General features: G+C 42.7%; 2 protein-coding genes across 4 annotated transcripts in view; both read right to left on the bottom strand.

Annotated features, from left to right (window-relative positions):
• Positions 1 to 2219: 2219 nt before the first annotated feature.
• Positions 2220 to 58534, bottom strand: mrpl3 (mitochondrial ribosomal protein L3). The gene is made up of 10 exons (XM_048522001.2): positions 58423 to 58534; positions 55614 to 55792; positions 52518 to 52609; positions 51836 to 51934; positions 42154 to 42253; positions 37097 to 37157; positions 19748 to 19859; positions 17251 to 17328; positions 15970 to 16047; positions 2220 to 2847 (listed from the first exon to the last, which is right to left on the bottom strand). Exons 1-10 carry the CDS (start codon positions 58494 to 58496, stop codon positions 2698 to 2700), a joined length of 1023 nt encoding a protein of 340 aa, XP_048377958.2. The 5' UTR covers positions 58497 to 58534; the 3' UTR covers positions 2220 to 2697.
• A 41012-nt stretch (positions 58535 to 99546) lies between these two features.
• The window catches only part of cpne4b (copine IVb), a 369673-nt gene continuing 325040 nt past the window's right edge, over positions 99547 to 144179 (bottom strand). For all 3 annotated transcript variants that reach the window (XM_059652031.1, XM_059652028.1, XM_059652029.1), the window contains 7 exons: positions 143977 to 144036; positions 130738 to 130871; positions 128674 to 128728; positions 112665 to 112716; positions 109366 to 109499; positions 108626 to 108862; positions 99547 to 100061 (listed from right to left, as the gene is read on the bottom strand). In XM_059652031.1, coding sequence (XP_059508014.1) covers positions 99930 to 100061; positions 108626 to 108862; positions 109366 to 109499; positions 112665 to 112716; positions 128674 to 128728; positions 130738 to 130871; positions 143977 to 144036 — 804 coding nt within the window. In that variant the 3' untranslated portion in view covers positions 99547 to 99929. The remainder of the gene's footprint in view (positions 100062 to 108625; positions 108863 to 109365; positions 109500 to 112664; positions 112717 to 128673; positions 128729 to 130737; positions 130872 to 143976; positions 144037 to 144179) is intronic.

Raw genomic sequence — 144179 nt, forward strand, 5'->3', positions numbered from 1 at the left:
CATAATGAAACCTTACAAAATGATTCAGGATTACAAGATGATTATAGAGTGACGTGTGTACAAATTAGGATGGCGTGATCTGGAATAGGGACAATGTCTCTGTACTGATCCTTCTTACTGGTAGAGATTATGGGCAAGGGAGGTGTTGTTCAGGTGACCTCAGGGAAATACTGCAATACATCTTTGAGATCGGATGGAGATAGAGTGCAGCAGCAGTCAAGGGGTGTGCTACTGGAACTCAGAGGATGGTTGACCGGTCCTTGCCTTACTGGAAATAGATCAATTAAATGTTAGTCATCTACAATACACAAGAGGGCAGTAATGAGTCAACTACATTGGAGAGAGTCTAAAATGCTAAACACACATACCAGGTAAAAACAGCAGGTTTTCAAGGACTGGTGAAACAGATAAGCAGAGTTTGGTCTTGGTCAGAAAATAGGCAGCAAAAGTTCAAATGAATTCAAATTTGCAAAAGGTAGATGACGACCAGCCATCCATGGGTTTATTACACACATTCGGAGACCCCAAAATCCATGGATTATTTCAGGGTTCACTAATTTTAAAAAAAATGAAATGCATACATAATTTATTGAGTCAACAATACTACTGCAGATCTGGAATCTCACAGACCAGACCAGGCAAGGATGGAAGATTTCCTTTCCTAAAATACGTCATTAAATCAGAGGTGCTTTTATAGCAACAGATGGCAGTTTCATGCATCATTACTGAGAACAGCTTCACGTTCCAGTTTTATCAAATGAATTTGAACCCATGTCCCAAAGCATTAAGCTGGGCCCCTGGATTAAAATCCAAAGATAGCACCGATGATAACACTGGCTCCCTGATACTTTGGTTTTGAGCAAATATAAGATTAGTTCATAAGGGGCACAGTGGTTGCTCAGCAGTAGATACAGCCTTACACATCGTTACAAAACACAACAGTACCTCATGAACAAGGCAGGTTTTGGGATGTTTTACACACAGCAATACTGCAGATTAGAAGAGGAAGTTCTCTTCAGTGCAATGAATCCTAATTGACTGCTGCCTGTGTGGATAGCAATAAGCAATGACAAGTACTTCGACTCAAGAAGCTGTCTCTTTCAGAGGAACAATGATAGCAAACATCAACAGTTTTACTGGTCTTATGACGAGGAAAGTCAGGATATTCTATTCCACACTCAAAGTACAGGATTCAGTTTATGTAACCTGTCCTGTGCTAGACTGAAAAACAGCCCAGATGCAGAATTAATAAAATATCAGATCCTACCGCACAGGGCTTAAAATAAATCAGAATTGCTACAAGGCAGCTAATCAAAATTCTGCCCTCAAAATATGAAGGGCAGCAAGAATATCTATCCATTCTTTAATCAGTGCCTGAAGAGTCTCTGGCAGTTGTCAATGCTTTTTTATACAAATTTAAATTAAGTGCATGCAGCACAGGACAAAACATTTGTGACTAAAATAAATGTAAAATGATCACAAAATCTAAACCCAAGCAGAAAGGGTCAAACAGTTTGTGTTGTAATGCGGTGCAGAATTCAAACAGAAACTACACCTTCTTCTGATATTTCCTTGTTCAAAGTGCACACTGCACTGTTCCAGGAAAAAGTCATCTGGTGATTACCACAGAAAACCATCACGTTGGCTCATGTTTGAGGCTGGTGTTTTACTTGTCCATGGCTTGTCAGCTGCAATCAAACAAATGCGCTCAGCGTTTTCACAGAATTAATGCACTGTTTAATGATAGAAACAACAGCTTTTGATGCTAAATAAAAACCGATATAATCGCAGGGGCTGTAAATCAGAAACAAGAACAAATTACTGGAAAAGCTCAGCAGGTTTGGCAGCATCCGTGGAGAGAAATCAGAGCTAACGTTTTGGGTCAAGTTCTGAAGAGGAGTTACTCAACCCGAAACGTTAACTCTGATTTCTCTCCACAAACGCTGCCAGACCTGCTGAGCTTTTCCAGTAATTACTGTTTTTGCAGCTTTTGATGCTTTGTCGCTGTGGGTTTGAATATTGCTTAGTGCGGCTGAAGCCAAATGTAGTTCAAGTAACATTGGCTTCTAGAGAGGAGTTCACTCAATAAAAAAACAGGATTGAACCAGATATGTCTCTGGTGTCTCACTGTTCCACACAGAACAGTAAACAGCAAATCCCCATTCTACTGCCACAGTTTTATCATACTTTAAACTAACCAGTGTAAAACATTTAGGTGGTTATTATTTTCCACAAATATTTTAATTCATGCATATATTTTCTGCCAGAGCCTCTTTGCTCTAATAACTATATTTCACATAACCTGTGGAAGCATATCCTTTTTAACAATTTGGATAGAGCCGCAAATTCTGCAGTCTATAAGTTACAAAAGAATAAAACCGTCAAAGTTCTGCAGCAGAATTTTTTTGTTTCTGTTTCAGGAAATCGTCCAGGTCGCTCCGACAGACTCACGCTGCTAAAAATTACGGAAAATTTTCAGTTATCAAATTAGCTCTGATCAAGAGCCTCCGAATGTTGTTCTCAACATTATTCATTTGGTGGTCAAGCTTTCACTGTGACTTGAGACTTTCTCTTCCCCCTTCCACCTCACCCATCAGATCAGTGCCATAGGTCAATACATTAAAAATGGTCCCCCAAATGGAACAAACTTAAGGCAGGATATATGGAGATCACAGAACACATCGAAAGTTTCAAACTTTAGGAGATGATGATAGAGGGCTCAGTGAATTGGAATACAGCATCATCAAACAGATCTTCAGGAAGTTCCTCATCGCCATCAGCGAAGTAAGTCGGGAATGGTGGATTCTTATTGTCCTGCTGATGAGTGGGTAATGTGGTGTCATTGACCTGGTACAAAATAAAGAAAGCAAAGTTACTGTAATTTTTAAAATTATTCTGTTTATTTTAATGTGTTAATACAGCTCTGATAAATGAAAACACATCATTCCAAATAATGAAACCAACCCTTCTGGAAAACGTCTAATTTGTTGAAGCCTGTTCTATATTCCTATTTGCGATGGAATAACTTTATCTTTCACATCTTTGGGGCCGGATGCAGAGCCCAAACGTTATTTCTTACAATTCTTGTAATGAACTAACCACAGCAGCAAATTACATGAAACATAACACTGGGTTTCAACAAAAAGATTACAGACCTAAAATGCTAACTGTATCTATCATTCGCTCACATGGTCCACGGCCTGCTAAACGCTCTAAATATTTTATGTTTTTATTGACGAAGCAGTTTGTTTTCCTACATGACCGTTGTGTGACAACATTCTTTAGGCCCATTGAAAAAGCTGACACAATCCTAGGGTATCCAAACAAAGGGTCTGCATGGTGACACAGCATAGCTCATGACCTCTGCAAGTGCCAAAATGCAAAACCAATGAAATGCTTGTGAGACATCAGCCCAACTGTAATGTCGGAAAGATTGCACTGAATTTACACACAGCAAACTCTTAAAACTAGCAATTCCTTAATGCCCAGCAATCAGCTTTGGTGATGTTGACTGAGGTATTAATATTGCACAGGGCACCCAAATTCAGAACCCATCTTATATCGAATCTTGTGAATTTGAACTTGTCTATTTTTTTCTGCAAACTTAACAATTCATACAAAAGTCTCATCACTCTAGGGTGGATATTTCATTTAGTGTTTCAATTAATCTCCAACTTCGGTGCCTTTCTCAGCAGTAAAATATTCCTGGTCTCACCCCCTATTGCTCCTCCATATATCTTTCCTCCTTCAAGTCTAAAGGACTTAGAGCCGTGTGTAACAGATGCACTAAACTTCATCACCAGATCTATTGGAGGCAATGTACCACACAGTATCAGGCCCCACTCTTCACCAAAGCCACCCAGTAATCCTAGAAAAGTCTACTATTTAAACCAGCTCTTTGACAAAGCTTTTGGTCGTGTTTCGGGTTCCTTCTTTGGCAAAGCATTTCGTTTTCTGACAACTAATGTGCCGATCTCCCAACTAGGTAAACCAGAGTTTCAAATCCCACACCCTACGAGAACATTAATGTTAAAATATGACGTGGTGCCTTAATTCGGCAACAACATTTAAACGCACTGGCCTCAAATGAATTACAGCAGATAAATCTATGACATTTGCATAAGTCTCCAATTTAGTGGTCATCCTCCCAGTGTACTGTTGCATTCCCATTTCCTGTTATAAAAACTGTCAAAAGCATAATGAAGCAGTGTTCTGGAATATGCACAAGTCATCATTTCTCTGAGAAATTTTTCACCACTGCGAGTATTTCCTTTACCACCAACCTTCACAACCATTCTTCTTTGCAGTGGTGGCAAAAATACACCTGTTGTGAAAGGGAAGAAAGGAAAATATTCAGTGACAAATGCTAGCACTGTTCTGAAATCACAGGCTCTGGGGTATTAGTGTACAATGGATCGGTCCCATTTTCCATGTGTGTCGCTGCACCTGAAGGCGACCAACTCACTGTCCATGCAGTCATAGTGCCTCTGATGCCCCACCTGGAGACACAGCTTCCAGAAAAGATGAGGGTAGGTGAACGTATGAATAAGGGAAGGTAGATCATTCAGCTGCACAAGCCTGCTTTGCGGGTCAACAAGATCACAGCTGATCTGATGGCAAACCCAAATCCTCATTCCTGCCTATCCCTGATAATCTTTTAGCCTTTTGCTTCATGAGAAACGGTCTACTGCTACCTTAAAAATATTCAACCATTCTGCTGCCACTGTTTTTAGGGAGATAATTCCAATGCCCCTAAATATTCAAAGAAAAATAAATGCAATCCCTTGTTTTTATAACAGTCACCCTAGTTCGAGATTCTCCCGACAGTCCCCTCTCGTGAGGGGACATCCTCTTCACACACCTATTAAAATCCCTCAGGATTTTATCTGTATCAATAAAGCTGTGTTGTTCTTCGAAACTGATTCAAGCCCAGACCCGACCCACCTTTCCTCAAGACAACCTTCTCATTCCAGCTATTAGTCCAGCAGCCCTTCTTTGAACTGCCTCCAACACCTTTACAATCTTCCTGAAATCAGGTGACCACCCACAATGCTGCACAATTCGAAACTATTTTAACAAGTGCATAAATAATAAACTGTGCCAGGGTGTAGCATAGGCGGCTCATAGCAGGGAGGAAGGGCATTGAGCCAAGTGCTGGAGCTCACTCGATGGACCAAATGGCTCAATTCTGTTCCTGGATTTTACAGTGGCAGAGCAGGGCACACAGGCAGTGAGTGAAGCTCGGAGTGGGGCAGTGGCTCGTGTTAACAGCACAACAATTATGAAAATGGCACCACTCTCAGAATGGGAGTGAACTTCCTGTTTCAGTGACATCACACAACAGGCAACCTGCGACGAGTGCAAGGGGCAGGAGGCAGGAGATACTCTGCTTTTTGTTAGAACCACTGTCAGAAGATGGGAGGGTAAACTGTTAACAGGAATGAATTACAGAGAATGATATTGTTCTTAAAAACTGCTGATTGTTGCTGTCAGAAATCCAGACGCACTGGAAATATATCTAGGAGTTAGCTGTGGAATGAAGTGGGGAGGGTGTCTACCATCATAGGTATGTACTCATTCATAGCAGTAAAACTAAGCAGTAGATCTTGGGATGAATTTGACCCCTTGCTCTTTCTCAACTTACAAAAAGGGCAACCTACTTGCTGCCCAATACTGTAGTACAGGATGACAGGCTGAATTCTTGCTACACTAGTGCCCACACTGGCCACAATAAGCACAAGACTCTAAGTTTCAGATCACAGAGGGATGAGAATGCACAACGGATGGAGACATTTTGTTTTGCTGGGAACTTGAAAGCCAGGACATTGATATCACCACCATATCTTTTTGCCCTTTATTGATAAATGTGTTTTGGGACAGATGAAGAATATCTAACAGAACAGCATAATGGTAACTCTGCCTGGCAGACTGAGCAGCCTAGCAGTGAATGTCCAACTTGTACCTAGACCATTGTATTGGGATGTTTTCTATTTTAGAAAGGTTATGCAATTATTGTTATTGCTCATTTTTGCAAAAATATATTCTTAAAAGATATCGGAACAATTTTAAGAAATTACATTGTCAAATGAAACCCGCTCCTATTAATAAAATTTACATAGTACAGGATAATGTTGGAATCGAAAAATGGTACATTTCTAATGTGCGTAATGCTGGGGCTGTAAACATAGAACAGACACAATGAAACAACTTCAAATGCATGTCTTCCCATTGTGTAACGATTAATGCCCTAACTAGATTGTTTGCTTTAAATCAACATCTGGCTGAAATATTATTTAATCTATGTAATGAAGAGTATTTCTACAGCTAAGATGTAATTCGCATTCATATGACTTTAGAAGTCAGGTTATGCACACAGCAGTTTGCGACAATTCAAGTAAGTTCATCCTAAGATTTCAGTGATCGTACACACAGGTAATTACAAAAGGGAACAGGCCATTCAGCCCCATCAGCCTGTTGCACCCCCTAATAGGGCTGATCTGGGTGTGGCCTCAAGTCCACTTCCCTGTTACCCTCAAGACCCTTTAATTCCCTTGTCAGTCAAAGATCTAAGTCTGCTTTCAAAGTAGTCAATGACCCCACCTTCACCAAACGGCTACTCGGGACACTTTGAGAAGATTTCTTATCTATCTTGAATAGCAGAAACTTGACTTTTAAATTGTCCCCCTTTTTCTAGTCTCTCCAGGCCTTTTCTGCAAACATCCTGTTTGCATTCAATAAAGCTGAACAAATGAACTTTGAAAGTAGACCTTTCGTTTGGTGCAATGGTGCTTGACAAGTATTGATCCCTCAGATGTGTGGGGTACTGCCAGTGGTTCTGTGTCACAAATGATATTTATTTTGAGTCAATGGGCAATGCACCAGAATGCTGATAATGGGGAGTTCAGCAGTGATAATGACACTATTATTCTTTGCTGAAACTTACTTCACCAACTCACAATCAGAATTATGGATGAGATACCAAGAGATGAAAATTGACATTTTAGGAATTCTTGTGAACAAGATTTGAAGGGCAAATGAAGGGGAAGTCATCCTCTTGTCAGAGATGGGCATTGCTTGACACTCACGTGGTGTGAACGCTACTTGCCACTTACTAGCCCAAGTCTGGATATTGCCCTGTTCTTTTTGCACATGGATGTTAGTGGTTCCTGTACTGACAAGTTACAAATAATGTCGAACTTTGTGTGAATATCATTAGACATTGCCACTTCTGACTTTCTGATGGAAGGAAGATGATTGATGTAACAAAGAACCTCAGTCAGCTCAAGGGGAAGAATTCTGCTTATATGTTAGAAGCCAGGTGTCGGTCATTGATTCAGTTTGAGAAAAACTCCTAAACATCGTTGGTCCAGAGCAAAGTATAGTAAATATATTGCATTGAACTTAACACATACATCAAATAATTAGACTCACTTTATATAAATGTCACTTGAGGGCACTGAGGAGATAAACAACATCTCTAAAGATTCCATTCTCCTTATGTATATTTAAGGCAAATGCAGACAGATTCTTCATTTGGAGGGGATCTGGGGCTTTCGGGGAAGGGCAGGAAAGTGGACGTGAGGAATATCAGATCAGCCATGATCCTGTTGAATGGCGGAGCAGGCTCGAGGGGCTGAATGGCGTTCTCCAGTTCCCCTTTCTAATGGTTTTAAAGAACAATCACTTCGAGCACAGGAAGATTCAGGGCAATGTGGACATAGCCAGAACAACAAAATTAGTGTCAGAACAAAAGGCCGGAGGACTTACAGAATCATACAATGTATTTGTTCTCAATCTTGATTTTTCAAGATTTTTCAAAATCTTGTTCACAAGAATTCCTAAAATGTCAATTTTCATCTCTTGGTATCTCATCCATAATTCTGACTGTGAGTTGGTGAAGTAAGTTTCAGCAAAGAATAATAGGTGAGAATTTCTTTCATCCACAGTTTGCTGCCAAGGTGCATTTATTGTAAGGACTGCAGACTAGTTTCTATGATTTTCATTAGGGTCACCATTACATTTTTAGCTTCCAAGATTTAATTGACAGCAACCCCAACAAAATCAGATTGTTAATTCATTCAACAGTTTGAGATTTCTTGCATCTTATTTATCACCATGTTTCGTCCTGTTGTCCAATTTTGTTTTGTCTTTTTCCATAGTTCTGTCCATCAATCACCTCTTTCTGTTCTCACAAGCAAGGAAATTGAGCAAGGAAGTAGTTATCAGATCAGTTATCTCACTGAATGGAAGGAGACTTGATGAGCATAATTACTTACTTCTGCACCTACATCTAATGGTCTTTAGGTGCCTATGTCCCAGGTTCATACCTTTAAATCTCACGTCTTGCTGTTTAGGCCTCCAAATGCACCATATGTTCCAAATAATAAATCAGCACTGTGCAAATTCAGATTTCACTTCTTATTAATAACCCACTTTTAGGTCTGATATGCATGCGAGGACAAAGTCATAGCAGTAGAGAAAACTGAGCTCCAAAATGAAAAGTGATTTTCTAATTTTGGGGATGGTTAATATTGGTCTGGCAATATTAAGTGGCTCTCAAATGGGAATTCTAATTTTGTTTTGACTTTTCTTTATTCTTTCATGGGATGGGAGCTATAAAGAGAAGCTGGATAGGCTGAGACTTTTTTCCCTGGAAAATGGGAGGCTGAGGGGTGACCTTGTAGAGGTTTATAAAATCATGAGGGGCACAGGTAAGGTGAATAGCCAAGGTCTTTTCCCTAAGGAAGGGGAGTCCAAAACTAGACAGCATAGGTTTAAAGTGAGAGAGGAAATATTTAGAACGGACTTGAGAGTTAGCTTTTTCAAACAGAAGGTGGTGCTTTTATGGAACAAGCTGCCAGAGGAAGTGGCAGAGGAGTGTACAATTACAACATTTAAAAGACTTTTGCCCAGGTACACGGATAGGAAAGGTTTAGAGGGATATGGGCTAAATGCAGGCAAATTGGACTAGTTCAGTTTAGGAAAACGGGTCGACAAAGGGGCTGTTTCCGTGCTGTATGAGTTGGGCCAAAGGGGCTGTTTCCGTGCTGTATGAGTTGGGCCAAAGGGGCTGTTTCCGTGCTGTATGAGTTGGGCCAAAGGGGCTGTTTCTGTGCTGTATGACTATGACTCAATGAGTTGTGTCATTCGCAAACCAAGTATTTATTGCCCTTTCCTACTTGCCTTTGCACTGTGAGGTTCGCTTGGTCATTTCTAAGATAGTTCAGAGTCAACCACAGTGCTGAGGGTCTCGAATCACATGTAAGTCAGACCAGGGAAGGATGGCAGATTTCCCTTCACCAGAAGATATTGACGTTCCAGGTTTCTACAGCAGTCAGTCAATGATAGTGCTAATGGTCACCTATACAGAGACTAGCATTTGGCTCCAGATTTATTGCTAGCTACACTGGTGGGATTTGAACCAGTAACACCAAAGCACTGCCCTGAACCCCTTGATTACTGGTCCAGTGACATAGCCACTACATCACTGTCTTCCCCAATTGTCCTCATTTTTAACTATAACCTGCAAATCTTTCTTAATATTTTAAATAATGCCTGATGTTCAGTTAGCAAGTTAGACAAAAATGACTCAGCATGAAGGATTACTGTAATAATGGAGAAACATTAAAATGGAACGTTAAAGGCAATAGTCATCAGAGTCCTAGTAGACCGTATGACTGCTTTCTGATTAGAAAGAGAGGACTTGTGGTGGTTTAACCAGAGGGTTACCTTGCTTCTAGCGAAGAGGGCAGAATCTTCATGGTGGTCACAGCTGGTATGGGAACTGAATGCACATTGTTAGTGTCACTGCATTACAAACTGACTGTCCAGTCAATTGAGCTGCAACCACCTAACGGTGTGTTGAACTCACTCAACACCAAGTGCCGATTCACAACAAGCGTGTGCTTGTTAAGATAAATATACTAGGAACTCATTACCATAATGGGCTGTCGGTGCCCGAGGTGGGGGGATAAGCAGTGAGCACATCAGTCCCAGTAAGAATAGCAATCACCACCGCACTTCCTTTACTTTGTCTTGTGCTATTCACCCAGAAGCCTACAAATAATAACTCCTTGTTAAGCAGATGGCATCTCTGAGAAGCATCTGTTCATGTTTCAAGGAATGGGTGGTAAAGACTGGTGGTATAAATTAATTATACTGACTCAAAAATCTAATTAATCAAGCTAAGAGATGTTCTCAATAAATGATAAGAGCACGGAAAAAACAATATTTTACAATTTTGTGCAAGACATTGTCACTGGAGATTGAGTGTGTTATTAGAAAAATAGATTGAGCAACTGTGGCCATTCGGCCTGCTTAGTCCATGCTGACTCTCTCCAGTTTACGGAGTGCCCGCTCTTGCCTTCCCATTGTAACCATTCACACCTCTCTCTTTTTAGATAAATCACCCAAATCTCTTTTGAAAGCCTCAAATAAACCTGCCCCCACATTTTCAGGAATTGTATCTCAAATCCCAAGCACTTGCTGGTAGGAAAGGTTTCCCTTGTGTTGCTTCTTTTTAACAGTTGATTTCAATCTGTGCCCCTTGATTCTCAATCCTTCCTCCGACGTGAACAGTTCCTCCCCTCTTTACTGTGCCAGACCCTTCATGATTTTGAATATCTCAATCCAATCTATCAATTTAATCTGAATATGGCTCCAGGATGGTCAATGTTTGAAGTTGACGACATGACTTGGGCATGTGTAGCTTCCATTTCATTTTCTAATGCTATCATTATCAGAACAGAGATAAGTTATAGATCAAGTTCATGACCAGATTGCAAAACATGATAACTGGCAGCAGCTGATGGGCAATCACACATTGTTGATCTTTACTTTAGAAAATCAGTTTTTTAAAAAATGTGGTGACTTCCAGATGTGTACAACTGATCCAAAAACAAAACAGGATCCCACCAGCATTGTAATACTTCAATATTTACTGCAGGTCACTCATCACTGTCTGAACTGAATGTACCAGCAGAAAAGAATTTGAATAACATGACTACAGCTACATTTATAGAATGGAATCCCCACAGTGTGCAAGCAGGCCATTCAGCCCACTGAGTCCACAATGACCCTCTGAAGAGTATCCCACCCAGACCCAGACCGAGACCGAGACCCAGACTCCTACCTTACCCCTGTTACCTTGTGTTTCCCTTGGCTAACCAACCCTGGACGTTATGGGCAATTTAACACGGCCAATCCACCTAACTTGGATAGGTCTGGGTTGTGGGAAAAACTGGAGCACCCAGAGGAAACCCACACAGACACAGGGAGAATGTGCAAACTCCACACAGACAGTTGACCAAGGGTGGAATTGAAACCCAGTTCCTGACACTGTGAGGCAGCAGTGCTAACCACTGAGCCACCGTGCCAAATTGGTCTATTAGCCACAGGTTTCTACTCAATCTAGATGTAAAATTATCCTGCATTTCAAGCTCATTACATCAGCTTCCACACCAAGGAGGAGGAACGGGAAGTGAATATCGTGCTCTGGTGCTAGTAATCTAGAGGCCCAAGAATATGTTTTGGGAGTGTGGGTTCAAATCTGACCATGATAGCTGATGGAATTTTAATCCAATTAATAAAACGACAGTAATGACAACCATCAAGCCATCATCGACTGTTGTTTAAAAAAAAAGAAAGATCTGGCTCACTAACACGCTTCACAAAAAGAAATCTACTACCCACACCACCTCCCTCTCCCACATCCCAGGCCCCAAGACGACTTTCCACATCAAGCAGATGCTCACCTGCACATCTGCCAATGTAGTATATTGCATCCGCTGTACCCGGTGTGGCTTCCTCTACATCGGGGACCGCTTTGCAGAACGCCTACGTTCAGTTCGCAACAAACAATTGCACCTCCCAGTCACGGACCACTTCAACTCCCCCTCGCATTCCTGAGATGACATGTCCATCCTGGGCCTCCTGCAGTGCCACAATGATACCACCCGAAGGTTGCAGGAGCAGCAACTCATATTCCGCTTGGGAACCCTGCAGCCCAGTGGTATCAATTTGGATTTCACAAGCTTCGAAATCTGCCCTCCCACTACTGCATCCCAAAACCAGCCCAGCTCGTCACCGCCTCCCTAACCTGTTCTTCCTCTCACCTGTCCCTTCCTCCCACCTCAAGCCGCATCTCCACTCCCTACCTCCTAACCTCATCCCGCCCCCTCGACTTGTCTGTCCTCCCCAGACTGACCTATCCCCTCCCTACCTCCCCACCCATACTCAACTCTACAGGCTCCATCCCCAACCCTTTAACTTGTCCGTCTCCTCTCCACCTATCTTCTTCTCTATCCACCTTCGATCCGCCTCCCCCTCTTTCCCTATTTATTTCAGAACCCGCTCCCCATCTCCCTTTTCTGATGAAGGGTCTAGGCCCGAAACGTCAGCTTTTGTGCTCCTGAGATGCTGCTGGGCCTGCTGTGTTCATCCAGCTCCACACTTTATTATCTTGGATTCTCCAGCATCTGCAGTTCCCATTATCTCTACTGTCCTTACTTTGTTTGGCCAGGCCAATGTTCTGGGGAAAGTGTATCAAATCCCATCATGGCAAGGTGAAATGAGTCAATGAACATTTGGAATTAAAAGCTAGCCTAATGACAATTTGGAACCATTGTTGACTATTATATAAATTTTTAAGAATCGCCTGGGTCACTGATGTTCTTTAGAGAAGAAAATCTGCTGTCCTTACCTGGTCTAGCCCAGGTGTGGGCTCCCGACTAACACCAATGTGGTTGACGCTTAATTGGTCTCTGAAATGGCGGTAGCAATTCATTCAGTTCAGCAGCAATTAAAAATGGGTAACAAATGCTGGCCTTACCAGCGATGGTCACAGACTAACCAAAGAAAATAAAAAAATCCTGCTTGCGCACACCTGCTGCTGAATGAGGACACTGAACCTCTCTCCCTCCCTTCTGAAAGTTCCAGAAACCCCATGACGCAGAGTCGAGTTTCCACAGCGAACCTCTACACAAAGTTACTGATCAGAACTTTTGCATTAGGAAGGGATTTGCAGGGACAACAGTTAATTCAGAAGTGTTGTCACATCGCCATATTCCCCAGTACTTCCCAACAATGGATTTCATTAGGATTCACAGAGATTCATACAGTAAACATCTGAGAGTTTTCTCAGGTGGGGATAATGATTGGTGAATAAAAGGCAAAAGGAAAGAAATTACCCAAGTTTAATGATTTGAACGCCAAGCACATTCACTGCGCTACTCTAATGAACTCTATATTCCAGAGTTCTCCAACGAGGTAGACCTGAATTTATTACAAATATTAAATTGTAAATGTAGCTACTAAAATCAGTCACTTCTTTGTCAGTCTGATAATTTTTGCCTCTTCCAGATCAATAGACTTAAAATTAAGATGACAAAAGGCTCTTCTGGTGTAGCAGTAATGAACTGGATGTGCAGGTTCAAGTCCCACCTGCTCCAGAGAATTGCAATACATATGGTTTTGTACTGCAGTGGTAAGTCCCTACCTCCAGGTGACAAGGGCCAAGCGCAAATCCTATCTACTCCAGTGGAGTGTCATAGTGCACCGGAACAGAATCATAGAATCCTTACAGTGTGGAAGCAGGCCATTTGTCTCATTGAGTCCACACCAACTCTCTGAAGAGCATCTCACCCAGGCCCAACCCACACACTACCCCTGTAACCTACTTTCTCCATGGCTGATCCATCGAGCCTACACATCTCTAGACGCTACGGGAAATTTAGCACGGCCAATCCACCTAGCCTGCACATCTTTGGACTGTGGGAGGAAACTGGAGCACCCGGAGGAAATCCTCGCAGACACGGCGAGGCATGTCAAACTCGACACAGACAGTCTCCTGAGGGTGAAATCGAACCAGGGTCCCTGGTGCTGAGAGGCAGCAGTGCTAACCACTGTGCCACCGTGCCAGGGTGATTAAAAATATTTGGGAGTCTGCTGGTGGTGATAGCATCCCTATCACTAGACATAGAGTCCTGAGTTCAAGCTCCACCTGCTCATATTGGTCTGACTGCAGGTATTATTATACATAAATATATTATATGTAAAGTGACCAGTTTGTATGTTGTAACTTTTACGATACTGATAATTCAAACTCCCAAGTAAATTTTCCAATAGAATAGCTTGACTTGGGGCAGGGCTGGGGGAACAGATCTCACATTCTCACATGCAAAATGTTCCGGCCTGACTTTTCACAGCTTGTTCCAGATCAATCTTTCCAATCTAATGGGTGGCCCAACCTACAAACAGAACACTGTCAGGGCCTCTGCATCAAATAACATTAAGCATTATGCACGGTAATTTAATAAACTGTGTAAATTTGCTTATTTATGAGCTACATGATGCTTTTGAACACACACAGGCACAGCTGTGAGAACCATATACCTCAGCAGATTTCAGTGATTTTCAATTCCCTTTGAACAGGACATACTTTTAAACCAGGTGATCTTTGGCAGGCAGCCTTTATTTCCTAAAAGCAGCAGCTGTCATGATCAAGCAGATTCCACGTCAATTCCTCTTTGTGACTCAAGTTCTTCAATCTGTCTTAGGGGCTCATGAGCAAGAAAACAAAGACACTCACAAAGTCATTGAAGCTGGTCAGCAGCAACTGCATGGAAAGGCAGCAGCGCACCAAGCTGATTTCAGCCAAAATAATTAGGAACAAATCCGTCAGAGCAGTTAGCTGGAGATTCCGGACTGAAACAAAGCAATGTTTGATGGCAATTCCAGGGTGGATATCTCTCAGTGATCAAAGTGACGCTCACTACATTTGATTTTATTTTGATAGAAGCTGTTGGGCAGAGGTTTGGGTGCAGTTACCTTGCTGTTGGCAATAAATGGCAACGTGTTGTGTTTCTTATATTTTCATAACCGATTAAACTCCAGTTTGCGGGAAACTGAGCCAGCGCCGCATATGGTAAATTGCTGCATTGTTACACAGTTCTACATTCAGTGACACCTTTAAGTCACTTAGCAGCACAAACAATATCCGATATTCAAATGGTGAGGAAGAAGCATACTTAAGTATGCAAATTTAAACATCAAGTTTAATTATTTGATGCTACACTGGGTCTTACTTTTTTCTCCATTTAACATTGTCTGTGGTATTAGTATGTTCAGGAGGCATAGTTTAAACTCTTAAGGTTCAGATTTTTATTCACATTACCAGGGAACAGAGTTGGATGGTCAGCCATGATCACACTGAATGGCAAAGCTGGACTGAAGGGCTGAATGGCCTACTCCTGCTATCCACATTTCTATATTAAACCCAATGGTCATTTTAAAACAACCAAACACTGTCACTGTGCTTTAAGAAATCAAAGTAAAGGCCATGGATTGTAGTTCCGGGTTCTGAGGCTAAGGGACCAAAGAAGAAATCAGAAACTGCTAGAAATACTCAGGAGGTCTGGCAGCATCAGAGAAACATTAACTCTGATTTCACTCCACGCCACACCTACTGAGTTTTTCCAGCGATTTCTGATTTTGTCACCAAAGAAGGAACCTTGAAAGACACTGAAAGTGATAATAAGAAATGAGAACAGAGGTTACAGAAAGTGTGATTACCAATCAGTTGGTGCCAAGCATGAACAGTCTCACATGAATTCAATTTATAACTGGAATTGTAACAATGATAGGATTTGATGTTTCATTAGTATTCTCTCCACTTTAAGCCTTTCTTCAGAAATGCTCCTTGAAGACTGATGTATAATTTACCCTCCTTACTTCAGGAAGGATTTTAATAAAACCTACTCAGTGAAATTGGGATTCAGGTAGAGAACTGAACAGGATCATGGAGAAAAATTGCAGATCTAGGTCTATTTAAAAAAAAACTTTTTAAAACAAATTTCACCTGTAAGAAAGGGCATAGTTACTTCACTTGTTATCCCATTGCTCAAACAAATTGATACGGCATTACTCCAGTGCCAGCTTTTGATTGAAATAAATTGTGGTTTGCAATCTTACCTTCACAAAGCAGTTTGTGTGTCCTGGGACTGATCCATGAACATAAAGGATATTGTCTTTTGTATTCACTCTCCAGACCTACAAATGCATAAACACTTTTCTAATAAATAAATTTACAGCAGAAGAACCTTATAGACAGTTTACCTGTGCAAAGAACACATTCTGTCAAGAGGTATAAATGGTAAATTCTCCAATACTGTACACCAGAGAACCACACCTGTCAGCGCTTAGATCAAAAAGAGAATAAAATAACTGCACGTGAGAGACACATGACTTTCCTTCTACCATTTGGTTGCTCGTCCTAGTCTACCTCCTTTCAAGCTCTTCTCAAAAATTAAAACTGAAATGCACGCCATCTTCCACTCCATTTACACCCAGTCTAAGATCAAACTGACTTGGGTTTTCCTCAGATAGCAAGAAAGGCCAGGTATTAACTAGGGCCTACTGAGGATAAAGAATTTGCATTTATGTAGCACCTTTCAACTTTATGGTATCCTAAAGTGCATCATAGCCTAATAACTGACTTGCAGTCTAGTTAATACTGAAATATATAGAGATGCAACACAGATATATTTGGCAATTAAACCACAGAGAGCAAAACTATTCTAATTAGTAAGCCAAAAATTACTGCTGATCAAAATACATCAGGTATTGACTGAACTTACAGCAGAGACAAACAATCTCTCACAAAATGCTTCTGCAAATTGTGAAACATGACTAAAGCTAAAAGTGTTTCTAAGTAAATGCTGTTATTTCTGCATCAAGGGCTGTTGTGGATTTCAGGTCACAAGAATGAAGATCGAAAGGTTTGACTAAGCTCTACAAATCACTAACATCTGTCATCTATAACATCATTCATATAATTCCATGCTACAAAGTTTTCCCAATCGAGTCTGTGATGCAGAACAACACCAACAGCACAGATTCAAATCCCACACCAGCTGAGGTTACCATAAAGATCCTTCCTTCTCAATCTCCCCAAGACACAGTGACCGTCAGGCTAAACCACCACCAGTATCTCTCTAATGAGACAGCAGCCTCATGGGTCCTCTGGGACTGTGGCAAACTTACTTCTACTTTAGCCTCAAATGTAAAAATAAAATGCAGCAAACAAACTTTTATTCCTTCAAGTTTCACCGTTGTCTTGTTTTAGTCAAGTATCGCAAAAGTGCTAGACAACCAATTATGGCCAAAAATTGAAGGAAATACAGTAATTTTTCTCCAGGTACCTAATTCTGACCCCAGGTTTAATCACATATAGGCTTACTTGACAACTCTGACCTTTAATCCACATGCTGTTCTGTAGACGTTTCCCATTTTTCCAGGCATTTTCTTCCCAGGAAAAACTCTGGCAGGGTCCTGCATTCACAATGACAAACAATTCCTTGTGACACAAATGGATAAGACTCAACAGTTCAACATGAAGTTACACATTCTTTAAATCATTGTTCATGGGATGTAGGCATCACTGACTCAGCTGGCATTTACTGCCCATTCCGAATTATCCAACAGAAGGTTTGTTGAGCTGTTTTCTTGAATCACTACACACCGAATGCACGTTTGGGAAAGGAGTTCCAGGATTTTGCCCCAGTGATAATGTGGCAACAGTAATATTGTTTCAAATCAGGATGGTGTGTAGTTTGGAGGGTAATAGACAAGTGATGATGGCTCTATGCACTTGCTACTCTTGACCCTCTAGGTGGTAAAGGTCATGAATTCAGTTCAGCTGCCAACAAAGATTTTATATACTGCCATCACTGTGCCCACTGATGAAGCAAGTGAACACTGAATGTGTTAGATGTGGTTCCAACTGTCAGGACCCTTGCTAATTTTTCATTATATTATTCTTTATCAATCTTGATTGGGGGTTGTGAACTGAGAACTGAAATTTACCTTTGGATTGTAGGCATTGGCTTGTGTGGGGGAAGAAAGAAAGTGGGAACAAACAAATTGTTGTTTGTTTGTGAGATCACGGCTGGAGGTCAACTCCAGGTTGGCTTCTGATCAAAAGGTTCCACAGAGTCTTCGGCACCAGCAAAGAATGGTATATTTAAATAGATATTTGGCCACAATAGAGGGCTGTTTCTCGAAACGGGTTCTAGCAAGTCCGGGAGAGACCTTATGCTCAAGCAAATGGCAGATACTGAATGGTAAGTGGGACCTCATGGAGACATGGTCACTCTGACAGGGAGTATCCAGTGTTTGAATTGGGGTTTTGGACAGCGTTTTCTGTGACAAGTTTGGTTGTTGATGCTACAGCGTGGAGACTTGAAATTTACCTACTTAACTTCCTGTTGCCGGCTATTGGAAGTTCAGAGAGTAGAAACTAAGTTACCAGTTTCACTGACGTCCTCTGAAGGAAGTGAAAAGGTGGCCCTGGTCAACATCTTTGGCAACTTTTTCAAGAAACAATCCTACATGTGGAACAGCGCATCATGGAAACCAAGTGAGTAATTTGTCCCGTTCTGTAATTTTCTTTTATTTTTCCTTAAAGTGCTTGTTCAACTGTCTGTCTTTTGTGTGAACTGAGTGGTAACAGAAGTTATGGGGTTTAAATAATAGACATTAATCAAATTACTCTGTTGTTTAATTTTGCTCTGCTAAAGCTATTATTTTGTTAATAAATTGCTAGTCTTTTGTTTAAGCGACAAACCCAACGTCGAGAATTGATTATTTTCAGAGTTTGAGATTGGTTATTTTAAAGTCTGGTTAGGAATCACTGGAGATGTTGAGGATTTTTGAAGGTTTTAATTCTTATTCTTTTTTCAAATATAAAGGTAGAAAGGCTGATTTGTTTCAGTGGAATGTTTCTGTGTTATGACACAACCACATGGGCAGTTTTATCCTCAAGACTTCACATTACTTTGTATATATTGTGATTTGCATTTAGGATATTTTCAGTATAAAGTCTATAATCAATTTATTAAGCTACTGGTTAAATCATTATGCTGTTTAGATATATTGGTATAAATACCTTCACCTACAGAATTCTAATATTCTACACATTTATTTAAAACACTCAATATCTTAATTATGGTTACAAAAAAATTCATATGTAATTTAAGAAACAGATTAAAATTTGGGCACAAAAGTGCAAAAGCACGATGAGACTGTGAAATGTGAGGGGGACACTGATCTCAAGTCAATAAACCAATTCTGTTTTATCTATTCATCTGAAGTAAACAACACTCTGAAATGGGCTATTTACTCAGTGATACTATGCAATGAGAAGCAATTTCCAAAACTATGTTTTCAAATGCAAATAATACATTAGAATGCCACTGTAGTTAATGCTGACCAGAAGGATTACACTGAATCTGGAAGCCAAGGCTATCCAAGCGAACCGAACATCATAACAATAAATGCTGGAAATCACAGCGATCAAACAGCATCCATGGAGAGAGAGCAAGTTAATGTTTCGAGTCTAGATGACTCTTCATCAGAGCTGAAGGGAAGTGTAAAGGGGGCAGCATTTGTGTCATAAATGCTGCCCCCTTTACACTTCCCTTCAGCTCTGATGAAAAGTCATCTAGGCTCGAAACGTTAGCTTGCTCTCTCTCCATGGATGATGTCTGATCTGCTGTCATCAGTATGATTCCAGCATCTTCAGTGATTTGCTCCTACAACATAACAAACTGTCTCAGATCCAGTGCTAACAGAATGGAAGAGCTTAAGGCCTTGAATTGTTGAAGCAGATGAATAATGATGATTCAGCTTGTTCTAAGGTGCTTAGTCATGTTGGAAATGCTCCTTCCATAAGTAACAGAATGATACTTACACCCCCGGGGCCTGATGCTCCTGGCCTCCTATGGGTTTTCGTCTGTCCGTGAGTTGCAGGCTGACCTTTAAATCCCCACCTTTTCATAACTCCCTGAAAACCTTTGCCAATTCTGCAAGAAGTTCACAAGATTAGAATTGTTTTTTGCATTTGAGGATTACAGCCTCAAAATTGCACGCCATAATTCACATGCATTCCTCTCAGGTGCTTATAATACACTGACAAAACAAAATCAATCAAAAAATGTTAGAACATATGACATTGGTGAAATGTAGTTTAATTTAAAAGCAAAATCATAGATTGTTTCTCAGAGTGTGGGAGGCAGGTTCAATCAAGGCCTTCAAGAGGGAACTGGATTATTATTTGGAAGGAAGAATACGCAGGGCTATGAAGAGAAGGCAAGGAAACGTGTTATCAAGCTAAAGCGCAAGAGCAAAGGCAGGCATACTTCTCCCAGGTAGCAATTCTACAGCTGGAAAGGGCAGTATGACACAATTAGCATTCAATAGGCGACATTTACACTTTTTCTGCATGCTATCCTTCTGTGCAGTTGTTACTGGATAAGGAGGTCAGTTACCTCAGTCGGCTGGGCGAATGGTGCAGGGTGACAGCACTACTGTGGGTTCAATCCCTGCATCTACCTATCTATCTCGCGCTGTCTCACTCTTTAATGATAAAAGCAGGGCTATGATGTCAATGAGACATATCTAGGGGTCCAGGTACATAGTTTCTTCAAAGGTGCATCACAGGTCGATTGGGCCATTAAGGCGACCTTTGTACACTTGCCTTCATTGGTCAGAGCATTGAGTATAGGAGCTCGGAGCTCGGATGTCATGTTGCAGTTGTACAGGACATTGGTGAGGTTACTTTTGAAGTACTGTGTACAATTCTGGTCGCCCTGCTATAGGAAGTGTAATGGACCAGACCAGACCTCTCAAGATACATTCAGAAGATAGTCTAGACACTAACTTTTTCCTATTTTAAAAGGTAACAGTAAGCATTGTGTTCCAGATTCAATTCAACTGTTCAAACTATCGACTTTAAGCAAAGCACAGGTTATTTTTACACAACAGTTAACATACAGACAAAAAAAAAGCTTAACTGTAACTCCACCGAAGCACTTAACAAAATAGTATGTCTAGGAACAACTACTAATTAACTGCTCAATACAGTGATATCCCATAAACACACCCTTGGCAAAGGCAAATTCAGTAAAATAGATTGTCTCTCAAGCAGAGAACTCCAGCTTTTAGATGTAACAGAAAGAGGAATAAGAACTTCTACATTCAGCTTCAACACCCTAGGAACGACAGAAAGCTGAAACTAAAAATCCTGGTTCTGGTGGAGCTTGAACCCACCCATTCTGGAAGCTTCTATTGTTCCAACTTCTTTTAAAAACACAAGGTCTCACAAGCTGCTTACTTTAATGACTTTGAACAGGCTGCTTGTTACCTCTGTCTCAAATTTTTTTCTTAAAAACAGGAAAAATACACCTTTTGAAGCCAGAGTTTTATGACAGAAGAATATGATTGAATTGGAAAGGGTGCAGAAAAGATTTACAAGGATATTACAGGGACAGGAGTGAGTTATAAGGACAGGGTGGATAGACAGACTTTTTTTTAAAACTGGAGTGTTCGAGGTTGAAGGGTGACCTTACAGAGGTTTATAAAAATCATGAGTGGCATAAATAAACTCTTTTCCCGAGGGCAGGGGAGTTCAAAACTAGACAGCATAATTTTAAAAGGTGACAGAAGAAAGACTGAAGAGGGACCTGAGGGGCAACAGTTTCACACAGAGGGTGGTTTACAAGTGGAATGAACTACCAGAGGAAGTGGTAAATGCAGATACAGTTATAAAACCTACAACACACCTAGATATGTACATGAATAAGAAAGGTTTAGAATATATGGGCCAAACATAAGCAAATGGGAAACTTGGTCAACATGGACAAGTTGGTCCAAAAGGTCTGTTTCTATGTTGTATGAATCTAAGTCTATGGCAACTTTACCTTTTTCCTAACATGTACAGTGTATTACAAATGTAAGTTAAATTTATTTTGTGAGCATAAAGTTGTTTAAAGACTACACTGCTGTGGGCAATCATTTCATGTGCCAGTAGGAACTAGCTTGTGAAAGGCATCTGATTTTCTGGTCACCACCATTTGACATTCCCTAAGAACGAGATGAATGAAGATTTTACTTCAAGGCTTCAACACTTGCGCTGTAACATTCCTTTGGTAATACTGAATTGAATACAGTGCAAGAATGTGATTATTTGTGCTCTGATGCAGCACAGGTTAACTCAGTTATTTAATAGGTAAGTTGCTTAATAGGGGAAGACTCTATTCCTAACAATATATAATTAAGCGGAGATGAGAACTGTTGTATAATTTATTCTTTGCAGCAAAATTGCAACTTTTCAAACATTTCACAGGAATCTGTGTATCTTACTAAATGGGACACCTCCCACGCATGACAAAGTATTCCAAGTCAATATATTTTCATGTTAAAATGCTGCATTTGACTTGGCTCATATTCCTTTAAAAGAGCTATTTTCAATCTTGAGATGGAGGGGTTCCAGGCCTTTTTCTCCCCTCAAATCAGCCTGCTTTTCTCAGTCAAAGTTCAGGCTTAATGCGTGTAACAATCACCTGAATGTCTGTACTACAAACTCTGGGGTTTTTGGATTATGAATAGTTAAAAAGCAGGTAATTGTTTTCATTCTCTCAAGGTATGCTGCCTGGGCAAAATTGTGTATAATTTTGCTTTAGACATGCTCAGTTCAGCTTCTGAACAAGTGTAAATATTGTTCTGTAACCTGCCAAAGCAACTTATTCTTTTTTCTGTGCAACGAGATGGCCGATGAAACCCTCTCTGCATTTCATTCCAACAATGTAGGCAACATCAGAAAAGCATACAATTAATCATCATAACAATGGCAAAAATCTTATGAAAAGAAAACACAATCCTGTTTTCCTTATAAGAGATAAATGCCAGTAGATAGTCATCTTGGCCTCCTCCAGAGGCTCCGGCATCTTAGAAGTCAGTTGTCAGCCAGTTCAATTCACTCCACATGATATTAAGGAACAGTTGGAGGTACTGATTACTGCAAAGACTACGGGCCCTGACAAGATTCTGGCAAAAGCACTGAAGATTTGTGCTCCAGAACTTGCTACACCCCAGCCAAGCTCTTCCAGTACAGCTACAACAAGGACATCTACCCGACAAAATGCCCAGGTATGTGCTGTACACAAAAATGAGAAATCCAATCCAGCCTATTCTCGATTATCAGTAAAGTGATAGAAAGAGTCATTAACATCAAGCTGCACCTGTTCAGCAATACCCTGCTCAGTAACACCCAGTTTGGGTTCCACCATGGCTATTCAGATCCTGGCCTCATTATAGTCTTGGCTCAAACATAGACAAAAGAACTGAATTTCAGAGGTGAGGCGAGGTGAGATTGACAGCCCTTGGTCAAATGCAGCCTTCATGTCGAGTGTAACATCAAGGGGTCCTGGTAAAATCTGAATCAATGGGTATCAGGGGACAAATTCTCTGGTGGAGTCATACCTAGCACATAGGAAGACGGATGTGATTGTTGCAGGCCAGTCATCTCAGCTCCTAGGAGTTCCTCAGGGTAGTGCCCTCAGCACAACCATCTTCAGCTGCTTGATCAATGATCTTTCCTCCATCATAAGGGTGAAAGCTGGGAATGCTCACTGATGTTTGCACAATTTTCAGCACCATTTGCGACTCTTCAGATACTTAAGCAGTCCATGTTCAAATGCAATAAGATCTAGACAATATTTAGGCTTGGACTGGAAAGTAGCAAAAACATTCACACCACACAAATGCCAAGCAATGGCTACTTTCAACAGGAGACAATCTGTTACCCCTTGGCGTTCAATGGCATTACATCACTGAGTTTCTTTTTGGGGGGGGTGGAGGAGGAGAAGGAATAGTAGAATATTATCATTTACCAGAAACTGATCCAAAACCAGTCAAATAAACACAATGGCTACAAGAGCAGGTCAGACCCTTGGTATCCTGCAGTCTCTAACTCACTTCCTAACTCTCCAAAGTTTGTCCACCAGCCAGAAGGCACAAGTCAGGAATATGATGGAATACTCTCCACTTGTCTGGATGCGTGTAGCTCTAACAATATTCAAACTCAAAACCATCTAGGACAAAGCAGGCCATTTGATTGGCACCATAACCACAGCCATCCATTCCCTCCACCACCAATAGACATTAGCAACAGTGTGTACCATCCAGAAGCTGCACAGCAGAAATTCACCAAAGCTCCTGAGACAATACCTTCCAAACCCACAAACATTTCGTGCAGACGGACAAGGGCAGCAGATACATGGGAACACCACCACCTGCATGCTCTCCTCTGAGTCACTCACCAACCTGACTTGAAAATATATCACTATTCCCTCAGTGTTGCTGGGTCAAAATCCTCTCCTTAACAGCACTGTGGGTCAAGCTACAGAACAAGGACAGCAGTGGTTCAGGAAGGCAGCCCACCACCACCTTCTCAAGGTCAATTAAGGATAGGTAATAAATGCTGGCCTAGTTACCAATGCCCAATTAGCTCAGCTGGTTGGATGCAAAGTGATGCTGACACAGAATGGATTCAGTTCAGACACCGGCTGTGCTCAGCATGAAGGATTTCGCTTTCTCGACCTCACCCCTTGCCTGAGGCATAGAGGCCTTCAGGTTAAATTCACTACCAGTCGCGCCTCTCTGTGAAAGGGCAGCCCTCTAGGACTACAGCAACTTCACTTTATGTTATAATCACGACTACACATCAACATTTGTGTATTGCTGCAAATAGTCAGCAGCCTGCTTTTTTTTTAGGCAGTGTAATTTTTTTTTCCAAATTGCTTTTCATTTATTTCAATAGAATTTCCAACATGTTTCTGCAGCAGCAGCATCAACTACAGGCAGCTGAGGGACAAATAGAGAACTCAAAGACTATTGAATTTTTAATTTAATTCTTTTATTTTCTAGTTTAAACTAAGAAGGACTTTAATGTTTGCCATTACCTTATTTTTCTACTTATGCTATGAATGCAATACTTAACTTTTTAACTCTGTACCTACATTTTTTGTACCTAAGATGCACCATACACTTTTCACTTTACTCCTGTACTTTAAAATTAAAACAAAAATCTAAATATGTTGGGAAGATGCCCAGATATTTAGTCCAGTAACCGAACTTACAGCACAGGATAGGTTCTTGAGAAGCAAAAGGAACCTCAAGGTGGCTTTGAGTCACAAAAGGGAAATTCTTAGGAAATAAAAGCCGAAAGGACTGCAGATGCCGGAAATCAGAAACAAAAACAAATTTCTGGAAAAGCTCTGCAGGTCTGGCAGCATCTGCAGAGAGAAATCAGAGCTAATGTTTCAGGTCCAATGACTCTCCCTCAAAACTGATAATCGCTAGGAAGATGTTGGTTTATATGCAGAAGATAGGATGGGGAGGGGTAAGGAGTAAACAACAGAGCCCAAAGAGAGAGAACAGTTGGACAAAGGAGTCGATAATGATCAGGCAGGGAGGGTGAATAGCTATTCTCGGGATTGTTAGTAGCTAACAATGGATTGTGTGTAATAGCAGACTATGTGATAGCAAGGCCTGGTGTGTGGGAGTTGACGTAAGCACGTGGGAGAGCCTCATGCTCTAAAGTTATTCAACTTGCTATTGAATCCAGAAGGCTGCAGAGTTGCCAAGTGGAAAATGAGCTGCTGTTATTCCAGCTTGCGTGGGAGCACTGCAGCAAGCCTGAGAGAAAGATGTTGGCCAAGGAACAAGGTGGTGTGCTGAAGTGGCAGGCAACTGGAAGCTTTCTTGGCCAAGATCTCTCTCAGGCTTGCTACAGTGCTCCAGCGAAGCTCAGTGCAAGCTGGAAGAACAGAACCTAATTTTCCACTTGGGAACCCTGCTGCCTTCTGGTTCAATATAGAGTTCAACAACTTTAGGGCTTGAGGCGCTCCCATGTCCTTACCCCAACCCCTACACACAAGGCCTTGTTATCACACAGTCTGCCATTATGTACAACCTATTGTTAACCACTAACAGTTCCCATTAGCAGCTATACATCCTCGTAGCCTGATTCCTATCCAGTTCTTTGTCTGTTTGACTGTTGTTCTCTCTTTGAGCTCTATCTCCACCTATCATTCATTCCTTAACCGCACCCTACCACCCCTATCTTCTGCATAAAAGCCAACATTTCCTAGCTACCATCAACTCTGAGGGTCACTGGACCTGAAACTTTAACTCTGATTTCTCTCCACAGATGCTGCCAGACCTGCTGAGCTTTTCCAGAAACTTCCGTTTTAATTGCGAGAAAATCTCAACAGATGTAGCAGCATCTGCAGAGAGAAATCAAGTTAATGTTTTGGGTCCAGTGACCCTTCTTCAGAATACTTAATCAATCAATTAGGTTTTGAGTCACTTAAGCTTTTTGGAAATACATTAATGTAGGAATCATAGCAGCCAATTTGTAGACAAGATCTCACAATATTCTAACATCCAAATAGTCTACCAGAGTGATGTTGATTGAAAGTTAAGCATCTGGGAGCACTGTCCTGCTCTTCTTCAAATTTTTAATGTCCTGAGAGGGCAGCCAGGTCCTAATTTCATGTATCACCCAAAAATTGACGACAGTGCAGCATGCTGCCCGTTGGCCTAGATTTTGTGCTAAAATCCTGGAGAGGAAATTGGAACCTTGGTCTTTTGACTCAGACATGAGTGCGCCAACAATTTCCTAATTCACATGCAACGATTTGGATGTTGCCCCTCACGTACAGCAGTAAAACTGACTAATAAGTCCAAAATGGCAGCTAAAAGTCATGTAGAATTAACACAGAGAAGCTGCAGTTCTGGTGTCAACATTGACATCCTAGAAGCAGCGAGACATCCAGATCACACTTCTACCCATTTGCCCATCCCTGCAGGAAACCTGTGATTTGAGTCCTGAGCTTTGTTTAACTCCCAGTGGTGACAGCCTCAGGCTGTGTGAGAGACGCTGACAGCAGCTGGAGATGGGAGAGGTGCTGCTGGAGATGGAGATCAGCAGGAAAGTAGGGCATGGAGCAGATGCTGGCATTGTGGTAATGTCACTGGGCCAATGATCCACCCCAACCCTCTGGAGCAGGTGTTCAACTTCCCTGATGGCACGAAGTAGAACTTGAACTCAATTAATAAATGTCAAATTGAAAGCTGGTGTCAAGAATGGTGACCATGACAAGTATTGTCAATTCTTTGTAAAATCCCAGCTAGTTCACCAATGTCCAAAATCTGCTGGTCATGTGTAGTCTTCTGGCCCATGTGACTCCTGACCGACAGCAACGTGGTTCATTCTTAACTGCCTTCTAAAACAGCTCACCAAGCCATTCAGATCGTGGAAAACTAGGACAGGCAGAAGAAGCCAGGTCTCCCAGTGACACGCACATTTCACGAAAGAATACAGGAAGCACAAATAGAAGGGAAATGCAGCAGCCCTCAGTTTTCTGTGTAGGTTACAGAAGCTGCCTGTGAAATTTTCATATTTAATTGTTGTTTCCAGCATAGGCCCAATCTAGAACTCTACCATGTGACCAATGGCGTTCATATGTAGGTCATGGGACATCCCATTTGCTTTTTAAATAGGCCTGGATGAGGGGTTCCATCCAAGTAACAGTGGGCCCATGTTGGGGGAAGAGGAAAACTGCCGCATGCAGAGAGGATGGAAGTGGAGAACTTTTCCTGCAGTTTTTAGGGGTGTTGGGTGTGGGAGGGCCCAGATTATACTGGCCTGAGTTGATGGGTGCAAGCTGAATGGTATGTTTAACCGTACACCGTTTTTTTTTCGGTAATTTCAAAAGTTAATTTGCTTTAAAGGGTTAGGAGAAGTGCTAAATAAATACCAGGCTTTTTTTTTTTAAGAAAATGTACATCTTACACGAGACAGTGACTGCAACTAACTTATGAGTCTACGATTCCGGAGTTACTACACAAGCCGACTCAAACAACAGCAACATCCTACAGTTCATCAGCAGATTTACAATAATTCTGACAGATACTGTATGCATACAACAGGTTCTGAAGTAGCTCAGAGCTTTAACCTTCAATCCTAGAAATGCAAATATTTTAGAACTCCAATCTCAGTGGGTACATTCTTCAAACAGTTGAGAAGGAAAATGCTTTGGTTACTTTTCTTGTGATTTATTTAAATGTAATATTTTATTGTACTACTGAATTGCAGAATGGTTACAGCACAGGAGGAGCCATTTGGTCCAACAGTTTGCGCCAGGTCTCTGTGAGCAATTCCCAAAATCTGCTCTGCTGCCTTTACTCTGTGGTCGTTCTAGTCTTTCCCTGCAGATACTTGGCCAATTCCCTTTTGAAAGCCATTACTGAATCAGCTTCATCATATTCACAGGCAATGAAGCCCAGTTCCTAACGAGCCACTGCATAAAGAAAATTCCTTCTGGTGTCACTGTTTCTTTCCGCCAATCACCTTAAATTAGTGTAGAACATAGAACATTACAGCACAGTACAGGCCCTTTGGCAATGTTGTGCCAACCTGTCATAGCAATCTGAAGCCTATCTAACCTACACTCTTCCATGTACGTCCATATGCTTGACCAATGACAACTTAAATGTACTTAAAGTTGGTGAATCTACTACCGTTGCAGGCAAAGCGTTCCATATCCTATACTCTAGTCTTGATCCTTTTGCCAATGGAAATACCCTGTTCTCATCCACTCTGTACAGATTCATGACTTTGAACACCTCTACCAAATCTCCTCCTGATCTTTTACGAGGAGGACAGACTCTGCTCTTCGATCTATCAACGTTACAAAATCTTCTCATTCCTGGAACCATTCTTGTGAAGCCTTACTTCACAATATTCCAGTTGAGGCTGAACTAATGTTTTGAAGCTTATTGTAACTTTCTTGCTTTTATCTTTAAGTTGCAACTTAAAGTGAACTGCCTCTAGTTCAGACCTTTTCAGGATAGCCTCCACCTTAAGAATTAGATTAGATTTGCAACACATAACAGGCCATTCAGCCCAAACAGTCCTCCTGCTCCACTTCAGCCTTCATCCATTGTTCCTCATTAAAACTCACCAACATAACCCTCTATTCCCTTCTTCCTCAAATGCTTTCCTACTTCCTCCTTAAAATGTGTCCACTCCCTAGATTCATTTTTGTTTCCCACCTTTTAAGAAATAGCAGTATTGAATATTAAGTGCAGATACGGGTGGTGACGCAAATATTCTTGGTAAGATTTTCATCTTAATTGCATTACATTTTCTCTTCTACAGTTGGGTTTGAACATGAAGCTCATACAGTGTGTTTGAACATGAAGCTCAATCACATTATGACAACCCACTGGCCAGAAGTTTCTCAGATTTGCTTCCTTTCATTGCAAGACATGGTTGGGATCATGGTGCAAACCTCATTCATGTTGGTAAACAAGACGCCATAATTCTTAAGTACTGGCAGTGTAAACCAGGCCAATATAAGGTGTTTGATAAATGTTAGAGCAGGGTAAGCAACTGAAGGTCAAAGAAACTGAAAACCTCTCCTCATTGGAGGCTGGGGTATGTGACCAGGTAACCAGTGAACAATCCTCTGAAGACAGAGCCCAGGTTGAGGCAGTGTCTGACTGCCTGGAGGCCCGATCAGACAGCTATAAACTGGTGGGTTCATGTTAAGGCAGTAAACATACATGTTCCATTATTTTCTACACACAAACATTGAGGGCCCATGACATTACAGAGTTGGAGATCACTCTGAGAAAGTTGACGGGTATGTTACAAATAGCCCCTTCTTGTAGTCCTCCGATGATTCTTTGCAAGATACAAACTTTCTTCTTCGGCTCATACCAACCCAAACACCTTTCTAAAAGCTTACGCTGAGTTAAGAGGTATGTAATGCAGAGATCCCACTTGATAGACTGCTCAGTTTATTCTGACACTCTTCTGTTACTCAAAAGGGTCAAATGGTCTATTTTTGATCCTAAATTCTACATGTCAATGATCCCTTTTAATCTGAAGACCTAAATCTAACTCTTTCTTGAGAACATTCGATGTTTTGGCCTCAACCACTTTCTGTCACAGAGAATGCCATAGGCTCACCACTCTGTGGGTGACAACATTTCTCCTCATCTCATGTGACTAGCCCACATCCTTATACTGTGACCCCTAGTTCTGGACTGCTCTGTAATCAGGAACGTTCTTCCTGTCTAGTCCTGTTTAAAACATTAAAAGGTTTCCAACAGATGCGCCCCTCCCCTCCTCATTCCTCTGAACTCCTGTGAATATAGTCCTGACCAATCCAGAGTCTCTTCAAACACGAGTCCTGCCACCCTAGGTAAACTTTTGCTGCACACCCTCCATTGCCAGAACATCTTTCTTCAGGTAAGAAAACTTAAACTGCACTCAATATTCCAGATGTGGTCTCACCAAAGCCCTGCACAACAGCGCAAGATACCTCTGCACCTGTACGTGAATCATCTTGCTATGAAGGGTAATATAACCTTTGCTCACCCCAGCAGACAATAGGCACTTTGCACAATGCAAGGAAGGGGCTGGAGGTCTTCTGTCTGGGACTGTCTGACCTTAGGTGGCCGCTGTCAATGGTGGCAGGAAGCAATGCTTAAGAGTGGCTTGGAAGCTTAAGTAAGGGGACAGGGTGTATGTGGAATGGACAAGAGGAGAAATGTTCCTCCCAACCCTACATTAAAGGAACAGGGTCTTTCAGCTTCAGTCATGGGTGATGTCGTTCTTGGCTGCATTGATTTCTTGGTGCTTAAATGCCCTGCAGGACTGCCTGAGCACTTCTCAGTTTGAGTTGGTTAAGCCACTGTTTTAAGAGGTGGAGATGAGATAAACGCACACTGACATATGGATTTGAAAATGCTCCTCTTTAAAACATTATATTTCATGCCTCTTGGCATAAAAAAATGTTCTTTCTTTTGATACCTAGTGTCTTAGGTGGTATTCCTGTGAATATTTATACATTTCCTGTTGCTCACCGACCTTCTACAGTTTCCCATCTTTACTAATATCACAATAAATAGAAAGAAACGGTGTTAGTCTTTGTCTCCCTGTTTCAATTCGATTGATGAACTAAGTTATACATTTTTGAAGGTTTTGTTTTGTAGTTCAAAAAAAGGGTCATCTGAGACAATTGAGTGAAATCTCTTCATCGTCACTGTGATATGTGGCTGCTGCGAGGGATTGTTTAAGTGATATAGAAGGTTGCTACAAAAACTGGCAATAACGTTTGAAACAGATAGCTGATGAATATTACCAAAAAAGTTGATTTGAAAGAGTTACTCAGCATTCTCAGTCTCTTAACTCCTAAAGTCTGCACTGAGTGCATTGTGATGACTTTCATTAAACGTGACAACAGCACCAGTTGAGAACATGTTCTTAACGGTTAAGTCCAGGAATTACCCTGCTAATCAATTAAAAACAAAACAGCGTGCCTGTGGTGTTTGACAGCAGTAACTGTGCGTGATGGATCACCAAGTGCCAGGCCCAAAGTGATCGGAATAAAATCTCAAACAAGTTGTTTTGGCTGAATAAAGACTGGAAAACCCGCCAACTTCAGTCTTGCTTTGCTGCTTGATTACTTACTGAAGTGATACCTTTTTTTTCCAAAAACAGTTTGTGTTCAATTCACTGTTACATCAGGGAATGCATGAAGTCCATATTGACAGACTCTTGCTCTATTTAAAAACACGTGAATGTCTGCAAAATTTATTTTTTTTTTATAAAGCCATGTCACGAATCCACTGGATCATTAAATGCAGTGTTCAGCCTGAAGGTCTTTTCATTTATCCTTCAGTTAATGAAAAGCTAACAGGATGAGTCTTAGGGCCAAACACAATCCTTCTGAGTGTTTTAAGTTAGCAGTTGTCTTCTATTTTCAGTGTCATTGCTGAGCTTATATGATCAATGTTAAATTATTAGCAGTGCTGAATGAATCATAAATTATTAGGTGCAGTTCTTCTAGAATTAAATTGAAGGTTAACTTGCCCTGCTCTGGGAGAGATGAATCGAGCTTTTGCTCTTCTTTTCAATTGGATTGGAGAGATAAGGGACAAGACTGAGATTCAGAAACTGGGAGCATAGTGGCTGAATAAGCAACTCACTGAAGGTTGAGAAGAAAGTTGTCAGGGCAGCAAAACAAAAGGGTGTTTCCTGACGAAAAACAGCATAGGATGGGGTGACAGATAGTAGAGTGGGACTAAGATATGACAAGATTAGGAAGCCAGATCAAGAACTTTGGTGTTGGCACATGGAGCTACTAGTGGAAGATTGAAAAGACAATAATGTTGTAAATACTGCTTGAGAAAACAGATTGTATCACAGTTAAAGCTTTTGGGAGATTTAATTATTGAAGTCTGGCTGAAGAAATCTTGAGGAAGCCAATCCTTGAGGCGATGGAATCATTCTCTAATTCCATCACCAAGAAGAAAGAGTGTCAGGATAAAATTAAGCTGTTGATCTAGTGGAATATCCATATTAAAGCCCTTCTTAGCTCAGTTTCAGCTTCTGTAAAATTAATTGAAAGGATAGAATTAGGATTGGGGTTAGAAAGTTTAGGGGTTTACTACGTTCTGCTCCAGGTGAGTAACAAAACATCAAAGGATTACCAATAATTTCTTGTAGGATATGGCACACAGTTATTAACCAATAATACCGCTGAAATGAAACATAGCTATCTTAAACTGATTCTTTGTTGCTTGCAGCTATTATACACATGCTGTATTTATTTTGAATACTGTAAAGGGTATGATGAATCCTCCATGAACATATAAAGTTGGTTACACACGGGAATTGGAAATTGTAAGCCTGTATGCATTGAGGATTTGTAATCTACTGTGACTCTCTGTATCAAAACAGTACACAAGGACGACAGAATGTCTAGAATTTTACTTTGACGTCTCACATTTATACAGCTTCTTTAATGGAATAAAATCTACCAAGGGTCTTCCAGAAGCATTACATGAGCTACATAAGAACCTACACAGGTAAATAACTAAAAGCTTGGTCAATGAGGTAAATATTAAGGAGCATTGTAAGAAAGAAAAGCTATGAAGAAAGGTGGAATGGTTTAAGGTGGAAATTTCAGAGCTTGTAACCTAAGGCAGCTGAAGGTGTGCCTGCCAATGGTGTGGAAAGCTTAAAATGAGGGATACTTAAGAGAGAAAAATTTGATAAGTGGAGATATCAAAGGGTTTTGGGGCCGGAAAAGATTACAAAGTTAAAAGAGGTCTGAGGCCATTGGAAAATTTGAAAATAAAAGTTTAGAATTTTTAAAAAATGGCCCAGAAGCCAATATTGGTTACAGAGCACAGGGGTGAGGGAGAATTAAATTTTGTACAAGTTAGGCTATGGGCAGCAGAATTTTTGAAACTCTAAGATCAATGTGGGAAGCGGGTCAGCAGTGTGCACATAATATTAAAATAATCAAATACAGAGAGGTGACAAGGGCACAGTACAGGATATATCAGCAGCTGAGTTTGGGCAGGGACAGTGTCAGAAGACGTTAAAGAGGTGGAGATGGGCAGTAGGAGAGATGGCATAAGATGCTGATTTTGGAGTCAGAACCCACATGGTAGTTGTAAGCCATCTTGTTCAGCCTCAGATAGTTGCCAGGGCAGGGATAAAATTGCTAGTGGGAAATGGGGAAGAGAGAAGACAATGGCTTCAGTCTTTTATCTACTGAATGGGAAGAAATTTCAGTCCGTATATGTTGGTCAAGCAGTGCTGCAGTGGAGGGGTCAAGAGCGGCATGATGGTGAAGTAGAACCGGGTATTGTTAAAATACTTGTGGAAACTGACAAGCACGTCAATTTAATAAAGTCCTCTTCTTATATTAAAAATTAAATAACGAGCAAAGAGGACACTATTCAGAGAACAAATATATTTCCAAATCAAATCACATGTAAAATAAAATCAAAACAAGCTTTACTGGATCTGAATGATCAGTCATATAAAGCAGACTGTTACCACTGAAATAGTAGGAACTGCAGATGCTGGAGAATCTGAGATAACAAGGCATAGCATTTCTGAAGAAGGGTTTAGGCCCGAAACATCAGCGTTCCTGCTCGGCCTGTTGTGTTCATTAGGCTCTACACCTTGTTAAGTTACCACCGAAAATCTTGTCCACTGTATAATCATAAGTTAAAAGTACTTATGATTCCATGCAATCATGGCATAAATTCATTACCTTACAATTGACATCAATTCTCAAAGGGCTGAAATGGTTGCATTCATGTTCAAAAATAAATGTGGCAAAAAACACAAAAGGACTTGAAATGATAGAAGCATCTTTGATGCCCTCATGATGTCTCCAAGCACTTCACAGCTGATGAAGTACTTTTGAAGTGTAGTCACTGTTGCAAAGTGCTGCAATCAATTTTGTTTACAGAATGGTCCCATAACGTGCAATGAAATAGCTGACCAGAAAATTTTCTATCAGTACCCATTCGGAGTAACCCAATTCCTCAGTTCCTATGGGTCTCCACCTCACAGATCTCTCCCCCACCTCCACACTCTCTCTTTTCTCCCCCTCTCCACTTCGCTCTCAGATATTACTAAGGGGTCACAACAATTTTTAATCCTCAAAATAGGATCACAGTAGCGGAGTGTGTTTGGGAAGCACTGTCTTTAGCATAAAGACAGACCTGGTCAGATATATATTATCCCAAAGTAATGACTCACAACTAAGAATTTCCAAGTGATAAGAAAAGAAAGAATGACCCATTAGCAAAGAGATTCATATGTAGCCATCAGTCTCAATAAGTTCCCAAGTAAGTGGAGTACCTATAATCCTCAACATGCTTCAGAGATACAGAAGAAACATTTTATTTAGATTTGATAATTTTATTGCATTAGGCATGAACACAAGGCATTTTAATAAGTGCCGTGCAAAATATATAGAAATAAGAGGACAGGTTTCCAGTTTTAGCAATGAAATTCTCAGATGATAAAGTACATGAAAGTGCTGTTAAAGAGACAGCACAAACAGCAAATGTATAAAGACCTTATCAACATAACCTGGTGTGACAATGTAGGTTTGCAGAGTAGATAAGCAAGCAAGGAGTGATAAAGGTGCAAATCAAAGCTCAGTCCACAAGGCCATTGAGTCATACAGCATGGAAACTAATCCCACCTGACTGTGCTTGGCCCCTATCCCTCCAAACCTTTCCTATTCACGCAGCTATCCAAAAATGTCTTTTAAACATTGCAACTGCACCCACATTCACCACTTCCTCTGGAAGTCCACTCCACACACGACCCACTGTCAGTGCAAAAATATTATCTATCATGTCCAGATGCTGCCGAATTGAGAGCTGCACATTTGATGAATAATGGATTTATTGAATATGTCCTGTTCTGCCCGCAGGACAGATGTAGCAGAGGTGGTGGCACGATGGGATACAGTCGGAAGGGAGTTGCTCCGACCGAGTCCTCAACATTGACTCTGGATCCCACAAAGTCTCACAGGGACTCAGCGTACAAGTCTTCAGTTATTTGGTTCACACCACATGATATCAAGAAATGATTGATGGCACTGGATGCTGCAAAGACTATGGGCCCCGGCAACATTACAGCAATATTACTGAAGACTTGTGCTCCAGAACTTGCCATGATCTTAGCCAAGCTCTTCCTGTACAGTTACAACACTGGTATCTACCCAGCAATGTGGAAAATTGCTCAAATATGCCCTGTACATAAAAAGCACAACAAATCCAACCAGACTAATTAACGCCCCATCAGTCTACTCTTAAACATTAGTAAAGTAATGGAAGGGGTCATTAATAGTGCTATCAAGCAGCACCTATTCAGTGATACCCAGTTTGGGTTCCACCAGGGCCACTCAGACTTGTTTCAAACATGGGCAGAAGCACAGAGGTGAGGGGAGAGTGACAACCCTCAACATCAGGTTTTTGATCGAGTGTGACATTGAGGGCCGCTAACAAAACTGGAACCAATGGGAATCATGGGGCATACTCCTGCTGGTTGGAGTCATGCAGGAAGATGGCTGTGGCTGTTAGTCACCTTAGCACCATGACATCTCTGCAGGACGTGCTGCAGTCCTAAGCTCAACTATCTTCAGCTGCTACCCTCCACCATAAAGTCAGAAGTGAGATGTTCACCAATGAATGCACAATGTTCATCACCTTTGCAACACTTCTTAGCAGTCCTTGTTCAAACACAACAGGATCTGGACAATGTCCAGGCTTGGGCTGATAAATGGCAAGTAATATTCACACCAGACAAACGCCAATCACTATCTCCAAATAAGACAGAATGTAATCACTGTCGTTGACATTCAACGGCATGAGCAACGCTGAATCCCCCACTATCAACATCCCAAGAGTTACCACTGACCAGAAACTCAACCGGGCTCACCACTGGGGCTACAAAAGCAGGTCAGAGGCCAGGAATGCTGCGTCAAGTAACTCACCTCCTGACTCCTCAAAGCCTGTCCACTATCGACAAGGCATAAGTCAGGAGTGTGATAGAATACTCCCCACTTGCCTGGAAGTGTGCAACTCCAACACCAGCTTGACACCATCCAGGACAAACTGCCCATTTTACTGGCACTGTATCCACACCCTCCATCACTAATGCTCAGCAGCAGCAATGTGTACTATCTATAAGATACATGGCAGGAATTCACCAAAGATCCTCAGACAGCACCTTTAAAACCTGTGACCACTTCCATCTAGAAGGACAAGGTCACCAGATAAATGGGAACACCACCAACTGAAAGTTTCCCTCCAAGCCACTCACCATCCTGACTTGAAAATATATTGCCTTTCCTTCAGAGTCACCAGGTCAAAATCCTGGAACTCCCTTCCTAACGGCATTATGAGGCTACCGACAGCACATTGCCTGCAGTGGCTCATCACCTCCTTCTCAAGGGCAACTTGGGACGGGCAATAAACACTGGTGAGCCAACAATACCCATGTTCTACGAGTGAATTGAAACAAAAATTACAACTTCTGCCTTTTTCTCCAATTCGAGCAGGTGTAAAATATGGAACATAATAAACAGGAGTAGGCCATTCAGTCCCTCAAACCTGCCCCAACATCCCAAAAGATCATGGCTGATCTGCTCCAGCACTCACCTCTTCCTTTCTGCCAGTTCCTGATGGATTTTTGAAATAGCAAGCAGTTGAGGATTATCTACCTTCTCTTTAAATACTTCCAGTGACCTGACCTCCTCAGTTCCCTAGGGTATAGAATTCCAGACTGCCCTCTGGGAGAAGAAATTCCTTTGCATTACAGTTTTAATTGAGGGGCCCTTTATCCTGTAGAAGGACTTACGTTTTTGCTGTGACGTCCACATACTGTCCTGGCCGAAAATGAGCAGCATATAACGGAGTACCTTGAATACAATTTAAGTTCAAATTAAATCCAGCTAATCACAAATGATTCAAACAACAAAGGTGTGATTACATAAAGTGATTAAAACACAGGTTACATAGATCTTGGGATTATTTACAGTGCAAATTGCATTCAAATATTCTCTTGTTTCTGTCCTTAGGTTTCAGCAATCCAATATCTTTGTAGTCACAGCACAATTAAAATCAGAGGCACTGAGGCCAAGTGTAGTCAACAAAAACTGCAAATCAGCCAGTTCTACACTGAGTACAATCAGACCCAACAGTCAAAAGCCAAGATAATAAAATGTGAGGCTGGATGAACACAGCAGGCCAAGCAGCATCTCAGGAGCACAAAAGCTGACGTTTCGGGCCTAGACCCTTCATCAGAGAGGGGGGTGGGGTGAGGGTTCTGGAATAAATAGGGAGAGAGGGGGAGGCGGACCGAAGATGGAGAGAAAAGAAGATAGGTGGAGAGAGTATAGGTGGGGAGGTAGGGAGGGGATAGGTCAGTCCAGGGAAGACGGACAGGTCAAGGAGGTGGGATGAGGTTAGTAGGTAGATGGGGGTGCGGCTTGGGGTGGGAGGAAGGGACGGGTGAGAGGAAGAACAGGTTAGGGAGGCAGAGACAGGTTGGACTGGTTTTGGGATGCAGTGGGTGGAGGGGAAGAGCTGGGCTGGTTGTGTGGTGCAGTGGGGGGAGGGGACGAACTGGGCTGGGTTAGGGATACGGTGGGGGAAGGGGAGATTTTGAAACTGGTGAAGTCCACATTGATACCATTAGGCTGCAGAGTTCCCAGGCAGAATATGAGTTGCTGTTCCTGCAACCTAAAACCAATATTCTTGAGCCTTAGCAGCACAATGCCAGTGTATCTGTATTGAAAAATTAACCCCAACATCTCTTATACCTAGCAGAACTAGCACCTCATTATTCAAGTTCTATTCCTTCATTTAAAAAAAGGCAGATAAACTCATTAGGCTTGAAAGTGGGTGATATCAGCAGTGCTGCAAAAAACAAGATGCTGCAGGATTGCAAGTGTCCTTTGTTTTGAAATGTATGACCACAACTTCTGTCTTTTGCTCCCATTTACTAGGTATGGGATTCACATTTGTCGGATGTTAACGTGGCACATAACTGGGCAATACAAAGACTAAGGAAACCAAGCAAGCGATTCCAGATCAATGCCTTCACGTCAGGTAGTTGTCAGAAACTGCCTCAGGCTGATCGTCTGTTGTAGTCTTTTACGGTTTACACTTTTTTTACATTTTACACTGTTGGTGTAAATGTAAACAATTAACCTTCACCTCACGTTGGGAGATGATTAACTTGCTGGAACTGGCTCAGCTCATTCGATTAATCGGAGCACAGAGCTCAGTAATATCCAGGATGGATAGGTAGACTGCATATACCCACCACAAATATATGCTTGGGTGAACAGAAAGGTTGAAATTCCTCTTGCAAAAAGTGAGCTGGGGGATGACTTACAGATCCTTCAAAGTCTGAACGATTTAGCTAGAATAGATAATGAGAGAATTATAGGCCTTACAATGTGGTTGTAATGATCCTAAAGGTGCATTAACAGAAACCTTAGTGAGTATTCAAGGGTTATGACTGTAGATTTAGAGGAGAGAAGATGGATGTGGCACAACTGCATACAAAGATAGGAAAAGGGAAACTTTCAGCCTTAATTCTCTGCCAACAGCAACCCAGTAATTTCTGAAAGCATTTGTGCAAACATTGCATATTGACAGTGTGGACCTGGTTTTATTCAGTACAGTTTTAGAATAGATTTTAGCGAGGTTAATGGTAATATTTGTATTTCACCTTCATTTCCAGTTACCTTTGCTATTATTTATATTTTAAAAATTAAACTTTGTTTCAAAATTGTTTTTACCATTAATTATAAATACATTCCTTATTCCCAAATCAGAAAGCCTGAAGCTGGAAGTACCAAACAAAACCCAAATGACTCAAGTCTGTGATTATTTATTTAAAAGGTGCACCCGTTGCAATTTGGATTTTTAAGTGGATTTTGCACTATGCTATACAAAAATCTAATCAGTAATCATGCTGATTCTACAAAAATGGTTGGAATGCTTCAAACTACTTAAACCAGGGAGGCTGCAAATGCTTTAATATACACAACACCTCATGGGAATGAATAACATTTCTTAGAAAACCATCCATTTCCCTTCCCTCTTTTCCTATGCTTCTCTGTATTTATCACTGTTGCACTGCTTCCGGGGGCAGTGTTTGTTAATTGTTCTTGTAGTTTGTAACAGAGGTGATTTGGGGGTGGTAAGAAAAAAAATCTTAATTTTCTTATAACTGTACAGACCATTAGTATATTGAAGAATTCACATCTAATGAGTCTTATTGAACTGGAGAGAATTTTTTTAAAATTCCTACTTTACATACATAAAACCAGGGAGATGATGACACTTCATCTTCAGATTAAGAAGTCATACTGGATTTGAAATATAAACTCTTTTTCTCTCCACAGATGCTGCCGGACCAACTGGGATTCTCCTGCATTCTCAATGCTTGCCACAACATATTTCTACTGCTATATTCTATGCTTCTTGGAATAAGCATAAAATTTGCACATCAAACCTGCATACTAACATTTTCATTAATGCATCAGGCCACCCAGGTCCCTCTGTACCTCAATTCTGCAATCTCTCTATTTAAGTGATATGCTCTAAAGTGGATAATGTATTTTTTCCCACTCATCTGTCATTTTCCATTTGTTTTGCCCATTATAATCAAGTTCCCTTTTCAGATCCCTTATGTTCCCAGTTGCTCTTGTCATCAGCAATTTTAACAATCTTGCAGTAAGTTCCTTCCTCCAAGGTGTTGTTATGGATAATAAATTGTTGAGGTGCCAATACAGATCGCTGCAGGCACTCCATGCATACAACTCGTCAAACTGACAATTTATGCCGTTCCGGTTTTCTGTCGGCTAAGCGATCCTTTCTCCATGCTCATGTATTACTTCCAACACCACAGGCTCATATTTTGTACAGTAACCTTTTGATATGCTCCCTTGTTGAACACCTATAAGAAATCCAAGTATATCAGATGCACAGGTTCTCCCTTATCTGTCTTGCTTGTTACTTCCTCAAAGAATGCCAATAAGTGTACCAAAATTTCCTTTCAGAAAACAACGTTTGCCTGATTTTACTGAGGATTTTTAAGTGTGCAGCTTAATAACAGATTCCTATATTAATGACAGATGCTAAGCTAATAGGCCTGAAGTTTCATGCTTTTTCCTTCCTTAAAGGGAGGATTAAAATTACTACTTTCCAATCTGATGGGAACTTCCTTGAAGTTGAGAAATTACAGAAAACTAAAATCAATGCTTTGCCTACCACTGCATCCATTTAAGACCTTAGGGTAAAGGCTACTGCAACCTCGTCAGCTTTTAATTCTCATAATGCTCACTGCACCCATTCCCTAGTAGTTGCTTTTAAGATTCCCCTAAACTCCTTTCACCTATTGATTAACAAGTTAAGTTATTACTTGCATCCTACAGTGAAGACAAACGCAAGATATCTGTTCACTTCATCCACCTTTCCTTATTTCCCATTAGGACTAACAACTCACTTACTGTTTTTCTTTTTCAATACCTCTAGGAGCTCTTACAAGCTATTCTAAATTTCTAGCTTTCTTTTGTAAACTATTTCTCCTTCCTTATAATTACTTTTCAGTCATTCTTTGCTGATATATATCTATGTAAACTTCCGACTTGCCGCTGTTCTTTCAAATCGACAGGACCTACAACTTCCTTAGGCACAGACAGTGCCTCCTTCTCAGAGGATCTTCCATTTTTCACTGGAAAGCAATTTTGCTGAGTGTCCAAATATCTCCATAAATGTCTGCTCTTGATACGACCATGAACCTAATTCTTCCAGCTTACTTCAGCCAGATAATGCTCCCTGCCAGGGTTCACCAAATCTGCAGAACAGCCTCCATCACACCGAGCTTAAGTATCTCAATCCATGGACATGAACTGCAGATTTGTGGGCCTTGGATTACACCGATGGCCATCAGCTCCCATTACCTGCAGCTGTCACATATCACATGCCCAGTGTTTAACCAAATATTTTGTTAGCTCACGGGAGATAGGCAATGCTGGTTAGGCTAGCATTTATTGCCCATCTTTACCTAACTATCTTGAAGAAAGTGGTGGCAAGCTGTTGTCTTGACGTCTGCAGTCCTTGGCGCGTAGGGACAGCCCTAATGCTATTAGGGAGAAACTTTCAGAACCCAGTGAAGGAACAACAATGTACTTTTAAGTCAGAATAGTGCAGGGCTTGGACGGGAACTTGCAGGTGATGGTGTTCTATGGTCTTTGTTGCTCAGCTTTTTCAGTAGCAGAGTCGCGACTTTGAAAGAGGCTTTTGAAGGACGCTTGATGAGCTACTGCAGTGCACCTCGTACATGGTACACACTGCTGCCACTGTACCGCAGTGACGAATGTTGAATGGGAAGGGGTCACCAAACAAAATCGTTGTGTTGTCCCAGATAGTACCGAATGTCCTCAGTGATCCTGGAGTTGCACCCATCCAGACAAGTGAGGAGCCTTCCATCACACACCTGACTTGTCCTGTAGATAGTGGACAAGGGCTGGGGAGTCGGAAGGGAAATTACATTCCTCAGAATTCCCAGCCTCTGGCCTGCTGCTATTTATATGGCTAGTTCAGTTTCTGGTCAATGACAGCATCATCCCCAAGGATATTCATTATGGGAAGGTTTAGTAATTGCGATGCCATGTCTCTGATCTGCTTTGTGCATATGGGATAATTTTAATGAATCTCCTGCTTACCCAGACTGTATTTCCCTAGTAACGCTAAATGGGGGGGGGGGGGGTGCAAAATAAACACCCACCCAGTTCCCTGAGAAGTCACACCTCCATACCGCTGGGATCATGTTGTTTGCAAATTTTTGCTTAGCCCAAAACAAATGCACAAGAAAAGATGTGCATGAAACATAATTACCTGGTTTAATAATAGCATTTTCCGACACCCTGAAAACTGAGATTTTCCGTTTTGGGGGTATCCCTGCTAGCCTGTACTTTTCCATAAAAGACTCTGATTTCTGTAAAGAAAATAAAAATCTCTTAAATAGATGCACAATTTAACAACAGCCTATGATTATACGGCTGCTTTAAAGAAAATAACGCAAGAAATGTCATAGGAGTGAGGACGTAGCCTTTACATCGCGCGGGAGAAAAATATATTAGAGCCAATGACGATGGTTTGCTTGAAGTAGATTTTAACTGAGCACCTTAATGGAGGAAAACAAGAGAGAGATTTGGGAAGGTTTAGGAAGGAAATTGCAGCTGATGGTAGCTGAAGACACAGCCAATGGTGCAGCAATTAAAAGTGGGGCATGCAAGAGGCCAGGGATACATGACTGCAGAGCTGAGGGGATTGGTGAAGATTAGAGGTGGGGAGGTCTCAAAATTCAAAAGCAAATCGCAGTAGAATTTTGTATGAGCACATAGCTTGAGGGTGGAAGATGCAGTCAGTCCGGGTGTATTGAAATAGTCAAGTATAGAGTTAAAATTATCAATGATGGTGTCAGGAGAAGAGAGAGAGAGCATGTGCAAAGGTGACATGGGGGGGAAGAAAGAGGGGCTGGAGAAAGAAAAAGGGAGGGGGGAAGAGGGGGGAAGGGGGGAGAGGGGGGGAAGGGGGGAGAGGGGGGAGAGGGGGGAGAGGGGGGGGAGAGGGGGGAGAGGGGGGAGAGGGGGGAGAGGGGGGGGAGGGGGGGGAGAGGGGGGAGAGGGGGGAGAGGAGGGGGGAGAGGGGGGAGAGGGGGGAGAGGGGGGGGAGGGGGGGGAGGGGGGGGAGGGGGGGGAGGGGGGGGAGGGAAGGAGCGAGGGGATGGAGGGGAGCGAGGGAGACACAACCGGGGGGGGGGGGGGGGAAGACACAACCAGAACACAATGGATGTATCAGGTGGAAGCTCATTTTCAGGCTCAAATACCACATTTCATGAAGGAAATAATGGCTTGTAAATAAGGTATCTGTTTTTCTGCACTTAACCAGTTCACTGGCTGACTGCAAGTCCACTACAATTTTAGACATTATATAAACAAATTCTTCAGTGGTATTTTGTTCATTAATAAACATGCTATAGTTTATATGAGCTTGCATCATTCTTGCTGCACTGAAGTCCACGGTACAGTATATAACACAAGACCTTTCTCACTGAAATAATTTAGCAGGAATTTAGTCTAATTCAATTGGAACGGTTTCAGTATCATGTCCAAAGCATCTACTTTCCCACCAGCATCTACAACAAAAGTATCATGAGCTGCCATTTCCACCAGCTCCAGTGGGATGCCACAACCAGCCACACTTTGTCAATCTCCTACAAGGATCGTTCCCTCCGGGATACCCTGGTCCATTCCTCCTCTACTCCCATCACTTCCCCAGGCTATACATCTTGTTATGGTCACAGATCAGATCACTAATTATGTTCCTATTTAGTTTAGGGGCCAGGCAAAGTTTGGAATCTCAGGCACTTACGAACAAAATAAACCCACAAAATTCCACGGCTTTGAAAACAAAAAATAAACTTTACCAAGTTACAGAAGTACAACAGTCTACAATGCATACAGTGATACTCAAACAGCCAGAATTAACATTAACATTCCTACCTGAAGCTAAAGAATGCATTCATGAATAATGATTACTGAGGTAAGAGACTGCTTGTAACAACCATGGAACTATATCAAGCTGTGATGAAAGCACTTTTCATCCTGTGTTAAAGCGGAATATTTTCTAGATTTCAAATGGAGGCTGTCTTTCCTTACTAAACTTCAAAATGGCAAAAGGGATCTGATTGATTGATCTGCTAATTGCTCAGGTTAGGAAGGTCTGTTGAGAAGTTCAAAATGTGCATTAAGTGTTAGACAGGTAATAAACCCAGATGGTGTGTGCGTGTGTGAAGATCCTCATTAATATGCCATACACCAACTGTCGTACAACATTTGAATTTTGAGTAAGTGCTAGGAATTGCATAGAATGGTGGGCCTTTCCTGCAATTTTTAGTCTAAACGGAGTGACATTTGAATTCTGTGTACTAATTAGCCTTTTCCACATACAGAAATTGCATTTACAAATAACTAGATTATTGCCAAAATAATACAAGTTGCTGGACTCTGAGAAGCACCTTCTGAGCAGGATGCTATTACTGTCTTGTAATGTTACTTTGAAATGATTTATTTCAACTTTTGCATTAAATCATAACTTCCTGTGTATTACTGCTGCCGTGCATTGGCTTAAATATGAAAAATGACATAAATAGGTGAATTTGCGTTAAGAAGAGACACCAGAATGTGAAGAGCACTGCACATGGTGTCTGCTTGCAACGTACCATAGTTAAGGGAAGAATCATTCAATTTGTTGCATGGAGTTGCAATGGTCTTACACTGTAGGATTCACAAAGATTTAGTCTGCTTAAGAAAACTATACCTCTTCCAGAGCAAGAGGATTACAAAATGTTGGAAAAACATTTTTAATATTATTATTGGCATTGGGAAGTGCAAGGGAGAAGTAACAGAGTAAAATGCAGAAAAATAAGCAGAAATCATGAGCGGTGCATGGTCATGCATTCCCACCTCAGTGAGCTACAGGAGGTTTCAGTGGAAACAGAGATGATGAGAACTTCCATGCGTATTCCCACACCAACAGTTGTATAATGAGTCGTGCAATGTTCAATCTGTTTTGAAAACTTTCTTTGTACTTTCAACTAAAAACAAATTTAAGTAGTGATTTTCAAGACCCCAATGTCCTAAAACGCTTTACAATCAATGAAGTTTTGTTTTACTCGTTCATTGGATGTGGGCATCGCTGGCTGGGCCAGCATTTATTGCTCATCCTGAGTTGTCTTTGTGAAGGTGGCGGGGAGCTGCCTTCTTGAACTGGTGCAATCCATGTGCTGTAGGTCGGTCCACAATGCCCTTAGTGAGGGAATTCTAGATTTTGAGGCAGATCGAGGTGGTCCATCCAGTTCCATTCCTTTTTTCTTTTCTAGCAGTTAATGCATCTAATGGCTTGACAGGCCATTTCAGAATGCAGTGAAGAGTCATCCACATTGCTATGGGTCTGGAGTCACGTGTACTGCAGACCAGATAAGGACAATACTTCCTTCCTTATAGATGAATGCTAGTAAAGCAAATGGGTCTTTGTAACAAGCAACAATTTCATGGTCATCATTCAACCGGATTCCAGACTTTTTTGTTTTGGAATTCAATTTCCAATATCTGCCATGGTGGGCAGCACCATGGAAACTTAGCAGTGACTTCCTAACAGTGGGATAATATCCCAGTAATCTGTTTCAGTGATGCTGACTGAGGAATAAACACTGGATAAGGATGCTATAGAAAGTACATTATTAAACTGGAAAGGGTGCAAAAAAAGATGGGACTGGTGGGTTTGAGTTAGGAGGAGTGGCTGGGACTTTTATCCCCTGGAGCATAGGAGATTGTAGGATATATAAGGCTGTATAAAGTTCTGGCAGGCATAGATAAAAGTAAACAGCAAAAGGTATTTTCCCCAGGTTAGGGGAGTCCAAACCTAGAGGGTATAATTTTAAGGTGAGGGGGAAAGGATTTAAAAAGAGGCCTGAGGGGAAATCTTTTCACACAGAGGGTGGTGCTTGTGGAGAATGAACTGCCAGAGGAAGTAATAAATGCAATTACAGTTACAACTGTTAAAAGACATTTGAATAGGTTTATGAATAGGAAAGGTTTAAGTCAACAAATGCAGGCAAATGGGACTAGCTAAGCTTGGGAAACTTGGTCAGCATGGACGAGATGGCCCAAGGAGCCTGTTTCTGTGCAGTATGATTCTATAACTCTCACTCTTCAAAGCAGTGCCGTGGGATTATTGTCTGCACAAACAAGAGGGCAGAAGGGGGCTCAGTCAAACATCTCATCTGAATGACAGCGTCTTCTCAGTGCTGCATTAGAATGTCAGGCAAGGTGCTTGTGCTCAGCTCACTGGGAGTAGGGCTTGAGCTCAATCTTCTGGATCAGAGATAAGATTAGCTATGTCTGACACTGAAATATACCCAGCATAATTATTTCTCAAAATATAACTAAAATCTTCTTTATTCAGGCAGCCAATAACTGCTGGATGTTTGAGCATTTATGAAGAAATAGAGGTGTCAAAATAACAGGTCAATGACCATCTCTCTCGAATTACCTTCAAGGCCTGTGTGGGGCGATGCTTGTCACATTCATAATGCACATAAAATGTTTGTAAGGAAGCCAGCAAAATAAAGTTTCCATATTGTTCACTGGCGAATTAAAACATTAAATACTGTCACAGAATCAAATCCAAACCTGTCCTGAATGGTAGTCCATTCCAGACACTCACCACCCTCGGAATAAATTGTCCCTCTGGACTCTTTTGTATCACTTCTCTCTCTAGTTTTAGACTCCCCCTCACAATGGAGAAAAGCTGTCCATTTTCTGCCTCATCTATGCCTCTCATGATTTTATATCCGGTATAAGGTCACCCCCTCAGTCCCCTATGCTCCACGGAAAAAAGTCTGAGCCTATTCAACCTCTCCTTGTAAACAAATGCCTAAAGTAAACCGATCTTATTATTCCCCTGATTGGGAGCTGTATGCCTGGGTGGACAATAAACTGGTGAGTAGCTACATTTTTGACTATATTGTTGTTTGCAAACATATGTATTACAAGCTGATCTTCACACCCTGTCACCTAAAATGAGGTGTATGCACATGGAAAAACCTAACGCAAAATAAATCAATCTTTGGATAAATTTATTCACTGTACTCAAGCCTAAAGCATGATTCCGTGTTTAGTGAAACTTAGCATGGACTGCCAGAGAAAGCAGTCAACGATGGAAGTGTGCCGTTCCCAACCCCGAATGTAGTAACATATAGCAGCCATTGTTTTACGTTATGCGAGTAAGGAAAAGTCTGCTGTTGATTAGTTTGAATAGTCTGCAGTGGAAAGGGACCACAATCAGGTGACAACCAAATCAATGGAAACATTATCATCAAGTTTTCACAGTGAAATATTCTGGCTTCATCGTCTGTAAGCAGCAAATCAGTATTCTGAAAGACACTCAAAGCTCACTGTTATGAATTCCGCTAGTTTAATGTTCTGTAGCATAAAATCACTTCCCGTGATTAGTTTTTGCACAAATCTCTAACCATATGCATCTAAAATGATCTGCATTTCAAGGTCGATTGCTTTTAATAACTACATTTTAAATGTTACTCTCTTCATTTACACTAGGTACTTGAAGCAGACAGATTTTTTCAAAATAATAAGGTTAATGCTCATACTATGGCAGTTCAGTCAAAATAGACAGTCCATCATTCTAGACAAAATCCATTTTTGTAATTGCTGCCCTTCTAAAGGCCTTACTATAAAGTCAAATTAAAACAAAGCAGAGGATATGAATAAACATAGCAAAACGGAAGCAATATTTAAAACATTATACTGACAACAACTGTCAATTCACTACCTCTAACTCAAGGCTGGCTGTGGAGCTATTTCCATTAATTTGGTCCATCCAGGGATTATTTTCAATCAATTACAGTTCATTTGGAAACTAACTGCTCACATTGATTGAGAAAATTCTCAATTCACAATTCACTCAATGAATTATTTTAAAAAGATGTTACAGTAATTTTACCAATTATTCAAACATTTTCATGGTAATCTACAACAGGTATTCTAATAGAAAAATATTTAAGTTGTGCTGAACTGTACGGAAACATGCAGAAATAAAACCACACTTTGAAAATCCTGCAGCATCCAGAGTTCGGTCTAAAAGAGAAATCACAAGCTAAAACTGTGCCAATATTTCAATAGCAAATCGTTCACACAGAGAAACTCACACCTCAAAGTTCTCATAAAAATTCGTCTGACACAGCATGACCTTGGCATCTTCACAAGCATGGCCCGATTTTACCAAAACATTGCACTCATAGTGCTTTAGGGAAAATTTCTGGTATCACAGGTTACTGACATCAACTTTACCTTCCCAAAGCAAAAAAAGAGAAGCAGGTAAATTGGGAAATATTTAATTGCAAAAATACACAATAAATTTCCCTGGGTCTGCAAATTGGTGAATTTGCTCACCCAGGTACAACACTCAGAGAATCTCTAAAAGAATCTTCTCATTGGTAAAATAATTTAAATTAGGAAAGCAAAAGCCAAAAAAATTCTTTTATTGGCATATACTCTGGCCTGTCCAACTTTCAATTATACCTTGTGCCCAGGCACAGATCAGAGAAAATATCCACTACAGTCTCAGATTAAAAGAAAAAGGCACATCACAGTGTGGTAACAAAACATGATGCATGATGTCAATTGATTGCAACTCAAGTTGCCTTTTCTGGGGTAAACCATTTATCTGCTTGTTTGCAGCTATCGTGTCTATTTATAGCAAACATGAAAACACGGCTCCAAAAACAGACTTCAGTCAATAACTAGTTAGCAGGTCCAATCTCTAAGTAGCCCAACTAGCTCGGCTGGTAGTGAACATAACATTTAACCCGGGGATATGATCTTGTGCGACGAATGTATGGATTGACTCAGCTAGCTAGATGGCTGGAATCATTCTGCAGTATATTCCAACAGCAGATTCAATCTCTATTTTGGCTGCAGTATTTCATGGAGACCCTGTCTCCTCGCTTTGATCCTGCTTAGTATAGAGTGGTGCCCCTTAAGCTAGGTAACTAAGTCTCTCTCTTGAATCAGGAGGTGTCTGTAGTCCTTCAGATTGTTAGCATTTACCCATAGCCTAAACGTATATACTAGCGGTGAAACCTTCCTGACTTCTCTGTAAATACCTAAATGCAGTTGCTGCATCCACGACAATAACTTCCTTTAGTCATCTCAAGAATCTAACATTGAACCCCGCTTTACTGATCTGCTCAGTAACATTACATGCTATATGTATTCTGTTCCCACCCAGTTCACCTTATATGACTGTTCTTGACTCTGTGACTAACTCTGCATTGTCAAGGCTGCCTGGCTCCAAATGGAAAGGGGAAAGTCACAGCCAAATATTAACGTAACCAATACCCTTCGATTAATCAACATACCGTCATCACGAACCAAATTCCCATGCCACTAATTTAATTCCCTGCATCAGATATTTGCTCAAACTTGACCAGGCAATGAAACCAAGTCATTAATCTGCAGTTATAATCTGCACAAAAGCTGCCAGACCCACTCAGTATGACCAGCAATTTCCCATTTCTGACATGAAATTATTTTATCATTTTGGACCCAAAGCCAAGCTTCAAAAAATCAAAAACTAATCAAAAACTAATCAAAAACTAATCAAAAACTAATCAAAAACTAATCAAAAACTAATCAAAAACTAATCAAAAACTAATCAAAAACACTTATCTCCACAACATCATCTGCCACAGCCTGAAACACCCTTGCTGCTGCTGAAACTTTCACTTAAAATTTTATTGCTTCGAGACTTCAATCTTCTCCAGCCCTGCCTCATCACCTTCTATAAAATCCAAATGCACTGTCCAATACAAGTTCACTCACTGCTATTGCCCTGACTGACCTACACTCAATTTTATCTATGACTTCAAATCTAACAGCCTTGTTGCGCCCTCTCAGCGAACGTGCATCCGCTACAGCCCTTCAACTCCAGTAATTTTTATAAAACTATTCCTTCCTTCTGCCATCCTCCTGCATAAGAACTCACTGTCCACTTCTTTTTGGGTTTCACTTACATTTCTCACTACTATCAACCCTTGCCCTTTAGGTGGCTTTCACTATTTTACAACTAGTTATATGCAAGTTTTCACTTTTTAAAATTTATTTTTAAGAAGATAATACTTCAAAAAAGCAGCTTCCAACACATACAAAAAAGGTTAAGCATAGATTTAGAGCACAGAATGTCATTTTCTCAAACTTTGCTGTGGGTGAATTAAAAAAAAACTTTAATCTTATGAAACAACTCTCTTTCAAGACCCAACATTTCTGGCCTCTATACCCTTTCCGACAAGGTATTTTCCCTTTTCTTTTGGATGTGTTGTGATCACCTCCGCTCTTAGACCCCGGTGACAAGGCTGGCTCATTCTGCGGATGTCATTTCTAATCAGCTTACCTTTGCAATAATTCATAATAACTTTTCATCATAATTGCTGAACTTTCAGGATCAGATCAGTTGCATGAAATTGGGAGTATCTGCGTCAAGTGATGGGTAAATTCAACAAGGTCACATTTTCAATGCTTGTAGTTTTTGTATATATCACATCGACCCATGGAACATTTATCATTGATGAAGAACATGGGGTTCTGTTGTTTATTGCACTGTTTGCGTCTCTGCACCTACCTTATTTACAAAAACACGTCACAGTGGATCATAAATTATTGCTCAGAAAGGACCCACCGAGCATGAAAACTTTTTGACAAGTTCAGCACGGGAATGCATTAGAATCATACAATGTTACAGCACATCAGTAGGCCTTTCAGCTTGCAACAGTGATAGGGTTGAGTATCCAGTCAGTAGTGCTACATGGTCTTCTGACATAATCATGCATATGACTTCTTTCAAGCATGGAGTGTAGGACACTGAGGGGTAACCTTGCAGAAGTTTATAAAATCATGACAGGTATAGATAAGGTGAATAGGAAAGATCTTTTCTCCAGCGTAGGGAGTACAAATTTAGAGGGCATAGGCTTAAGGTGAGGGGGATAGATTTAAAAGGGATCAGAGGGGCAATTTTTTCACACAGAGGATGGTGGTGTATGTGGAACAAGCTACTAGAACAAGTTGCAGAGGAGCGTAGAATCACAACGTTTAAAAGACATTTGGACAGGTATACGGATAGTGAAGGCTTAGAGGGATACAGCCCAAATGCAGGTAAATGGAACTAGTTCAGTTTAGGAAAATGGACAAGTTGGGCCAACGGGTCCGTTTCACGTTGTATGACTATTTATCGAATTCTCTTTTGAAAGATAACAACATTCCAGGTTACAGAAAAATTGGCCCCGAAGAAAAGTTATTTCCTCATGCCATCTCTAGTCCTTCTGCCAACCAGTACCTCTGTCATTGAAAGCCATTAATCCTTGATTACTCTGCCTAATCGCCTCAGGAAATAGAACACCTCTATCTAGTCTCCTTTTTTGCTCCATGGAGAACCATCTCAACCTCTCCAGATAACTTGGGTCCCTCATCTCTGGTACAGCGGTCAAAATTCGCACTAGCACCCTCTCCAAGACTTTGACATCCATCCAAAATTGTGTGGCACCGCACGGCATTGCTCGAGAAAGTTATCCTCAAAACTAGATCACAAAGATACAATGTCTCACTTTACCAAGGGTCAGGCTAGCTGCCTTTTCTTAGGATACCTGCTGCAGTTGGAAAATAAACTGAAGGTATTTCACAGAGGAGAAAATCCAGATAAATAAATGCTAAGTACAACAAATGCTGGCAATCTGAAATGAAAACAATGCAAGTCTAGAGTCAAAAATTAACTGTCTGAGTTTCACAAGAACTTCGCTTTTACAACAGGAGAAAACTGACAGACTGAAATAGTCAGAGAAATAGAGCAGCCTAACACACAGTCCTTCACAGCATATCTTAGCCCATTTGCATAAATATTTAATCATTAATAAAGCAAGACAGATAATAAAACATTTTCTTACATTAAATGGAGATGTATTTTTTCCGCCAACTACCAATGCAGGCTTCTTGCCATCATATTTTTCTTTCGGTGTATATGACACAACATGACAATCTTGAACCTGAAAGCGAAATACATTAAGAAGTCTTTTATATTGAAAAGTTTAATCTGTTTACTTTCTATTGAATAGTTTATTTGTTAACACGAATTTATGTCTGTGAGAAACATACATGGAAGCTAATATGAATTAATATTGTGTATTATGCTGGGAGATATATTTATCATTACAAACTATTCCTGCATTGCTGAGGCAACTGTAAACCACACAAAACTACACCAAGGCAGCACAGCACAAATATTATTTGCCCACCCATTTCAATCTAAGTTTCAAGGACAAAATATGTAAACTGTTGATGCTGCTTGGCCTGCTGTGTTCATCCACCTCCACACTTTGTTATCTGAGCTTTTTCACAATGCTGTTTTATCAAAATGACATCAGGTCATATTTATGCTCCCTCCTGAACCTGTTGCTTTTCTTTTCATGATTAGAAAGACAGAAAGTCTGTACATTTCACACTATTACACTCTCTATATCTTTGTTTTAAGTATTTCATTGTATTACAGATTTATGCTCTTCTAAAATCACTAAAACTAAACTGATTTCACAATTAATAGCACCTTTTATTTTCATGCCATACTTTTACCTGTAGTAATGTGACTGCATGTTTCTCACCCGCTTTCGTCCACAGAGGCATCATCCCCAACTTCACTGCAACTAGTCCAACCCTCCGAGTGCCTACCAAAAGAGAGAGATGCAAGACATGATTCATTTTTAACTGTGAAAGTCACTGCGTCATGGTTTTTTTTAACCTTATCGAACCAGACCAAATAACTATTAGGACAATCTTCCATGTGATTTGTGAAACCTATGTTCTCCTCTAATATTCCCATGCCTCTGCTGAGTTGGTTTAAAGACCTCTTAAAAATAAGAGAAAACACCCCACAAAGAACTGTATGAACTCTATTCACGCACAAACCATCCACTTGAGCCAGGTATGATCTTCCCCACAGCCGGTCCGAGGGACCCAGGAATCTAAAGCTCTCCCTCCTGAATTATCTTGACAGGCATGCATTCATCTATCTTACCCTTCTATTTCTGTGTTCACTTTCACATGATACTGGAAGCATTCTGAAGTTACTACATTTGTGACCTTGATGGCTAATTTTTTAACCTAGATCCTTAAATTCTTTGTACAAATGTAGGAAATAAAACGAAAGCATGATTGCAATCTAAAATACCCTAACTTCTTATTATTAGCATAGATGATACAACAGGAGCTCTTTTACAAAACTATGTACTTTGACCGCAAAATACACGTCAGACATTTGGACCCATGCTTCCTGTCTGTAAAATTAATCAATGAAAAATCATGGGACTTTGTGCATACATTCTCCCCAACAGAAACATGATTTCTTCAAACTTTCTTAATGCCCCTCGAGAAATGGTGTGTAGGGGTACCAGTAATCAAGGACCTCAGTTGACTGTTCTAAGAACATGGGCTTGAATCCCACTACAGCGGGTGCTGAAATGTGAATTCAATAAAATCCTGGAATAAAAACATAGTCTCATGGCAACCATGTGACCACAGCTATTAAAAACCCATCTGGTTCACTGATATCCTTTCAGGAAGGAAGTCTGAAACCCTTGATGGGCTGGCCTCCCTGTGACTCTAGAATCTAAACAATGTGGTTGACAAACTATGGAATAACATAACCCCATAATGTCCATTTCTGAATCACCTGCTACTCAACATTCAACATTGAGATCAAATATACATTAATTCCAAATACTGTCCATTTCTGAATCACCTGCTACTCAACATTCAACATTGAGATCAAATATACATTAATTCCAAATACTATCAGGTAGAATTTAACAAATGTCTCTCAGCCTTTATATTGCCCTACTGTGCAGAGATATTAGCAGGTTTACCGAAAAAAATGCAATGGTTACTGTCCGTATTGTTCTCATTCACTATTCCTCACTCTCCTCTGGCATGCCACAGATCTCCTCCCACTCTTTCACATAATTTTCACTTCTGCTGAATCCTTTACATTTTGTTTTTATTTATATCATGACCTCCAAAAGCTCCACCTCAATCCCTGCACTGGACATAATATCACTTAAATAAAAAGATTCAATTACAAAGGGGCTGCAGGAGCAAAGAAATCGGGATGTATATGCGTGCAAGTCTTTTGAGTTACGGTGTGGCTAATAAATTGTAGCATATCCAGGTTTTATTAGTCAGGGTTAGACTACAAGAGCAAGGAGGTTACGTTAAACTTGTTTCAAACACTGGTTTGATCTCACTGTATTACTGTGCCAAGCTCTGGGTACTACTCTTGACAAAATATCCAAAAGGCATTTGAAGATAATGTGGAGAAGATTCACAGGAATGGTTCCCAGATGCAGTATTTCAGTTAGATAGCTGGTTTGGAGAGATTTAGGCTGGTCTGCTTGGAGACTGTTGAGAGGAGGTTTGATGGTAATGTCCAAAATCATGAAGGATAGATTAGATATTGGAAAAAAAATTGCTCCTATCAATGGAAGGATTAAGAATGAGGGCACAGATTTATGGCAATTGAAGCAAGTAGCAACGAAGATACAAGAAGAAACATTTTTACGCTGCAAGTGGTTAATATCTGGAAGGCACTGTCTAAGACTGTGGTGGAGATAGGTTCAGTTGAGGAAGAGACTTTCAAAAATGATGTGGATTCATGGTTGAACAGAACAATGTGCAGGGTAGGGACAGGGAGATGTGAAATGACATTGTTGCACAGTTAATTTGGGCAGTCGGCATCATTGTGATGAGCTGAATGGCCTTGTTCTGCATTATATGAATTCTGGAATTCTGAGAGATCGCACGATAGTGGGGAGTCAACATAGAAAGTGATCTCATAAGTCAGGTGAGAGGCAGAAAATGATTCCTTGGCAAAACACTCCACATATTCGACTCAAGAGTGTGTACTACTGGATTGACTACCTGCAGGTTTTCAAAACGGAGAATTGCAAGCGTATCTATTTTGTTTGTATATCAAAGTACATTTTTAATTTCATTCTGTGGATCAACTTCTCACACATGAACTATCTAGGGCATGGAACAGTAAACCATTTCCTGCAAGAACTACAAAATGCAGAAGAAAGTGGAGCAGCAGTGAGCCATTTGGCACCTCAAGCCTGGTCTACCATACAACAAGGTCAAGGATGATTTTAACTTAGCTTAGAGTTCACTTTCTCGCCTGACCACCAGAATCCACGACCGCCTAGCGAATTCTACATATCCATAACCAGCTGTCAGAACAAATTCTTCAATCATTAAAGTACAGATTTTAAACATTTGCTTAGATGGCTGTACAATTCCAAATATGTCAGCAAAGGCCAGAAATTATTCTGCTTTCCTGGCATCATGAACTTGTAAGGTTTGTTTCTTTACACAACCTTATCATTTCAACTGTGATATACTTTAACAGTAATTTTTTTGAATAACTACAATAAGGCTGTGTGCTGCAACAGCCTCGACAAAACGCAACAACAATGCCACAACATTATGCAGGAAAGACTGAATCATTGAGAATATTATATATGCACATTGCTCATTATATTATTGATTGAAGGATTTTTTTAAAAAATGAAAACAACAAGATGCTCATTTATATTTTCAAATGTGAAAGATACCTGTAAAAATACACACAAATGTTTACACAAATTTTCTGCAAAACTGGATGTGGGTTTAACTAACCTGGCACCCAAGGTAACCTAGGCCATGGCTCATCTTTTAGTGGGCAAGATGTTCTGCTAGTCAACGACTTATATTCCTCAGGAACCAATCTTCTTAAATATTGAATGTTTTCTTCAGAGAGATGCTCGTGCCACCAGGTGCTCTCTACATTTGTCCTAACAAACACGAACAGTGGACACCTAGAAGAAGACAGAACACATTTTGACTCTGATAAGTTACGGTACAATTGTGCTGGTAACATTCTAAGAATCCTTTACGAAGTACTTATAACATACAATCACAGAAGTGCTGTAGTCCAGAAGGTGACCATTCACCCTATTGGGCCAACACTGGCTCTTCGAATGAGCATAAATACCTCGTGCCAATTGCCTTTTTGCCCAATCCTTGCACACTATTTCTATCAAAATGTCATCCAAAGCCCTCTTTCATGTCTCCATTGAACCTGCTTCCTCCACCAAGCTGTGTATTCCATTGGGTTTGGGGGGGGGGAAGGGAAGGGAGATGTGAGGGGGATGGGGGGGGAGATGAGGGGGGGAGAGAGATGAGGGGGGGAGAGAGATGAGGGGGGGAGAGAGATGAGGGGGGGAGAGAGATGAGGGGGGGAGAGAGATGAGGGGGGGAGAGAGATGAGGGGGGGAGAGAGATGAGGGGGGGAGAGAGATGAGGGGGGGAGAGAGATGAGGGGGGGAGAGAGATGAGGGGGGGAGAGAGATGAGGGGGGGAGAGAGATGAGGGGGGGAAGAGAGATGAGGGGGGGAAGAGAGATGAGGGGGGGAGAGAGATGAGGGGGGGAGAGAGATGAGGGGGGGAGAGAGATGAGGGGGGGAGAGAGATGAGGGGGGGAGAGAGATGAGGGGGGGAGAGAGATGAGGGGGGGAGAGAGATGAGGGGGGGAGAGAGATGAGGGGGGGAGAGAGATGAGGGGGGGAGAGAGATGAGGGGGGGAGAGAGATGAGGGGGGGAGAGAGATGAGGGGGGGAGAGAGATGAGGGGGGGAGAGAGATGAGGGGGGGAGAGAGATGGGGGGGGAGAGAGATGAGGGGGGGAGAGAGATGAGGGGGGGAGAGAGATGAGGGGGGGAGAGAGATGAGGGGGGGAGAGAGATGAGGGGGGGAGAGAGATGAGGGGGGGAGAGAGATGAGGGGGGGAGAGAGATGAGGGGGGGAGAGAGATGAGGGGGGGAGAGAGATGAGGGGGGGAGAGAGATGAGGGGGGGAGAGAGATGAGGGGGGGAGAGAGATGAGGGGGGGAGAGAGATGAGGGGGGGAGAGAGATGAGGGGGGGAGAGAGATGAGGGGGGGAGAGAGATGAGGGGGGGAGAGAGATGAGGGGGGGGAGAGAGATGAGGGGGGGGAGAGAGATGAGGGGGGGGAGAGAGATGAGGGGGGGGAGAGAGATGAGGGGGGGGAGAGAGATGAGGGGGGGGGAGAGAGATGAGGGGGGGAGAGTGGATGGGGGGGGGAGAGGATGAGGGGGGGAGTGAGATGAGGGGGGGGAGAGGATGTGGGGGGGAGGAGATGGGGGGGGAGAGAGATGGGGGGGGGAGAGAAGGGGGGGGGAGTGAGTGGGGGGGTGTGAGAGTTGGGGGGGAGGATGGGGGGGGAGAGTGATGGGGGGGAGAGATGGGGAGAGATGGGGGGGGAGGTTGTGGGGGGAGGAATGGGGGGGGAGGATGGGGGGGGAGAGTGGGGGGGGAGTGATGGGGGGGAGAGATGGGGGGGGAGGTTGGGGGGGTGAGATGGGGGGGAGAGTTGGGGGGAGAGATGGGGGGGAGAGAGATGGGGGGGGGTGAGATGGGGGGGTGGGAGATGGGGGGGGGAGAGATGGGGGGGGATGAGATGGGGGGGGGAGAGATGGGGGGGGAGAGTTGGGGGGGGGAGAGATGGGGGGGGGGTGATGGGGGGGGAGAGATGGGGGGGAGAGATGGGGGGGGGAGAGTTGGGGGGGGGAGTGATGGGGGGGCAGAGATGGGGGGGCAGTAGTGGGGGGGAGGATGGGGGGGCAGAGATGGGGGGGCAGAGATGGGGGGCAGAGATGGGGGGGAAGATGAGGGAGATGAGGGGGAGAATGGGGGGGGTGAGACGGGGATGGGGGGACTGAGACGGGGGTGGGGGGGGAGTGAGACGGGGGTGGGGGGGGAGTGAGACGGGGGTGGGGGGGGAGTGAGACGGGGGTGGGGGGGGAGTGAGACGGGGGTGGGGGGGGGTTGAGACGGGGGTGGGGGGGGTTGAGACGGGGGTGGGGGGGGTTGAGACGGGGGTGGGGGGGGTTGAGACGGGGTGGGGGGGGTTGAGACGGGGGTGGGGGGGGTTGAGACGGAAACGATGTGAGGGATGAAGAGGGGGGATGGAGGGGGTGTAGGGATGAAGAGGGGGTGGAGGGATGAAGAGGGGGATGGAGGGATGAAGAGGGGGATGGAGGGATGAAGAGGGGGATGGAGGGATGAAGAGGGGGTGTAGGGATGAAGAGGGGGTGGAGGGATGAAGAGGGGGATGGAGGGATGAAGAGGGGGGTGTAGGGATGAAGAGGGGGTGGAGGGATGAAGAGGGGGGTGGAGGGATGAAGAGGGGGGTGGAGGGATGAAGAGGGGGGTGGAGGGATGAAGAGGGGGATGGAGGGATGAAGAGGGGGATGGAGGGATGAAGAGGGGGATCAGAGTCACTGATTTCCCCCACCACCCCCTGGCTCTTCAGCTCCAATTTCCGGCCTCAGTTGCTATTGGAACCGCTGAAGAGGGACGAATGAGCCCGCCGCAACTTTAAAACACAATCCCTATCTCCCCCGCCGCCACCTTCACCAAGATCCCAACCTGTGAGCCGTGGCTCCTCTCCCGATGGTTTTCACCCCTGACAGCAAGCGCCAGGCTCCCGCCGCCGCCGCCATATCCCCCCTCGGTCCGTCACCATTCAGTGACCTTCCCTGCAACTTCCGGTGTTACGTCCGCTCAAAGGTTCCGCTCCCGTTTGGGAGCAGCAAAGGTGCTAGAACCAGAATCCCTCAGTTTGTTCAGAGTTACATACGATTCAATTAATTATAAAAATCAGGGACTTACATGTCTGGTCACGATAGTTCCAAGGAATAATGCTGCTCAAAAGTAAATAAAGCAAACTGGTTCATGCTGAAAATCTGAAGGCAGAAAATGCACAGCAGGTCTGACAAGATAACACAGTGTGGAGCTGGATGAACACAGCAGACCAAGCAGCATCTCAGGAGCACAAAAGCTGCTGCTTGACCTGCTGTGTTCATCCAGCTCCACACTTTGTTATCTGGGATTCTCCAGCATCTGCAGCTCCCATTATCTCTGATGAGCAGATCTGGCAATGGTTGTTGAAGACAAAACACTGAATTTATGTTTTAGTTTGATAATCTAAGGCCAGAATTGATTTTCTCCTTTCAGATTCACCTCTTTCACTTCTTAAAGGAAAAGCTTTGATATCCTGATTTGCTTCAGTTAACTGTATAAAGCTGTACTCTTACAGAGGGAATGGACAAGGAAAGGCCAATTGGTCCATCAAGCCTGTCCCAATCTGATGTGATATCTGAATGGTTTTGCCAACACTCTATTGCCCTTGTTGCCTCCTGTTATTGCAAAGTTTATCAGGTCAATGCTGATAAAAAGAGCAAAACGAATCAAAGAGCTGGGAAGAATAGAATATTTTCTTCCAAAAATTACTCATTTTTAAGTTATAAAAATGTCAGAAAATTGCTTTTGGTATCGGGTGACACAAACTATATTTTAAGGAATTGTTGCTTAATTTGACTGTTTTGTTCCTTCCTTACTGGTGAACATGTGGGAGGCTCCTTTCACTTTTCATTCTTGCCTTTACTTAAAACATATGGTCACCAGACTTCCCGAAGTCTAAACATATTCCAAGACAAGTCTAAGAAGACATAAGAAATAAATACCTGCCTAATTTCTAACACATGTTGCTGTTGTATATATCACCCAGTGTCCAGCCCAATCTGTCAATTTGAAATAATCCTAAAAGACGAACTCAGTTGAGTCCTTCATGTACTTTATATAAAACCATCCTGTAGCTTAAGCAAATATCGGGCTAAATCCCATTGGACCGGCAATAAATGTTAGCTTCATATCCCACAGATGAATGGGAAAAAAATGAAGCTCCTCAAGGTCCTTTGTCTTGTCCTGCAGACCATGTTTATTTTCATAGTGTCTCATGCTACTTTAATACCGATTCCATCACTTTTTCTTGTCCTCTATGATGTCACTTGAAACTAGATATTTTTTTCTCTGAAACAAAATTATTAATGTGCTGAAACAAAGTTGTGTTAGATTTTGATGCATTTTTCTCTCTTCTAAATGCACCATTCACTGGATAGCAATGAGAATTTTAACACTTCTTTTTTTCCAATTATTCAAAATCATTTTCGTTGCAAAATTCCCCGTCATCGCATCTGGCTCCACAGTTAGCATTCTTTCCCTAAAGTTATAACATTGTTAGTTCAATGTTTAGTCTAGCACTTGAGTGATAAATTCAAGCTGTTACCATGAGGGTGTGCTGCACTCTTGGAGGTATAGCATATTCAAAATTAGATTAGATTCCCTACAGTGTGGAAACAGGCCCTTTGGCCCAACAAGTCCACTCCACCCCTTGAAGCATCCTGCCCTGACCCATCCCTGTATAACCCACACACCCCTGAACACTACGGGCAATTTAGCATGGCTGATCCACATAACCTGCACATTTTTGGACTGTGGGAGGAAACCGGGGCACCTGGAGGAAGCCCATGCAGACATGGGGAGAATGTGTAAACTCCATACAGACAGACACCCGAGGCTGGAATTGAACTCAGATCCCTGGTGCTGTGAGGCTGCAGTGCTAACCACTGAGCCGCCGTGCCGCCCATAAATTGTATGTTTTGGCCTCTCGAGACCACCATGCACACACATACCAGCAGAGGGACTATTCCAGGAAAATATAATAAAAACTCTGTATCTAACAGTTCATAGTTTCAAATTATAAATGTGTCTGGCTGTTAGTGTTTCTGTCCCAAAGAACTTCACACTTTGCATTTCAGGGACATGCAAAAGACACTATTTTGGAAAAGAGCAGTGAAGTTGTCCTTCACATCCTGATCAATATTTCCTTTAACTGACATTACAAAAGAGAGATTACCTGGTCAGGGCCACACTGCTGTCTGCAAGAGTTTGCCATGCACAAACCACTGAACTACAAAAATCATGAAAGGACTTCATTAGCACTAATGCATTTTGGGACAGCCTGTGGCTGTGAAAGGGGCCACTGAAATGCAAATATTTCTTTGTATCTTTTCCTCCACGTAGGCAGCAGAAGTGAAATCGCGCAAGGTGACAACATGTGAGCAGCATCATAAAACCCATGTCAGCTAATGTGTAAATTGGCAAACAAGTGATACAGGGAGCGGTGGCACGGTGGCTCAGTGGTTAGCACTGCAGCCTTACAGCACCAGGGACCTGTGTTCAATTCCCGCTTCGGGCGACTGTCTTTGTGGAGTTTGCACACTCTCCCCGTGTCTGTGTGTGTTTCCTCTGGGTGCTCCGGTTTCCTCCCACAATCCAAAGATGTGCAGGCTGGGTGGATCAGCCACGCTAAAGTGCCCATAGTGTTCAGGGGTGTGTGGGCTATCGGGGGATGGGTCTGGGTGGGATGCTTCAAGGGGCAGCATGGACTTGTTGGGCCGAAGGGCCTGTTTCCACACTGTAGGGAATCTAATCTAATCAATGCTTCTCTGGTGCACGACACAGTGGCAAGCACATCGCTGTAAATAATTACCTGCTTCCTGGTGTTCTGCCCTTTAGTCAAGGAAAAGACAAAGACTTTTTTGCCAAATAGAGGCTTACTTTTGGGGCACAGATTTCCTCTGTAATATTTAACTGTGTTAAAACTCCCAGTCAGGTTGTTAGGAAAGTGGAAGCTGATGCGTACGCCGGCACAGTGTGTGGTATTTTAATATCTTTTTCTTCAGGATCGCTCAGCCAGCAGATGCGTGGGATGTCACAAAGCAAACTGATTCAGTTGGCACATTCCAGTAGGTGAAAGCAGCTATGTACATCTGCTGCTGGTGAAGTGACTATTGCAAGTAAGACTGAATGATTTCTAAGCAAATGCTGTACTTCTGTATCACCCCTACTGGTTTAACCAGTTCAAAGGCATATCCTGGTGTTATTTTGCAAAAATAGACATGTTGCCGTAGATTTAACATTCCAGGAATAAGCTGGTTGGGTTCGCTGATCTACATCATGTCGCTGCCTGCTTACTTAGTAAACTGTTATAGAGAAATTGACAACTCGAAACTAATATGACACTTGGATGTTAAATGCGATGAGACACAAGCTTGTTATTTATCTAGTGAGTATTGCAGTAAAAGACACATAGAGTCTTGCATTCATCAGGATAACTTGTAAGAATACCAACGTAAAAGGGGACAGCATTTAATACTTTTTGAAAAGAGAGTGCTGATTGGTTGGCAAGTGGATTCTAATTGGTAGAGGGGTTGACATGGTGAAAGCACAGTTCAAAGATGACTAACAGTTAACTGCCAAGCTTTGTTTAACTTAAACCAGGCAGTTTGGCTCTGCTTGATCAAGGCAATGCCCTGAGAAATAAACCAGAGAATGGCTGTTGACTATTTTGGAAAGTTGCAATATACAAAATGAGTGTACAGATTCTTTCAGTCTGCAAAACTCAGGGTCCTCTGTACTAACACATACCAGACCATTTCAATGTATGTAACTCAATTCTGAAGATTGCAGAACATTACAGTTAATATTAATGGGACTGATCTTTAACCCATCATACTTAAATTTAAGCTACAGCACACAAAGCTATTTTCCCTAAGTGAAAACAACAACAGCATAGATTTAAATGGCACCTGTGACTTAAAGAAACATTCCAACATGCTTCAGATTAACATTATACAACAAAGAATGACAGCAAATGTCAGAAGAAGGTAAGAAGTGGGATAACGGAAGCTTTGCCAAAGAGACAGATTCTGAGGAAAGCCTTAAAGGGGAAAACTGACAGAGAGGTGTACAGACATGAATGTAGAATAAAGGGCTTACTTGACTTTTATTTTAAGAATAGTTACTGATCAAGGTCACATGGGGCTTTGTCGTAATGACATCAGATCACATGGAATGGAAACACAAATCTGTGGGGTTCCAGAAATGTCATCTCTCTTATCAAAACTCGAATATAGCTACATTTAATTGAGGATTACTGATGTCCTCTGGTAAATGGACTGCTTTCTATTAATAATCCAGACCGATCACATTATAAAATAAAGAAGGTAATCAAGAGCTTGGGATCCAGACGATTGATGGTGAAGTGATTAAATTTGCAAATATATAACGTAAAAACTGTATTTTTCATTTTCTGCATTTTTAATTATTCTGAGTGCTGCTTACATTCTTGATTATTCAGTTGGTGGCAGAGGATAATTGCAGATAAGCTGGATCAGAGAAAACATACAAAATGAGATTTGGCTAGCAACAGTCACTGATTGGTCCTGGAGTGATGATCAATTGCTGAAGACCATGTATTTCTGCCTCTGATTGGCTCCAAGGTTGTGCGAATCGCTCTTACATCTGAGTGGTCACTCAGAAGACTTTGGGCCTCCAGAAAGGAGGGTGTTACCTTTTTCCCTGAAGTAAAGTCATCTAAAGCCAGAAGAAAGCCAGTTCATCTTTCTCTCTGATAACAAAGTGTAGAGTTGGAGACCAAGCAGCATCTTAGGAGCAGGAAAGCTGGCGTTTCGGGTCAAGACCCTTCATCAGAAATGGGATGAGGGTGTCAGTGGAGAGGGACTGGCGGAGGGCCCTTAGGCCATCTGCATGGGAAATGTGGAAAGTAATTAGATGGCTGCTTGGGGGAATTAAACTTGAGCTACAGGGAGAGAGAGGATGAGCTTGGGACTGACTGGATCACCGTACAAGAGAGTTAGCATGGTCTCAATAGGCCAAATCCGAGCTGTGATGGCTTAGTCATCGTTAGCTTTTTCAGTCTGGGCAGTATCTACCACCACAGCTGGTACATTTGGTATTGATGCGTTCGAGGCAGTGGGGGTGGATGGGAGGTTAAAATGATATTTCTTTTGGTCTTGTCATCACCCTCCTGTTGACTCCCACCACAATCCTACCCTCTCAAAGCTGGCTCTGTTTCTTCCCCTTGTGCAACTGATTGCCCCATGGATCACGAATCTGTAAATTGCATTTTAATCTCGAGAAAATGACATTCTCCAATCAAATGAAAAACCCAGTGCTATACTTCTCTGTTCTGGTATGTTCTCTAATGTACTTAACTTCAAATTGCACATTTTTAAAAAATCACTTGCATTTCTGGTTCGCTCTTATTATTCCATACTCCCCCTGCATGGGACTCAGAACCTGGGAGCTCCTTGGCTGACAGTATTGTATCACTTTCAGAAACTTTAATTAAAATGTTCTATAAGAATGAATGTTTATACAAAATCTATTGTGAGTGCACTGTATGTTGTATTCACACTGGGCCAGTTTCCCACAGGACAAGAGTGCATTAGTATGAAGTTAACTAAAGTTAAGCAGAAATGAAAATGTACTAAAGGATGCAGTTAGAGTGAGAAACTCATCCTAGTTAGGCAGTTGAATACAATGGAATAATTTGTTAGTCCACTTCAGAGAGGTGTTAAGAATAAACCACATTGACGTGGGCTTGGTGATGCATGCCTTTAAATCTCAAGTAAAATTATAACTGAACGTGTAGGAGAAAGTCAGCAGCAAGTGAGCAGAGAGAATCAGAGTTACCATTTTGAGTCCAGTATGCTCATGTTATGCTGTAGCTGCCTCCAGTGAGATGTGAATTTCAAATTGGCAGCACCTTACACCTGCAGGCAGAAGATCTAAAGTTACCAGATTTCTTTGGAGAGGTTATGTGCAGTTTCGGACATAGTCCTGGGGTAATGCTGAGAAAATTGAGGTGTCCTTTGTGTGATCAAATGCCCATTGGGATTCTTATAAATAAATATCTTCAAGAGTGTATAAATGCATTGGGAATGTCAAAGGGATCCATCAGTTCTGAAAGGCTTCTAAATCTCCCGCAATTCAAAGATTTGAAACAAAACTATCCCAGTCTCAAAAAAAGTCCTTGACATTGCACATTATCTGTTGACACAAGCCTTATGTTTAGCATTAGAAGATAATTGTTCCATGACTGATTTCACAACTTACCATTGTCACAATGGATTGCCTGTCCAGCTCCAAGTATTTATATAACATTATTGTGTACAAATCCTTGTTTTTATTTAAAATGAAGGGACTTTGCCAGTGGGTTTTCAATGAATTAGGGCATTCTTAAAATATTGGATTTGGTAATGGAGACTTGAAGTTGCTGATTATTTTGTTGTTTTGGAAGATTTTTAGGATTTTGATTCTATCGTAGTACTCATTTCATTGTATTGGGCATTCTTAGTTGATTAAAGTGGTTGTTGAATCAAAAATAATATTATCTATTATATTACATAATTATATATATTGTAATCCTAGATATACCAGGTTCTGACTGATAGTTACATTTAGAACAGACTGGACCCTCTTCCTTGCATTTACATGTGTTCATTCTGTGTGGTTCTCACTGTGATATTTATGCTCAGTGATATGCTGCACAATGTCATCATCACAAGGTAGCTCCAGGGTCCTGAAGCCCTTACAGCAATGTCCACACCTGGGTTTTTCTAGAGGTTGGGGAATTAATTGGCACTGGCATGCTCGAGGCTTTCTGTGACTAGTGGGCACCTCACGGGTTGGATAGCATTAATCCTCACCTCCCAGCATCTTAAGTGACATTTTGATTTGAATTAACAAATTTCCTTCGGAGTTTTGTCCTGTCCTGGTGTGATCCTTTAAGGGCTATTTGCTTTAGTTGATTTAGTTTGGTTTAGTTAGTTTAATTTCAAAACAGTATAAAGAAATTGCTAGCCACAAATCTAGTCACTGGAAATGGAGGCATAAACAATCTCTTAAGAAAAGGGATGGTCTTGTTTCATGTTTCATTAACTGCCTTCAGATCCAATTGTCAGCTGGGGGAGGGGGAATGGAAGGCTGAATCCTGAACCCCCACCCTGCCTGTAACCACCTATTTCAGGTTTGAACAGAGGAAGGAGTGAGTGTAAGGAAACAGAAGATTTGCACATTATAGATGTTTATAAAATTATGGGGGGCATGGATAAGGTGAATAGCCAAAGTCTTTGGCCCAGGGGTAAAGGAGTCCAAAACTAGAGGGCATAGATTTAAGGTGAGCGCAAAAAGATTTAAAAGGGTTCTATATGGCAAACTTTTCACACAGAGGGCGGTATGTGTATGGAATGAGCTGCCAGAGGAAATGGTGGAGGTTGGTACAATTACAACATTTAAAAAGCATTTGGATGGATACATGAATAGGAAGGTTTAGATGGATATGGGCCAAATGGGATTAGATTAATTTAGAATATCTAGTCTGCACTGATGAGTTGGATCGAGGCGTCTGTTTCCGTGCTGTACAACTCTATGACTCTATGATATTCCTTATTTCTAAGATTTCTATTTTATTCCTGATATGTACACACATTTTACACTGCAGTAAATGTAGAAACATAGAAACATGCAAAATAGGGACCAAGAATAGGCCAGTCAGCACATTTTACCCACGTTGTCATTCTGTATGATCATAGTCAATCCTCTGCTTCAACACTGTACTCCTGTTCTTTCCCCAGATCCCTTGACACTTTTAGCTCTTAGATATCTGTTTCTTTCTTAAACATATTCAGTGATTTGACTCCACAGCCTTCTGTGATAGAGAATTCCACAGGTTCAAGACTATCGGAGTGAAAGAATTTCTCCTCCTCTCACTCCGAAATAGCCTACCCCATACCCTGAGAATTTGACTCTCTTATTTGGACACCACCCAACACCAACCAATGCCAACCAATCTAATCGCTGGGCAGGAAAAACATCATCCTGTAACCAGTCGGCCCATTCTATTAGAATTAATGTGTTTAAATGAGACATTACTCCCAACCTCGTTCCCCACTCTATTGTATACAGGTTCCAGTGTCTCCTCTTTTCACCCTAGAAATCAGGATGCTGTGGGTTCATTGCAATTACTCTATGTCGAGCATATCTGTTCTTAGGTAAGGAGAACAAACTTGCATACAATAGTCCTGGTCACCAGGGTTCTGTGCAGCTGCAGGAGGACTTCCTTCCATCTTTATTCAAACTCTTGCAATGAAGGCAAATATACAAATTACCTTTCTAACTACTTACTGTACCTGCACACATGATCAAAGTGGCCAATGTACAAGGGCATTCCAGCCCCCTTGTGCATCAGACTTTCCCAACCTACCATCATTTAAATAATAAATAAAAAAAACGAAAGAACTGCAGATGCTGTATATCAGGAACAAAAACTAAGTTGCTGGAAAAGCTCAGGAAAAAGCAGAATTAATGTTTCGGATCCGGTGACACCCTTCTGAGACCCTTCTGAGGAAGGGTCACTGGATCTGAAACATTAACTCTGTTTTTTCCTTCACAGATGTTGCCAGGCCTGCTGAGTTTTCCAGCAACTTTGTTTTTGTTCATCATTTAAATACTGCTTTGCCATTCTGTTTTTCTTATCAAAGTAGATTATTTCATACATATCTACAATATACTGCATCTACACTCAAATTCTCTAAATCACCCTGAAGTGTCTGTATATCCTCCTCACCTTTCACACTCCCACCTAGTTTTAGAGCATCAGCAAACTTGGAAATATTATTCAATTCCTTCCTCCAAATCGTTAATAGATTGTGAACAGCAGGAGATCAAATACCCCACCCATCACTGCTTTCCACTCCAAAGGCAACCTAGCCTCATCCCACCTCCTTGACCTGACAGTCCTCCCTGGACTGACCTATCCCCTCCTCACCTCCCCACCTATACTCTCCTCTCCACCTATATTCTTTTCTCTCCATCTTCGGTCCGCCTCCCCCTCTCTCCCTATTTATTCCAGAATCCTCTCCCCAGCCCCCTCTCTGATGAAGGGTCTAGGCCCGAAACGTCAGCTTTTGTGCTCCTGAGGTGCTGCTTGGCCTGCTGTGTTCATCTAGCTTCACATTTTATTATCTTGGAATCTCCAGCATCTGCAGTTCCCATTATCACTATTTATTCATACTCTCTGTTTCCTAAATGCTAACTAATTCTCAATCTTTCCAATATATTACCACCAAACCCAAGTGCACAATAGCCTCTAATGAGGGATACTGTCAGAAGTTTACTGAAAATCCGAAATAACCACATCCACTGGGTGTCCCCCGTCTCTTCTACAAATTGTGTCCTCAGAAATGCTGGTTGATTTGTCGATCACAATTTCTCTTTAATAAATTGATGTTAATGTGATTTACATAATCCCATTGGTATAATCAAGTGTCCTGCTACCACATTCTTTACATTACATCCTAGCATTTTCCCTACCACTAGTGCTTGTCTAACTAGTCTATAATTCCCCATTTTAGCTTTCCTCATCTTTAATTTTAAACACGTGGATTACATTTGCCACCCTACACTCTGCCAGGATTATTCTAGATTCTACTGAATTTTGGAAGATGGTAACCAATCATTCATTGATTCCATGACTACCTCCTTTTCTACCTCCTGAGATGTAGATTATCAGGTCCTAGGATTTATCAGCTTTCAGTCCATTAATTTCTTGAGCACTATGTTTTCATTAATACTACTTTCCTTCAATTCCTCCTTCCTAGAAAATCCTTGTGTCTCCAGAATTACTGGGAAATTATTTGTGTGTCTTCTTCCGTGAAGACAGAACCAAGGCACTGCTCAACTTGCACAGAGTCCGACTTCCCCAATATGAATGCCAATACCTCAAGAATCTAAATTCCTCCCTCGTCCAGCCATGCATTTGATGATCTATTCTCTTATTCCTGGTCTCACTAGCACGTGTCACTTGGGCTAATCATGAGGTTACTACCTTTGAGGGTCCTGCCATTCAATTGATCTCCAAGATCCCTTGCAAGACTTCACTTCTCTTTTTACCCATATTGTTGGTAACCGATATGGACCACAACCTCTGGACTGGCCTCTTTTCCCCTTCAGAATGTCCTACAGCAGCTCAGTCACATCTTTGACCCTGGCACCAGGGAGGCAATGTATCATCACAATGTCATGCCCGTGGCTGCAGGAACTCCTGTCTGTTCCCCAAGCACCTCACCGAAGATCCTTAGACATTGTCTTTAAGATGCATGACCACTTCCATCTAGGAGGACAAGGACAGCAGTTATACGTCAACGCCACCACGTGCAAGCCACTCACCATCCCGACTTGAAAATGTATTGCTGTTCCTTCAAGTGTTGCTGAGTCAGAATCTCCAAACCTTCCCCCACACCCCTCAACTGTACAGTGGGTGTACTCTTACTGCACACAGACTACAGCAGCTCACCAGCAACTTCTCAAGGGCAATTTGAATGACAATAAATGTTGGGGCTTGCCAGCTATGCTCAAATCTCAGGACCAAATACAAAATGAAAAATAACTCCATGTTCAAGTATATTAAGCAAAAACTCCAATTACGAATATTCCTTGCTGAGACATTATTGCCACAATACTGTGATTTGTGCCTTGTGAATCTGACTGTTCTAATAGCTGGCATTACTGAATTGTCTGTCTGTTCTCCTGGGCAGTGAATCTAGAATATAATGACATAGTTTCAGGATAGGGATTAATCATTTAGGACTGTTTCGAGAAGACAACATAACAGTGTGTTCAACACAAGGACATAATTGAAGAGAACTCAAGGGTTTGCCTCATGATTGAGATCACATGATTTTGACAGACATTTAATTATCAATTCCTCCCAGCAAGGATGGGGATGAGGAGGAATGTCTTCATTCATAAGGTTATGAATGGCTCATCATTGAATGTTTATAAGACTGGGTAGCACAGCTTTCTTTCCAGAGGAAATGGGAAGGAGGCTTTGTGGTTAATCTGCATTACAGTACTTGCAAAAGCTATGCAAATAAACATTTCCACCTATATGTTTCAACGAGATCACCTCTCATTCTACTAAACTCTGAGGAATTTAGGCTTAGTCGAAATAGCCTCTCTTTATTGAGAAATTCCCTAATCCCAGGAAGCAGTCTAGTGAACTTTTAATGCACTCCCTCAAAGGGCAGCATATCATTGCTTAGGTATAATGTGCAATATATCCCAGCTGTGGCTTCGCTGTGACCTTATATCATTGCAGCAAGACCTTTCCGCTCACACTCTAATCTCTATTTGCAAGAAAGGCTAACAAACCATTTGTTTGCCTAATTGTTTGCTGTACCTGCATGTAAACTTTTTTTGATTCACGTTCAAAGATATAGAGGTACCGTTGAATAATCACATATGCTAATCTCCCAACTGCCAAGCAATATTAGAAAGTGTTGTCAAAGTGGTATTATCACCAGAATGTCAATCCAGAGACCCAGGCAATATTCTGGGGAGCTGGGTTCAAATTCTGCCATGGCAGATGGTGGAATTAGAATTTAATTAAGAGTTTAATGATAACCATGAGTTGATTGGTGGGCAAACCTCCATCTGATTCACTAATATCCTTTAGGAGAAGAAACTGCCATCCTTACCTGGTCTGGCCAATGTGTCGAACGAACAATAATTGCTGGTCTAGCCAGCAGCACCTGCATCCTATGAATAAACAAAAATGGACCAGCTTTTCTATTTCTCCTACCAAAATGGAATACACTTTTCTCTACTTTGTATTGCATCTGCCGGTTTTTCCCTCGTCACTTAAGCTGTCTACATTTCTTTGCAGTCTCTTTGTATCCTCTTAATAACTTACTTTCCCCACCAGTCTTAAATTTCCAGCAAATTGGAAACATTATCCTCTTTCTGCTTGGCTAAGTCCGCGATTTAAGTGGGAAAATTGCTGAGGCTTGTCGGACCCCACATACTACAACCTGTCAGTTGAAAATGACCAGTTTTCTGTCCATTAACCAATCATCAGTCCATGTTTATACATTATGCCTAATCGCACAAGCCCTAGTTTTTTGTCATGAATATTTGCACTCGCCCTTACCTAATACTTCTTGAAAATTTGAAGATGTTGCAATGACTGTTTCCCTCTATCTTCACAACAGTTACAACTTCAGAAAGCTCCAAATACAGACTTATCAAAACAGAATTTCACTTGAATACATCCATGTTGACTGTGCCCGGGTATATTATGATCTTCTAAGTACCCTGTTATCTTGCAACCTCTTCCCTAATTAGACATTATGGAATTATCTAGTGTACTTTCATGCTGTCTCCTTTCTTGAACTGCAGGGAATATCTTTGAATCAAGGTGTTGAGAGGAATAATACATGGACATCCCAGGAACTCTGGATAGCTGCACTAAATAATTTAAATAATTTACACTGCACAGTAGTTGAAAAAGAATGTGTTGTAATTGCTCTGTGAATAGGGTTCTTTTGAGTTATATATTAAACAACTGCAATATTTTTAACATGGCATCCTGAAATTGCAGAGGTTTCCCAGCGGATCTTAGGCTGATGGTACGAAAGACTGAATGGTTGCAACACTTTTTTTAAATTAACTACCTAAATCATAAACTCCACTCTCTGTCTTTACATCTGAAGATATTCTGTTCATATTGATGCAAGGCAATTAACATAGCAAAGTTTACAAATCTTCAAAACAGATGTTTATTCTCTGGTAATTATTAATGTTGATCAGTTGCCTATTTTGTTTATCTGTATCCATCACCACCAGTTTGGAGATTATAGCTTGGTGTAACTATTAGTAGGGAACAATTTTGTAATACGTATGATGCAAGCTGATCAGTTGTAGACCTGCTTTCATTTCTCTGTTACTGTGACTAGGTATTTGCATATCTAGTTGTAGACAAATGGCGGCAACCTGCCTCCTAATTTTTGGATTCAGTATTACTGTGTATAAAGATGGGGTATTTCGTAAGCTATCCATTGAAGCTTTTTCACATCACCAGGTCGTCCATGTTTCTATCAGCTAGAGTCATAGAGTCATAGAGATGTACAACATGGAAACAGACCCTTTGGTCCAACACATCCACGCCGACCAGATATACTAAATTAATCTAGTCCCATTTGCCAGCATTTGGTCCTTCTAAACCCTTCTCTTCATATCCCCATCTCTATGCCTTTTAAATGCTGTAATTGTACTAGCCCCTACCACCTCTGCTGGAAGCTCATTCCACACATACAGCGCGCTCTGCGTGAAAAAAAACTGCCCCTTTGGCCCCTTTTAAATCTTTCCCCTCTCATCTTAACCCTATGCCCTGTAGTTTTAGACTCCCCTACCCTAGGATAAAAGACCTTGGCTATTCACCCTATCCATTCCCCTCATGATTTTATAAAGCATGATTTGATTTGATTTATTATTGTCACTTGTACCTAGGTACAGTGTAAAGTTTTGTCTTGTGTGCGGTTCAGACAGATCATACCACATAAAGTGCATTAGAGTAATAGAACAGAGCAAGGAATACCTTGTTACGGCTGCAGAGAAGGTGCACAAAGGGCGAGGTTAACATTAAATTTGAAATTTCAGTTGTTGATTCAGAAGTCTAATAGCGGGGAAGAAGCTGTTCTTGAATCTGTTGGTATGTGTGTTTAAGCTTTTGTATTTTCTGCCTGATAGAAGAGGTTGAAAGAGATTATGAATGGGGTGAGAGGGGTCTTTGATGATGTTGGCTGCCTTCCCGAGGAAGTGAGAAGTGTAGATGGAAGGTTGATTTGTGTGATGGACTGGACTGGGTTTACAACTCTCTAGTTTCTCAGGGTCCTGGGCAGAGCAGTTGCCATAGCAAGCCCATAATGCATCCAGATAGGATGCTTTCTATGTTGCATGTATAAAAATTGGTAAGAATCTTTGTGGACATGCCAAATTTCCTTCGCTTCCTAAGGAAGTAGAGGCTTTGTTATGCTTTCTTGACTGTCACATCAATGTGGGTGGTCCAGGACAGATTGTTGGTGATCACCATTCCCAGGAACATGACGCCCTGGACCATCTCCAACTCAGCACCATTGATACAGACAGGGGTGTGCCCTCCACATCGCTTCTTGAAGTTAATGATAGGCCCTTCATTTTGCTGATGTTGAAGGAGAAATTGTTACCTTAACATCACATCACCAAGCACTCTGTCTCTTTGCTGTGTTCTGTCTCATCATTGTCTGAGATCCAGCCTACAACACTGGTGTCATCAATGAACCCATATGTGGAGATAGAACAACAGTTTTTGGCATTAGGCCAGCACTGAGGATAATAGTGCTCCACTTGCAATATTATTTCATTTTTAACTGGAGGTCCACTAATCATTGGTATCTATAGATCAATTAAAACAACGACTGATATATCACCTTGTGTAGTGCCATTGTTGCATCATTTTAGGAGACCGCAATGGCATTGTGGTGATGTCACTGGGCTAGTAATCCTCAAGCTACTGTTCAAATCTCACCATGGCAGATAGTCAAATTTGAACACAATAAAAAATAAGAAATTAGAAGCTAGCCTCATTGTTGATTGTCACCAAAAAAAAGACATCAGGGCATTCACTAATGCCCTTTTGGAAAGGAAATCTGCCATCCTTACCTAGCCCATGCATCTGACTCCAGATTCACAGCAATGCAGTTGACTCCTAACTACCTTCTGAAGTAGTGCAGTAGGCCACTCAGTTCAAGGAGCAATGGGGGATGAGCATTAAATGCAGGCCCAGCCAGTGATGCTGACCTTGCATGAACAGATACAAAGATAATGAACAGTGGTATTTAGATGGTACAGAGACAAACAGATGCTGAAAATGTACAGTGGGCAGCCTCTGTGGTCTTTGACTGGATCTATCCCCACTTTCTGTGCTGATCTCTGTTAGAGTTTATGCAGACAGTGGGAGAGTACTTAGTTTTTAACCAGGCAATGGGAGCCAGCACCATGAATGGCCCATCCTCACTGTCTAATGGACCAAAAACTCCAAATCCAAAAGATTTTGCTATATTTGTGGATGAGGGGGATTTTGTGGGGGCGGGGGTGGTGGCGGTGTCGCAGACACTTGGTGACAATGGACTTTCAAATCCGCTGGAGATTTTCCCGATCCCCAGCATCCTGCTGTGTATATGAAAAAAATCCATTCCCATTTTTGTATGTGGAATAATCCATTCCCTTTTTTTTGTATTGACTATTGTGGGCAGTGTTAGTCTCCTCTTCCGAGGAATGATATTCTGGCTATGAAGGGAATGCAATGAAGATTTACCAGAATGATTCTTGGGTTGGTAGAACTGATGTATGATGAGAGACTGGATCAGTTAGGATTATATTCACTGGAGTTTAGAAGAATGGGGGTATCTCATTGAAACCTGGACCAGACAGGCTATACACAAGAAGAATGTTCCTGATGACTGGGGAGCCCAGAACTAAGTCTAAGGACATGAGATAGGCCATTTGGGAATTAGGTAGGGAGAAATGTCTTCACCAGGACAGTGGTGAGCCTATAGAATTCTCTGTGACAGAAACTGGTTGCAGCCAAAACATTGAATGTTTTCAAGAAAGAGTTACATATAGTTCTCAGGGCTGATGGGATCAAAGGGTAAAGGGCAAAAAAGGAAATGGGGACGAAGTTGGATGATCAGTTAGGTACTCCTGAGCATTAATGGACTGGCACCCTCTGATTTGCTGACAGCTTGTGGGGTGGGGCTGCTTTTCCTAGTACCAGGGAAGGTCATACTGCTGCCCAGATAATTATATACAATTGGTACATAGTTCCATGTGCTTCATATCACCCTGATCACTTTGAATAGAAGAGCAGGCTCAAAGGGTCGAATGGCCCACTCCTACTTTCAATTGTTCTCTATTTCTGTGTTTTGCAAAGTCCAGACAATTTCACACGTGTAGCCTCAATCTTTAGGACCTCAAGTGGTGAAATATTTGCCCTTCTTGAAGGTGAGGGGTACTAATTAGCCAGATGGGCCATCCTAAACACACCTTCCCTCCACTGTTCACATTGAGCCTGGGACAGGAATTTCTGTGCATGGTTTCCTTGAAGCTTTCCTTCACCATTGCCAGTTGAAACTCTTAAGTGGGATAAAAATGTTTGTGGAAAGACCTCATCCCATTGCCATTTTCCCACAGTTGGTTGGGACTTACTGTGCATGAATCCCAAACAAGCCGTGTCAGGATTATTTGCGGATCTCCAGTGGGGCTACCCTGATTGAGACCAGGCATTGGGGAGGTAGCAATGTCTACTGAGAGGCCATCTTGAATTCTCTCCCACAGGAAGTTGTTGGGGCCAGCTTGTTAGATATAGTCAACAGGGAGCTGGATGTGGCCCTTGTGGCTAAAGGGATCAAAGGGAATGGAGAGTAAGTGGGAGTGGGATACTGAGATTGCATGATCAACTGTGATCATAATGAAGGCTGGTCCTTCCATGAGGATTGTCTTTCTCAACCTCTCCCCTCACCTGAGGTGTGGTGACGCTCAGGTTAAACCACTAACAGTCATGGGTCTCATCTCTCAAATGGGAGAGAAGCCCTGAGGTCTAGCAAGAATTTACCTGCACCCTTGCTTGTCCTGCCTCTCCCGCAACACCCACCCTGCATTCCTGTCTACCCATAACTCACCAGTGGCTTGGATCCTTAAGCAATTCCAGATCTCGTCAGGGTGTCATACCAGCAACTGTCACTTCTACCTGGAGGTGCTCTCAAGCAATAATGAGCTGGCAGCCTCTGATTTGCTGGCAGTTTGTGGGGAGTTCCAGGGAAGGTCACACTGCTGCCCTGATAATTGTGGCCACTTGCCCCTTGAGCCCATGAGGTTTTCTGAAACTAAGTGGTGTTAAGTTCTCATTGGTTAGATATTACCCTGTTACCTACAGTAAATAGGACAAACTTAGTTTTAATTGACACCTCACGAACTGGCACTCTTGGTAAACCGGCAAAAATTGTGCACCTCAACCACCGATAAGTTTACCATATTATTATGTCCAGTTATCCTAGTTATTTTAACATTTACTTACCTCAATAAAAATACACTTGTTATTCAATTGAATGGCTGCACAAAATATCAACAGTTGATTCAATTTCGAGTCAATTTCTCGTCCAATACTGCAATGTCCGAGTAATTACCTGAGAATGTGTTTGAGAAAGCTATAAGTTGATAAGTTTTATTTAAGGTAAAGTTGTCATATTATTTAAGTGATTTATACTGTAAATAAAGTAAATGTCTGCACCATCTGCGTAATATTTCTATTGCTTAGTGTGAGTTTTTGCATTGATTGATTCACAGTCTAAGAATATGGGGTAAGTCATTCAGGACTGAGATGAGGAAGAATTTATTCGCTTAGAGAGTTGTGAACCTCTCAAATTCCCTCCCACAGGAAGCTATTGGGGTCAATTTGTTAGATATATTCAACAGGGAGCTCGAGGTGGCCCTTGTGGCTAAAGGGATCAAGGGGTACGGAGAGAAAGTGAGAGTGGATACTCAGATTGCATGATCAACCGTGATCATATTGAATTGTGGTGTAGGCTTGAAGGGCTGAAAGGCCTCCTCCTGCACCTACTTTCTATGTTTCTATATGGACCTCTTGATTTCCGGAATATTTGATCAGCGCACTCCTGCTCTCATAATTTAATGAAAAGTTGACTGTGCCACCGATATATTTCAGTCTTCAGTAAATAAAAGAATCCCCTATCATTGTTATTCCTGCAATCAGAGATTCTGTTTACAAAGTTTAATTACCTCTACAGTTCATTTGTGGCATTATACAGCCTTCCTTACCAGAGGGTGATATACAATCTCTGTGCCTCAGCTTTGAATGTTAAACAATTAAATGTCTGAGCCATTCATTTATATGTCACTACTCATCAATATACAACCTATTTATAAAATGCACAGCATACTTTCATCCAAAATAGGCACAATTTAATAATCCAAATTGCACACTAAACAACCAGAGGAAATTGCTTACTGCAGTCACTTTCTCATTAAGATGTCATGGTTTTTATGATTTTCATTTTAACTGGCATTTCTCCATGCATTTTATAATGACGTGCAATGGTGCATTTTCCCATTGAACATTCTTAGTCTCCCAGTTTTGGAAAGGGATTTGAAAGTTAGAAGTAGCACAGTGGCGCAGCACTTAACTCACACACATCCCATTAACTACGTCAGAGTTAAACTTGACCCCTTGACAGACTTCTAATGGGACTTCTAACACTTGCCTGGTGAGGGGTGGGGTATTATTGGAGTTGGATAACAAAGACTTGAATAAAAGGCTGACGCCACTTCAAGGTGGATTGTTACATTGCTGACGTTCTGCTCCCCTCCAAGTGAAGCCAGCAGCTGGGAAAAAGATTACCGTCCTTTTTAATGATAATGGGAACTGCAGATGCTGGAGAATCCGAGATAACAAAGTGTGGGGCTGGATGAACACAGCAGGCCAGGCAGCATCTTAGGAGCACAAAAGCTGACGTTTTGGTCCTAGACCCTTCTTCAGAAAAGGGGGATGGGGAGAGGGAACTGGAATAAATAGGGGGAAAGGGGGAGGTGGACCCAAGATGGATAGAGGAGATGATAGGTGGAGAGGAGACAGACAAGTTAAAGGGGCAGGGATGGAGCCTGTAGAGGTGAGTACAGGTGGGGAGGTAGGGAGGGGATAGGTCAGTCCGGGGAGGACAGACAGGTCAAGGGGGCGTGATGAGGTTAGGAAGTAGGAAATGGAGGTGCGGCTTGAGGTGGGAGGAGGACGTGGGTGAGAGGAAGAAGGGGTTAGGGAGGCGGCGATGAGCTGGGCTGGTTTTGGGATGCAGTGCTGGGAGGGCAGATTTTGAAGCTTGTGAAATCCACATTGATGCCATTGGGCTGCAGGGTTCCCAAGCGGAATATGAGTTGCTATTCCTGCAACCTTCGGGTGGCATCATCGTGGCACTGCAGGAGGCCCAGGATGGACCTGTCGTCTTAGGAATGGGAGGGGGAGTTGAAATGGTTCGCGACTGGGAGGTGCAGTTGTTTATTGCGAACCGAGCGGAGGTGTTCTGCAAAGCGGTCCCCAAGCCTCCGCTTGGTTTCCCCAGTGTAGAGGTAGCCACACCGGGTACAGTGGATGCAGTATACCACATTGGCGGATGTGCAGGTGAACATTTGCTTGAGGTGGAAAGTCATCTTGGGGCCTGGGATGGGGTGAGGGAGGAGGTGTGGGGACAAGTGTAGCACTTCCTGCGGTTGCAGGGGAAGGTGCTGGGTGTGGTGGGGAGAGAGAGAGATTTATGGAGTGAATTCCAAAGCTCAGACTCCAGCAACTGAACCCACAGCCGTTGATGGTGGAAACTGGGACAAGTGCAGGAAATTAGAATTAGTGTTGTTTTACTGGTAGTTATGTCAGTGCTGACTTGATGGGCTGAAGGGCCTTTTCTGTGCTATATGAATCTATGAAACTAAATTGAATTGAATTCCCAAATTGTAAGAGCACAGATATCGCAGCATTGTTAAGAGATAGACATGGAACAGTGTGGTGAGTGTGAAACATTAGATGGAGTAGCAGAGCAAAGAAAACAGCTAAGCATGTTTGATTGGGGAATAAATCAAAATATTGTGGATAATGGAAGCATGAAATAAACACCAAAAGTGCTGGAAAAACTCAGCAGCATTTAGGGAGAAAGAAACAGAGAGGGTTAGTGTTTGAGTCCAGTGTGATTCTTTTTCAGAAAATAGAGAAATTACTTAAACATCCTCAATCTGAACAGTATTCATGATATCAGTATCTACAGCCCATATCTTACACAGGTTAGTGCATTTATTTTTTAACAGGAGACAAAGAAATGTCACACGAAGAATCTCACTGTTTATGACCTGCTATTTCAAGAGGATAATTTCAATGCATAATTGTTCATTTTTGGATGACTGATCAGCTTTTCAGTACTACTTAGGATCAAAAGACACAATGATAGTTTCATTCTCTGTTATATAGTATCGTCAGTGTTTGTTAAAAACAAATTTTTTTTTCTCTCATGCACTGGTCAATTTCCTCTTGTTGCCAGTTATTCTGTGGTGGGGCAGTAACCAGGCTCCAGTCAGAACTGAAGAACATACAATCTCATCATCAGAAGCAATCCAACATCCAACATTTCATAGCTGTCTCCTCTGTAAAAGTTCAATCAAAGTTGAACATGCTCATGAACCTGTCTGGTGACTTACCAATGTAGCTCACCAGTGCTTACATGACACTCCCCTTAACAGGGATACTTTCCCAGTGTAACATACACCAATTATATCCTTAAAACATTTTCTTTGTATCATGACATAGTCAAAGATTTTTGCTTTACTTTGTGGGAGTTTTGCCCAAATAAGAAACTCCAGGCAAGTCATTTTGTTTTGAAAGAGGCTAAATCAAAAAGAGTGATGCTGGTGTCAAGGTAAGGTCACTGGGCTTGTGATCAGAGGGTCCGAGCTAATTGTCCGGGGGCATGGGTTCAATTCCTACAATGGCAAATGTTGAGGTGTGAATTCATAAAAAAAATTTGGAATTTAAAAGCCAGCCTAATGAAACCGTTGTCAATTGTTGTAAAAACCCATTTGGTTCACTAATGAGATAACAAGGTGTAGAGCTGAATGAACGCAGCAGGCCAAGCAGCATCTGAAGAGCAGGAGGCTAATGTTTCGGGCCCAGACCCTTCTGAAGGGTCTAGGCCCAAGACGTCAGGCTCCCTGCTCCTCTGATGCTGCTTGAGCTGCTATGTTCATCCAGCTCTACACCGTGTTGTCTCAGATTCTCCAGCATCTGCAGTTCCAACTACCTCTGGTTCACTAATGTCCTATTGTGATGGAAATTTGCCATCCTTACCCAGTTTGATCCTCGTGTGACTCCAGACTCACAGCAGTGTAGCCATTTCTGAACTGTCCTCTTGGCATTTAGGGATGGGCACTAAACGTTGGCCTAACCAATGATGACCACATCCCATGATTAAAAGAAAATAAACACCAAGAATCACACAATATCCAGAGTTCCCTCGCAAAGGCAGAACAAAACATTTAGAATGTTGCACAAAATATGCTCTTCCATTTACAAAAAAACCTGAAAAAGATGGGAAGATTTGCATTTACATAGCACTTTGTGTGAGGACAGGTCTCCTCAAAGCACATGACAAGCAATAAAGTATGTTGGAGGTGTTGTTGCAATGATGGTGATATCATTGATTACTGTAAATACCTATCTGGGTCACTAGCTCCCTTTATCATCCTGACCTGGTCTGGCCTGTACATTACTCTAGATCTACAGCAATGTCATTGACCCTTACCTGCCCTCTGAAATAGCCCTGGAAAGCCACTTATTTCAAAGGCAATTAGCCATGGCCAACATACATCCAATGAAAGAATTTAAAGAATAAAGAGTTCAAAAAAACATTTTCTGCAGGTTTCAACTTTGATTGGTGTTGAGGTCATCTCAGAGTGCCCTGGACACAATAAATTTAAGGAGGAGGTAGATTTTTAACTGGTAATGGGTTGCAGGATTAGGGACAGTGGGCTGGAAAGCAAAGCTTAGGCCAAGATGAGATGAGGCATGATCGTTTTAAATGGCAGAGCAGGCTGAAGGGGCTGAATGGCCTACTCTTACGCTAACTTCTTATGCCAATGTCCCAGGGTCTATGAATGGTGGAAAAACTCACACTGTCTTCTCAGAAACAGAGGGCTTGGGAGATTTCCTACTTTCTGACTTCTGGACTCTTGTTCAATTAGAAGAAAAATTGACCGAATTCCTAGAAGAATGAGAGTTCCAACACGCCCATTTTCCAATATTCACGACATTCCGGTATTTCAGTGCAACCAGGAATCAAATGCCAGGAATACCTCCTGTCGTATTTTTCAGGTTATAGTATATCCAGATTGCCATGCACAGAAAGTTCAAAGGTATAGACTCCATGTAACATATAATAATTACTTACATGGGTAATGATTTAGTTTGGCAACGAGTGAAGCCAACTTAACATTTATCATCTACAGTTCATCTATTTTATTTAAAACATTGGCTTAATAATGAACTGGCAGTTGGGCATTTAGAAGGCAGTGTATTTAAATTTAATTAGCATTGCACATTTGTAATTAGAGTGTGCACCTACAACATAAGGGAGAATGGATGGCAAATGCTAAATGAAATAGGCCAAGCATATTCCATTAAACTGAAAGAACACATAATTATTCAACTCTTAGCCCTGTGAATGTCAACTTCTAACTGTGCTCCTGTCCTAAGAGAAAGCATGAAAAATACAATCAGCACCTCTCGTTGAGTAGGGTCCAAATTTAAAACAAAAATGACAGAAAATTGTAGGGATATTCAGCAGGTTAAGTTGCATCAGTCTGGGAGGTGATGATTTGGAAGGCAAGAACCATCTTGACTACAGGTGGAAGGGTGTCGATTCTAGGGGATGAGTTAGTCAAATGGAGAAGAAGGGATAAATCCAAGTAAAGTGCTGGGGGAAAGAACAGGACAGGGTAGAGTGAGAAATCTCGGCAGGAGTCAGAACAGGATCCCAGCGTTGCTGCTGTTCCAAGGCTCCCTGAGCTCCCTGGGAGTTAGTCAGCTGGGAAGGAAGGGGATTTCAAATGATTAAGTATTGGGGAAGCAATAGTTAGACGTTTTGCTGAAATAACGATGTACCATAAATTTTGGAATGCGTGCCTGTGTTTGTAACAAGCTGAAGGCGCCAGCTGTTCTCCTCACTGCTGGGGCTTCTTCCTCTATTCAATGGAACATTGTTAGCTGCACTGCTTATCTGCTGATGATGCATGTGAACAGTAGGGGATGTGATAGCAGGTTCCCGGACCATTAGCTAGGACCCTTTGATCACTAGCCCAGTGACCTTACCGTGACACCAGCATCACTCTTAGCTATGTGATAACAAGGGCTATAAACTGTATTGCTTTTATGCTAGGTCGACGAGTCTCCACCAAGTGAGACGTTGACTTTTACTTTGGTGTTGGCTCTCACCAGCTAAACTAAAATAAAGAAGTTAATGGAACTCTTGTGGGGTCCAGAGGTTTTTGAGCCAACATAAAGACCTGTGGGAGAAGTTCATTCTCAACTCCACTTACCTGCCTTTCCTCACCAACTGAACGTCTATCTCGGCCTCGAATACACTTAATCACCCAACTTCTACAGCTCTCAGCGGTAATGAATTCCCCTTTGCTCTGAGAGAAGAAATTCTGCCTCATTTCAGTCTTAAATGTGTGGCCCTGAGATTATGCCCTCTGGTCCTAAACTCTGCAGCAAGCTTTCCACGTCTACCCTGCCAAATCCACTGAGAATCTTGTAGGTTTCAATAGGGTCACCTCTCATTCATCTACATTCCAATGAGTATAGGCCCAACCCAGATAACCTCACCTCATAAGTCAGTCCCTCCATACCCGGGATCGACCAAGGGAACATTCTCTGGAATGCCTCCCATGTTAGTACGTCTTTCCTCGTCCTTTAAGGCTTTCACTGCCTTCTCCACTGGGTCTGATTCCACCTTCCATAATGTTCCACTCAGGACACTGGAGAGAATGCTGTGATGATTCCCAAAAAATGGGTCCAGGGATGAGGAATATCAGCCACATAGATAGATTCTAGACTTTGGGGGCCCAGGACCTGAGACTCAAGCAAGGCATTCAAAATATCATGATCAGTCTGGAGAGAGTATTGAAGCGAGAGCCTGTTGCATTGCTGGAAGGATCAAGGACTGGAGGAAACTGAATTAATGTGGTTAGCAAAAGAGATAAGAGGGAAATCACTTTAGACTGAGTTCCAGAATGGATAGTCTGAGAGTGAAATGGAGGTAGGTTGACTCATGGCTTTCAAAAGACAGTTGCTTCATCAACCAACGAATAAAAGTTTGTAGGGCTGTGTGGAAAGGGAGGGATGTTGTGTCAAGGTAAGATGTTCTTGCAGAGACCCAGCAGAGTCTTGATAGGCCAATTGGCCACATCCTGTGCTCTAACAGCTCCACGGTATTACTCAGAGTAGAATACTGATGAGAATTTACCTCTCTTATAGGAAGGAGCGCAGGAACTCCTCACTAATCAGTGTCACCTGCTGTTACTATCAATATTCTTCCTTTAACAAAATATATTTTAAGAAAATCAAACGAGAGATTCCAAAGGTAGAGGAAACAGGATGTTGAAATGAAAAAGACTTAACGTCTCATGCAGAATAAATGCCTCCCACCTGCAGTTTAGCGTCTGTGACATCTTTTATCCTCCAATTATGCTTTTCCTAATTCATCTACATGGAAGGTATCTAGGCTGGTGCCAATAAAACTTTAAAACAAAACCATACATGATGTCAAAGGTCTCATAAAAACAATATTCTCCAGGCAAATATGCACATCAAGTAATATGAGCATGGCTATTTTTTGAAAATTACAATATGAGCAAATAAAATTAAGTTACGTTGGATACTGTATAGTAGAATTATTTGTGGCTGTGTCAGTTCTTTGAGTGAACTAAACAATTAAAGCTCTCTGATGAAGGGTCTAGGCCCGAAACATCAGCTTTTATGCTCCTGAGATGCTGCTTGACCTGCTGTGTTCATCCAGCTCCACACTTCGTTATCTTGTATTCTCCAGCATCTGCAGTTCCCATTATCACTGATACAATTAAACTCATTGCCCAGTTCATTACTCCTGGCCCCGTGAACTATACAAATACTTCCCCAATTCCCCCCTGATTGTTGCTATTTTTGTTTGCAAAGGGTAAAAATTACTGAGGCCCAACTGTCTCATTAGAGAGAGATGACTGGTGGTGGTTTAACGTCAGGGTCATTATGCTGCAGATGAGAAGGAAAGTCTTTCATGATAACCTTGGTTAATTTAGGAATTGAACCATCACTGCTGGTGGCACCTTTGGGAAAAAAAAACTCAGCTACCCAGCCAAATGAGCTATACCACAACATGGTGCATTATACATTAAAAAAAACTCTTCATCATGCTGAATATTCATTTGCAATGACCCCAAATCCAAGAATTTCCCACACTCCGGAACAGTCATTCCTGTGTTAGGTTTTCACAACACTTTCTTTAATCTTCTTCTAACCTTCTTTGCTCTAAGGGTGGCATGGTGCCTCAGTGGTTAGCACAGCTGCCTCACAGTGCCAGGGACCTGGGTTTATTCCACCCTCAGGCAACTGGAGTTTGCACATACTCCCTGTGTTTGTGTGGGTTTCTTCTGGATGCTCCAGTTCCCTCCTCATTCCATAGATGTCCAGGCTAGGTGGATTGGCCATGGGGAATGCAGGGATGGGATGGGTCTGGGTGGGATGCTCTTCGGAAGTTTGGTGCAAACTCAATGGGCTGAATGGAGTAGTCCAATACTATAGAGATTATATGATTCTAAAGGCTTAAGTTCCCTTCCCCACTGATGTCCAGATAAGCCTCCTCAGTGCCATTTCCAAGGCCCTGCCACCCTTCTTAATCAGTGGCACCCTCAACTGAGCTCAATGGAATATCCAGGTCATACAACTAACAGCATATTGCTTCATGCAGAAACCAACCTTACAAAGGGAGACTTGAGGAAGAATTCACTTGGGGCAGTCTCCTGGAACCACATGTTGTAAATCCAACCAGGCAGCAGAATATTTTGGATCTGGTAACATGTAATGAATCAGTTTTAATAAATGATCTCACAGTTATTTGTGCTGCTGTTCAGAGTGGCCTGGTGGCTCAGTGTTTAACACTGCTGCCTCACAGCACCAAGACCTGGGTTCCATCCACTGTTAGTAGCAACTAACAGAATCACATGGCTCTCTTTAGACTAGCTATTTTTAAAAAGTGAATTCAAATTTTCCCATCTTCCGTGATGGAATTTGAACACATTCCCCACAGAACCTTAATCTCAGCCTCTGGGTTACCAGTCTGCCGATAATACCACCTGGCAATGTCACCCCAATAATTCACATGTGAAATGAACACCTTTTTCTAAAAATTGCAAATAGGCATGACAGTAATAATAGGACAGCACGGTGGCACTGCAGCCTCACAGTGCCAGCGGCCCAGGGTTGATTCCAGCCTTGGATATCTGTCGGTGTGGAGTTTGCACCTTCTCCCCGTGTTTGTGTGGGTTTCCTTCGGGTACTTCGGTTTCCTCCCACAGCCCAAAGATGTGCAGGTTCGGGTGGATTGGCCATGCTAAATTGCCCATAGTGCCCAAGGATGTTTAGGGATGGTGGGTTAGACTTGAGGAAATCAGGGGTAGGGGAATGGGTCTGGGTGGGATGCTCTTCAGAGGGGCAGTGTGGACTCGTTGGGCCAAAGGGCCTGTTATCATACTGTAGGGATTTTATGATTCTATGATAAAAAGAATCCCTTGGAAACTGTGACCATAACATGGTGGAATTTAGCATTCAGTTTGAGAGTAAGAAACCCAGGCCAGAAACAACTGTGCTCAACTTAGAGATAGCAGGAACTGCAGATGCTGGAGAATCTGAGATAACAAGGTGTAGAGCTGGAGGAACACAGTAGACCAAGTAGCATCATAGGAGCAGGAAAGCTGACGTTTCGGGCCTAGACCCTTCTTCAGAAATGGGGGAGGGGAAGGATGTTCTGAAATAAATAGGGAGAGAGGGGGAGGCAGATAGAGGATTGATAGAGGGGAAGATAGGTGGAGAGGAGACAGAATAGTCAAAGAGGCAGGGATGGAGCCAGTAAAGGTGAGTGTCAGTGGGGTGGTAGGTCAGTCCAGGGAGGTCCTCCCTGGACTGACCTATCCCCTCCCTACCTCCCCACCTACACTCACCTCTACTGCCTCCATCCCTGCCTCTTTGACCTGTCTGTCTCCTCTCTACCTATCTTCTCCTCTATCCATCTTCTATCCAGCTCCCCCTCTCCCCCTGTTTATTTCAGAACCTCCTTCCCCTCCCCCATTTCTGAAGTACAGTCTAGGCCCGAAACATCAGCTTTCCTGCTCCTATGATGCTACTTGGCCTGCTATGTTCATCCAGCTCTACACCTTGCTATCTGTGTGCTCAACTTAACTAAGGGTAATTACAAAGTAATGAGGGCAGAACTGACTGGAGTGGGCTGGGAATGGGTTTTGCAGAAAAGTTGATTGAGGAACAATGACAGACATTTCAGAAAATAGCTCATGACTCACAACCAGGATATATTCCAGTGAAGAAGGATTCTAAGAACCGGGAAATAAAACAACCACAGTTAATCAAGGTTAAGGGCAATATCAAATTGGAAGACAAAGCATATAAGGTGGCATTGATTTGTGATAAGTCAGAGGATTGGGAAAGATTAGAAAACTAACAAAAGTTGGCCAAGTAACTCATAAAAAGAGAGAAAATAAACTTAGAGGGTAAATGAACAGGTAATATAAAAAAGGGCAGTGAAAACTTCTTTAAATAAAGGGAAGGGAGAGGCCTAGGTGAACATAGGACCCTGAAAGGGTAAAGTGAGGAAATTCTTCATGCAGAACCATAAAAGAGCACAAATGATATTCCAAAACTATGTAATAATCAAAGGGCTAAAGTGATGAGGAAATCAATAGGACAAGTATCATTAGGGCAGAAGTGTTGGACAGGTGAATGGGGCTAAAAACTGATAGGGCTGCTGAACTAATAGGTTATATCCTTGGAAATTAAAGGAAGTGTCTCCAGATACGGAAAGCACTGGTGTTAATCTTCCAGGATTACTTAGATTCTGGAAAAGTCACAGAGGATTTGGAAACCACCAAGGCAACATCTTTGTGTTTTGATAAAGGGAAAGAGGCAACAAAAAGACAAGTAACTATAGACCAGTGAACTTCCCATCGGTCATTGCGAAAATGTTAGAATCCATTGTAAAGGATGCATTAGAGACCACTGAGATCTACAGTCAGAGTGGCTTCATGAAGAGGATATCCCACCTGACAAGTTTAGTAGAAATCTTTGAGGAGGTAACAGGCAGTCTAGATAAATGGGGAACAAAAACAGAAATTGCTGGAAAATCTCAGCAGGTCTGGTAGCATCCATGGAGAGAAATCAGAGTTAATGTTCCTGGTCCACTGACCCTCAGACTGATGGTAGCTTGGAAAACATTTGTTTATACGCAGAAGATAGTGGGGGTGGGGGGAAGGGGTAAGGAGTAAACAATTGGTGGGGGTAGAGCCCGAAGTGAGAGAAGAACAATTAGACAGACAAATGAGTGGATAATGGTTACCCTAAGAGAATTATTTGCTGCTGATGGTGTCTATTAAAGGCTAATAATGGTTTGTGTGTAATAGCAGGCCATGTGATAACAAGACCATGTGAATGAGGGGTAGGGGTAAGGACATGGAAGAAGGTGCCTCAAGGCCTAAAATTGTTGAACTCGATATTGAAACCAGAAGGCTGCAGAGTTCCCACGTAGAAAATGAAATGCTGTTCTTCCAGCTTGCATTGAGCTTCTCTGGGCAACTGCAGGAAGCCTGAGATCGAGATGATGGCCAGGGAACATAGTCGTGTGTTGAAGTGGAAGACAACTGAAAGCTCAGGATCTTTTCACAGAGAGATTGTAGGTGTTCTGTGAAGGAATCACCCAGTCTGCACTTTGATTTCCTAATGTAGAGGAGACCACATTGTGAGCAGTGAATGTAACAGACTAGATTGAGTGTGAGTGACAATGGGAACTGCAGATGCTGGAGAATCCAAGATAATAAAATGTGAGGCTGGATGAACACAGCAGGCCAAGCAGCATCTCAGGAGCACAAAAGCTGACGTTTCGGGCCTAGACCCTTCATCAGAGAGGGGGATGGGGTGAGGGTTCTGGAATAAATAGGGAGACGGGGGAGGCGGACCGAAGATGGAGAGAAAAGAAGAAGAGATTACAAGACAGTTGCTTTATTCCAGAACCCTCACCCCATCCCCCTCTCTGATGAAGGGTCTAGGCCCGAAACGTCAGCTTTTGTGCTCCTGAGATGCAGCTGGGCCTGCTGTGTTCATCCAGCCTCACATCTTATTATCTTAGACTAGATTGAGTGAAGTGCAGGTAATATGCTAGAAGGTGTATTTGGGCTTTTGGATTCTGAAGAGGGCGAATGTAAAGAGGCAGGTGTTACACATTCTGCAGTTGCAAGGGAAGGTGCCTTAAGGCATAGCTAAATGGGAAGCTAATGATACTATCTGACCTGCTGTGTTTTTCAACCTTATACCTATAGACTGTGGCTTCCAGCATCTGCAGTCCTTATTGTCTCCAAGCTAATATATGAAATATATCTGGATTTTCAGAAGATGTTTGGTAAGGTTCTGCACATGAGGCTACTAAAAAGATATGAGCCAGCGCTGTAGGGTGTAGCATGGATAGAAGATTGGTTAATTAACAGAAGTCAAATAACTGGGATAAGGGAGAGGGATACAGTTTCAAGAGAGCAATCTGTAACGTGCTGCCTGTAAGTGAGTACCAGAGGTCTCAGTGTTGGCACCACCATGCTTCACAATATGCATTGTAATTGAGGAAAGTGAATGTACTATAGTCATGTTTGCAGATGATACAGAAATAGGTGGGAAGGCAAGTGACGAAGATGTCACAAAGAATCTACAGAATCATGTAAACAGGTAAATGTAAAGACCCCTCGGATTCCTGCAGTTTCAAGATGGTTGCCTATCTTTTCCTAAATTTCAATTTGTGCTGGCCCAACCTATTCCACCTCCCCTTGTAAATGTTTTGAGGAAGTTCCCGCTCAGCATTACTTATTGCTTGTTAACCCATTCTCAAATACAAGTGACAATAGCTCGCATTTGTGTAGCACTGTTAACACAACGCAACATCCCAATAAGCAGTATCAAACTTTGAGACCATGCCACCGTACACCATTATCAATGGATGATCAAATGCTTGGTCAAAGCGATAGGTTTAAAAAGGCATTGTAAAAGGATAAAGTGAGGTAAAGGGCAACACTGTAACCTTTTCTTCCAGAAGCCACATGCAGTATTAACTTCTAAAACCAGAAATCCATGTGCCATCACATCGATTGAGGTTCGTAGAACCTCGGAGTGGATACACAGTTGTGGTGTTGAGCGAGACTGTTGGTAAACAGGCCAAGAGGGTTGAAGGAATTCTGGAGGTTGGCCCGTGGCAGCTAACAGCATGGCCACTAATAGTAGAGTGATTCAAATGAGAGAAGCTCAAGGGGTCAGGATTTGTGGAACATGGGAATCTTGGAGAACGGAGTGGCTATGATTTTTTGGTGGGGATATGGAAACTAAGATGAGAATTTTAAGCACTTAATCTAAAAATTTCTATCCTATTCAGACTGCACCAGTTTAGCACATCAACAGTGCTTTCTTTTCCTACTGTCTAATCGCACTGGAAGATTTTTAATTTGTGACGGAAATGTCGAGTGTAACCTCAGGCAGTGCAACTTTGAATGCAATGTGTTTCATTTTCTGGATTTGGAAAACTCACACAACCTTCTCCTTAGTCCCATGTAGAATTCTGGTGTTGCATTTCCATACCTCAGAAAATCCTTCCTCATTATTGTGATATTGGGATGCTGAAACAGTGATGAGAACAGCCCCATGTGTAAATGACAATGAAAGAGGTGGTCTGGAATTTCCTGCAATGACACATTTGCCTGTCAACACCGTAAGACTGTGATGGGTGATTACAGTGGTGACTTTCACACCATCCTCCCCATTTTATTCAACGTGACAATTATTGCCAGTCTAACTGAAATGGGCAGAGATCGATGGTAACAGATCAGAGTGTCAAAATTGGCTTGCCCCGTTATTTGACACAAATCAAGTCTTGCTCTCTGGTTGTAAGAGATAACCCAGTGTGGAGCTGGAGGAGCACAGCAGGCCAGGCAGTGTCAGAGGAGCAGGAAAATTGACGTTTCAGGTCTCCAGGTCCATACTGTGTTGTCTCTGACGCCAGCATCTGCAGTTCTTGCTGTCTCTGTCTGTGATTATAATGCCAGTTGAAAGTCATTGTCTATGTACTACAGGGAGACAAGCAACATGATGTCAATAGCCTCTGGTGCAGCCAGCTTTCTGGTCTTGAAGGCAGGCTGTCCCTCTTCAAGGGAAGCTGCTCTGAGCACTAAATGCTGTTGCTGCGATTCTAAACAAGTTAAGTGGAACTCCAAAGGAAGAAATTTCAATGGTGCTATATTGCTAATGATTCATTTACTGAAGCAGGAAGCAATGTGCCTTTGCAGTGTTCATTTGCCTTTCATAGTTCAATACAAACCCCTGTCTGCTCTCTCCCCTTCCAAACCAACTCCTCTACCTAAGAGAAAACAGTCTTTAGTTAATAAGTGAAACAGCAGCAGGAACACCAATGTTGGCCAAATGCCTCTTCTAACAAAGGGAGACGATTTAATTCAGTGAACGAAGAAACATGGATAACGCCCTGTATGAATACTAGACGAGGTTGATGTGAGGTCAGGTCCTGTGACTTGCAGACGTATGGATCACCTGAAAGCTGTTCCCTCTCAAATGGATCATACCCGAGCCCTCAGAACAGCCCAAAGGTCTGGCAGAAACCGCAGATTCTCTCCCACTGTTTAATTTCAGGCAAACTTCAGAGTCTGAGATGTAAGCAGCCTCAATACCATTACTGCTAAAAGAAGAGGAGGAAACTCTCCCAAACCACTCCGGACACAAGACATGAGCTATGGTCTGGTGCACACCGAAACTCCGCAACAGAGGAACTGGGCCTGAAAAGCTACAAGAGAAAGGCCTGGCCTCCATCCTCGGGCATGCGGGGGGAGGGATGTAATCATTGGAATCAAGCTGGCAATGTTAACTACAAGGTCCTTGATTAGGGTTGTTAACCTGGGCCAGTCAGACGGCACTGGCTGACCAATACGCACAGAGGACTTAGAACCTCCACAGTTTCGGGGCTGTCTCTGAACTGGCTGGTCACAGCTAACGCACTGTGCACATGCCAATAAGGGGTGACTTGGTGATGGGATACTGATCTCTGTGTCGTTATTTCACAACTGTCTAATTAAACAAAGGACAAATAACACACACTGCCTCCCAGGGACAGCGCAACAATAACAAAAGAGGAAGTTATGGAGAGAGGAAGAGCATTAAATTGAAATAGAGTTGGAGGAGGAAATAAGGTATTCCATTCAAGCAGTGCCCACCTCTTTCGTAAAGCCCTCAAGGGTGTTGATGGACACCTGAGCACCAACACAGCCATGGAAGAGAGGTAGGGCATCAGGACAATGACCCCCTCCTTGGCCAGTGCCTGGACTTATTGGTGGCCTAACCAGTGACCCTCATACCCTCTGGCCAAATAAAACACACTCCAGCTGAGCACCGTTCCAAAATGCTACACCATGCGGGCCATAGGGATTTGCTGAAGACACATAGCTCAATCAGAAAGTGAGTTGTGAAGAAGATATAAAGAGGCTGCAAGTGGATATAGTTTGGTTAAATGGAGATGCAAAAGATTGTGGAGTAAAATGTGAACTTGTCCATTTTTTAAGGAACAATTGAAAGGCAGCTTGTGGTGGGAGAATCAGCTTATAGTGCTCTGAGATACAAAGGGATCTGGATGTTCTCATGCATGAATCACAAAAGGCTGATATGCAGGTACAACAAGTAATTAGGATAGCTAGTAACGTGTTACTGTTCCTTGTGAATGCAAAGATAGAGAGGCATATATCCCCCAGTAAGACGGTAAGTGTCATTTGCAATGGCACTCTGAGGCTGGAATTTCACATCACTGTCTGGTGACTAAGGCAACTTTGCAATCAATGATCCTGCTGGGAACAGCAACAGCACTAAATAACTTTGATGCATTTATATTAGGGAACCAGATTTACTAGTTGCTGTGATTGAAAGAATGTACAACAGTTTTATTGTAACTCTCCAAGGCTTATAAAAGTCCCCATAATTTACTCAAATAATATCTTATATCTGGGTAAATGTTGGGAAAATGGTGATAAATGTTCACAAAACATTGAGGAACAATTTCCTCAGCAGGTATATTAGATCACCTTATGCTGACGTTATTATTCAGTACAGTGGTGAACGTTTCCAGTTACAGACTGCAGAGATTGTGAAGCAACCTGCTTGATATGATGGGACTTACGAGGTTTATAGGAAATAGCATTAAGTGAACATATGGACGAGGAGCATTTACAACGTCTGCTTTTTTTTTAACCTACTTCGCTATTGTGCTTAGAGGATGAAAAGCTAAATATTGGTGCTATTCAATGCAGAACCTTATTCAATAAACCGTTTCAGAAATGAAAGCAAAAAAGTACATCTATTTCCTTATATGAGACATTATAAACTTTCCATTGTTGAGAGTACAAAGTTCCCTGTCATTAAACTACTTTCAATAGATATTGGATCAGTTAGGACCTCATTCTGTGAAGCTTCAAAGAATGAAGAGAAGTCATAGAAACTTATAAAATTCAAACAGGGAAAATGCAGGAAGGATGTTCCCAATGATCATGGAGTCCAGAGCCAGGGGTCACAGTCTAAGGATGCAGGATAGGCCATTTAAGACTGAGATGAGGAGAAATGTAGGAGAGGTGGTGACCTAGTGATATTATCATTAAGATATTAACCCAAAGACCCAGGTAATGTTCTGGGGACTTGAGTTCAAGTCCTGCCATCGCAGATGGTGGAATTTGAATCCAATAAAAATCTGGACTTAAAAGTCTAATGGTGACCATGAAACCACTGTTGGTCATTGGAAAAATACACCTTGTTCACTAATGTCCTTTATGGAAGGAATCTGCCATCTTTATCTTGGTCTGGCCTACATGTGACTCCAGACCCACTATGATATGGTTGACTCTTAAACTACCCTTTCAGCAATTGGGTATGGGCAATGAACGCTTGCCTGGCCAGTGATGTTCACATCCTGTGAATGAGTAAATAAAATAAAATCTTGACCCAGAGGCTGGGGAGCCTGTGGAAATCTCTGCCGCAGAAAGTGGTTGAGGCCAAAACATTGAAGGTTTTCAAAGAGCTGGAGACAGTGCTTAGAGCTAAAGGGATGAAAGGGTCTGGGGAGAAGGCAGGAACACGGGTCTGAGTTAAATGATCAACCATGATCATACTGAATGATGGATCAGGCTCGAAGAGCCAAAAGGCTGACTCCTGCCCATATCGTTCAATGTTTCCAACCATACTTCCAACGGTTGTTCTGTGTTGTCAGGAATAGATCAGACAACTTAGGAGAAAGAAAATCAGCCTTTCTGTTCTGATTTCAAAACTATGGTCAGATGTTCAATTATCTGTTTAAAACAATGAATTTTTCTAAAGCTGTCTGTGAGATCAAGATGATTGCAGCATAGATAAGGGTTACAGCAGTAAGTTGAAACATCAGATGCTTTTTTGATGTTTTATTTTGTTAAGAGAACGGTAATTGCCCCAAGAGACTGTGCAGTCATTCAATTCAATTAAAAGTGATTGTATAAGCTCAGTAACTGCTGCTAATCTTGTCATGGTTTTAGTAAGTTGAGTTTCTGTAAAATGCATTTGAAGTTCATTTTCTTAGACCTGTCAAGACTCATTTATTTCAAAGATGTAATCAATTTTCATGTTTCAGGAATGTAATCATAGCCCCCTTTAATTAAACAGGTTCGAAATTAGCCTTCTTTTCTTGTGGTCATTAAGCCTCGCTCATTAACCTCTGCTGAGTTTTTCACAGCTTCACCCTTTGGTTGCTGACAGCAACAATAGCATTTTGACTGATTAACCGCATGCGCCATTACGATAAAACATTTCCTGTCCCTTTCTCTTTACTGTTCATTATGTCACAGATCAAACCAGAAAAAAGACGTGAGCGTTGACAAGTTGCGATGCTTTCTGTTTGAAATCAAGTATCTGCCATCACAGATTTCCCCAAGCTTAGTTTAATTGAACCACTCAATGTCAGAGTAATTTTTAAAAATTGTCATTTGAGGCAGACATGAGAAATCTTTTCTTGAAAAAAAACAGTTTTTCAGTACATCATCAAAACTGCAACTATTCCTCTCTCACCAGGATAATGCACCCTGAAAGCTTCCTTTGTCTCGCTGCACTAAAAATACTTCAGGATTAATCCCCCCAAAGAGAGCAGAGATGTAAGGCTCGAAATAATAGTACCTGCTGCACCAACCAAAAGGAGATTAGTTCCTGAGGACAGAACAATACAAAGGCTTCAATGTAAGGATCAGCTCGGCAGTAACGTAGTGTAGCATTAAGTCACTATCTACCACAGCCGTGTACTTTTTTATTTTGAGGAAGAAAGTTAAACTGTCTTTAAAAATAAACACAGGTTAACTTACAAGATAGGATCCACAAGTTACAAGACAGCTATTGTGGATTCAGTTGGTAATGGCACTGTTCTATCTCACGAATAAACTGCAAGAGACCTCTGGAAATTCAATGGACATTTTGAAGGGTAAATAGACAACGGTCTCCCTAGAGGCATGAATAGCTTTTCTTATCTTACCGAATCAACCTGGCAAAATGAGAGTCACTGAATTTACTTGCTGAGGCACTTAAAGAGCTTAATCATTTTTATTCACTTTTGGGCATTTATTGCCATCCCTAGTCGCCCTTGAGAATGTGATGGTGAGCTGCTTTCTTGAATCACTGCATTCCTCTTGCTGTGGGTTGACCCACAATGCTCTTAGGGGAGGAATTCCATGATATAGACCTAGCAGCACTGAAGGAGAAGTGATGCATTTCTGATTCAGGATGGTGAGTGGCTTGGAGGGGAACTTGCGGGTGCTGGCGTTCCCATACATGTGCTGCCCTTGTCCTTCTACGTGGAACTGAGTGTGGGTTTGCACATTGCTGCTTAAAGACCTTTGGTGATTACTTGCAGTGCATCTTGTAGCTAGTGTACATTGGTGCTACTGAGCATGGATACTTGTGGATGTGGTGCTAATCAAGCGGGGGCTGTTTTGTTCTGGCTGGCATCAGCTTCTTGATATTGTTGGAACTGCACCCATCTTGGCAAGTGGGAGTATTCCCCACACTAATGACTTGTGGCTTGTAGATGGTCAACAGGCTGTAAGGAGTCAGGAGATGAGTTACTTGCTGTAGTTTTCCTAGCCTCTGATCTGCTCGTGTAGCCACTACATTTACCTCAAATGATGAAAAGGAGAAATTTATGGATTTGTGCTCCAGACCAAGGCTAACCCAATACCTAATGTTGAAGCATGATTTAACATTTTGGCATAGCAGTCATTTTTATTGAATTGCATACAAATCAGATTGAGAGCAAACAATTTTTGCAGAGTTTCAAGAGATCATCTGTACACTGACAAGGGGAACTTTCCATGGCTGTTGTACTGAACCAAGCTACCAACAGCCTGAAACCTCACCTTCCTGGAAATCCTGTAAAAGTGACACAGAGGAGTTTTCAATCAATCCCAGGATCAGTTCTGCTTGAAAACAAAATCATAAATTGCTAGAAAATCTCAGCAGGTCAGGCAGCATCTGTGGAGGGAAAACCATTCTGCCTAACCTGCTGAGATTAGACTCCCTACAGTGTGGAGCTAGGCCCTTCGGCCCAACAAGTCCACATTGCCCCTTGGAGCATCCCACCCAGACCCATTCCCCCTATAACCCCCACATCCCAGAACACTATGGGCAATTTAGCATGGCCAATCCACCTAGCCTGCACATCTTTGGATTGTGGGAGGAAACTGGAGCAAACCCACGCAGACACAGGGAGAACGTGCAAACTCCACACAGACTGTAGCCTGAGGCTGGAATCGAACCTGGGTCCCTGGCGCTATGAGGCTGCGGTGCTAACCACTGAGCCACCGTGCCACCCCAACAATTTATGATTTTGTTTCGGATTTCCAGAATCCACAGTTCTTTGTTTTTTTTGTGCATTTCTGCTCAACCTAACTGCAGGGACAAGCTTTAACTAATTAACTGCAAGTGCTTTCACAGATGTTGAATCTAACTTCAAGGTTCCAATGCATTCACTTCGGGGAGAGAATCTTCAAGCAACAAGCTTCCAATGATACTACAGGCTAATGTCATTTTATCCTTACTTCCGGTCTTTGCATCTGTGTTTTAGCAAATAGCTTCATGACTTTTTTATTTAAATAAATTTGAGCAATGGTTTTGCGTGATAATTTAAGGATTAATATGCTTAAGATATAAAGTTTTCCTTTGCTTGTTTCTTTTAACTGAAACAGTTACAAACTAAAAGGGGCCAATATGCAAGCCTTTATAACTTCCAGCTGTTTGAGTCTGCGATGATGACATATCTTGAGTCAAAATGTCGTGTAGTCATAGAGATATACGGCGCAGAAACAGACTCCTCAGTCCAACTCATCCACACTGGCCAGGTATCCCAATCTGACCGAGCCCCATTTGCCAGCATTTGGTCCATATCGCTCTAAATTCTTCCTATTTATATACCCATCCAGATGCCTTTTAAATGTCATAACAGCTTCCACCACTTCCTCTGGCAGTTTATTCCACACACACACACACACACACACACACACACACATTACACAAATTACTCCTCAGGTCTCTTTTAAGTCTGTCCCTCTCACCTTAAACCTATGCCCCCTGGTTCTGGACTCCCCTAGCCTTGCACTTATCCTACCTTCCCTTCCCTGCTGCATTATATGACTCGATCATTTAAATGTGCTAATCATTCGGAATCAAACAGGTTTCTCTGCTTGATCAGGTCTTCTGGCATTTATTTTCAAGCTCAGTAGAAAACACATACTTAAGTGATTTGTTTTGAAAGAAAAGTTTCTGAAATGCAGAAATGGTGTACATTAGAAAGCAGTGATTATCTGGCCCAGAACCAGGCCATTTGGCCCAACCATCTCATGCCTCCTCTTTTCTCATTAACATCCCCCATTGTCTCCTTTATTCCCTTCTCTTTCATGTACTTGTGTGGTTTCCCATAAAATATATCAAAGACTATTCACTTCAACCGCTCCCTGAAGTGGCGAGTTCTGCATTCTCACTGCTTCTTGACCAGAGAGGTTTCTTCTGAATTCCCCGTTGGATTTCTTCCTGATTATTTATAACAAAGACCTCCAGTTATTATCTTCCACACAAGAGGAGCCATTCTCTCTGTGTCCCCTCAATAACCTTTTGTCATTTTAAAGATCTTCTTTAGGTCACATTTCTCATGAGAGTCTGTCAATTCATTCCTGATTTTAGACCCTCACATTTCTGGCGTTAATCTTATAAATCTTCTCTGCACACTCTCTGGCATTCCTGTATATCTTTGTTAATGCATAATTGCAAACATAAAATTGGAAACAAAAAAGATACACATTCCAAAAAATACATTAATACATTTGAAAAAAAAAATGAAGTTTTGTAGAAGAGAGATAACAAGGTGTAGAGCTGGATGAACACAGCAGGCCAAGCAGCATCAGAGTAGCAGGAAAGCTGACATTTTGGGTCTAGACCCTTCTTCAGAAAAAGCCTTTTTGTCTTTTCATATCAGGACAATTCACAAGAATGTCAATTCAAGTCGGGGAGGGGGTACAACATTTACACAGTATGAGAAAACAGTGCTGGTTGTTTGGCACAAGGAATCTGGTTGGTAGAGGTGTTGCCATGTCTTTAAGAATGCACTAGCTGATGATGATTGAAAGCTAATGACCAGAATTTGTTTACATTTTAACTAGGCTTATTGATTCTGAATGGTTGAGTTATTGCCTTGAGAAATTAATCAGCAAATGACTTTCAACCATTTTGTTGAGTTGAAACAGGGTCAGTCCGTGCACATTTTCTGTCTGTGTATAAAGGACAGGGACCTGTGGATAGAGATATATAGCTCCAATTGTTGTATAGCAATCATCAATAACAAGTGCGTTCCTCATGAATGACACGGTGGCTCAGTGGTTAGCACTGCTCCCTCACAGCATCAGGGACCAGGGCTTGATTCTAGTCTTGGGTGACTGTCTGTGTGGAGTTTGCACATTTGCCCCGTGTCTGTGAGGGTTTCCTCTGGGTGCTCCAGTTTCTTCCAAAGACGTGCAGGTTTGGTGGGCTGGCCATGCTAAATTCCTCATAGTGTTCAGGGATGTGTAGATTAGGTGAGTTATAGGGAGTGGGCCTGGGTGATATGCTCTGAGGGTAAGTGTGGACTTGTTGGGCCAAAGGGCCTGTTTCCACTCTGTAGGGATTCTATGATTACGGTCATACAATCTGTAAGTTAGAGCCCACTTGCTAACTAATCAATACTCTCCTTTCATACAATACAACTGTTGGTCTTCCCTTAACTTGCTATTCTTGCAATTTTGTCCTGATGAGTGCAAAATAAAAATTTTTGATAAAATGTAAATGTAACTTAGTTTCATTTCAGCTAAATGCCTCAGAATACAGAACAAAAACTGTATTCTAGGATTAGGTGTTCAGAATTCTATAACTCTTATCTCAAGAGGATTAAAGATAGCAAGAGATTGGATAATATGAGATAGGATGAATGCAAATAAATACAAGTTAATTAAAACTTGTGTCAAACAGACAGGCTTTGTGCCTTGTAAATTTAGGTAAATAACATTCCATTTCATTGTTGTGGGCCATTAAATAGTGAGTTCTTAATCATTAGGTGTCAACAGTAATAATCCTTTAGTTTAATAACAAGCCTCAGATATATGGTTTTGTCAGTAATACAATTCAAGAAAACAATCGAAAAGCAATGGAATTCTATACTGTAACATGGAAAGCAGTAAATATTTCAAGTTTCTGGTAAAACTTGAGATTTCACTGGCATCCCCAGCATTTTGTGGAAAATTTATCAGGATTCACCAATTTCTACTTGTTCCCATCACTGCTCGATATCCCTTTGGAAATTACCTTATATTGCACTTGCACAGGACTGATGATAATTTATCATTTAATTACAGAGGAACAAATTACTGCTGATGCTGGAATCTGCAACACAAACACCAAATGCTGGGGATCACAGTGGGTCAGACAGCATCCATGTAGAGAGAGCAAGCTGATGTTTAGAGCCCAAATGAAGAGCCATCTAGATTTGAAATGACAGCTTGTTCTCTCTCCATGGATGCTGTCTGACTCACCGTGATTCCCCAGCATTTGGTGTTTTTAGTATCATTTAACTATGTTATTTTTGCTAGCTGGTATATTTCACTGAAGGAATTAAAGAGGAGTTTGATATATTTTTGCAATATTGAAGGGAGGGGCTTGGTAGGGCTACCTATGCTCAGTTGGCATGATGTGGTAATTGAGGGCTTGAGCAGATGATCTTTCTGAATAACAGGGCAGGTTGGAGGGGCTGAATGGCCGAATTCTTTTTCTATTTCAGTCAGATCATGGCTGTTCTGATAATCCTCAACTCTACTCTTCAGTCTTTTGCCTATAACCATCGATGCCCTTACTAATTAAAAATCTGTCTATCTCGGCCTTGAGATCACTAATCACCCAGCCTTGGCAGCCCTTGGTGGTAAAGACTTCCACAGATTCACTACCCCCGAGAGAAGAAATTCCTTCTCATCTTTGTCTTAAATGTGTGACCTCTTCTGAGATGATGCCGTTTGGTCCTGGATTCTCCCACAAGGGGAAACAACCTTTCCACATCTATCCTGTGAAGTCCCCCTAAGAGGGTATATGTATCAATAAGATCACATGTCATTCTTCTAAACAGTAATGAATCTAGGCCCAATCTCATACAGGAATCTCTCCATGCCTGGGTTCAAACTAACAAACTTTCTCTGGACTGCCTTCAACGGCATTTATATCAATTTGCCTTCTCCACTACTTGCTAAACTTAGTGTTAGCAGTTTGCGGCCAATGCATGAGGATATCCAAATCCCTCTGTGTTGCAGCTTTCTGCAGTCTTTTTCCATTTAAATAATCTTCAGCTCCTCTATTCTTCCTGCCATTATGCATATCTTCAAATTTCCCCACATTATTTTTTATCATCTTAGAATAGGAATGCTCCAGAACATGAAGTTAGCCTTCCAAACTCTATTACTCACTGCAGAAAAGGGAACAAAAAATTGGAAAAAAAAGTGTCATTTTATTATAGACATGCAAAATACAGTCCATGCGTCTGAAAAATCCATCATTAGTAACAGATAGAGCCGTTGCTGCTCACTATCAACTTTCAATAAATGTTCCAAAATGCTTTACAGTGTAAGAATATTAAGAAATTTAGTAAAATCCCAATAAACCTGTATAAAAAAAAGACACTGATACATTTCAAGGCGACATGCTGATATGCAAAGTAGTCCCTCTTGTAAAAATTTGTAACAGTACAACAGCTTTAGGAGACTGCAGGCCGTGTGGCTACACATGCAAAATATTTTCTCTCATTCACTTTAAAAGTCACTTAGACGTGCTATGCATCATCGTATGTACTAGGCAAAAAGTCATTAAAATATTATGGTGCAAGTGTTCGGGAAGACTCATAGTCCGACAGGCATTTTGGCGGAATTCCTTTTCCGTTGTAATAATCCACCACTTGGTTCGGGACCTCAGCAAGGACACTCTTTGCGAGAGCAGCCGGGGATGCCTGCAAAGAAAAGACGCAGGTTATTTGCCCTGCCCTGTTTGGTATCTGAAAGGGGCTGTCTGGTCTGAGTCCTTTCTCCAATCACTTTAATTCAATGTTAGCTTCCTCCTGTTTTTAACCCGGACCTCAGTTTGCAGCCATACCAGCAATCCCTCCTACAGCGAGAGGAAGGCTTATGGTTTAGAGAATCGATTGGTGCCTATTTCAACGGAATCACTGAGTGATTACATGGCAGGGTGACGCTATTTGGCCCTTCGTGTCTATGCAGGGTCACCAAATGAGCCATTTACCTAGCACCCTTCTCCTACCTAGTCCCTGTTACCCAGCACAGTCTTCCTTTCAGGTAACAATCCCACTCTATTTTAAATGCCTCCATCACGGAATTCAAGTTAACTCAAGTTGCCATAATCTCACGAGGCATTAGGTTATGATCTCTCAACCTTAATTAATTTGTACAGTTTTGAATTACTTATTACTTTGGTTCGACCTTCAGCATGCGACTCATATACCTGCCATGTTATTTCAGACGTTTAGTTGGTATCCAGCATCACCATATTTTTAATATTATCTCTCTGCCTCATTTAATTGGATTATAGGTCATCTCTTTGCTGGTTATTCAGCTGTTGGCACTTTACTCACTGTTTTGGTCCCCTGCAGAGACTTATTATCCACTCACACCAGTTGTATGATCTTTTGAGCTCTCTGCCTATAAACTCTGCGTCTGTGTGCTCTTCTGTCTCAATGCACCCAATGAAAGCTTGTAATTTCAAATAAACCTGTTGGACTATAACCTGGTGTCGTACTACTTCCAACTTTGTTCTCTCATTGGTGAGAGACGACTGGCGGTGGTTTAACCTGAGGGCCACCACACCTCAAGTGAGGGACAAGGTTGAGAAGGAGAGTCCCTCATGGTAACCCCAGTTGGGGTGGGGATGGAACCCATGCTGTTGGTTTCACAAACCAACCATCCAGCCAACTGAGCTAAACTGACCAGCATCACTGAACACAGCACACTCTAGATCTGAACTCCCCATTCTTTATCGTTCCTTGTCAGCCTCCATGGCCTCTGCGGGCAATTATTTTAAACATTACTATTAATTCATTTCAGGATGTGGGCCTTGCTGGCTCAGGGGGCAGCTAAGAGTCAAACACAATGCTGTAGGTCTGTGTTCACATGTAGGCCAGGCCAGGTAATGATGGCAGTTTCCTTCCCTAAAGGGCATGAGTGAACCAGATGGGTTTTTCCATCAATTGACAATGGATTCATGGTCGTCATTAGATTCTTAATTCCAGATATTTTATTGCATTCAAATTCCACCATCTGCCGTGGTGAGATTTGTACCCGAGTCCCCAGAACATTACCTGGGTCTTTAGATTAATAGTTTAACAATAATACCACTGGGTTATCGCTTCCCCATTGCTCTCCTGTTTGCAATCTTGCTGCCAGCAAGAATGGCTTTGTCCAATCTACTCTGTACCACAGCAATGGCATCTTCTGGAGGGTCACACAGCCCCCTGCAGGCTCAGTGCTCCCAGAAACTCAGACGAGGGCTCTCTACAGTGGGAGCGCAGGGATGAGTTCAGTTTGAACTTGCAGATAAAAGAAGCGGCAAGGTTGGTATCTTCCCGTATCAGAGATTTTCCATTGCATCAGGATCTGCCTGAAAAATCTGAGATGCTGTGTGAGGTGATTCCCTGGTTGAGAAGCCATCTCTATTGAATGGCTGTTACTCCAGTAAGTTTGCCAACTGACCAAGCAATGGCTGCCCAATTGTTCTGCATATTTAGGGATTATAGTGTGTGAGCTCCACTGGCAACATTTATCGTCCATTTCTTAACTGCCCTTGAACTGAGTAGCTAGTCAATGCCACATCGGAGGGCAGCAAAGGATCAACCACCTTGCCATGGGTCTGGAGTCACATATAAACAAGACCATGTAAGGACAGCAGATTTCTAAAGGGGTTTTGATGAATCAGATGGATTTTTGTGACAATCAATGATAGTTTCATGGTCACTATTACAGACACCAGCTGTGAAACTAAAGTCCAATGGCTGCTCTTGTCAAGATTTGAACACATGACCCCAAGAGGTTATCAGAGGTGGGCAGGATTGTGGAGAAATCAGATAGTCACCAGGGTGCACGCGCGTGCGCACGCGCACACACACACACATGCACACACACACATGCGCATACACACATGCGCACACATGCACATACAAATATACATGCACCACACACACATGCCCATGCAAATGCACACATGTATGCACCCACACATGCACGCACACACATGCACGTACACATGCACACATGCATATACACACACATGTGTGCCCACACACATACACACATGCGCGCACACACACATGCACATACAAATATACACACACCACACACACACATATACAAATATACACACACCACACACGTGTACACACATGTGCACACAAACACATGCACACACCCTCTGTACCTCAGTTGAAATGTCCTTTATCCCATTTCAGAACGGTTGGTCAGCCTGATGTGTCAAACCCTTGTCTTCTGCACCCACCCACTGCTCCGACTGCACTGGGAAACCTCAGCCGTCTCGCTGAAAATTCTATCGGCGGCTGAATGCCCCAATGCAGCAAGTGTCATTGTGATCCAGAACTGATCCAATCATTCAAAACCTTTCCAAGTATAGAAGGTTCTCGCTTTGATATTACAGAAACATTTCTGAAGTGTACAGGAGGTTTCCAGTACCTTGCCCCTGGTAAAAAAAATCCAAAAGAACTGCGGAAGCTGTAAATCAGGAACAAAAACAAAGTTGCTGGAAAAGCTCAGCAGGTCTGGCAGCATCTGAGGAGGAGAAAACAGAGTTAACGTTTCAGGTCTGGTGACCCTTCCTCAGAACTCAGAACCCAAAATGTTAACTCTGTTTACTCCTTCACAGTTGCTGCCAGACGTGTTGAGCTTTTCTAGCAACTTTGCTTCTGTTCTTTGCCCCTGTTTAGTTTAGCATTGCAAAGTCATTTACATTTGTTGGATGTATTCTGGACTTAGGGGATTTTTGCATTACAGACTCAAGCAAACCCAGGTATAACAGGGAACAGCACAGCTAATGGGTCTTTAAGTAACTGGCTTCCCAGAGGGAAAAATCACAGTAAAACTGGTAGATGAGACATACTGGTCCAACTTATCTTCAATTGTATACTTCAAAATACAGGAGCGATACTGTCAGTACATTGTTTTGAAGCTTTTTTGAAACTGAATTTTCCCTCTGGGTTCTCTTTTAATCTATCCTGATTAATCAAAATCTGCATTCAATCCAAATGAATGAGATATCTGAAATTATACATGGATTAGTCATGGTGAAATTAAGAACATTATGGATTGCTTAGGTTCAGTACGAAGCACTGAACACAATACTAATCACAACCAGGGCTGACCTCATCACAAACTAATTCTCCGAAGCCCCTCAGAAATGACCAGATGTTGATGTCAACTGAATGATTCATTTCCATAACCAGCTGACAGGTCCCTTGTGCCGTAGTAAAATTGTTCACATTTGCATTATTCTTCCAATTAGGAGAGATCATCAACAATTTTGGCTCATTGTATTAAATAATGATTGGTGTTCTTCTTTACAACCAGAGTTCTTCCCTCTCACAAACGTTTCCCTTTAGTTTGTACAACAGTTCAGAAACTTTGACAACAAAATGTGAGGCTGGATGAACACAGCAGGCCAAGCAGCATCTCAGGAGCACAAAAGCTGACGTTTCGGGCCTAGACCCTTCATCAGAGGTCTAGGCCTGAAACGTCAGCTTTTGTGCTCCTGAGATGCTGCTTGGCCTGCTGTGTTCATCCAGCCTCACATTTTGTTGTCTTGGATTCTCCAGCATCTGCAGTTCCCATTATCTCAGTTCAGAAACTTTGGCCTGGTTTTCTAGAAGTAATGATTGTGAACCTGACAGCTGACATTGTCAAAACTCATCTGAAACTGACAGTGAATTTTGGCATCTATACTTGTGCAATTAAACACCAATCCAGAAGACACTGCCTGTGTTTTCATGGTTTCTTCAGGCAGCGGCACTGCTCTGAGTTTTTTAGTCTGCAGTCGGTTAGAAATCACTGAAATGATGAAAAGTTCTGCTTTTATGCCATTATTCTTCCCACAAACCCCTATGCAAAATAAATTCTTTCTTGTGTGAGTTTTAACGGGATACCAAGCTCACAGTTCCTGTAGCACAGTGTCACCAGCCCTGAAAAGCTAATCTTACGATTGTTACATATCAGACTTCTTTAAGATGGAAAAAGCCTAGCTTCTTCAAATAACATTTGAATGTTTGTTTTTAATATTTCAGCTTCAAATGAGAGTATATAGGTCTGATCCATTCATTCATTTTACTGCTTGTAAAATTTTAACTGAAGGTAAAAAATTCAGTGCATCTGAATTTGTGGTTGCTGTGTTTGAGAAAACTTCACCATAGTTAGCTATTTACCACGCAATAATGGAGATTAGCATATGTTAAGGAACATACTAGAACTAGACATATCAGATTTTTTTGAGAAGGGGTATTTACAGGATTATTTAGCTGAGACTGGTAAGAATGATTCCCAGGATGAGGAACTTCTGACACATGAATAGATTGAGGAAGCTGGGACTGTTTTCCTAAAAGAGAAGGTTGAGAGAATTGATTGAGCTCTTTAAAATCATGAGGGACCTGGACAGAGTAGCCAGGGTAAAACTGTTTGCATTGGTAGGATTAAGAAGGTAGGTGATTGGCAAAAGAAGCACCAGCAACACCAGAAGAAACCTGAAACAAACTCAGCAAAGCGAGGTGATGGTCTAATGGTATTAACGCTTGACTATTTAATACAGAGATCCAGGTTATCCAGGTTCACATCCTGCCTTTGCAGAATTTGAATTCAATAAAAATCTGGAATTAAGAGTCTAATGATGATCACAAAACAGTGTCAATTGTTGGAATATCCTTAATGCCTTTAGAGAACAAAACTGCCATCCTTGCCTGATCTGGCCTACATATAACTCCAGGTCCATAGCAATGTGTTGCCATCTGGGCAGTTAGGGATGACCTATCCAGTGATGCAATAATCCCATGAATGAATAAAACAAAAGGTCTGGTAGTATCTGTGGAGAGAGAAGTGGAGTTAACGTTTCGAGTCCAGTATGACTCTTCTTCATAATCATTCCAAAGCACAGTCATAAATACAGAGTTTTGAGAAAGGGTCACTGAATTCAAAGACTTTAACTCTGTTTTGCTCTTCACAGATGCTGCGAGACCTGCTGAGTTTCTCCAGCGTTCTCCATGTTTGTCGTAGATTTCCAAGATTTGCAATGTTTGACCTTTATTGATTGTTTTTATTACGTGAGGATAGAACTGACAGAGTGTGCAAATGTGGTCCTTATCAATTAAACAAACAGCAACAGCATTATTGAAACCATTGAACATGCTCCATGTCTCAGATTGATCCTGGCTGATCTTGATCTTCACTCCTCTTTCCATTTCTCTCAATTTGCCAAAACTGTCTGTTCCAGCCTTAAAACTATCAGATGATGGAGCCTCCATAATTCTCTGGGCAGAGAGTTCCCTACAACACCTTGAGTGAAGATTTATTCCTTTGGCTGAGTCTGAATGGATTGACCTTCTATCTTAAGGCAAATTCTCTGCGTTTTACATCTCCCTCGCCAGACGGTAACAGTTTCTCACTGTCATCCCGTCATGCTTCTTCACAACCCTCATTGAGGATTAAAGTTCCGCTGACCTCAGAGACAGCATAGGCCCAATTTACTCAGGATCTTTCTCTCTGTGCTGTGCCCTTAGGAAATTGCAAGCTATCAAAGCCACACATTCTTTTGGAACCACATCAATGTAGGGGGAAATCAGCGACTGAAATAATCAAACTCTGTTCGCTTGGAGGTAGGCTGGTTTCAAAATATTAACACATTAATTGGATCTGCCTAAGATCAGATACACGAACCTGCTTTGTCCTAAAGGAATCTATTCGAAGCACAGTAGCCCCCTTATTTACTCTCTCCCCCAAAATCCTGCCATTTTATGCAGCATGGAATTTTATTGATAAAGGAGACACCATCAAGGCACTTCAACTATTTGATGCATTTATTTGACACAAACAGTTCACTTTCTGATTGCAATATCCTGGAAGATTATTTGAATACTCCGCAGTATAACAGTTTGTTTTAATCAAAGTCGGAATCTTGCATTAATTAGTCAAGCATGCTCAAGGTAGCGACTCATCACCAAACATTTACTTTATTGTACTTTGTTGAGTTTGCAATTTAATGCTTTCAGTACTTCGATGTTTAATCTTTGGAGAAAACAGTTATGGAAATTACTAAAGCAGTAACTTGGAGAACTTTATCCAAACTTGTAACCAGTTTGAGTTTTTAAGACGTGACCAAAACACCTCACCAACTAAATTCTGCCTCCCCCCCCTCCCTGCCCCCACGTCCTTTGTTTTATACAGAGCATTTTATTTTCCAATGTGGACCTATTCAATATGTAACATTAAAACTGAGTGTTTGCTTCAGGGAGACCAACACCTCGCTGTCTGAATCTGATCACTGCCTGATTAGCAACGTGTTACCCCACACCTCCCGAGTCAGCACATCCTGAGGTAGTGCCTGAACTGTGACCTTCCATTCTAAAGTTAGTGACACTACCATCAAGCCACAAAAGCTCATAGAAGCACCACTGAGCTCCTCCTGCTTTGTGTCAGCGTGGGGAAATTGCCCATTAATGGGTACACAATTAAAGGAATTGGTCAAAAGAGGATTCCTGTCCCTCCTGCAGAGTTGGGTACTATGCGGTTCCATCTACTCTAAACCTCGAGTCCCGCTCTCTCTCTCTTGCTCAGGTGTGGGTAAATATGTGAGCATTTGCAAACGCTCTACCCCATCTCTCTTCCAGCCTCCTCGTCCACATTCGGGTGAGTTTTGCAGACGCTCACCCATTGAGGTATTGATGGTGGAGTCCACATCAAATACAGTGGGCAGGCTTGCCTGCTACCATCCTACCCACCCCAGCCTGCCCGCTATATTTAAGGTCTGGGGTCGGAGGGTGCAGGGTGTAAGGTATCAGGCAAGCCTTCCCATCCTTAGACCCGTTAAGGTTGTTAAGTTGACATCTAGAAGCAACATGAGGGCTTCACTAGACCTTCTCTGCAATTTTTCATTGTGGTGGGGGAAGGTGGGAGGAAGGCCAGCGGGCCAGCAGTTGTTTCATCATGGGCCACTGGTGGGCAGGGATAGGGAGGTATTTCCTTTGGGAATTCCTTCGTGCCCACCAGGGGTATCCCTCAAAAGGTGTCTCTCTTCCCCCATCATTCCAATGCAGCTCCCAATCACTGGGATGTTCATTGCAAATCGCTTCACTTTAGTCTGGGATTCAAATTCATTTCTTCTTCAGAACTCTTTGTGATCATAGGAAGTAGCTTTTAATGTCTTTGACCAAAAATATTCTGTTTTGTTTTCATTCATTCACAGCACATGGGTGTGATTGGCCAGGCCTATACTTAATGCCCATCCCCAATTGCCCAGAGGGCAGTTGACAGTCAATCACATTGCTGTGGGTTTGGAGTCAGGTGTAGGCCAGGACAGGTAAGGATGGGAGATTTCCTTTCCTAAAGGGCACTTGTGAACCAGATGGGTTTCTCCCAACAATCAGCCTCAGTTTCATGGTCATCATTGGACTCTTAAACCCAGGCTTTTTTTTATTGAATTCGAATTCCACCATCTGCCATGGCAGGATTTGAACCTGGGTCCCCAGAACATTGCCTAAACCTCTAGATTGATAGTCTAGTGCTAACATCACCAGGCCATTGCCTTGTGGTATTACCCATCATGGTATCTCACTACAGTGGCACCTCCTGTCCCTGTAACTTTTCCAGCTGTTGCATGGACCTTCACAGTCTGGGCTTCACAGTGATTTCCAGAACCAGGTATCAATGTGACTTGCACAGTTTGTGCAGTGTAAGACAGTATCACACCAGAGGGTCAGCACTCTAGGCTTTCCCCTCCACATACCTAGCCTCAGGCTACCCAGAATGGCAACCCCTCACCTCAGCCATGCCATCTTTTATTTTGGACTTTTTGAAGCCACTGAGCAGATCTCTCAAGCTGAAGATGTCCTCACTCTCTCACTCACACTTGTCTGCAGATTGCTGCTTCTTCCAAACTGTAGGGCCTCTGAATGGATCTCCAGACTCAGCCGTTCCTGTACCCGCACCAAAACTAGATGAATGTCACTTTTGGGGAAAAGTGTGACAGAGTGAGAGTCACAGCCCAGATCTGATTCCAAAATTGGGATCCTGAGCCAAAAGCTAAAAATGGATGTCTGAATGCCTCGCTTGATTTCACCTCTGTAGACTTATCGCTGACTCTCCGAAGATTAATGATCAATTCTGTGATTCACAACTAGTACGAGCTGTCCCATGGTTAGAGGATGTGAAGACTGAGCCTGACAGACAAAAACACTGAGGCTGCTCAGCATCAGGGAGCCAGGCCTGCGACAGAAAGGTTAGTGCTACGACTCTTACTTACGTGCTTAAAGTTCCTGAATGGCACAAACTGGACGATGTCTCGCAAAACGGGCTCTCCTTTTGGAGACCGGAGGATCCCGTCGTCTCCATCCAGCATCTGCATGTCACTGAAATCAGCATTGCCTACCCCTACGATGATCACTGACATAGGAAGGTGGGAGGCATGGACAATAGCATCCCTGGTGTCAGCCATATCTGTGATGACTCCGTCTGTCAGAATCAGAAGGATGAAGTATTGCTGTCAAACAAAGAAAGCACATTTAGAATCACCAAACAATACTGCACTGAAGGCCGCTTGGCCCATCATGTCTATCCTGGCACTTTTTCTAAATATTCCAACCTCCCATAATTTATCAAATATCCTGAAAAATAAACAGAACAATGTACAATATAAAATGTGCCCCTCCTTTACAAACAGCAGGCACAGTTTTGTACAATATAAATTGTTGTTCCCCCTTTACACTGGTATTTCTTGCGAATGTCCTGATGAGGGCAAGATGAAAAGCTTAGACTTTTCTTTTTCATCAATTTTAATTCCATAAAGAGGGATCTATGTTAACAAACTCTGATTGTTAATGTGCCATAAGTTTGCCTCCCAGAGAGTCAGGACAGGATTTCGAATGAGCTGTGGCAAAAGGGAGAAGGTAGCCCCCACCCTGCTATGTTTTGGAGGAGCAAGAATTGTCGTCTTCTGTAGCAAACTGCTTACTCCCCTGAGTATTATCCATGATGATCACTCACTGTTGCTTCCTTGGTGTGCATTTCCTCAGAGGCTGAACTGGCCACTTTCTGGATAATTGGAGCTATGTTTGTTGGTCCATAAAGTTGAATTTTTGGTAGGCACTTCTGATAAGCTTCTACAACTCCTTGTATACCTTGTATGAGGAAAAGTAGTTAGGAAGGAGAATGAACAGGTAGCAAAACAAAAACACAACTGGCTCAGTATTCTTCCGTCTTCCCTGGACTGACCTATCCCCTCCCTACCTCCCCACCTATACTCTCTCCACCTATCTTCTTTACTCTCCATCTTCGGTCCGCCTCCCCCTCTCTCCCTATTTATTCCAGAACCCTCACCCCATCCCCCTCTCTGATTAAGGGTCTAGGCCCGAAACGTCAGCTTTTGTGCTCCTGAGATGCTGCTTGGCCTGCTGTGTTCATCCAGCCTCACATTTTATTATCTTGGCTCAGTATTCTTCTCTAGTTTCCTTTCTACCTGTATTCTCTCAAGGAATATTTGTGTGGTGGGCTACGCCAGCATTTGTAGCCCTTCCCTAATTGCCCTTAAACTGAGAGGCTTGCTGGGGCACTTCAGAGAGTAGTTTTGAATCAAAGTCATGTGTAGGCCAGACCTGGTAAAGATGACAGATTTCCTTCTCTAAAGGACATTAGTGAACCAGATGGGCTTTTACAGCCAGCGATGTTGGCTGTCATGTTCACTGTGATTGAGGATTACTTTATGTTATAGGTTTATTATTTGAGTTGGATCCGCAAGGATCTGTTTTGGGGCCACTGCTGTTTGTCATTTTTATAAATGACCTGGATGGGGGTGTAGAAGGATGGGTTAGTAAATTTGCAGATAATACTGAAGTCGGTGGAGTTGTGGATAGTGCGGAAGGATGTTGCAGATTACAGACAGACATAGATAAGCTGCAGGGCTGGGTTAAAAGGTGGTAAATGGAATGTAATGCAGAAAAGTGTGAGGTGATTCACTTTGGAAGGAGTCACAGGAATACAGAGTACAATAAAATGTGAGGCTGGATGAACACAGCAGGCCCAGCAGCATCTCAGGAGCACAAAAGCTGACGTTTCGGGCCTAAACCCTCTCTGATGAAGGGTCTAGGCCCGAAACATCAGCTTTTGTGCTCCTGAGATGCTGCTGGGCCTGCTGTGTTCATCCAGCCTCACATTTTATTATCTTGGATTCTCCGGCATCTGCAGTTCCCATTATCAGGAATACAGAGTACTGGGCTAATGGTAAGATTCTTGGTAACGTGGATGAGCAGAGGGATCTCGGTGTCCATGTGCATAGATCCCTGAAAGTTGCCACCCAGGTTGATAGGGTTGTTAAGAAGGTGTATGGTGTATTAGGTTTTATTGGTAGAGGGATTGAGTTTCGGAGCTATGAGGTCATGTTGCAGCTGTACAAAACTCTGGTGCGGCCACATTTGGAGTATTGCGTACAGTTCTGGTTGCCGTATTATAGGAAGGATGTGGAAGCATTGGAAAGTGTGCAGAGGAGATTTACCGGGATGTTGCCTGGTATGGAGGGAAGGTCTTATGAGAAAAGGCTGAGGGAGTTGAGGCTGTTTTCATTAGAGCGAAGGAGGTTAAGAAGTGATTTAATAGAGACATAGATGATCAGAGGATTAGATAGGGTGGACAGTGAGAGCCTTTTTCCTCAGATGGTGATGGCTAGCATGAGGGGACATAGCTTTAAATTGAGGGGTGATATATATAAGACAGATGTCAGAGGTAGGTTCTTTACTCAGAGAATAGTAAGGGCGTGGAATGCCCTGCCTGCAACAGCAGTAGACTCGACAACTTTAACGGCACTTAAATGGTCATTGGATAAACATATGGATGATAATGGAATAGTGTAGGTTAGATGGGCTTCAGATTGGTTTCACAGGTCGGTGCAACATCGAGGGCTGAAGGGCATGTATTATACTGTGATTGTCTATGTTCTATGTTCTATGTTCCATGAAAGAACTGCAGATGCTGCAAATCAAAAACAAAACTACAAATCGCTGGAAAAGTTCAGCAGGTCTGGTAGCATCTGTGGAGAGAAATTAGAGTTAACATTATGGGTTGAGTGACGCCTCCTCTGAAATGTTGCCAGACCTGCTGACCTTTTCTAACAATTTGTATTTTCGTTTTTGAGTTCAGGGATGTTTTGTAAAGGAAGTAAAGTTGAAGGAATGGGAAAGTCTGGAGGGTTTAGATTACAGTGTTTGATTGCTGTTTATGACAACAAAGTAGTATAAGCTTGAGTGGATGATGGTAATGGCAGCTTTGGAAGAGACTGACGAACACGCGTGCATTCTTAGTTCCCTGTTCTCTGAAAGTGGTGCTTGGTGCTTTCCTGAGATAGTAGGAACTGCCGATTCTGGAGAAGCTGAGATAACACGGTATGAAGCTGGATGAACACAGCAGGCCAAGCAGCATCAGAGGAGCAGGAAGGCCTAGACCCTTCTTCAGAAATGGGGAACCAGGCCCGAAACGTCAGCCTTCCTGCTCCTCTGATGCCACTTGGCCAGCTGTGTTCATCCAGCTCTACACCGCGTAATCTCGGTGTTTTTCTCCCATTTTTGACATTTGTGTCAGTAAGCGTGGAATGCAGAGGTCAGAGGTTGAATCCGCGTTGCCATTTGGCACTGATTGCTCACATCCAGCCGGATTGGAGAAGCTTGGAACCTCAGTTTTTACAGTGAGTTGAGCACAGAGTACAATAGGAGTTGTTTGAATGAATTCGGGATCTACCATTTGATGATGTCAGATTGTGTGACATGAGCTAGTTAAAAACAAAGATCTCATTCTGCAGTTGTTATGGCTCTATTTGAAGTAATTGTGGAAAACAAAAACCTCAGAACGACAGCTCAATATTGGGATACGGAGATTGGAATTCCATCCAATGTCTCATCCAATACGATGAATGTTGTCCAAGTCGAGAACCTAACCTGATGTGGAATCATGTCACAGTTTCTGCACTGTTGCTGGGTCAAAATCTTGGAACAGCCCTCCCCACTGCACTGTGTCTGTCTCTACACTCTCCCCGTCTCACTGTGGTGACCCTTCACTCCCCCAACGGTACTGAGGGTGACCATGTACCCCATGAGCTTCAGCAGTTGAACAATTCAGCTCACCACCACCTTCTCTGGGGCAATTAGGGATGGGCTGCAAAAGGCCAGTGAGGCCTTCATCTTGTGAATGTTTGACAAAAAAAGCAACATATATCCATCAACCCATTGCAGTTGGCTTCTTACAGCCAAGACAGATACTGAAGACATTCCTAAGTCTGTTGGAAGGCTCTTCTGTTTTACCTGCACATTCTGGGTTGTCTTCATTAAAGTTGATTGCAAAGTCATGAGAAACCTATAAACAAAGGGGCAAAATGATACAAAGTTAATGTCGATCGATAGAAGTGAAGTTACTGCAGAAAACCTCACAGTAGAGCTACATGGTCTCCACACAATTCCTGTCACAAATGTTGCGATATTCACTCTGGGGAGGCTCTGGGATTTCTGAGGAATGGGTTCCATCATCAGTCACTCAGTGGGAAAGGTAGGGTGGGGGAAGGATGTGATGGCGGGAGGTTGTATTCTCAGCATGTTCCTGACACTCCCCCGTTTCCTCTTGCTTGCATTTATTGCCGGCACAGCCGTCTGCCTGACAGGTGAAGAACGTGACTTGAAACAGCAATGTCATGTACCAATGACACTATTGGTATTGGAGCTTAACTGTGGAACTCCCAACCCCTTCCCGACAGATCTGCCTTATGAGGACAGGGTGAGTGGATTGGGCCTGTACTTGTTGGAAATTAGAAAGAGAGGTAACCTCATTGAAATATATAAGATTCTAAGGGAACTTAACAGGGGAAATGGTTCCCCTTGTGGGAGAGTAGAGGACCAGAGGCATATGCTCAGAATAAGGGTTCACATAGTTAAGTAAGAGATGATGAGGAATTTCTTCACTTTGAGGGTAGTGAATCTGTTCAATTCTCTTAGTTTAGAGGATTATCAAGGCTGTGTCATTATCTATACTCAAGGCTGAGATAGACAGGTTTTTATTCAGTAAGGGAATCAAGGGTTACAGGGAAAAGGCAGGAGAGCAGAGTTGAAGATTATCAAATCAGCCAAGATCTCATTGAGTGTTGCAGCTGACTCAATGGGCTGAGTGGCTTACATTTGCTCCCAGGTCTCGAGTACATGGTGGATTCTGGATAAGTAATTACGGAGGTTGCACGGTGACGAGTGTGAAAATGATGAGGGCCGCAGTGACCTTACAAAGAGGAGGTCAAAACTGCAGTGACCCGAGATGGACTTAATCAGCTAATTTCAGCACCCACCCAGTCTATAACGGCAGCCCACAGCAAGGTTTCGCGGTTTGACAGGCTCCACTCCAATCTGCTCTCGGGGCTCCAGACAGGAAATCAGGTCTAACAGGGCGATTTAAACAGAGTGGGTCTAGAAATTTCTGGAATCAAGCTACCAGGCATGGTGACAAAAGTCCTAACCTTAATCTCTCTGTCCATTGGCTAGCTGGGATCAGGGTGGGAGATGGCTCACTGACCATCTCAATTTACACATGTGCTCCTGCTCTCCTGACTCACACTGCCCATTCACACTTACACACTCTTCATTTACATTCACACACTCCCACATTCCCGTTTTACACTCGCAATTCACACTCCCTTACTGCTGATTCATACTCCCAATTCGCACTCACTTACTCTGGACTCACACTCCCGATTCACATTCCCAATTCACACTCCTATTTTATTCCCTATAGAAGCGCATCCTTCTCAAGATAAGAAGAACAAAACTGCATTCAATACTCCAGCTGTGGTCACACCAATTCTCTGTACATTTGTAGTGGGACCTCCCAACTTTCATACACCATGTCCCAAACAATAACAGGGTCATTAGACATCAAGAGAAAGGGTCAAATAATTGGTCTAAAAATGCATGGCGATGAAAGGCCATGAATAATCAAAAAAGATAATGTTAATATAGCCTAGGGAATCTTCTTTGCTATTTGAAGAGTAGGACCATAAAGATGATCGAACACTGAGGTGAGAAATGGAAATGGGAGAGGTTGAAGAGAAAAAAATGTTACAGTGATGGTACCTTTTGGAAATTGAGACTTCAAGGGAACTCTGAAGTCTGTGATTTTGGCTCTTGCATGGTATTGCAGCGTTCTTTCCTGTCCTTTGGTGTGAAGATAGTTACGGGTGAGAGAGAAAGACCATCTTCTTCCTCAGAATGAGTCAGAAATTCAGCCATTGCCCCAGGTCTCAGGAACCTGTCATTCACGTGTCTAATCAGAAACATGAACACAGGGGTTCTGCGGGGGGTGGGGGTGTATGTGTGTGGGAGGGGAGGGGGTTAGGAGTGGTCATGTGGTCACGGCTGCCCATTGACCAAAGAGGTGCCCATGAGATGGTTGGGGGGGAGGGGGCGCAGGAGCTGTGTGGAGAATCCCCTGCATTGAAGGAATGAGTAGGTACTGTGTACAGTACTGATCACCATACTTGACAATGAATGTTAATGCAATGGACGCAGTTCAGAGAAAATTTACAAGACTAAATGCCTGGAATGAGCAGATTGCCTTGTGAGAAAAGGCTAGACAGGATGGGCCTGTACCCTGTGGATTTTAGAACAGTCAGACCTGACAGAATTGAAACATAGAGGATTCTGAGGGGACTTTACCAGCTGGATGTGGGAAGGATGTTCCCTCTTTGTGAGAGAATCTAGAGCATGAGAGGTGGTTTAAAAATGAAGAGCTCGCCCAGTAAGAGCAGGGATGGGGAAAAATAATTCTCTGAGAGGCTTGTGACTCTTTGGAACTGCCCTCCTCAAAAGGCAGTCGTTGCAAAATCTTAAATAATTTGAAGGCAGATGGAGTTGGATTCCTCATGACCAAGAGGATGAAAGGCTTGTCAGTGATATGCAGGGATGTAGAATTGAGGTTAAAATCATACACAAACAAGGAACAAGCGCAAGCCAAGATAACAAAGTGTGAAGCTGGATGAACACAGCAGGCCAAGCAGCATCGAATGCTGCTTGGCCTGCTGTGTTCATCCAGCTTCACACTTTGTTATCTTGGATTCTCCAGCATCTGCAGTTCCCATTATCTCTGATCACAAGCGCAGGCCACTCAGCTTTGTCATCCTTTGTCATCCACTAAGATCATGGCCGATCTGATCAAAATGTAACTGAAGCACAGATCAGCTGCAATCTTATAGAATGACAGAACAGAATCGAAGGGCTGAGCGGCCTACTCTTGTTTCTTGATTGTATGGGAATGTTTAGGAGAGTAAGGTCTCCTTGTTCCTCTGTTTCTCTCTCACTCCTATATGAATGCCTGAAACAAGAATGTCTGGGCTGAATTTTCCATCAGGCAGACGGAAAAATGGGAATCTTGGAGTGACCCAGGAGCAAATCTCACATGAGGCAACCTCTGATTGGCCAGCTCTGCACTTGAAGATGGCGGATGGGCCATTAGGATGGTCGGTTGACCTGCAGCCCCACCAAGGGTGAGGTGGGCACCATGGGAGCAGCAGGAAATATGGCTGAAAACAAAAACAAAAGTTGCTGGAAAATAACCAGACAGGATCGGAAGAGGGGAATCAGAGTGAATGTTTCAGGACTATTGCCAAACATCAGAACTGGGAAAAGTTGGAGACATGAACAGTTTTGATCATGATGGCTCAGTGGTTAGCACTGCTGCCCCACAGTGCCAGGGACGCGGGTTCGATTCCAGCCTCAGGCTACCATCTGTGTGGAGTTTGCACATTCTCCCCGTGTCAGCTTGGGTTTGCTCCGGTCTCCTCCCACATTCCAAAGATGTGCAGGGTAGGTGGAGTGGCCATGCTGTAGTGCCAGAGATGTTTGGGTTAGGCAGGGGTAGGGAAATGGGTGTGGGTGGGATACTCTTTGGAGGGGCAGTGTGGCCTTGTTGGGCTGAATGGCCTGTTTCCACACTGTAGGGATTGTATGATCACATGAGACAAGGAAGAAGGATTGGATGAAAGACAGAGAGCCTGAATAACAGAAGAGGTAATACTCAGGAGCCATTGGGAATGGCAAGGCAGCAAGAATCAAAACAAAAGAATGAAGAGTCAATGGACTTGAAATATTAACTCCCCCTTCTCTCCACAGATGCTGCCAGACCAGCTGAGTTTTTATTTCAGATTTTCAGCATCGGCTGTTCTTTGTTTTACTCTTCTGCTGTTCTTTGCTTTTTAAAAAAGAACAAAAGATGAGCCTAAAGCAGATGAATAATGAAAGCAAAAAAAAGAGAAACTAGCAAAATAAAAGTAGGCAAAGCAGAGGGGACAGAGGTAATAGTCTGGAATTAAAGTCAAACAGTCATAGAGCTGTGCAGCACAGAAACACACCCTTCCGTCCAACTCAGCCGTGCCAATCAGCTATCCAAAATTAATCCAGTTCCATTTGCCAGGATTTGGCTCATATTCCTTTAAACCCTTCCTATTTACATACCCATCCAGATACCCTTTAAATGTTGTAACTGCACCACTGCCTCTCGCAGCTCATCCCATACACGCACTACCCTCTTGTGTGAAAACGATTTCCTTTAGGTCCCTTTTAAATTTTTCCTCTCTCATCTTAAACCTATGCCCTCTCATTTTGGATTGCCCCACCCCAGGGAAAGGGCCTTGTCTATTCACCCTATCCACGAAGGGAATTTGTATTAGGCAGGAAATGGTGTTGGATAGACTGTGAGGACTGAAGGCTGATAAGTCCCCGGGATCTGATGGTCTGCATCCCAGGGTACTTAAGGAGGTGGCTCTAGAAATCGTGGATGCATTGGTAATCATTTTCTAATGTTCTATAGATTCAGGATCAGTTCCCGTGGATTGGAGGGTGGCTAATGTTTTCCCACTTTTCAAGAAAGGAGGAAGAGAGAAAACAGGGAATTATAGACCGGTTAGCCTTACGTCTGCAGTGGGAAAGATGCTAGAGTCAATTATAAAAGATGAAATTACGGCTCATTTGCATAGCAGTGACAGGATAGGTCAAAGTCAGCATGGATTTACGAAGGGGAAATCGTGCTTGACTAATCTTCTGGAATTTTTTGAGGATGTATCTATGAAGATGGACGAGGGAGAACCAGTGGATGTAGTGTACCTGGACTTTCAGAAAGCCTTTAATAAAGTCCCGCATAGGAGATTAGTGAGCAAAATTAGGGCACACGGTAGTGGGGGCAAAATACTGACTTGGATTGAAAATTGGCTGGCTGGCAGGAAGCAAACAGTAGTGATAAACAGGTCCTTTTTGGAATGGCAGGCGGTGACCAGTGGGGTACCACAAGGTTCGGTGCTGGGACCGCAGCTGTTTACAACATGCATTAATGATATAGACGAAGGCATTAAAAGTAATATTAGCAATTTTGCTGATGACACAAAGCTGGGTGGCAGTGTGAAATGTGAGGAGGGTGTTATGAGAATACAGGGTGACTTCGACAGGCTAGGTGAGTGGACGGATGAATGGCAGATGCAGTTTAGTGTGGATAAATGTGTGGTTACCCACTTTGGTGGCAAGAACAGGAAGGCAGATTATTACCTCAATGGAGTCAAGTTAGGTAAAGGGGAAGTACAACGAGATCTAGCTGTTCTTGTACATCAGTCAATGAAAGCAAGCATGCAGGTACTGCAGGCAGTGAAGAAAGCTAATAGCATGCTGGCCTTCATAACAAGAGGAATTGAGTATAGGAGCAAAGAGGTCCTTCTGCAGCTGTACAAGGCCCTGGTGAGACTGCACCTGGAGTATTGTGTGCAGTTTTAGTCTCCAAATTTGAGGAAGCACATTCTTGCTATTGAGGGAGTGCAGCGTAGGTTCACAAGGTCAATTCCCGGAATGGCGGGACTATCATATGTTGAAAGATTGGAGTGACTGGGCTTGTATACACTTGAGTTTAGAAAGATGAGAGGGGATCTGATTGAGACTATAAGATTATTAAGGGATTGGACACTCTGGAGGCAGGAAGCATGTTTCCACTGATGGGTGAGTCCAGAACCAGAGGACACGGTTTAAAAATAAGGGGGAGGCCATTTAGAACAGAGTTGAGGAAAACCTTCTTCACCCAGAGAGTGGTCGATATATGGAATGCTCTGCCCCAGAAGGCAGTGGAGGCCAACTCTCTGGATACTTTCAAGAAAGAGATGGATAGAGCTCTTAAAGATAGTGGAATCAAGGGTTATGGGGATAAGGCAGGAGCAGGATTCTGATTGTGGATGATCAGCCATCATCATAATGAATGGTGGTGCTGGCTTGAAGGGCCGAATGGCCTACTCCAGCACCTATTGTCTATTGTCTATTGCCCCTAATGATTTTATAAACATCTATAAGGTCAGCCCTCAGCCTCAGATGCTCCAGGGAAAATAGCCCTAGGCTATTCAGCCTCTCCCTATAGCTCAAACCCTCCATCCCTGGCAATGTCCTTGTAAATCTTTTCTGAGCCTTTTCAAGTTTCACAACGTGTTTTCTATAGCAGGGAAACCAGAATTATATGCAGTACTCCAAAAGTGGCCTAACTAATGTCCAGTACAGCTGCAACATGACCTCTCAACTCCTATACTCAATGCACTAAGTAATAAAGGCAAGCATACCAAAGGCCTTCCTCACTGCCCTGTCTACTTGTGACTCTGAATTCAAGGAACTATAAACTGTTGAACTTGACTGCAGAAGGTGAAAAAGTGCACAAGTGAAAGATAAGGTGTTATTCCCCAGGCTTTTTGTTCAGCCTCACTGTAACAGTGCAACAGGCCATTTACAGAGAGATCAGGGTGACACTGTGCAGGTGGATTGAAATCACTGTCACTTTGGTGGGATGAATAGACTTGTTACAAAGCATTGAGTGAAGCAGGAAGGGCTGGTGTGGGAACCTCAAAGAGCAGGCCCTTACAAAGGCCTCCCCTTTTAGTGGTGAAAGGGAGCGGATGTCACCAGGTTGTCTCCCTCCGGGGGCACAGCCAATGCCTGAGGGGGGTGGGGTGGCTCAGTGGTCAGCACTGCTCACTGGCCCAGAGTCCCGGGTTTGGTTCCACCCTCAGGCAACTGTCTGTGCAGAGTTTGCACATTCTCTCTGGGTCTGCGTGGATTTCCTCCGGGTGCTTCAGGCTCGTCCCACAGTCCAAAGATGTGCACATTAGGTGGATTGGCCATGGGAAATTGCTCCTAGTGTCCTGAGATGTGCAGGCTGGATGGATTAGCCATGGGAAATCCAGGGTTAAAGGGAAGGTGGGGAGTTTGGGTGGGATGCTCTTTAGAGGGGTGGTGTGGACTCAATAGGCTGAATGGCCTGGTTCCACACTGTAGGGATTCTATGTGCTATGATTCAATGATGGATGACATGAATCAATCTGATATCCACCGCTGATCCCCCGGTGAGAGGTCACCTGTGTAATGCTGATGAGTCTCCAACAAAATGGGGTTGCCGTGTGACATTGGGAAAAGTACTGCGTAGATTTAGGAAAGGGGCAGTGATAATTAACCAATTAATTGTCTGCCTAGCTCCTCCCTCTGTAGAAGGGAGCAGCTCATTAATCCCCACTGAGAACTCGCCTTGCTAAAAGCCAATAACAGACAGGGAGAGATTCATTAAAACTGGCTTTGATACTCGACTTAACAACAAAGTTGCTGGAAAAGCTCAGCAGGTCTGGCAGCATCTGTGAAGGAGAAAACAGAGTTAACGTTTTGGGTACGGTGACGCTTCCTCAGAACTGATGGTGGCTGGGAAAACGTCAGTTTATCTGCAGAAAATAGGGAGGTGGGTGGGAAGGAAGTAAACGATAGGATAGAGCCCAAAGAGAGAGAAAGACAGTTGGACAAAGGAGTTGGTAACGATCAGGCTGGGAGGGTGAATAGTTGTTAATGGGGACTGTTAGTGACTAACAACAGGGAGGGTGTAGTGGCAGGCTGTGTGGTAACAAGGCCTGGTGTGTGGGGTGGGGGGCTGGGACATGGGAGAGTTTAGGCCCTAAAGTTATTGAACTCAATGTTGAGACCGGAGGGCTGTAGGGTCCCTAAGTGGAAAATGAGGTGTTGTTCCTCCAGGATAACAAAGTGTGAAGCTGGATGAACACAGCAGGCCAAGCTGCATCTCAGGAGCAGCATCTTGGATTCTCCAGCATCTGCAGTCCCCATTATCTCTGATTACAATCGTTCTTCCTCCAGCTTGTGCTGGGCCTCACTGGAATACTGCAGCAAGCCAGAGACAGAGATGTTGGCCAGGGAGCGTTTCAAACTTCAACTTTTGCCACTTCAATGCACCACCTCACAGACCAGGCCTTGTTACCACACAGCCTGCCACTGCACACCCCCGTTCGAGTCACTAACAGCCCCCATTAACAACTATTCACCCTCCCAGCCTGATTGTTAGCAACTCCTTTGTCTGTCCAACTGCCTTTCTCTCTCTTTGGGCTCTATCCTATCATTTACTCCCTACCCCATCCACCTCCCTATTTTCTGCATATAAACTAACGTTTTCCCAGCCACCATCAGTTCTGAGGAAGGGTCACCGGACCCGAAACGTTAACTCTGTTTTCCCCTTCACAGATGCTGCCAGACCTGCTGAGTTTTTCCAGCAACTTTGTTTTTGTTCCTGACTTACAGCATCTGCAATTCTTTTGGTTTTTATTTCAATACTGGACCGGTGGTTTGTGTTTTATCTTCAAGTTAAATTCACATCAAGGGAATGGAAAAAAAAAACACATTCTCTCTCTCTCTCTCATGCACACAGAGAATGCTGGAGAAACTCAGGAGGTTTGGCAGCATCTCGGCAGAGAGAAAGAGAATTAATGTTTTGAGTCCAGTGACCTTCCTTCAGAACTGGAAGGTGTGGGAAAATGGCTTATTGATGCTTTCGTCAGAGGTGGAGGAGGGGGGAGAGGGGAGGGGGAAGATTGCGCCCAGTGTAAAAGAAAAATCTAGAACCAGATATACTAGTTTTAGGGTAAGGTGGTAACTGATTTAAAACATAGGTGAGGCAGAATTACATCTCTTGAAGGGTTGTAATCTGTGGAACTCACTCCCCCAGTGTGCAGTGGACAGAGGGACATTGAGTAAATTTAAGGAGATGAACTAATTTTTAATTAGTAACAGGTTGAAGGTGAAATAATCCTTAAGAGGCCGGAATCCCATCACCACTCACCCTTTTATTTAAAAATGCATAGCCTTTGCCTATACAGCTACCTCTCACTGAGTCAAACAGTCCTGACATTCATTCTTTTATGTCTGCTATGTGGTAACATGGCCTGGTGTGTGGGGTGATGCATTGAAGTGTCAAAAGTTGAAGTTTGAAATTTACCACTTCAATGCATCACCCTGTTCCCTGGCCAACATCTCTGTCTCTGGCTTGCTACAGTGTTCTAGTGAAGCCCAGCGCAAGCTGGAGGAACAACACCTCATTTTCCACTTGGGGTCCCTGCAGCCCTCCGGTCTCAATACTGAGTTCAATAATTTTCTGATTAACAGTTCCAGTCAGGAACTTCTATTCTATGAGGTCCAGCTGGCTGACCTCAATACATTCAGTACAGAGGGTTATGGGGAGCGGGCAAGAATGGGGAGGTGATCAGAAGGGCTACGATTGTATTAAATGGTGGAGCAGGCTCGAGGAGCTGAATGACCTACTCCTGCTTTTTGTTCTTATATTGAAAGGGGTTACTGATAGTGGTGAAAGAGAAAAGAGAGATGTAAAATGGGTGTTAATTAAGGTGTGAAAGAGAGGGAATGGGTCATACTCTGTCTCTCTTTCTCTCTCATCTTTGCCCTTGCTGTGGAGAAGGAAGGCCTGAAAGCCCAGAAATTCCACAGGATGCTTGCACCAGGTGGAGTTTGACAGAGCCCACCCAGGGGGAAATGGCAGATTCCTCTGCGGGATGACCCATGCAGGCACCTTGGAGCAGAGAGCTGCATTGACAGCCCTCCTTTTCAATTCTGCCATGACAGTCTGGTAGGGAGCATGAAGGTCAGTAGCAGAACTAGTTCATTTCTTTGTTCTTAGGGCGCATCACGATAGAATGCAACTGGAAGGCACTTTAACATGGGCAGATGGCCCTGGAAATTGCAGTGAGCGTGCAGATGACGCTGTACTGATAAGTGCTCTGCACCTTTGGGAACATGTGTAATTGGCTTCGGAGCCTCCTGGATTGTGCAAGTTTATTTTTAATGTTCCTCTTTCCGGTGGGAATTTTGCACATACGTTTTTTTTCTAATTTCCTGTGTGATTTGCCAGCATGGAAGCAATTTCCTCAAATTGAGAGACTCACAAATGAACAGGGAACATTTTTTTTTAATGTGCAATCTGTTTCTCCAACCTAAACTCGGTTCCTTGATTTTGATCAAATTTAGTTTCTGACAATAGCTTGCAGGCGCTGCGGAATGAATTTTTAATATATGTTCGCAGGATGTGGGTGTCACTGGCTGGGTCATCATTTATTGCCCACCTTTAATAAGTGATTCAGTCACGTCTTCCTTGTGAAAACACAACCAAATATTCCTTTCTTCAAAAAAAAATCCCAAAAGTCAACTTTCAAGTTTGGTACATGATACTCGTAACAATTTGCATCCATATATTGATTTTAATGAAATAAACCTTTCCAAGATATTTCACAGGAGCCGTATCAAAACAGAATGTAACACTAAGCCACGTAAAGAAATCAGGAATTAGACAGAATTTTTTATTTTCCTTTGTGGGTCACAGTTCAAAGGCTGAGAAAGAGTTGAATCTCAGTCTAGATTCTCACTAAATATCCTGACAAGGATGTGGGTCTGATAGTATAGAATCCCTACGGTGGTGGGGGAAGTGGCTATTCAGCCCATTGAATCCACACCTACCCTCTGAAGATCATCCCACCCGAACCCACTCCTCTACGCTATCTCTGCATTTCCTGTGGTTAATCCACCTAGCTAGTGCACTCCTGGACACCATGAGCAAATTAGCACGGCCAATACACCTCACATGCACATCTTTAGACTGTGGGAGGAAACACACGCAGACACAGGGGGAATAAGAAAACTCTTAAACAGACTGTCACCCAAGGGTGGAATCAAACCCAGGTCCCTGGCACTGTGAGGCAGCAGTGCTAACCACTGAGCCACCAGGCTGCCCTGTGACACAAGGGACTGTGGGCACTGGAAATCTGAAACATGAACAGAAATTACAGGGGAAACTCAGATATGTGTGTGTAAGCTAGTCAACTTTTGCCCAACTGATTTTTTTTTATGTGCAGGATAGATTGGGAATATTAACTCCAGGTGATATTTACACTTTTTTCCACCTCCTGTTTATGGGGTTTGGGTTTAAATGGAAACATCTGCATTTGTTGCCAGTCCGTAATCATTCTTCATTGAGTGGGCTATTTCAGAGGCCAGTTAAGAGTCAACCACATTGCCATGGGTCTGGAGTCACATGTAGGCCAGATTCACTTCACTAGATGACACTAGTGAACCAGATGGATTTTAAATGACACTGTTACCAGAGGCAGTAACCCTACGTCGACTTTTGCTGGATTGTCCAATTACAGGCCAGAGAACATACTCGCTATCCAATGAGGTGCAGGGGGCTAGTCTCTTACAGTGGAAGGACCAACAGAAAAGTCAAATCAGCCTCTGCTCAATGGCTTCCATATGGTCTATCATTTCCTTATGGAGTTACTCACAGCTCACGGGCAGGTCACTATTTCTTATCTCATCCCAGGTTGATAGGGTGGTGAAGAAGGTGTACGGTGTGTTAGGTTTTATTGGTAGAGGGATTGAGTTTCAGAGCTATGAGGTCATGTTGCAGCTATGAGGCCGTTTTCATTGGAGAGAGGAAAGTTAAGGGGTGATTTAATAGAGACATACAAGATGATCAGAGGATTAGATAGGGTGGACAGTGAGCGCCTTTTTCCTTGGATGGAGATGGCTAGCATGAGGGGACACAGCTTTAAATTCAGGGGTGATAGATATAGGTCAGATGTCAGAGGTAGGTTCTTTACTCAGCGAGTAGTAAGGGCGTGGAATGCCCTGCCTACAACAGTAGTAGACTCGCCAACTTTCAGGGCATTTAAATGGTCATTGGATAAACATATGGATGATAATGAAATAGTGTAGGTCAGATGGGCTTCAGTTTGGTTTCACAGGTCGGCGCAACATCGAGGGCCGAAGGGCCTGTACTGTGCTGTAAGGTTCTATGTTCATCCAGCATCCAGAGTCCAGGAATGTGGTGAAGAATGCACAAGGCATTAAGAAGTTCTGTGTCTGCCTGCCCCCTTTTCTACCACCTCGTTGGGACCAAAACCCCACTGTAAATGTGCTCCAAAGCCTCAGTACAGTGGATGGGTAGTGTAGTCTCAATACCAGCCTGAGGTACATGACCTACCAAAGGCAGAAGGAGACATGTCCGGGGGCCTCTCTGAAACAGGTGTCTGTGCTTCACTGATATAAAGAATTCCTGAATTGTGATTGCACAGAAGGAGAATAATGGGCCCATTGTTCCTACACCAGCTCTTCAAATGAGCATCATTACTGCATGCCAATCTCCTGCTTTCTCCCCATGTCCCTATACACTACTTCGATCCAAATAATCATCACCTGAATGTCTCTACTGAGCATTCCTCCAACCCTTTTCCAGGCCCTAATGATTCACTGTGTGAAAATGTTTTTTTTTAACTTCAGTTCACTCTTGCATTTTTATGCACAACGCATTAAAGTCAACACCTTCTCCTTTTTACAAAGGGAAACAGTCTCTTCCTAGAAACCTGACTCATGTTTGATACCACAGTAGCATCAGCATTCAGGGGAACAAAGCCTGCAAGTGGTTAAGCAAAGAGTTCTATAGAATCCCTACAGTGCGGAAGCAAGCCATTCAGCCCACAGCGACCCTCCAAAGGCATCCCACCCAGACCCACAACTCTGCCTTTCCCATGGCTAACACAGCTAGCCTATACATCCAACACTTGGGGAAGGTGCAGAGGAGGTTTATCAGGATGTTACCTGGTATGGAGGGCACTAACGATGAAGACAGGTTGAGTAGATGAGGATTGTTTCCATTAGAAAGATGGAGGTTGAGGGGGGGACCTGAATGAGATTTACAAAATCATGAGGGGTTTCGACAGGGTGGATAGCAAGAAGCTTTTTCCCAGAGTGGGGGCCTCAATTAGCAGGGGTCACGATTTCAAGGTGAGAGGGGAAAAGTTTAAGGGAGGTATGCGTGGAAAGTTCTTTATGCAGAGGGTGGTGTGTGCCTGGAAAGCATTGCCAGAGGCAGGAATGATAGCACCATTTAAGATGTATCTAGACAGATACATGAATGGGCAGAGAGCAGACGGATACAGATCCTTGGAAAATAGGCAACAGGTTTAGGTAGGGGATCTGGATCAGCACAGGCTGGGAGGGCTGAAGGGCCTGTCCCTGTGCTGTAATTTTCCTTTGTATCTCTGGACACAACGGGCGATTTAGCATGGACAATCCACCTAACTTGGATATCTTTGGACGGTGGGAGGAAATCAGAGCTCCCAGTGGAACCCACGCAATCACAGGCAGGGGGCGCAAACTTCACACAGACAGTTGCCTGAGAGTGAAATCTAACCCGGGTCCTTAGAACTGTGAGGTAGCAATGCTAACCACTGAGCCGCCATGCTGTGTTCTTGAAAGCATTGGCACTACTGTAGCATAGATGAGGAGTTCTTCAACTACTTTTAGATTGTTTCTTAGAGCAGTATATTTTGCAATCAGTGAGAGAACATGCCTTATTATATTGGGTGTTGTGTAATGTGACAGGAGTGATTTGTAATCTCAGAATAAAAGCACCACTGGGTAGCAGTGACCACAATGTGATTGAATTCTAACATCCAGTTTGAAAGGGTGAAGATTGGGTCTGCGACTAGTATTTCACACTTAAATATGGACGAGTATATTGGCATGAAAGCTGAGTTAGCTGAAGTGAAATGACATACTGGGCTAGACGATAGATGAATGGAAACACAGTGACAGGCATTCAGGAACTATTTCAGAATACTCAGAATAAGTGCATTCTTTCTGTAAAGAAAATTTCTAAATGGCGAATCCACCATCTGTGGATTCTACAGAAGTCAGGAAAAGCAAATCAAAAAAGCATTTAAACACGCAAAGATCAATGGTTGGTTGGATGATATTGAGCACAGTGAATTGGGCAGAGAAATGGCAGATGGAATTTAACCTTGATAAATGCAAGGTGATGTAATTTGGAATGTCCTATAACAAAAGGATATGATGGATCGTAAATCCCTAAGGGGTATCGAGAAATTAAAGGACCTTGGTGGGCAAGCCCATAAATCCTTGAAGGTGTCATCACAGACAGGCAGGATGCTGAAGAAGGCTAGGAATGAAAGGCTTGTCATATGAGGAGCAGTTGAGGATTCCAAATCAGTACTTAGTGGAGTTGAGAAGGGAATCTGATTGAAACTTACAGAATACTGAGAGAACTAGATAATGTGGATGTGGAGATGTTTCCACTAGTAGGAGGGACTAGAACCCAGTGGCACTGTCTCATAGTGAAGGGACGATCCTTTAGAGCTAAGATAAGAAGGATTTCTTCAGTCAGAGGGTGGTTAATCTATGGAACTCACTGCCACGGAGGGCTTTGGAGGCCAAGTCATTGAGTGTATTTAAGACAGAGATAGACAGGTTCTTGATTGGTAAGGGGATCAAGGATTATTGGAAGAAGGCAGGAGAATGTGGTTGAGAAAAAAATCAGGCATGATTGAATGGTGGAGCAGGCTTGATGAGCTGAATGGTCTAATTCTGCTCCTAGATCTTATGGTTTTATGTTCTTAGGGAGAGCCAGAGATCGCATCTAAAAATTAGAGAAGGTTTGGATTGGCTATGTAATCATCAGGCATTGTATATGTAAATTTATCATTTAGATATGCTTTGAAAAACAAAGGCCTCTGGGAATAACAAGAAAATAGACATTCTGAACATCAGGCCATGAACACGATATTCCATTTTGATTACATGCGCTCCCACCTAGTGTCCTGTTTGCATGGGTTTGCTCTTAGCAGAGATTATCGATTATTCTATACATATTATATACCATTAACACTTATTCTTCATCTATATCATTCCTCTATCACAATTAGCATTCTCTTTGTCTTTGGCTCTGTGGGATGTTTTATGGAGGATGTTCCTATCTCAAACAAATGCAGGATGGAGGTTAATTCATGTAAAGGTGAGATGCTGCACTTATGGAGATCAAAGGTTAAGAAAAATTATACAGTTAATGGCAGAACCCTGAACGGAATTGATGTACAGAGGGAGCTTGGGGTTCAAGTCCAAGGCTCTCTGAAAGTCACCATGGAAGCAGATAGGGTGGTAAAGATGACACGGCATCCTTGCCTGTATTGGTCAGGGAATTGAGCACAAGAGTCAGCATGTCATGTTGCTGCTTTATGAGACTTTGGTTAGTCCGCACTTAGACTATTGCGTTCAGTTCTGGTCACCACATTACAGGAAGGGTGTGGAGGCTTTGGAGAGGGTGCAGAAATGGTTTACTGGGATGCTGCCTGGCTTAGAGTGTATGAGCTGTAACGAGAGGCTAGAAAAACTCGTGTTGTTTTCTCTGGAGCAGAGGAGGCTGAGGGAAGACTTGATAGAAGTCTATAAAATTATGAGATGGTTGATCGGGTTGATAGTCAGAATCTGTTTCTCATAATTGAAATGTCTAAAACTAGGGGGCATGTATTTAATGTGAGAGGGGTAAGTTCAAAGGAGACTCAGTGGCTCACTGGCTAGCACTGCTGCCTCACAGCACCCAGGACCTGGGTTTAATCCCAGCCTCGGGTGGCTGTCTGTGTGGAGTTTGCACATTCTCCCCATGTCTGTGTGGGTTTCCTCCACGTGCTCCAGTTTCCTCCCACAGTCCAAAGATGGGCAGGCTAGATGGATTGGCCATGCTAAATTGCCTGTATTTCAGGAATGTGTAGATTATGTGGGTTATAGAGGGGTGAGTCTGGGTGGGATGTTCTGAGGGTAAGTGTGGACTTGTTGGGCCAAAGGGCCTGTTTTCAAACTGTATGGACTCTATGAGATGTGAGGGGCAAATTTTTTACACACAGTGGTAGGAGTCTGGAATGCGCTGCCAGGGGTGTGGCGGAGGCAGGTATGATGGCATTGAAGAGACTTTTAGATAAGCACATGAATATGCAAGGAATGGAGGGGAATGGACCAACGGCAGGCAGAAGAGATTAGTTTCATTTGGCACCTCTTTTAGCACAACATTGTAGGCTGAAGGGCCTGTTCCTGCATGGTACAGTTCTACGTTCTATTAGTTTCCAATGGTACTCACTTTGGAATCTGGTGGTATTCTTGCTCCAAATCCAAAGGCCGGGAACATCTTGTCACTGAAATAAGATAAAAACATTGTTAATCATTGAAGTACAAGGGAATACTCCCAGCAAGATCTGATAGAAACCAATAGAACACATGAAATTACTCCTTTTAGGGAAGACTGAAAGTATAGATAGCAACTATGCATTAAACTGCCCATCTCCTCTTGCTTCATGGCACTAAGTATGTTTTAAAGGAGCATTAGTGTCCCAAGCTATAACGGTTACCAAGAGCAATGGTTGTGAATCAGTCAAGTGAATCAATCCCTACTTCAGCATCAAAAAAATCAACTTGTTAAGTGAAGTGCAGCATCTGTAAGACGCAATTCACTGAGGCTCCTCCGAAAGCACCTTCCCAACCCTGATCCTCCACCCATCTGGAAGAACAAGGGAAGCAGATACTAACAAATACAAATTCCCCTCTGAGACATGCCCCAACCTTATTTGGAAATATATCACTACTCCCTCACTGTCACAGGGTCACAATTAAGGCATGCTTTCCCTAGCAGCAGTGTGGGTCTACCCTCAGCACATGGACCACAGCAGTTCAACAAGGCAGTTCACCATCACCTTCTCAAGGGCAATTGAGGATGGACAATAAATAATAAATTCCCTACAGTATGGAAGCAGGCCATTCAATCCATCAAGTCCTCACCAACCCTCCAAGGATCATACCACCCAGACCCAACCCCTACCCTATTCCTGTACTTCCCACGGCCATTCCACCTAGCCTGCACATCTTTGGACTGTGGGAGGAAACCCACATGGAGAACATGCAAAGCCCATACAGACCATCATCCAAGGCCAGATGATGAGACAGCAGTGCTAACGACTGAGGGACTGTGTTGCCCAGATCTAACAAATGCAGGTCTAGCGTGTCATACCTGAACCCACAAACAAATCAATCAAATTAACAAACTAATCAAAACAAATTGTATCGATTGAAAATTACTTCAGGGGCTGGCATTTTATAAAAACCATGCACTGGATTATCTGAGATAACAAGGTGTGGAGCTGGATGAACACAGCAGGCCAAGCAGCATCAGTGGAGCAGGAAAGCTGACATTTCGGGCCTAGACCCTTCTTCTAGGCCTGAAACGTCAGCTTTCCTGCTCCTCTGATGCTGCTTGGCCTGCTGTGTTCATGCAGCTCTACACTGTGTTATCTCAGATTCTCCAGCATCTGCAGTTCCTACTATCACTAGATTATCTGTTTCCGGTTGGGATCCCACCATCACAATCAAAATAGAAAGGTTTTCCTGTGTATTTCAAAGGTGGATGCTGGTACAGTTGCAATGTTTAAAAGAGATTTGGATAAGTACATGAATAAGAAATGTTTGGAGGGATATGAGCCATGCGCAGGTAGATGGGACTGGTTTTAGTTTGAACTTATGGCCAGCATGGGCTAGTTGGACCGAAGGGCCCATTTACATGCTGTATGACTCTATGCCTCTACTGAAAATTCAAACTTGTTCTAAAACATACCCCTTCGCACACCGCCAATACATATTTTGAATCGAAAGACAGATAGCCTGCACAAAAAGAAAGCAACAAGTGCCTTTCTCTTTATCTTTATAAAATCAGATTTGGAATCCTACAGTGCATTGCTGTCGGATTTACAGAGAGGAGTTTGGCAGCAGAGCAGTGAGTGTTTCAGTCAGGTTCTAAAGGGATGCCGTACTGCAGGATTTATGTTGCAATATCTGTAACCCGATATCAGTGAGCGAACAGGTACTTTCATTGACAGAGACAGCGCGGTGTAAGTTTGATAGAAGGCTAGAGTGTCACTCCCAAGCCAAGGTTCGCTTTCTCACTGAAACAGCCTCTTCCTCAAATGAAGAAACTTTTAATTTTCCGGCCACAGACAGGGACCTCTTCAAAAAGGCGAGTCAATTTCCGGTGTAATGGCCCTTAGCTATGATTGGGCCGTGGACACTGTACTGCCACCCTGCAACATCAGAGCAGCAGGGTTTAATTTGACCCTGACTAGCTCAGCAAATAACAACACCACAGCGTTGACCTTACCTGTCATAGTCCTGGCAGATCTCACCCACGGCTACCAGAGCTTTCAGGTATTCGTTAGGCTGGTACGGGTGGATGTAGTGGAGGGAGCAGCTGTTTCTTGGGTCCCCATTCGAGGCTGTGAAATCGATAGCAACCTGGGGAAAGAAATGCATATACACACACACACACACACACACACACACACACACGGCCGTAACTATCCTCTTAGACACGACCCTGATACACCCCAGTTGAGGAATTCAGGAGCAACCATTTTGCGGTGGGAATGAGAGACAGTAAGAGATAGGAGCAGGAGGAGGCCATTCAGCACCCCCCAAAGGCTGTGTTGCCATTCCTGGGTGTCCGACACTCATCACATCCACTTTGCTGCTTTTTCCACCCAAAATAAAACACGTGACCACACAGTTTGGTCCATTGGTTACAGATACATTTTAGACAAAGCTCAAAAAGGAATGAGGAATAAAAGAACATGGAGAGACAATGTCGGGAAGCTGATTTTGTTTATCTTTAATTAGAATAGAATCCCTACAGTGTGGGAACAGGCCCTTTGGCCCAACAAGTCCACACCGACCCTCAGAGCATCCTGCCCAGACCCACCTAATCTACACATTCCTGCACACTACGGGCAATTTAGTATGCCCAATCCATCCAGCCTGCACATCTTTGGACTGTGGGAGGAAACTGGAGCACCCGGAGAAAACCCACGCAGACATGGGGAGAATGTGCAAATTCCGCACAGACAGGTAACTGAGGGGAATCAAACCCAGGTCCCTGGCGCTGTGAGGCTGCAGTGCTAACCACTGAGCCACCGTGCCACCCTAAGTTTCTCTTTAAACTTTTATCGAAAATCAATGCCACTGTCAAGGCCAGCATTTGCTGCCCTTCCCTAATTGCCCTTGAACTTAATGGCTTACTTGGCCATTTCTGAGGGCAGTTATGAGTTAGCAACATGGCTCCAAGAGTGAACCAGATGGGTTTGTTACAAAAATCTTTGATGGTTGTCATTATGACTATCACAAGGATTAGCATTTTTTTAAGAAAAAAATTAACCACGCTCATATTTCATCAGTTACTGTGAAAGCATGCTCCCCAAAGCATTAACCTGGGCCTCTAGATTTCTAGTCCATTACTAGTATTTTGCCATCCACCACTATATACATCGTTCCCACCCACTCCCCACCCAATGTTGGTGTGTGTACACTGGCATAGCCTTGTGTAAAGACTTTTGGACCCCGGATCATCCTTGTGATAATGTCTGACAGTTGCTACCCATAAGACCATAAGACATAGGAGTGGAAGTAAGGCCATTTGGCCCATCAAGTCCACTCCACCATTTAAATCATGGCTGATGGGCATTTCAACTCCACTTGCCTGCACTCTCTCCGTAGCCCTTGGTTCCTTCCGAGATCAAGAATTTGTCGATCTCTGCCTTGAAGGCATCCAACGTCCCGGCCTCCACTGCACTCCGTGGCAATGAATTCCATAAGCCCACCACTCTCTGGCTGAAGAAATGTCATCTCATTTCAGTTTTAAATTTACCCCCTCTAATTTTAAGGCTGTGCCCACGGGTCCTAGTCTCCCCGCCTAACGGACACAACTTCTTAGCGTCCACCCCTTCTAAACCATACATTATCTTGTAAGTTTCTATTAGATCTCCCCTCAACCTTCTAAACTCTAATGAGTACAATCCCAGGAACCTTAGCCGTTCATCATATGTTAAACGTACCATTCCAGGGATCAACCGTGTGAATCTCCGCTGGACATGCTCCAGGGCTAGTATGTCCTTCCTGAGGTGGGGGCCCAAAATTGAACACAGTATTCTAAATGGGGCGTAACTAGTGTCTTATAAAGCCTCAGAAGCACATCACTGCTTTTATATTCCAACCCTCTTGAGATAAACGACAACATTACATTTGCTTTCTTAATTACGGACTCTACCTGCAAGTTAACCTTTAGAGAATCCTGGACCAACACTCCCAGATCCCTTTCACTTATGATTTGCGAATTTTCTCACCGTTTAGAAAATAGTCCATGCCTGTATTCTTTTTTCCAAAGTGCAAAACCTCACATTTACTCACATTGAATTTCATCAGCCATTTCCTGCACCACTCTCCTAAACTGTCTAAATCTTTCTGCAGCTTTCCCACCTCCTCAGTACTACCTGCCTGTCCATCTATCTTCGTATCATCGGCAAACTTCGCCAGAATGCCCCCAGTCCCTTCATCCAGATCATTAATATACAAGGTGAACAGCTGCCACCCCAGCACTGAACCCTGCGGGACACCACTCATCACCGGTTGCCATTCCGAAAAAGAGCCTTTTATCCCAACTCTCTGCCTTCTATCAGACAGCTAATCCTCAGTCCAAGCCAGTAGCTCACTTTGAACACCAGGGGCCCTCACCTTGCTCAGCAGCGTCCCGTGAGGCACTGTATCAAAGGCCTTTTGGAAGTCTAGATAGATAACATCTACTGGGTTTCCCTGGTCTAACATACTTGTTACCTCTTCAAAGAATTCTAACAGGTTTGTCAGGCACGACCTCCCCTTACTAAATCCATGCTGACTTGTTCTAATCTGACCCTGCACTTCCAGGAATTTAGAAATCTCATTCCTGACAATGGATTCTAGAATTTTACCAACTAGCAAGGTTAGGCTAATCGGCCTATAATTTTCCATCTTTTGCCTTGATCCTTTCTTAAACAAGGGAGGAGTTACAACAGCAATTTTCCAATCATCTGGGACTTTCCCTAACTCCGGTGACTTTTGAAAGATCACAACCAAAGCCTCCGCTCTTTCCTCAGCCACCTCCCTCAGAACTCTAGGACGTAGCCCATCGGGGCCAGGAGATTTATCAATTTTTAGACCCTTTAGCTTTTCTAGCACTTTCTCTTTTGTAATGCCTACCGTACTCAACTCTGCCCCCTGGCTCTCCCTAATTGTTGGCATACTACTCACATCTTCCACTGTGAAGACTGACACAAAGTACTTATTAAGTTCTTCAGCTATTTCCTTATCTCCCATCACTAGCATTCCAGCATCAAACTGGAGCGGCCCAATATCTACTTTTGCCTCTCGTTTGTTTCTTATGTATTGAAAGAAGCTTTTACTATCATTTCTAATATTACTAGCTAGCCCACCTACATATTTGATCCTCTCCTTCCTTATTGGTCTCTTTGTTATCCTCTGTTTGTTTTTGTAGCCTTCCCAATCTCCTGATTTCCCAGTGCTCTTGGCCATTTTTTCTTTGATATATTTCCTGACTTTCTTTGTCAGCCATGGCTGTCTAATCCCGCCCCGGAAAATCTTTCTTTTCTTTGGGATGAACCTCTGTACTGTGACCTCAATTACACCCAGAAACTCCTGCCATTGTTGCTCTACTGTCTTCCCCACTAGGCTCTGCTTCCAGTCGATTTTCGTCAATTCCTCTCTCATGCACCTGTAATTACCTTTATTTAACTGTAATACCATTACATCCAATTTTGCCTTCTCTCTTTCAAACTGCAGACTGAACTCTACCATATTATGATCGCTGCCTCCTAAGTGTTCCCTTACTTTATGGTCTTTTATAAAGTCTGGGTCATTACATAGCACTAAGTCCAGAATAGCCTGCTCCCTGGTGGGCTCCATCACAAGCTGTTCCAAAAAGCCATCCTGCAAATATTCCATGAATTCTCTTTCTTTGGATCCACGAGCAACGTTATTCACCCAATCCACCTGCATATTGAAGTCCCCCATGATCACCGTGACCTTGCCTTTCTGACATGCCCTATCTATTTCTCGGTGCATCTTACGCCCCTGGTCCTGATCATTGTTAGGAGGTCTGTACATAACCCTGCACATACCCACTGGGCATAAATATTACAGTATGGGCGGAGTTAGTTGGATGTCCATGGAGGATTGTTAGATAGACGCACATGAAAAGAATAGTCCCTCAATGACGTAACAGTAGGCTTAGAGTCTGGTATAACTCAGGCACGGTAATAGTATAAATATGCAATAAACAAGAGTTCAAAGGAAGCCTAAGCCTGAAGAAAGTTCTTGATCTTCACTTAAACCATTTAGAAATAGGAGCAGAAGTAGGCCATTCAGCCCATCAAGTCTTCTCTGCCATTCAAAGAAAATCATGGTAGATCTGATAATCCTCAACCCCACATTCCTACATTTTCCCTATAACCCTTGAATCCCTTTTTGATTATAAATCCGAAAGGGAATCATAGGTTATTCTCCTCAGCCAGTCTGAATGAGCCCAAACTCTTGAGGTGGGTGAGAAACCAATCGACAAACAATGGATTGGTTGGGTCGGATGTCTCCGAGCTGTTCTTTCAATGGAATTTCTTGTTGGCCTAAAGGACCACACATTGCACATGAAGGCACTGCAACGTTTGTGCAGATATTCCTTCAGATGCCACATCATGCAAACGCAAGACTTGATATCCGCATGGACTGGGGTTCAGCGTCACTGCCATTGCTAATGAGGGATGCTGGTGCACTGGTGATGTATTTGGGCTAGTAATCCTGAAGGGCTGAAGTTCCAGGGGCATAATTTCAAATCCTACAATAGCAGCTGGGAGAACCAAATTTTATTGCTTCATCATCTGGAATAAAATGTTCACCTTGTTTGTAATAATCCAGAGCTACTGGAATTTTGTGTAAATCCACCAGATTCATTCCTGCTGTTTGGGAGAGGATGTTATCTTTACCTAGCCCTTCTTCCATAGGGTCAACTCTTAATGCCCATCTGAAATAGCCAAGCAAACCCCTTTAGGGATGAATGATGATCATTGTCCTTGCCAGCAAGAAGCACACCCAGTAATGGAAAAATAAATTGTCTTCAGAGAGTGCATTCTGCAGTAAAATCTCTACTCGCTGCCCAGGCATGTGAGCATCAACTTAAAAGAAAGGAAACACTATTGTAAGTGACTATTAAAAATCACCAACAAATATCAACTTATCTTATGTTATAAAAGTGAGACCAGTGGAACAGTTCAATAAAAATATCTTCCCTTTGTTTTGAGTTCACTGGTTTAAATTGAAGTCAACTTTTATGATAGAGGCATTTTGAAATCACAACAGAAATGCTCACTGAATAACTTCCTTTTGGATTTTTTTTAGTGTTGGGGTAAAAAAGGGTGACACTATTTTGAATCCTGCTGGGTGGTGTGGACATGTGTGTGTTGGTACATTTGTTTATTTATCTGCACATGTGTACGTGTGTTGTTTATTTACAGAAGAGCACGTGGATGCCTTGGGCAACAGGGTTTGAATCACAGAATAGTTACAGCGCAGAGGAGGACATTCGCCCCAGTGTTCCTGTACTAGCTCTCCACAAGAGCAGCTCAGCTAGTCGCTCTCCTTTGCCCTTTCTGAGCAGTTTTTAAACAAAGAACAAAGAAAGAACAATACAGCACAGGAACAGGCCCTTTGGCCCTCCTGGCCTGTGCTAACACATTTTGCTCTCCCATAATAAAACTGTCTTCACTTACAGGATCCGTATCCCTCTATCTCCTTCCTATTCATGTATTTGCCCGGGTGCTGCCTGAATGCTGCTGTTGTGCCATCTTCCACCCACTCCTCTGGCAGCACGTTCCAGGCACTCACCTCACTTTGTGAAAAACTCACCTCGTACATCTCTTCTAAACCTTCCCCCTCACACCTTAAACCTGTCTCCCCTCGTAATTGAACTCCCCCTCCTGGGATAAACCTCATACTTTTCACTCTATCCATGCCATTCACAATCTTAAAAACCTCTATCTACTCGCCCCCTCAACCTCCTGTGTTCCAGTGAAAACAAACCCAGTCTATCCAACCTTTCTTCAGAGCTAAAACCCCCCCATATCAGGCAACATCCTGGCAAACCTTTTCTGTACCCTCTCCAAAGCAGCCACATCCTTCTGGTAGTGTGGTGACCCAGAACTGTACACAATGTTCCAAGTGTGGCCTAACTAAAGGTCTATGAAGCTGCAGCATAACTTGTCTATCCTTCTACTCACTGCCCCTTTCAATAAAAGGTAAGTGTGCAAAGGCCTTTTTTACTACCTTAGCTACCTGCATTGCCACCTTCGGTGATCTCTGGACCTGCACACCCAGATCTCTCTGCATTTGAATACTCATAAGTGATCTGCCATTCACTGTATAATTTTCACCTGTCGTTGACATTCTAAAAAATCACTTCACAATTGTCCATTTAAATGTTTTCTCTCAGCATAATGATCTGATTCTTCTGTGAAAGCTGCAACTGAATCTGCTTCCACCACATTCTCTGGCAGTCTATTCCAGATCTCAGTCACTCAAATAGAAGCAAAATACTGTGGTTGCTAAGAGAGCACTGCACAAAGCATGTTTCCACATGCTATGAGATAGTAGGAACTTCCTCATGCCATCTCAGGTCCTTTTCTCTTTTACACTGATGGTATATATTCGCTGATGGGAACAATATTTTTCTGATTTATTCTGTTCGAACTTATTATGATTTTGAGCACAAAATGAAAACCGAAAGACCTGCAGATGATGTAAATCAGAAACAAAAAAGCAGAAATTGCTGGAAAAGCTCAGCAGGTCTGGCAGCATTTATGGAGGCAAATCAGAGTTAATATTTTGGGTCGAGTGACCCTTCCTCAGAACTCTCGGAAAACTGTTTACTGCAGCGACTGTCTCAGATTTCCAGTATCTGCCGTATTTTGCTTTTACTTGAGTTATCAGCGTCTGATTAACTCTGATATCTCTCCACAGATACCACCAGACCTGCTGAGCTTTTTCAGCAATTTCAGGTTTTTTTTTGTTTCTGATTTACATCATCTGCAGTTCTTTCTGTTTTTATTTTGTGCTCAAAATCATAATAGGCTCGAACAGAATAAATCAGAAAAAATGCGTTCTCATCAGTGAATATGCACCATCAATGTAATAGGAAAAAGGACCTAAGATGGCATGAGGAAGCATATTTTGTGCAGCCGTGTCTCAGATTTGCAGCATCCGCAGTATTTTGCTTTTATTTGAGTGATTAGCATCTGATTAACGCTGATTTCTCTCCACAGATGTTCCCAGATCTGTTGAGCTTCCCCAGCAATTTTGGTTTTTTTGTTTACGGTTTTGAACCAACTATCAGACGATCTCTCAAGTCTTCTCTTATTCAAAGAAAACAGCCTGGATTTCCCCAAGCTGTCCACAATAAATTCTTCACCCATGGAAACCTGGTTGTGATTGCTTTTTTGCACCCCTCTAAGGCTTCACTCGCTTCCTAAAGACAGAAGGTCTCGTCTGAGGATAATTGACTACAGAATAACAGCTGGGCGCAACTCCAAACACTTCAATTTCCTTAGGTCTTTGTCCACTTCGGCTGCGCATTTTCAACAGTCGGTACTTCACACGCCACTGTCAACATTTGTCTCCCTTTTAGATCTGTTGGTCTGTGAGGCCCCCAGCACCTCCCTGCAAACCTACTGAGGGTCTCCATGATGTTCAGGTGGAGATCCTCAGGGTTTGTGTCGAGCACGGAGAGTGTTAAATTCAGTTAACAGCCATGGCATTGCCACAATAGTTAGTTAAACTGACACCTCGCTCTCCTCTTTCCTGAACATCAGGGTCCTCACTGTGCTTGCACCAAAGTCATTGGAGAATGAACAAAGTGTAAACAGAGGAAGCAACAGTGAGATAAATAAGGAGAAAATTGAGGCAGATGCAATGCTTAATAAAATTAGTAAACAGACAGTGATATTTCCCTGTGCATCTGTTTATTAATTTGTAATCCAATTCAGCAAGTCTGAGCGATAGAAGCAAATTTAATTACTAGTCTGTGCTTACATAATAATGCAATGTAAAAACCAGTGGGCAAAATCTTAATGTTGGATTTGTGTTGAATCTCTGAACATTTCTGCATTTTAATGATGAACATATTAAGCTAAACAGTATACGAAAACCGTTATTGTTTCCCGTACTAGCATGCAAATTAGGAGGAGGCTATTCGGCCCCTTGAGTTTCCACCATTCCATTAGATTGTGGCTGATCATTCCACAACTCCACCTACACCCAGCAACCTATCACCCCCTTGCTTGTCAAGAATCCAACTCCCTCTGCTTTTGAAATATTCAAAGGCTCCTCTTCCATCACTTTTTGAGGAACAGATTTCCAAAATCTTACTACTCTTAAGAGAAAAAATATTCTCTTAGATTTTGGAACAGGGACCCCCAAGTTCTAGATTCTCCCATAAATGGAAACACTTAATCAGTATTTACGCTGTCGAGACCACTCAGGACCTTATACATTTCATTTGAGTCATCTCCTGTATTTCCAAATAGCAGTTGGTTACAACCTATTTATCCAACCTTTCCTCATCTGACAATAGCCCATATCATGTATCAGTCTAGTACACGTTCTCTGAAGTACCCCCAATGCAATATTGTCCTTTCTGAGATAAGAAGACCAATAACGTACACTGTACTCTTGATATGATCTCACCAAAGCCCTGCATAGCTGCAGCATAACGTATCTACTTTTCTACTCATTTCCCCTCATAACAAATGATAATATTCTATCAACGTTCCTAAGTACTTGCAGCACCTATCAAGAATTCTTCCGCTTTCCCCGGGCCTCTCATTGGCAGATGACAGGGTGCTGGATATCTACTGCCTAGCCCAGTCTTGTCAATGGTGCCACAAGTCAGAAAGGTGGTCAGAGGGACAGATGTGAGATGGGCAGGAGGTTCAGTCATTTGGGTCAGCAGTCAGTATGAGGTATTTAGAGACGTGGGCCAAAGGCAGTTAAATGGAAGTAAGTCATAGATCAGTCCTGAACTCATTGTATAGTGGAACAGAGCCGAGAGCCTGCATAGCCCACCCCTGTTCTTTTGTTCCTATGAGTGGGAGGTAAGCAGTCATATTTGTTTACTGTATATTTCGGCAGGTATGTTATTGCAAAAGGTTTATCGTATGCTAATATAAGCATTTCAACATGCAGAGTATGGTATTCAATGTAATTTTTAATAGGGACAAAGCCTCTTAAAGCTTAACTCCAGATTTTACTTCGGTTTTAAGGGAAAATCTTTTTTCACTCAAATCTGCAATTTTCAGGAAAACAAATATAACTTTAAGTGAGGACATGCCTCTTCTAAATACAAGCTGTATTTAGAACATTGAATATAGAACAGTACAGCACAATACAGGCCCTTCAGTGCACAATGTTGTGTGAACCTATTATTCTACTTTAAAATCTTTGCAACCTCTTTGTTTGAGGCTTGAGTTATAAGGAAAAGCTTAGTAAGCTGTGACATTTTTCACTGGGGTGTAGGAGGTTGAGAGGAGACCTTATAGAAGTTCATAAAGTAATGGGTAATTGTCTTTTGCCTAGGTTGGGGGATTTTAAGACTAGGGCGCACATTTTTAAGGCAAGAGAATAGAGATTTTAATAAAGATATCAGGGGCAATTCTTTTACAAAGAAGATGGCTCAAGTGTGCAGAGGATGTGGGTATAATTACAACTTAGAAAGACATTTGGATAAGTACATGAATAGCAAGGTTTGAGGGAATATAGGCCAGGAGCAGGTAGGTGGTGCTCGTTTAGTTTGGGATTATGTTCAGCATGGACTGGTTGGACCGAAGGGTCTATTTCCATGCTGTATTACTCTATGACTCTATGTCACTTTAGTGAACAGTATACTAATATACTGCAGCTGCAACACATCACCCTCTTCAGCATCTTTATTGTGTTCTATTAAACTAATTATATTTCAAGTTTGGAAACGTCACTCAACTGTATTGTTATGTATGATATACAATGTTATTTAATGCGATATTTTATTCTTGCAACTATTGGTTTCATCTACGATCTCTCCTTAGAGGGTAAAATCTTAAAACCTAACTACAACTAACCTACCTGCTCTTTTAGATACTGGATTTGAACAGTTGCCAGCTACTGGTAGCTGAAAAATGGTATAAAATACAACACTTCCTTTCCCCTCTGCAATGAGTTCTCACCTGCACTAAATTCACTAAACTCAGTCCTCATTGTCCCGAAAGCCTGGCTACTTTTCTAGAATGCTGGGAACTCACACCCAAGTTCTAAGAGCTCATTCAGCTTCTGCCACATCAAATAACACCTCTTCAGGCAACCACTTTCCACTGAGTGACAGATCTGAAACTGGAAGACAGTTTCTTTTGAACTAGGCTTACAGGTTGTGGGTTTCAGATCAGAATGTGACTCTCAATCTAATTTACAGCTCAAGAGAAAAAACTGACCAGATTCCCATGTTAGTGCTCATTCCTTGTTTTCTCCACTTTGTGCTCCCACACTCATTGAAAGGCCCGTACATTTGATTTGATGGAATGTGGTGCCAGTTGGAGGGGTTGGTAGGCTTCAGTGGCAGGCCATGTTAATTGTGTTGCTAATGGGGGATACTACGGACTGGTGAAATGTGGCTTGGTCACTTTGCTGAACACAGATGGATGATAGGATTGGGGAGTGGGAGTGATGGACCCTGCTCCTCCACAGTATCTGCAACACCCACTTTGGTGAGAAAGCAAGGAAACAGGATACAATCCCAATGAAAAGAAAGGAAGTTAAGGAACAGCACTGTGATGAAGAGCTGAGTTATTTGCTCCATGTCACACAATCTGGCGTCCTCACACACCGCTTCAACAGACCTTTCCTGATCGCATGACAAGCAGGTTCCAAATGAAAATATCTGTCAATGTCACACTCTCCCGATCGCATTTCAATCCAAATCATGGTTTTCCTTTTGCAGCCACTCCCATTATGGTAAAACCGAGTGAGCCTGGAGGCTGGGTTTTCTAAAGCAGGGTTACAGGAGAAGCTTAAAATCATTGATTCGCAGGACATTTTGCTTCCTGCTTCATAAGCCATTAGATCTTCAAACTCTTATATTTCGTACCATACTGTCTCCTTTTTGCTGCTTAGAATCAGATTTCATTTGAAAATTGCTCCACTGAAGGGTTTTGGCACAATTCACTTAAAGGGTGCTATGTAAATGAAAGTTGTTGTCATCTTAGGAATGCTACTTGGGGAGAGCAAGGGTCAGGCAAGGGGAGGGCAAGCTATTGATTCATTGTTGCAGCCGAGTTTTTCCAAGACATTGGGTGCACAGCAAAGATAAGTGTTTATGTAGCATCTTTAGCATTGTACTCAGTCCCAACGTGCTGGGAGCGTCACAAAGCAGAATCTGACACTGAGCTACGTACGCTGAGTGTGGCACAGGTGGCTGACAGCTTGGGCAGTAGGGTAGGTTTTAAAGGATAGTACAGATGGAGAGGTTTAGACAGGGAATTCCAGAGCTTTAACTCTACACAGCTAAAGGCACGGTGCCCAATGAGCCAGAATGAGGGCAGTGCTTGATCGACTGGGAACCAACATGGGTTGGCGAGAAACAGTGGAATGGGACTCGCTGTGAGATTTAGACATTCACAGTCTTGTAGAGGGAGCAGGTTTGGAAGTTTGGCAGCTACCACAGAAAGGCTAGCGCTGGAACTGGCTCCAATCTCCCAATGCCCAGCAAAACAAACTAGGAGACTTCAGGACAATGGTTTATGTGGTCACCAGCAAGTGATCTTCATGCATCATCACCCCTCACTCAACTCCCAAACCAGGAGGGAGGGTCCCACATCACCGGCTGGGAAATGTAATCTCTCTCTATCCTTGAGATAACAAGGTGTAGAGCTGGATGAACACAGCAGGCCAAGCAGCATCAGAGGAGCAGGAAAGCTGACGTTTCGGGTCTAGACCCTTCTTCAGAAATAGGGGAGGGCAAGGGGATTCTGAAATAAATACAGGCTTGAGGTGGGAGGAGTAGATAGGTGGGAGAAAAGGAGGAGGGGACGAGCTGGGCTGGTTTTGGGATGCAGTCGTGGCGGGGAGATTTTGAAGCTTGTGAAGTCCACATTGATACTATTGGGCTGCAGGGTTCCCAAGGGCATGTTTGCAAGGTGGTGAAAAAGGCACTTACCTTCATCAATCATGGCATAGATTACAAAAACGGGAAGCCATGTTGGAGTTGTATAGAACTTTTGTGAGAGCACAGCTAGCGTACTGCATGCAGTCCTGGTTACTACATTACAGGAAGGATGTGATCGCACTGGAAGGAATGCAGAGGAGATTCACCAGGATGCTGTGTGGGATGGTTCTGAGGATAGGTTGGATAGGCTTGGGTTGTTTGCAGTGGAGCAGAGGTAACTGATGGGTGAGCTGATTGAGGTGTACAGGATTGTGAGGGGTATGGACAGAGTGCTTAAGGAACAGCTGTTCCCCTGAATTAAAGGGTTAGTTACGGGGGGTGACGGGTGCAAGGTGAGGGGCAGGAGGCTGAGAAGAGATGTGAAGAAAAACCTTTTTTAGCCAGAGTGTGGTGATGGTTTGCAATGTGCTGCCAGGGAGGGTGATAGAGGCAAGTTGCCTCATATCCTTTGAAAAGCATCTGCACGAGCACTGGGCACCTCATAACATTCACGGTATGGGCCAAGGGGTGGTAAATTGGATTAGGTTGCACATCAGGTGTTTCTCACCTGTTGGTGTAGACTTGATGGGCCAAAGAGTCTCTTCTGCACAGTATTATTCTCCGAGTTTGAGAAGAATAGACTTTCAGAGGACAATATGGCTGGTGTGGGTGTGGTGTGGAGACATGTCTGGTCACAGGGGAAATGTCAGGGGTGGGGCTAAAGGTTGACAGTAGTTTCTGGATGTGGTAGTTGGCAAATTCAGTGACAGCTCAGAAAGGCAGCAGCAACCTGGACTAGAATGGAGCACTAAATGGCCACACAGCATCCCAATTCTAATTCCATTGGAGTTTTGTTTCTTTAACTACTCTATTCTGCTCAGGGCCTGATGCCCCCTCACCCCTTAGGAAGTCTCTCAGCATTGACGCGTTCCAGTGTTAGCTAGACATAAAAAGAGAAGGCTTTACAGGTAGACTGTGCCAATGTTTCCTTGCCCTCATCAATCTCTGAGGGGGCCCCGATTTGGACTTTCCACTCTGAGCTCCACAGTTGCTGCAGCAGCTCTCCCTAATTAAGACTTTCAAGGCCTTTGCTGAGCGTTTTGTTCAATGTATGAGTTTGAAGCCTCAACAAGTCGAATGCTCCACACTGGAGACAGGGGAAGACCACTTGATCGTGTGGTACCCACAGCTCAGCCTTGAGCCAATCGTTCAAATACTTGTGCCCATTAATAACCAACTCAACAGTTATAGCAGCAAAAGCTGGATTTACAATCGGATTAAAATCTGTAATGAAGAGTCACTTACTGTAAACTGAATCTGACACCCACCCATGATGTAATCAAGGAAGGAGTGCATCTTGTGGATCTGCAGGTCAGGAAGAAAGGTCATTACTTTCAGCAGCAAAATCAGATCCTTCACTCAGATGCTGTTAACGAGAGTCATTATCATGTTAAAACACTTGAAGGTGTGTGGGCAACATGATGACCAAAGGCTCCTTAGACTACACC

This window comes from Stegostoma tigrinum, chromosome 2 (genome assembly GCF_030684315.1).
Source record: "Stegostoma tigrinum isolate sSteTig4 chromosome 2, sSteTig4.hap1, whole genome shotgun sequence".
In the NCBI taxonomy this organism is placed as follows: Eukaryota; Metazoa; Chordata; class Chondrichthyes; order Orectolobiformes; family Stegostomatidae; genus Stegostoma; species Stegostoma tigrinum.

Coding starts and splice junctions, on each gene's coding strand:
- mrpl3 (XM_048522001.2), bottom strand. CDS start 58,496: ATGGCGGCGGCGGCGGGAGCCTGGCGCTTGCTGTCAGGGGTGAAAACC. Junction 37,158..42,153: donor AAATGCTATTATTAAACCAG/GTAATTATGTTT, acceptor ATTGTATTCAAG/GTACTCCGTTATATGCTGCT. Junction 19,860..37,096: donor GTGGACGTCACAGCAAAAAC/GTAAGTCCTTCT, acceptor AACTTCTTGCAG/AATTGGCAAAGGTTTTCAGG.